The sequence below is a fragment of the Ambystoma mexicanum genome, chromosome 7p (genome assembly GCF_040938575.1).
Source record: "Ambystoma mexicanum isolate Mex_15411 chromosome 7p, UKY_AmexF1_1, whole genome shotgun sequence".
Lineage (NCBI taxonomy): Eukaryota > Metazoa > Chordata > Amphibia > Caudata > Ambystomatidae > Ambystoma > Ambystoma mexicanum.
In genome coordinates, this window is record NC_090939.1 from 525,975,827 (window position 1) to 526,120,005 (window position 144,179).

Consider the following 144,179-nt stretch of genomic DNA (forward strand, 5'->3'; position numbering starts at 1 on the left):
CCATCTTAATATATACGTTTGAATACATTGCAACAAATGAGTTTGGCAAAAGAATGTATGACTTAATTAACAAGGTTCTCCCACTTTCAATTTAACACAATACTTTCCATATTTGAAAGCGGTCCAGCACTGGACTCTCCCTGAATACTCCCTACACCTCCTAATGATATCAGAGCAGATGTGAACCCACTGCTCCATTAAAAGTGCACATTTTTGTCAATGTTCTGTTTGAAGTCAGGTTAGCACACATCGAGCAAGAATGTGGCTGTGTCTGTAAAGTTAGATCAACAAAGCCGTGTATCAAAGCAGAACTCAGTCTTGTCAGCAGCCATATATGTAACTCAAATGGAATCTTTCCAACTATACTAGGCCAGTGCTAGGGTTATAAGGCCTAGCATTCTTAACTCAGTGGATTTCTTATCTTTTTTGTCTGAATCCACTTACGCATACATTACAACTTACATTCTTTTGGCTCATCTTTTCATCCAGTTGTATTTTTCTTGTACACAAAATGAGTGCTTACCAAAGACCAGTTGCTGGATAACCAAACAAAAGCTCCTAAAGAATGAGAAATGCAAGACATGAGGACAGACATCCCCACCCTGAAACTACGTCACAAGGTTTTACTGGTGAGTCCACTATTAACAGTATGAGGTGACAGAAGAGGATGCACGATCAGAGAAATGCTTCCTAGGTTGCAAGTGCCACTGAACCACAAAAGGAAATGGCCTGTGACACAGTTACCGCACTTAGTCATGTACAACTTGCAGTTACACTTGAGGAAACAACTGTGAAGTCCAACAATACAAATCTTTATGAAAGCAGATATGGATCCCATAAAAATCCAAATAAAGCCATTTGTCCAACTATTTACTGATTACGAAAAGTTATACAAAACTTTGCAAATAAGAATAGGTGACCGAATTTGAAGAACTTCGTAGTCTGTCACAAAACATAAGACCCATCAATGAGTTTAACATACAATGGCCCTCATTACGACCTCTGCGGTAGCCATGGCTCTATTGGCGGCATGGCTGCCGCCGAAATCGTGTCTAGGTCCGGGTGCACGGAATGAGGAATTACCGGGCCATTCCGAGTTCAATAGGCCCGGTAATTCCTCCCTCCAAGGACCCGGACACGGTCCTTCCCCATTCCCATTTCAGACCCCAGAGGGCTTAATGGGAATGGGAGAGGGAGCAAACAACATGTCATTACGAGTTGGCCCATTGTTTGCTCCCTCTTCCCCTCGCGGGACCCGGTAAGCACGCCTGGTTTGACCAGGCGTTACTTACCAGGTCCCGCGAGGGGACCTCGTAATGAGGCGGTATGGGGTTAACGGCACCGGCACCTTTAACGGCGCCGTTAACCCCATACCGCCAGGGTCGTAATGAGGCCCAATGTGTATTTGATTCAAGCTGCTTCTCATCAACCAGAGAGCATTATTGGCAGACATAGCAAGATGTTGGCGGATTAGATAAGGTTGGTATGTCCTAACCATTTGAGCCCTCTAAGTAGGGTAGTCCCAACATTCAATGGTCACTGTAAAGCAATCAAATATATACATATTTGTCTTCACAGGGCAGAGTTGTGTGTCAAGAATATACATGCATGGTAATGCAGCATGATATGTAACATCATTAATGTGCCTTCTGACATTTCATGATCAGAAGTATGCATAACTGTGGTTTACTGTGTGGGATATGTGCTGGTGCAGTTTTCTCATCAAGTTCAAAAATTCAGGATATCTGTAATTGATAAGGCACTATAATTTCCTCGATGGAATACTCCATGATAGAGGAAGTTACAGTAAGTGCAGGTCATCAGTAAATTACATTGCAGTACAGTACTGCTTATGTCACTGTGTATATAATACTAACACAGCAGCCATGACCATCATGTACTATGGTCATACATTTCTATACTCCCACATCTGTAAATTGACATAGAATGGCAGAACAAGGATAGAATACCTTCATATCTTACCACGTTTGTGAATATAACATTACGTTCACCAAGTGGAATTCTAAAAATAGCACCACATTATGTTATCAAACAGCGATGGTGATAACATGGCATTGCTTAGACTGGAAGCACTCCTTAAATAGCATCATGTCTCTCAAAAGCACATATGCCACCACTATACAGTTGGATGAACATGACATGTAAGGCCATTCATGCATGACCACTGATTGTTGAGTCTACGTATGAGTCACAGGGTTTACCCGTACGATGACCAGGACTAACACACATGCACCATCAGCGACATTATGCATCAACATCTGGAAGCAAGACAGAGTCAGCTGCATAATAGACAAGAAGAAATGCTGATGCACTGGAAGAAATTGCCCATGTACATCATGTGATAATGGTGGGAGTGCTGTGAGGTAGGTTGCCTTATGCATACATGACCGAGGGCACAGACAATAATAGTGAAACACCCAGTCTACTGGGACAGGATCTGGATCAAACACATGGCACAAAGGAGCTCCAGATTCCATGGGTAGGATGACTGGACCCAAGTCCTTAATAGCCCTCCACGGAATGATGTGGAAAGGGAAGAGAGTGATGCAGACATCAACATAGGAACTGTGCACACTAATTGGTAAATGGACACTGAGTTCATAGACCACAGGAGAGGAAAGATTTCAGCCAGCATTGCCAGGCGTATGAAAATCATGTTGACCAGATAAAGGGCATGATCAGTGTAGTCTGCTGCAATCAATATAAATTGGATAGGTGAGTCAACTAAGCAGAGAGTAGCCAGATTTGGTCAATAATGGGGTACACTGAGAGACAGCTGATGAGGAAGAGTCGTCAAAGTGTGATAAAACACATGAGCTATGTCAAGTAAAATGCTCATTGAAAGGGACTACCTGGCCCTAGACTACTTGCTGACAGATGTGCATGTGGTCAGTGGTGTAATTCAATAGTAGTTACCATACAATGGTAAAGTCATCTGGGCACTCTACGCTCACCCTGAACAGTGAACAGGGCAACACACCATCACAAGTGATTGCTTCAGAGACCTCATGTTCCACATCTGTTGATGTTTTTCTCAATTGGCTAAACGCCATTCCACTCCTGGAGGTGTCCCAACTGCTAGTACCAAAAAATGCCCACCCTCCAACTCGAACATAGTTCTATAACCACAAATCCACCTTACCCTGACCCAAAACCGCACCCAAAATTAACTCACTCTGCACTTCTTTCGCTGTATTCTACCTCTTTTAAGGACAGCATTGCATTGCTTCCAACTAGGTTAGTCCTATAACAACCCCAACCATATACACACACATCCATTGTGAGACCTTTATGTCTTTATCCATTTCTACTTATAGCACACACAGTAGGCTACACCTTCATTCACCATGGGTACTCATTTAGTAAACAGGACTCCAGTGAATTGCCAGATTTTCTACTATTTATGGTCAGCCAATGCAATTTGTGAAGAATAGGAGTGATGTGGGCATATCTCAGAGTGCAAGTTACTATCCTGGTTAAAGAGTTCTGCAGAATTTGAAGTAGATTGATCGATGATAGGGAGGACCCCCACATATAATGAGTTGCAGTAGCCCAATATAGAATCGACCGATGCAGATGCTAGCATGTTGCAATGATTCTGTGAAAGTAAGTTACCTCATCCGAATTCCCTGCCGATCTATATCTCATGTTGATTCACCTGCAGCAAATGAGCTTTAACAGATTTGGTTACTTTGAAACAAAACTTCCCCTCAAAGATAGTTTTAACATATGGGGCCTCATTACGAGAATTGCGGAATGGGTTAACGGGCTCCGCTAATGGTGGCGGGCCCGTTAACACCATTCCACAATATTACGAGGTCCAGGGAGGACCAGGGAGCTAACAACGGGCCGGTCGTAATAGGCCTGTTGTTAGCACCCGCTCCCATCTCCATTGAGCCCTCTGGGGGCTCAAATGGGAATGGGGAAGGTCCGGGCCCGGGTTCCCTGAGGGAGGAATTACCGGGCCCTCCGAACTAGGAATGGCCCGGTAATTCCCCATTCAGGGAAGCCGGACCCGGTTTTGGAGGTAGCCATGCCCTTAATAAGGCCCATGGTGTCTTCTTTGAGAAAAATTCCCATTTACAAAATACTGCTTTTGAAATGCAATGCACACTGGCGTCTTGGATGTCCATATTACAAAACCTGTAGTTGCAGGTCTAATATGTGCCTGCGGCATACATACAACTATGTACACTAAATATATATTTATAGAATAAAAAATAAATAGAATCTTTACTTTGGTTGTATCTATAGAAGTGAATATTGGAATCATTATATTACAGCTTGCCTTGCTTCTATCCACCTGTTGTTACTTTAAACAGCATGTTTTTCTTATTTTTGTCTTTTATGTCTTTTTTATACAAAATACTTTCTATTTCAATTTAAAGTATCATTCTGACCTCTAACTGATTGATTGATTGATTTTTTATTCATTATGCACCTATACACAAGTGTTTCAAGGCACATCAAGGGAAGGGAGGGGGAGCAGAGGGAGGACATGACAAGGATCTTACTAGGCCTTGTTTGATTGAGATTGTGCAAGTACACAAACAAGAAGCGCAGGGGAGAGGAGACAGTGAGAAGTGCACCCAGAGCAACAGGGCCCTGAGATAAGTTTTGGGAGGCTGGGACTTCAAGGGACAATCCCAGCCAGGTAGTGCAAGGTCAGCCAGGAGGCAGTGCAAGTAGGGCAAGGCAGAAAGTGCAGGGGGACTGGTCAGTGGAGAAACTGGTGTCCTGTAAAACTCAGAGGACAACCAGGCAGACAGTCAGCAGACGGAGCAGGGGCAAGGGAAGGTTAGCAGGTTAGAGGGAGAGAGAAGGGGGAGGAGAAAAGGTAGGTCTTGAGGAGTTTCCAGAACTTAAGGAGGTTTGGCATAATGCAGAGAGATGCAGGGAGGGCATTTCGGAGGGAGGAACCTGGGTAGGAGAGAGTTCTACCCCCCAATCTCTGCTTGGAGAATGACTCACCCACATAGAGTTAGAGGTCGATGAGCGAAGGGCTCTAGGAGTAAGGAACTTAGGAAGAAAGAGTTGAAGGCAGTAAGGACCTCTTAAACTTGATCCTTGCAGCAACTGGGTGCCAGTAGAGGGATATCAGGACAGGAGAGTTGCGGTCCCTGGGCTTGAGGCCAAGGATAAGTCTTTTGGTCCTATTCTGGATGAGTTGAAGGGGGCGATGAGTAGAGGTAGGCAGAGTGAGAAAGAGGCTGTTGCAGTAAACTTGCCTAGAGAGAACCAGGGCACTGGAGACAGTGAGCTTCTGGGGGAAGGTGAGAAAAGGGAGAATTCCTTTGAGGAGGTAAAGTTGGAAGTGGGCTTTCTTGGCAAAGTCTGTGATGTTTGGAGAGAAGAAGAGTGTGTAGTTGAAGATTACTCCAAGGTTTTTTGCCTCACAAGAGGGTGAGGGCAGAGGGCCCAAGGAGGGCAGCTGGAGTGAGAGAAGGAAAGTATGAGCAGGTGTCCCAATGAGAAGGAACATTGAATATATAATTGAATAGATCACTTAATAGAATATATTACAATCAAATCATCCATTACACAAAGTAGATGTGTATAAACATTCCAAACCCAATCAGCGTTGCTAGATTGCAAAATATTATGTAACACTCCTAAAATAGTTACATCATTTTCTTTTTTTAAGAAAATACCTGAAAAACACTTCTGTGAAATACCAATCCTCCTTTCCCCTGGCTGTGCTTACCCCACCTACCCCCACCCAGAATTTTAGTAACTCCAACACCACGGTTTAATTCACATGAATTACAAACAAAGGTGTATACCCTCAAATCTTCAATGGGGAGGGAGTTGTAACAGGCAGTACTTGGCAAATACTCCCTGGTTTACCATTCGATTCATGTAGTCCTTCCAACATGCAATGGAAATTACGTACTTGACAAAAAAAATCAAGGCGCATGATGGTCGCACGCTGCAAGGAAGAAAACAAAGGTGGAAGGAGCTATGCGAGCACATCCAGTTGGAAAAGTGGACTGACATTACTTACAGGTAAAGTTTGCACCCATTCTCCATGCTGAATTAAGTGCATTAGAACTCAGTATTGATGCCAGTGCAGTCAGCGATCGCGACAATCTGCTAATCATGCATCTGAATGTCTCTTTACAACAGAGAGGTGACAACATTAAGCACCGAAAGCACTCCTCTTGTAGGAATGGTATATCAACCTAGGTGCTCCAGCGATGCTGAACAATAGCCGTACAATGATGCAGGTAAGGCTAACCCCCTTTTTTATGAAGAGTCAGTCGTGTGCTTTGCTAAACATACTTAGACTTCTCTTAATAAGTACACTACTAAGAATGGTGTGATTCTTGCTATGTCCCCCCTTCAAGATCTATGCATTCTCAGTCAGACACAGACTATGAGAAGACTTCATTCAGACCCACAAATGATCAAAATTGATTTATGGTCCTGACAAATGTGGCATGTAACTTAAGAAGTCACTGAAACAAGTCAGCCTCGTTGCCACAGATATCCATTATATCGAGAGATACCTTAAAAAGGAAATTCAGATTTCTGACGAGTGTGGAATCTCATCCAATGTTAAAACTTTAATTTGAGCTACACCATCCAGTGAGGGTCGAATAAAAAAATAAAACACATCCCTACTCGAATGTAACATTTTAAATGTCCAGTCTTCTATTGTGTACACTTCGGTAGAGTTTCACTCTGTCTTTAAGGTCCAGACTGTAGTAGACAATTGCTTCTTGCAGGAAAAAGATTGATTTTTATATGAAGTATTTGTTTGCCACTAATTGAGTACCCCAAGTCTGAGGGAAGCAGAACATGGAAATTCCTTTAAGTATCCCTGTTAGATAGACGACCCAACACTGACATACTGTTGGTCCCTTTATCATACAGGGAGAGTGTAGTTCTTCCTAAAGGGACAGCCAATATGCTAATAACGAGGCGACACTTTGTGTGGACACTCCACTCTAGTGAATTATAACGTTCTGCGTTGGTGTGCTGGTTCCACGTTCACAGAGTGGTACAAACTATTCCCTGCCTAGTGGTGTTATTCTTTTGGACAAGCTTGAGTTGTTTTGGATCAAAGACGGGTGTTGCTTCCAGACTATAGGGGCACCCCCTTGTTATGCAAGCACCACCAATTACCTGTTGACTTTTTTACAGGTACGTGAGGAATAGCAAATTAGCATTTTACACAAGATTAGACCTACTTTTCTTTCGATTTTGGATTCACCTAGACAACGAGCACCAATAACATGGCAGAACAAAATTATTTAATGTTCAAAGAGGACTTAGTGGGAGAAATTCTAGCCAACCCTTCCATTCTAGGAATTGCTCCTGGAAGTCATTGGTGTCCGCTCATTTGGTCGAAAAAAAAAGATCGAATGACCATTTGGTCGAAACCAAATGGTCGGAAAAAAAATGGTCACATTTTTTTTATTATTTATTTATATATTTTTTTCATTTTGTTTCGTTAAAAAAAATAATATATAAAAACAGGGGTTGGGGGGGAACCGCCCCCAAAAAAATAAAATGTAAAAAAAAAAAAAAAAAAAATTCGACCATTTGGATTTCGATCATTTGGTGTTGACCAAATGGTCATTCAACCATTTGGTTGTCGACCAAATGACTGGTAACCAAGTCATTCTGTAATTGGTAATGATGATTGGAATGAATTGGAAATAGATGTCCAAAAACGAATACGCATTGAGCTTCATGGACCTCTCATGATGGAATATCTGAGAACCCATACTGCACCCAGTGGTTCGATCGTCATCCATATTGAACCACGGATTTTCATAGATGACGTCCAATTCTGAAAAGAGCTTAATAGCAAATGACTGCACATGGGACAGCCTTATGTTAATTATTAACACAGCTAAACGAGTCTCTGAGACAATGATATGTGAGATTCTACAAGAACAGGACAAAATAAAATGGACAATTACACCAAAAGATTGGCAGATTCGGACGCTGCAATGAAAGAGTTTCGTGAGTTTAACTTGATTGATTGATTGATTGATTGTTTATTTGTATAGCGCCTATACACAATGTGTTTCAAAGCGCTTTAAGGAGGGAGGGAAACAAGGGAAAATACAATACATTCTTACAGGTCCTTGAAGCAAATCAGAATGTGAGAAATAACTATCATATCATAACTGATAGTACAAGTGCATGGAACAAATAAAGGAGAGGTGAGGGAGGAAAAAAGGAGACAATACAAGCAGTAGCATTACTATGCCTGACGGCAATTGTTGCAGTGCAAAAATGACAGAAAGGAGGGGGAGGAGGGGAGGAAGTGGGGGAGGGAAGGGAATGGGAGGGGAGAGGAACAAATGGGTGACTATCTTAAGGGTCAATAAACAATCAAGTTAGTGCTAGAGGGAGGGGAGGAGAAAACACGAAGGAGCAGGGGGAAACAGACAAGCTCTGTATCAGAGGTCAAGGACAGTGATAAGAGTAAGTGCTTGTAAAATAGAAGGGAAAAAAAAGGGGAGGAAGGGAGGATGGAAGCAGAAAGCAGGCACTTAAATAAAAAAAAACAATTGTTAAACTTAAAAAAGAGATTGCTATGTTCACGCATGCTAAGATTTATCCATTTCCGTATCCAAAGATAAATATTATCAACAAGATGAACCACGGAGTCCAGGCTCCAGACTTCCCAAGAGAGACTTACAATTTCAGAATTATAACATAAATAGCCCCCAAAATAGATTTCGTCCTGAGGAAAGGAATTTCTGTAACATGCGCTCTGAAAATGAATGGAGAGCAGGCCATCAAACAATCGGCCAGACCATTGATAACCCGAATGCCAAATACACTTTGAAGAGACTCGACAGCCGAAACACAACATCCTCTAGCCCCTTTTTTATGGCAACGTGGGAGAGAGAGAGGTCGTTGGCAGAACGACTCACCCTGCATCACCCAAAGCCAAAAGAGGGGCCAAATAAAGACCTCCATGGTGTATTAGAACACCCTAGAGGGTGTTTGAGGGATGTGATTGGTCAATCTGCGAGCTATATGAACAGGTATAACCCGCAGATTGAATACAGGCCACACTTACTGGTGTAATTGCTTACCTTTTCCTGTTGTCTCGTTGGTCTCTGTGTAATTTCAGAATGGAAAGAGTTAACTTTCCGTTCCGAATTACACGTTGCAAGACTAACGTGTGCAACGCAGCCCAGCCCACTGATTGGAAGCTGGAAGAAACGCTTGCTTTCACTTTGTATGGAAAGCTTTCATGAAATGTCAAACCTCCGAGAAAGGAAAGCTGCATTTTTCTTTGTTATGGAACGTGGCATGTTTCATTTTTCGCTGCAATTAAAACATGTGGAACCTTTCTCTCACCTCTTCACATTGGTTTGATGTTTGGTGCACAGTAGTATGGGAAGGACAATGGGAAACAAGAGCGTACCAAGGTAAGGTGATAGCACGTTAAGTTCATTTATATGCAGAGTGTCCTTGCTAATCTGGTGATACTTTGTGTAAGTGTGCAATAATTGGAAGGGTATGTTTGTGTAGCAGGGAAAAAAACCTACCTGAAATTACGTTAATTGAAACATTGAGCAGGCATACCCACACCTGATTTCTGTTTAATATGATACTCCTCCCACCCAATCACCTTCCACCAACCTATAAAAGAAAATGTCTGCAACATTTATTTACCATTTTACAATTTTCTGTACTTTAATTAAACATGTCTCATTTATTCTACTTTAATTGAACACTGGGGGTATTCTAATAGCTTTATAGACCTGCAGCTCGGGCCGTAACAGGCGTTATGGTCCCTCATGCCTCGTTAAAGGCCCTCGCTTCGCTCAACCACTTATGTTAATGTTGCCAACAATATCTATGCCAGATGCCACCTTAAAAACAACACTTCAAATGCATCAAAACATATCTTTGTCAATTGTTCTAATACTAATTTGAGTATATTATTGTGGATGAGGAGAGGCCCTTCTCTCCTGTCCTAATCATTTAATGCTGTCCGCACTAGAAAATCATTGGCAACATTTTTATTACCTTCAAGTTTGGTATAAAATGCCCTGGTGGCAATGTCTTTTGTTCCCCTGTTCCTCCATTTACCATCTCTTGTTGCCCATTTGAAAGGTACCCTTACCTAAACCTCTAGTACCCCACTTTCCCAGCCCATCTGTTCTGACAACCTATTGACTGTTCCGTACCTCCATTGACATCTGACCTTTGCTGCTGATGTGAGCAATCATTACCCCAACTTTAAGCGCGTCAGGTACACTGCACGAGGTTCCAACAGTGTGTCTAAAATGGGGTCCCTCTTTTGTGCACTTCAGGGCAAAGCTTCTCAAACAGTTCCCACTGATTTTTGGTTAAAAGGAGAACATTTTTACGTTCAAGTGCTTCTAACTTACTGACCTAATTAAATACTTTCTTTGACAAAACTATGGATTCATGTGTATGTGTTGCTGGATAGAAAAACAGAAGGTTTGTCAAACCCCTTTGGCTTTCATTAAATATCCACAGGATAATCCGAAGTGTTGGTAAGTGTTGGCTGTTGGGCTGTATACCCTGGAGGTTTCTGTTGTGGTTCTGCGATTTTGACCCGATTCGGAGCCCCAGTCAGCAAGAGGAAGGCTGATTACTGCCACAAGGCTGTGGACTGTGCCTTGCTGTTAAGGAAAACAAAAAAAAGTAATTGGACTTTTACATCGCTTTTTTTTGTTATTGTTTGGCCCGCGGGTCTTGCCGCGGGTCTTGCCGCGTACGTGCTTTCAACGCAGCTTCCCTAATCTGCTTCTCTCTGTCCCCCCAGCTCCTCCTCGCAGGCTGCTCCCGCCCCCTCAGCCCAGCCAGTCCCTACATAGCACCGGTGCACGCGCATCCAAAGTGCTGGGAAGTGTTGGCTGTTGGGCTGTTCGGCTGGCGAGGGCTGGGGCTGGGGTTTAGGCCACGCTGGACTTGAATTATTTTGTGCCTCCTGATCTATCCTAGGCACTATTGCACCTTAAACAAGCCCAGTGAACTGGTGAGATTTGCTGACACTTTCCTGTAAGCGCCAGGTGCTATTCACTTGGTCTACCGTAAGTCCCTTGTTGTTTTTGTAACAGCATTTTGGTAGTGCTCTTCCTTTATTATATTACAAGCTAAGAGCTTTTTTCTTTTGTTCTTTAACTGTGTTTAATTTTTCATTTTGATTGTGTTGAGCTTTACAGACACCAGTTGCCGAGATGTCTGGTGTTGCATATACTTTAAAATCTGATATGCCCAATACAACGAGCCAAACAGTGAATGGAAATAATATGAGTGAGTCTCTGGTTACCAAATTCTTTGGCTAAATCATGTGATAAACCCAAACGGGCTACTCGCACATCCAAAAAAAGTATTACTCTCACTCCTGTGACTCAAACTCCCCTGCAAAATAGAGACATTCGTAAATTCTATGAAAACAAATCAATTGTCACCTACTGCTCAGTCCAATCTGGCACCAGAGCCTGTTGTTCTTACTCTACCTCCTGTATTACCACCTGAAAGTTTGAATGTAGATGTCCCCGACTCTAGTGTGGGTAATCCTAGCGCCATCATCTCTGATCAAACTATTCTAACGATTGCACAGACCCCCCTGAAAATTATACGCCGCAAGAGAACCTTTTCTACAGTTCAAGAGGAAACTTTGAGTGAAGCGGAAGTTTGTGTTAGCTTTGAGGATGTTGTGGACGTCTCCGATGAAAGCATGAGTGGTTCCCCCTCAGGTGCTATATCCCTGCATGCCAGTATTAGGGATCTTGAAAGTTCCAGATGTTCGAATGTTACTAATTGCAACCTCCCGTGTTCCATGGACTCAACTAGACATGCCATAGACGAGTCTTATATACAGCCAACCCCCAGACGGTGTTTGTCATCTGCTCGATCAGTTGGCCAAAGAGGTGACTCGGCTGACAATCGAGCACTTCTTGAATTCACCCTAGGGGCTGTAAACACCACCATTGCCAGCCTTTATAAGCTTTTCGAAGCAATGGACACTAAGATCTCGCTTCTATCTGCAAAAATAGATCAACTTGGGGAATGGATGAAAGGTATTCCATGTGAAAAAGGTGTTCCATGTGACCCTCTGAATGCAGGAGTGCTTGCGAACATGGCCAAGCGTTTGACAATCTTAGAGTCCAATTACATGGCCACCAAGATTCTGGCTCATGAGCCTTCAACATCGGTTCTGCCCATGTTTTCCAGGATTATTCGTCCTGTGGAATGTGTGGAAGAAGACGATGCCAAAAAAAATGACTCATGGATAAGTGTTGACTCTCTGTTGCAAACTGATGTCAATGATGGTGTCCAATACATTCAAACCATTTCTGGTGAAACGTCTGGTCAACAGCTTCACAAAAAAACCCGGAAAATATTGGTAGGAAAAAAACCAAAGACAATGGGTCTCATTACGAGTCCGGCGGTAACCACGGTGGTAAAACCGCCTGGTTACCGCTGGACTCGTATTACCATTCCGCCTCCGGGACTCCCGGAATTACCAGGGCATTACAGCCCCGGTGTCTCGGGAGACACGGAGGCAGAAATGTGTTAATCCTCATTCCCATTGAGTCCTATAGGACTCAATGGGAATGGGGAAGTGGAAACACCGGCACCATCTCGTGATGGTGCCGGTGCTTCCACGTCCGCCTGCAGGCAGGAGGTGTTCAACCCGCCAGGTCAGACCTAGTGGGAAGATCACCTCCCGCCTGCAGGACTCGGGATCGGGCGGTCCGGAATTAACAGTGGCGGCGGGTTTACCGCCACTGTTAATTCCGGATCGCCCGACCCGTAATGAGGCCCATTGTGTCAAAAAACATTGCCTATAGTAAAGCAAGCTTGAAAAAGAAAACAAGTTCACAGCCTCAAGTGAATACTTTGTTAAAAACAACCCAATCACATGATGTAGTCTATGTCCCAATAGATTCAGAAGGAGGGATTGCTTCATCTGTACTGGCTAGGGCTGTGTCTGTGGCCACGAACTTAACCTTGGTGCCATCATCAATTAATTCTGCACAGACACAGGGTCCCTCTGTTCCTGGTCTTTTAGCAGGGCATGAACCATTGAATGAACTTGTAGCATTACTTGAAACTCAACCATCTAATCCTCATCTATTAAAACAATGTATTCCTACCAATGCCAATCCAATCACTCAGGTGCGTGAAGACTCACTTGGTCGAGATAATCACTCTATCCCTATAGTTGATCGTGAGTAGGGCTTTGAAGAACGCATTGGCCGTATTCAATCCACTTTGGATTCTTACATACAGAGAAGAAGAACCGAGGCGTTACCAAGGGCAAATCCCATGAACACTATTCCACGGTCCTCACAGAAAAATGATGCACAACCAGCAGAGGCATGTTATGTAGGCAATGAAATACAGACTGAATGCTTGCAAAATTACCTCGAACTAGTGTGTAGAAATCCTGTTCATGCGAGAATTCATAATGCCGCCCCTTTATCAAGAGATGAAAAATTTTCAAATTCCAAACATGGTCAAAATGAGCAGAAAAACTCCCAAAAAATAGATTTGATTCCTTCCATACATTGATACTCAAGTGCCGTGATGGACCATTTGAGAAATATGATCTTTGTCATTCGAGTGTCCTAACCATCTTTGGAGACATTCAGGCACTAGAAGATCTCTCCTCAAGTGATTTTGATCAAATTGAGTTTCTATGTGACAGAAATCTGTCCATAGTGCATTTGTGGATCAAATCAGGGCTGGTAAGAAATACACTTTGGAAAGCTAAAATTGATCTTTTTAACATGGGATTCTTGTTGGCCCTCGATCCCACTCGACAAACTCATAATTTGGGCGAACAAAGCCTGCCTAAAACGAAGTCATCAAAGGAGCCAGATTGTTTATGTCCATTTTGCATGAGAGATAACAGTGAGAAAAAAGAGGAATTCTCACTAGCAAGCTGGAACATGAGGGGGTTCCAGCATCTCCAATGGGCTACAAATGATCAATTGAACTGCTTTGATATTGTGGCATTACAAGAAACCTGGATGTCGCAAAGTTCAATTTGGGATGATCATGATCTTGTCTTGTTACCAGCGATGACAACAGGCAAAGGCAGACCCACTTCAGGCTTGCTGGTTGCAGTAAAATCGAGTAGGGGTTTTAAAATCACTGCTTGGTGGTCCCCGAATAATTTTATGCAACTAGTAAAGATCTCTCACACAACATACACCTATGCCTTAATCAACCTATACCGTAATCCAATTGGGATCACAGACAATGCTTTCTATCGTGATCTATCAATCCTTTTTGAAGAAATTGCTAAAAATATTAAGATTTCTGGTATAGTGGTGGTGGGGGATCTAAACCTCATGTGCATTCAGACAGAAAGCAGGAAAGCCATTAAAGAAGATCAGAGATGGGCTAGGTTTATGAATGACTTAATCTCAGAATCGCCAATGGAGCCATTCAGGGAGACATCCCACCAAACCATACATGGGAGAGAGGTGAATCAAGATCCATAATCGATTATGTCTTCTTGAGCAATAGCATTTTTGTGACCACCAACAAATTCACAATCATTCAACAAAATAAAAGTGACCATCACTTATCACTAAGCTGAACTGCTTTAGTCCAAAAATTCCACAAATCACAGAAGTGGCACAAACAAATGCTAGTGGTCAATAATGCCAAAAATCATTTTAGATGGTCAGAAGATAAATTGATATCATTGAATCACTCGATTATAAATAGCCAAAAAATAAATGGGTTTGAATCATACATAGATGTTCTGGATACATTTAGAAACATTCTTCCGAATATCAACAGGCCATCTAATATGCACATACATGGATCTGATATGATCCTCCAACAAAGGAAAATTTATCATAGAAGAAATTTGCGAAATTTGCGTAAATTGCCGCTAGCAGAACGAGAGAACGCAATTAAAGCGGCTAAGTGCACATACCGTAATTGGGTACGCTCTAGAAAGGCTTATCTTTTACAGAACGATGGTGAGCTTTTTCTCACAACCTGTCACAACAAATCACCAGCGCAGATTTGGGCATTGCTAAATAAATGCAACTCCACTTCCCAAGTAGATCATCAAATTAATGGAGTTACTGAAGTACAATGGCTCAAACATTTCTCCGAATTCTATGCTGACGATAACATGGGTGACTATAAATATATAAATAGATCTATCTTACGTTGGCATTTAACCTGTTCTGGGGACATTGTTAAAGACTTCATCAATAAATCATCATCCTCTAGAGCAGCAGGCCCGGATGGTCTTTCAAACCATATGTTCAAACAGAATTCCCAACACTGGGCCACCATCTTCAATAGTAATTTCAATTATATTTTGTCATCTAGAAAAATACAGAAGTCCTGGCGTTCTTCCTTGATTGTTCCATTATATAAAAAAGGAGATCGTAAGGACCCCAAATGTTATCGCCCTATTGCTTTGTTAGATGCACCTGGAAAAATATTTTCACGCTTGGTTCTAAGAGATTTTAATACATGGACCGCATCAGCGTGATCCTAAGCAAACGGGGTTTGTAGCAGGCTTAGGGACCACCGTAAATTTAATTACTTTAAGTGCCATTAAAACACAGGCACAAATAACAAAGCAACCAATTTATTTTGCCTTTGTTGATTTACATTCCGCCTTTGATTCAGTTTCTCGATCCAAACTAATGAACAAACATATCAAGGCGGAATTTCCACCCACGTTAAGTGACATTATTTTTGCCCTCCACTCCGATACTACCGTACATATAAGACTGAATTTTGAGGGCCTGTTATCTGCGGCAATAACAACAAAACTAGGGCTAAAGCAGGGATGCATACTTGCTTCAGCTCTCTTCAATGTTTTCATCAATGATGTAAGATGGATCTTTGACAATGTAATCGCAGACACACCAAAATTGAATGGTGTTGAAGTGAAAGAAATGTGGTATGCTGACAACCTCGTACTAATTTCGAAAACTCCTGTTGGATTACAGAATTTGCTGACTACCCTATGCAACCATTTTAGTATTAACGAATTGGTGGTCAATAGCAAAAAAACTCAAATTGTTATGTATGCACCAACTGGTTCACGAAGAAACAAACTAGAGTCGAAAATTAAGAACACAACAATTGAGGTCGTACCAAATTAAGTATATCTGGGTCTTGTTTTCGATGGTCTTCCCTCTGCTCGCTCTAAAATGGCTAAAATTGAACAAAAATTAACATCAGCGATTTGTCAGTCAAAACTAATTTTGTTTAAGTACGGTAAATTTTCTGTTAAGTCGGCTGTTATATTTTGAACCCAAAATGTGCTAGCTACCATACTGTATGGTTTAGAAACTCAAAAAATAATCCAACCAACAGTTTCTAATCAATTGGAGGCAAAATACTGGCAGGCAGTGCTTCAATTACCTCAGTGCATCCCAGGTTCCTGGATGCGTTATGGGCTAGGGTTATTATCTCTAACAGCCATGTACGACTGCCGATTATGCAGTCTCTTTCGGAAATGTCTGCTTTCTGTTATAAATGTATCCACATTGGCAATTGTATCGAGTTATTTGTTGTCTTCCAACCATGAATTTCCGAAACAGTGGATCAGCAGATCATGATGGTGATGAATAATGCAGACATTACAATTGAAACTCTTGTGTTCAATCCAGACCGAGCAAAGAAAAAAGTCTACATGATGGGCTGGATTGAAAGAAGAGCTACTTGTTTAAAGTATAAAGATTTTAACCCTCACCTTTTTGGCTCAAAAAAATGTAGAGAGATTGAATCATATCTTTGTAAGGCCCCCTCTCCTTCAATAAGAAATGCCATTCTACGTTACCGGTTCAATCTTTGGCCGACTCGTGATGTACAAGCACTTAGAAAACTGATCAGTAATGAGAACAACTGGTGTCGTTTCTGTAACAACCATAGTATCAAGGAAATCCTGGAGCATGTAATTGTTGATGCTCCAGAACTCAAGTACTTGAGACAAATACACTTTTCCAACCACATGACCTATTTTGCACAAATGAAGCTAGAGAACAGATGGATTGCAATAATAGCCACTAACATCATGAGCATTAGAACAGCCACAGTAATTTTTTTAAAAGCTTTAAAACTGAAGTAAAAGTTGTAAACCTGTTAATAAATCCGGATTTAAAAATATTAGAACATGTATAACAATTGTAAGATTTCACACAGAGAGAAATGTCGAGAGAAATGTTATTGCATCTTATGTAAAAAAAAATGTCGATTGTACATCAAGAGAATATCACTATAGGTGTGTTTTAGAGATATATTATTGCTTTCCCTTTTTGACATTAATCTGTGTGTTATTGTTTTAAGATTTCTTTTTTTAAGTTTGCTCTTTTTCTTTAGATGGACTTAAAAATTCTTTCTCATTTCGTATTAAATTAATGTCATATTTCTTGTTGTTTTTGTTGTTGGATATGTTTGTAATTCTTTTCATTCTATTCTGTAATGAATTGAAACATTTGACTAATTTAAGCTAAATTCAATAAAAAAAAGAATACATTTGCTAATAATTATTTACAAAATCCAAGAGGATTTTGAAAATGTGTTAGTTGTAAAACATGCAGCTTTGCACTGAATCAGACAAATTCGGTTTTATTACCTAGTGGAAACAAGAGCAACATTAGCAGGGTAATTCAGAGAATTCAGCGCACAAGTGGCGCACGCGGCTGGTGCACTATGTGCGCGTGTGACTTTCTGCGCCAGCCGCATGCGCTAAAATCCATTTCCGCGCACAGCGTATTCATGGATTTTAACATCCAAAACCAGCCGTGGCCCAGAGTGGCGCAGCGACTCTGCAGGAGCGCCAGTTACTACCCCAACCCCTCCCTGTGCACCATGTACAGCGCACAAATCCCGTACATGGTGCACAGGCCCACAACCACGAAAACGACTGTAAAACTCCCTGCGCACCCCTCCGAATACACGTACCACGCTGCGTGGGTAGTCTCACACGTGATTGGGCCTGTGCGAGCAGGGTACGTGGATTACTGGGGTGCGTGTGAAGTTTAACATGCGATTGGCCCAGTGCAAGCGCGGTACGTGTTTTACTGGGGTGATCGGGAAGTTTTCCACGCGATTGGCCCTGTGCGTGCGGGGTACTTGGATTTGGGTGGTGCACGTGAAGTTTCACATGTGGCAGGCCCTGTGCATGCGGGCTACATGCATTACTGGGGTGAGCGTGAAGTTTCACACGCGATTGGCCCTGTGCATGCGGGGTACATGGATTTGGGGGGTGCGCGTGAAGTTTCACACGCGGCAGGCCCTGTGCGTGCGGGCTATGTGGATTACTGGGGTGCGCAGGAAGTTTCACACACGATTGGGCATGTGCGAGAGGGGTACGTGGATTACTGGGGTGCGCGAGAAGTTTCACACGCGATTGGCCCTGTGCGTGCAGGGTATGTGGATTTGGGGGGTGCGTGTGAAGTTTCACACACGGCAGGCTCTGTGCGTGCGGGCTACGTGGATTACTGTGGTGTGCGGGAAGTTTCACACGCGATTGGGCCTGTGCAAGAAGTGTACGTGGATTACTGGGGTGCGTGGGAAGTTTCACACGCAATTGGCCCTGTGCGTGCGGGGTACGTGGATTTGGGGGGTACACGTGAAGTAACACAAGCGGCAGGCCCTCTGCGTGCGGGCTACGTGGATTACTGGGGTACGCGGGAAGTTTCACACACGATTGGGCCTGTGCGAGTGGGGTACGTGGATTACTGGGGTGCGCGGGAAGTTTCACACGCAATTGGGCCTGTGCGAGCGGGGTACGTGTATAACGCGGTACGGGGGAAGTTCCACACGTGCTTTCACTGTCAGAGCGGGGTACGTGTATCCAGGGGGGTGCGAAGGGAGTCCCACACGTCAATTGGCAGTGTGGGTTCTCACAGGTGTGCCCTCAACCCCCTCCACGGACCATGCAGGCAACCCACACCACAGGGGAATACCCAGCACCCCTGGTCATGTCCCGCAGGCAGTCCATCCACCATGGGCATGCCCTCAGCCAGGCCACATGTCACCTTGCACTAGTGATCACCAACCCATGTCCCCCAGCACCTTCACCCCCCAGCAGTGAGGGGCACCTGCTAGCAGGCCCCCACTCATGTCCCACTCATGTCCCCCAGCACCCCCACCCCCAGCAGTGAGGGGCACCTGCCAGCAGGCCCCCACTCATGTCCCCCAGCACCCCCACCCCCCAGCAGTGAGGGGCACCTGCCAGAATGCCCCCACTCATGTCCCACTCATATCCCCCAGCACCCCCACCCCCCAGCAGTGAGGGGCACCTGCCAGCAGGCCCCCACTCATGTCCCACTCATGTCCCCCAGCACCCCCACCCCCAGCAGTGAGGGGCACCTGCCAGCAGGCCCCCACTCATGTCCCACTCATGTCCCCCCACCCACTCACCCATCCAGCAGTGACATGCCCATCTCATGACACAAACCAAAAGTCAACTATGTACATCAAAACATGTCTGTCGCACACACACACACACACACACACACACACACAGGTTGCCATGGATTGAGTAAACCCACATGTCGACATGCATGAACCCAATGAGCGAATCCCACACATTGAAGTAAAACATCAAAATGTATTAACATGAAAATCAATTTAAAGTAATTAAAGCATAAAATAATGGCAAACATTAAATGAAATGCATGTCCAAATAAAAAAAATAAAAATCCTCAAAAAATCCCAAGTAATCCAAAAGAAAGATGGCCAAAACTCTCTGTCCACCAAAGCAAATCCAAATGAAACGCAAAAAGTTAAATCCATTGATCCATGGTGAAATGAAATTAAAATGTCCAAATAAATCCAACGTCCAACTATGTACAATCCAATTTTCAAGGGTCCATGAGCCCAACCAAATAAATGAAACCTATCTAATAACCTACCTAACAAAAAAACTATATACAAAATTGTGGCGCATAGTCCAAAAGCCCCAAAATAAAAAAAAAGAAAAGGAAACCTAACACTATAAACTATTTACACTGGCGGCAGGCAAGTCCTGCGGCTCACTCAGTGATGTTTTCGGCCAGGGCATCATCGAACTCCATGTCTATTTGCTGGAGGTGGGCCTCTGTCCTGGCCACGAGGTCTCGCAGGGAGGCACTCATGGTCTGTTCCAACTCCCTGCGAGTCGCCTCGAGGCACTCTGCCCGCCTCAACGCCCGACGCATGGAGAACTCCGCCCTGACCAAGGTGAGCCGTGCCTCTTCCGCCCGCCGCCGCTCCGCACCTATACGCTGGCCCAACCGCAGCCACACGGAAGACACACCCATTCCAGGGTCCTCCTGCCCTCTGGCCGATGCCTGGCCCCCTGATGTCGATGGCCCTGAGCCATCATTGCTCCCACCTAGAGCCTGCTCCTGCTGCTACTGCTGCTGTCCATGTGCCCTGTCTGATGATGCCTGCACTTCCTCCATCAGCTGGTCTCCAGTTGTGGTGTCCACTCCTGCTGGACCGCCGACTCCCGACTATGGCAGGGATGGTATCTCCACCAAGCTTGCTGTGTTGGTCAGACCATGTCCACAGGGGCCCCTGGTGGAATCTGGGCCGGAAGACAGCAGGGAGAACGACTGCCGCATAGTCTCCACAGAGGCGGAGAGGTCCGTCAGAGTGGGCGTCACATGTAGGAACCCACCGACCAGGGCCCCTCCCAACAGTGCCACGTCGTGACGCTGCTGTTCGTTAAGGCGTGCGTTCTCCGCCCAGGAAGAATGCACATCATCACGAATGTCACGCGTGCACAATGCGACACCAATCAGGACGGAGCCCATACGTTCATGGGACCCCTCGTCCGCAGGTAGTGGAGAGGCAGATGACAAGGCACTCTCTCCTACCTGCAGACGGGCCTGGGACGGGGCATCCCTGCTGGTGCATGGTGGTGCAGTCATAGGGTCAAGGACAGCGACATGCACAGGCCCCTCCGCGGTGATCTGTGCTGGCTCCTGAACCTGGCCCTGGACTGCACCACTTGCACCAGTGGTACTACCCCCGCCAGGCCCCATGTGCGGCTCAGTAGCGGGCTCCTCCTCCTCTGTGGAGACCACCAATCTGGATGTCTCTGCACCGTCTTCTGCCATTGCAAGCCCCTGTGGGGGCTCACCCGGCCCTTTCGCCACAGCCGTAGTGGCAGATGCAGCACCATCCCCCTCGCTCCCGGATGATGGCAAGTCCTGGGAGCGTGGCTGGGCCTTGCGTCGCCGCCCGGTGGAGGCATCCCCGCCGCTTGGCTCCACAGCGCCGTCTCCGCCCTCTTCTTCACTTGACACTGCGTAGAGGGAGACATTGAACACAAGCATCAGGGTACAGTACAATATTCCCCTAGACAGGAAGCAATAACACATGAGTGGCAGTGTCAAACGTCACTTCCATCCTGTCCCTCCACAACAAATGGGTGAATGCACGCAACACACATGCAGAAACAGGCACGGTGCCTGCAATGTTGCCTTCAAACTCACATGCATCATGGCTCACACTGATCCCATGCACACACATGACCGGAGGGTCATGCATCATGGCTTGTACACCACAGACACAGTGGATAGATACAGTGCATACAACGGTGACCGCACTGCATGAGTGAATGTACACATCATCACGGACATGTGTCATGCATCCATGGCGTTTCAAAGTCACACATACACTTCTCAGACACACACACATGTGCACCATACATGTACATGACAGCAGCACCCATCCCTCACATCCCCTCCATGTCCCAGAACAGAGACTGGCATGCTTTCATGTGTGCATTTGGCATACAGCTCCCCATGTTGCATTGTAACACATGCACCAACCATGTGGTTCACACATTACTGGTCTCACATGCATGACGATTATGTCCCTGCACACACACATCCATACATGGCCTTTGCCACACATACAGGCAAGTATCAGTCTACCAGCACACTGCAACATGCCCTGTCTCACACACCAATGCTTGGCCACTTACCGCTCAACTCCAGAAGGGTCTTTCTCTGATGGATCTGGGCGTGGAGCACTGGGCATACGCGTTCCAGGACCCTCATCTGGATGTCACTCATGCTGACCCGGCCCCCCCTCCGCGAGGTGCCGGGCCTTGTAGAGGGTCCTGGAACAGAAGTCCACCCAGGGCTTCTTGATGTGCTTGATGTCGCGGGTTGCCACCCCCTCCACGTTGATGGCAACCACTACATTGTCCCAGATCCTCTCCCATCCTTCCTTGTTGGCACGTGATGTTCCGAAGAGGACATCAAAATGCCCCAGGACATGCTCCACCAGGACACCAACTTCCTTCACACTGAAGCTGGTGGACCTCTGCCTCTCTGGCAGGGGGTCGCCAGTGGTCTCAGATGGTGTTTGCCCCGACATGGCGACCCCCGAGGCAGGAGTGGGTGGGCAACTGGGTCCTGGGGCTGGGCTGTGGAGCGATGGTATCCCAGTCGGGAGTCTTCTGTTCCAGCAGGGTTGGACACAGCAACTGGAACCCTGGCTGACGTGCAGGCACCAAATAGCAGGGCACGTGGGCAGCAGGCAAGCAGGCAGCAGCAGATGGCAGGTGGGAGCGTGCTCAGGGATCTGGGAGGCAGTAATTCAGCCTTCTGGGCAGGAGCATGGTCTTCCATGTGTTGTTGCGTGGCCAGCTTGATACAGAGTGATTTGGCACGTGAAAATCTTGCACGTCTGCGTGTAATTCGAGGAAAGGCCCTTAACACGTAAGCACCTCTGTGACGTTACACGTGCGGGCGTTTCCCTCGTGACGTGGGCATAGTGGTTCCGCGCGTGTGAAAAATCTGCACATCCCCGTGTGAATGCGTGTAATCTGAGGAAAGGGCCTACGCCCGTCTGTGACGTTACGTGCATGGGCGTTTCCCTCGTGCCGTGTGCATAGTGAATCAGCACTTGAATGCACCGCACGTACACAAATTCATTGGACCAAAGGCACTTTAGTGCGTAAGCGCGTCTGTGGCGTGAGACGCAAGGGCGTTTCCCTCAACACGGGTGCATGTTCATCGTACACGTGCAAAAACTGCATGTCCGAGTGTCAGCTCGTGTAATTGGAGGAAAGGGACTTAGTGCGTACACAGGTAAGTGACGTTGTACGTGTGGGCCGGTTTAAAAGGTACGTGTAGGATGCCATTTACTTGTACGTGCTTTTTGTGGAGAGCGAGCGGGTGGATTTTGTACTTCTTGTCGGTTCACACGCGATTACTTCACAGCGTTTCAAGTTCGTACTCCCTGTTACCTCTGACAGCGTTCAATTTTTTGGTTGGCCCTGTTTCCTCAAACACGTTCACTTCTTCTTTTGTCCTGTTTCCTCAGACAGCGTACAATTCTTCTTTTGGCAGGGGTGTTGCCAACACGCACACGCGCGTCTTTTTCACATTCTTTTTCCAGGCATACAGTGAGTCACGCACGTATTTACCGACTGTGCTTTCCCCGTGTGACGCGTACCCCTTCAGAGGTCATTGTAGGCTGCGTGTATTACGCGTACGCTTATTTTTGTGTTCCTGGGTGCCACAGTGTAGTGCGGGTTCATTTTTCCACGCACGTGGTCTACGAGGGGTTGCGTGCACGGTCATTTTTGTTTTTGGGTGCCTGTGCGTTGCGTGATCCGTCATCTTCCCCCAGGGGTCACAGACAGTCTTCCTAGAGCACTAGGGTACGAATTCCATCTAGTACCCTACCCCTTTCACCCTCAATTGCCCAGGACAATAGTTTACTGCTACTCCCATAAGCACAACAACATCAGTGCCATGGTTGGGAGGCGACCAAGCGGTAAGGGAGGCAAAGGTGGCCGACCTTCAAGAGGTGGGCATGGTGGGCGCGGTAGGGGATGTGGCCAGGATTTGCAGGGTGCCCCTAGACCCCCATGTGTGGAGGACCAATCAGGGACACCCATGCCCCACCCCCCCATGGTTGTGGGAAACGTAGCTGACACCTTCCCGGCTCAGCCCTTGTTGGACCGGCACATTGTGGCACCTGAACCGGCACAGGAAGACTCCCAGGCTGAATTCCAGGTCAGCAAGTCCAAGCCACGTGTGGCGGTGCAAGTTGTTGTCACCAGGCCACGTGGATCTGGGGCAGCAATGTCATCTGCTGCCCCAAGTAGGCAGGGTGGGGAGGCTGCAGGGGCAGCTGCAGCTCTATCCACCCCAGCTCTGAGTCTCCCAGCTGGGACCGTGTCAGTCCAGGTCCATCAGACCAACATTGCCCCTGCCAACATCACCCTGCAGCTAATGCCTGCACCAAGACCTATGGTCATTGTGCCTTCGCACACTCCTAGTACACAGTCCACTGGCGCTTCTGCCCCTACTGACCAGAGCGGCGTAAGCCACTCAGGATCCGCACCACCTTTGAAAAAGAAGAAGGGGGGTGCTCTGGCACTACAGGTGAGACCCCAGACACGGCTACACACTCCGGCACGTCGAGGAAGCCTAGCTTTAATGACGCTGAACTTGATGCACTTGTGGCCTATGTGTCGGAACATAGCCGCAAAATGGTGGTGACTGCAGGGTGCAAGACCACACCTGGTCAACGTAGGGCACACTGGCAGACCATCGCGGACCGCCCTTGCCCTGTCATCTTGCAACAACATTGTTCAGATTTTGTGAGTGTTCATTCTGGCTGATTGTTTCAATTCTCCCATTTTTGCTACGCATTTTTCAGCCCTAATGCCACATATGTGACATGCTTCTGTCATTGATTACACCCCACATTGGCCCACATTTGTTGCCTTGTTATGTGAATGGTTAGACCATTCAGGCTGATTGAGTATTGGCCTGCTCACATTAGGTTTTGGGGCCTGTTTGAATGTGGAACATGATAGTTGTTTGCTGTCATGTTAAAGTGACCAACCATTGATGCGTACATCTGCCTACAATCACTGTATTATTGTACACTGGATGTGTTTCAGTGTGTGGCACATGCATCTTTGCCACACTATTTAGCATTTTTCATCTCATCATGTCCATCTCACATGGATGGGTGACAGTACTCATTCACTGACATATCGCTGTAGTTGTCTAATGTACGATGGCTATGCTACATGCCATCTGTGCGCTAGCATGGTCAATTATGTTTATTGGACATGCCACTCACAGGCTAATGTGTGATGCCAGTTCTACCCACCATGCAGCAAGTGTGTTGCTTTTCCATCTTGGTGTCCTCAGTGTCTGCTTTTTCCTTCCCCTTCCAACTCATTGACAGCGCATGCATGCCAGGGTTATAGTCATGTGGGACATGTGTAAATCATGTACAGGATCTCTGTCTTGTCAGGCCTATGTGTGTGCTATGGTGCTCATGCCTATTTGCATTTGTTGTATTTCATGTTTTGCAGGTGACAACGCGCTTGATGCTGGTGAGGTTGAGGAGATGGTGCAGACCCAGGAGGGATCTCAGCCACGACCGAGCACCAGTGGTGGACGTGGTGTGGTGGTGGGTGAAAACCCTTTGTTAATGCAGACCATACTGTCCAGGGGTGCCTCTGGGTGCACTTCCCCAGACCTCTATTCTGGTGCTGAATCGGATGATGAGACTTATGTGCTGTTGCAGGTGAGTGCCTGTGGCAGGGATTCTGTTCTGTCCAACCCACCTGCACCAGGGGTAGAACCCTCTATGGGGATGTCAGTGTTGGTAGATCCGCCATTGGCAGTTACGGATGCAGGGTCACACTCCACAACATCTGATCCTGTTCCTGGGCCAGCAGATCAGAGGGGGAATGCAGTCCTGCAGCCTAAGGCAGTGCCAGTACAGCAAGTTGCAGATCGCCTTGCCCCAAACAGGTGTGGTGCCTGCCGACGCGGTGGCCGTGCGCCATCAGGCAATACTGTATGGGAAAACTCCATGTACGGTATGGCAACCCAACAGGCAGCATCAGTTGAAATGATGGCTCAGGCAATGGAGAGGGTGGCCACTTCCGTTATCCCCCCTGAAAGGCAGATGGAGCAACAACAGCAGGCAACAGACTCCATTTGCCAATCACACAGGGAAGACATGTTGGCGTCCAACAGGGACCGACGGGCGGCACTAGAGACTCTGCGTGAAGCCATATCAATAGAGTCACAGGGCCACAGGGAAGCCCTGAGGGTAGAACTCCATAACATCAGGGAGACTCTGCTTGAACTTGAGGCTTCCCAAAATTTTAGGGCAGAACAGCAGCTGGAGAAGCTCACACGTTTGCTCTCAGCTGAGATGCAGGCAACCCGTGAGGAGATCGGGCATCACGCGAGGCCATGCGTGCAGAAATGCAGGCAACCTGTGAGGTGCTGCATGCTGATCTCCGCACTCTCATCCTCCAGAATCAGACCTTCCAGACCCGCATGCTTGCTGCCATGGAGGACCATACCAGGGCTTTGCGTGGGCTGCCTCCCATTGCACCACCACCTCCTGATGCAGCAGCAGAGGGTGAAGAGACCGACAGCAGTTCTCCCACAATGGCATAGCCGTGCAGGCCATGAGCCCCTGGAGGTATTTTTTTTCCCAACATCCACGCAGGTGGGTGTTGGTGTGCGCCCTGTCCTCAGACCTCCTGGGTGCCCCCCCCCTGTTCCCCACATGGCCATTTTTTTATTTTATGTTTTATTTTTTACAGTGTGTTACCTTGTGTGGCTCCTGTGGGCATCCACTGTGTATTCAGGCTAGGCACATGCAGGCTTGTCCTGAGTTTGGGTTAGATGTTTGGGTTTGTGACACACACACCCCTCCTGCTTCCCGTTTCCATGGGCTTGCAAAGGGTGTGACCAAGTGACAGTGACTTACATAGTGACATTGGGCTCCCATGAGCTGTGTGGGCAGTCTGTAGTCAATACTGTGTGGACATCCCTATTGGGTATTATTGTTGTATTTAACACTGCATGGTGTATTGATATGTGCTTGTGCATCCATGTCTTCCTCAAAATTTGCTGGTACCTTCTTCAAGTCTTCACAAGGCCGTCTCCTTTGCAGATGGAGTTCATGTTGTATGCAGTACACTGACACATTTGCGTGACAGCAACACTCTGCAGTTGGAAGGGGTCGATGTTCTGGCTTATTTAGGTTGTAAGACTACCACTACTTTGACTTTGTACTGTCATGTTTTTGCAATGTTTCATGCTGTGTTGATGTATTGTGTTGGTGGTAAGTATTTGGTCATGTGTGCTGTTTGTTATTGATTACTGGGAGCATATTGTCTGTGGGCTGTTTCCTTTTGGGACAGTGCACTTTGTGACACTTGTGTCAGGTCTTGTACATTGCTTTGTTTGCTTTCACATTGCATGGCATGCCATGGTGTGTTGGGTGGCGGAGATGAGGAGGGGTTAGGTGACATGGCACTATTTTCATGTTGTATTTTGCTAGGGGTTAGTCATTCATGCAGCACGAATGTATGTCATTTAATGACACAGCATTGGTTGTCTTTGGGTAGGTAGGGATGCACACAATGTAACACTTTCAGGTGACCAATCTCAGGCTGGTATGGTTGTGACAGTTGACTGTCCCTTATGTCATCATCATTGATTGCCGGCCGGTATGTGCCAGGGCTGTGTGCACTCCACAGGGGTGTGATTTTAGGTGAAGTAATTAGCCACCAGCTGCGTATGGGCTGCCTCACCATGTGCTCTTTCCCCTCCCATGCGCAGCGGCGGTGCATGTGGTTGGGGATGTGGGGGCACCACCATGTCCGCCGGCAGGCCCCGGTGTGTTGCAACGTTGTGCAGGACACATGCTGCCACTATGATCCTGCACACTACTGGGGGAGCGTATAGCAGCTGCCCACCAGAACGGCCAAGGGAGCAAAAGCGTGACTTGAGCACTCCGGATGTGCGCTCCACTATGCCACAGGTTGCAATATAGGCTGTGTTGTATCTTACTTCGGGTGGTGTGGTGGGGTTCCGAATTGGCATAATCATGTGATTGCTCAGAGGGTAGGCACTGTCCCCTGGGGAGGTGATGATGGATATCATTAGTGGGGTTGTGAAATTACTCAGTATCTGACATGCATGCATGTGCAGTGGCATTTATACTCACCAAGCAGCCATGTATGGCCATGCCGCCCAGCTTCTAGGTCCCGGTTTAGGGTTGACATTCTGTATATGAAACTGTCATGGGTGGACCATGGATAGTTGGCATATACTGAGGTGATGATTCCCTTGGCATCACATACTACCTGCACGTTGATGGAATGCCAGTGCTTGCAGTTTCTATAGATGTGCTCTGGTGCCCTGGGAGGACGTAGAGCCACATGGGTGCAGTCAATGGCACCTAGAACTTTGGGGAAGTGTGCCACCCTGTAAAAATCCTGGACAACAGCCTGCCTTTCTGCAGGTGTTCTGGGCAGGTATATGTGCCTGCGGACTGAGGGGCGTGCAGTCATGATGGCCAAGACCTGGTGTAGGCAGCGTGACTGCGTGGCTTGTGACACCCCCCCACTATGGCACTTGTCCGCTGAAATGACCCAGTAGCCAAGAAGTGCAGTACATTGAGCAGCTTTTCCAAGGGGCTCAGTGCTTGGGAGCACAGGGTGGGTGATGTGAGGTCATCCTCCCACTGACTCACCATGGTCGAGTAATATGTGAGGTGGAAACCTGTACCTCCCATACACCTCGTCATCAGGCATCCCAAAAAGGCTGGTTCTGGGTGTAAAAATTCTGGCCCTGACTATCACTGCTGCGAGGAACGGTATATTCATCGTGGCGTCTGAGCTTGTTTGTTGTATGTGCGCACTTTTATGCTGCGCGGGTCCACATATGTCTGCTTCCTGCTGGCGTACGTGTTTCCGGATTAGCGCGTCTTTTTTTGGCGCACGCGTTAGCCCCGTTCGATTCCATGAATACGTGTTGTAGGCGCGCGTGTGGGTGTTTCACGCATTTGCCTCCTGTACCTCCCCCGTAACGCCCACATTTTCACGCGTTGTTCCCCATTCCGCGTGTTACGCCCCGTGTTCCGCCTACTTTTGTTGTGTGCACTGCGCTAAGTGCGCTTTCGCTGTGCACGTAGCGCACGCTGTTTGATGACGTGTGCGCCCGCGTACGCCACGCAGGATTTTAGCGCACATCCATGGATTTACACGCGTACGGACTTCCATGAATCGCTGTGCGCGGGTTTCGCTGCGATTTTCGCACTTGCGCTGCGATTCGCACGCTTGCGCGGAAATTTTCAGCGCACATTAATTCCATGAATCGGCCTGTAGATGGTAAATGGAGAATGGCATAACGAAGAGTGTGAGTACATGGCAGCCAAAAGTAGGCTTCGGTGAGCACTTAAAGCTGGGAAACCAAAATATGAGATTGTGCATCTAAGAAAATAGTATAAGCAGACACTAGCTTTGAGTAACAAAAGGGATTTGGAAAACAAATCTAACTAGCTTCCATCAATTGTAAAGGCAAAGGATATGCAAACATTCTGGTAATTTCTGATGGCAGGGAATTAATAGACCCTACACCACCAAACTACTGCAATTCATAAATCTGTTTGATTTGCTAATTTTTGAACATATGTACAAGTGTAATCACCCTTTGACCCAAATGACTACACATATCGTTAAATCTGTGGGTGTACCTGGGCTTACGAGAAAACTATAATTTTTGGAGAGTGAAATTGAGGCAGCTACAAATTCCCAAAAACGTCTGGAAAAGCCCCTGGCTGGACTAGATTCCGGGAGAATTGATTAAAAGCAGACCCAACATATGGATCCCTTTCCTAACCAAAATGTTTAACAATAGTAATGCAGGTCTTGGATCCCGCAAAGCTGGCGAAGTGCAATCATAATGAAAATATTCAAAAAAGGTGAACACTCCAACCAAGCAAGTTATCAACCAATTTCACTAATAGATTGCTCAGCTAAAGTGTTCGGGAAAGTATTATTGGGTCTCTTGGAGCAGTGGACAATTAATTACAATATCTAAGTAGATATAACGGCTGATTTTAGAAGGGGTTTATCATCAGTCAACCACATCTTCAGATTGTTTTTATTAATACGGAAATGTGTGATACTAAACGCCCAACAACTATATTTTGTTTTTATCAATTTGAAGACAGCCATCGATAATGCCGCTCGAATGTTACTGTGGAAAGAAATGTTAGACTTGGCGTTCTACCTCTCTGACAGTGGCTGTATATAGGATCTATTATGGAAATACTGCCAGTGTTAGATTTGACCCGGAGGGAACTCCGAAGCAAAACTTTTCAGTGGAACAGTGGTTTAAGCAGGGGTGTTTGCTGGCACCCTTTTTATTTTTATTATATAAACATTCCCTTGCAGAGGACATAAACAACCTGATTGCAGACACACAATCAAATGAAGGAAAGAAAATAGGTATACTTTTATTTGAAGAGGATGCAATCTTAATCTCCAAAACACCACCTGGGCTTCAAATACAGTTAGACATCTTGAAGCAGCAATGTGTGAGGAACAGGTTATGAATCAACATAAACAAACAAATGTGCTTTTGCACGAGGAAAAAATGATGCAATATCACTACTTCCCTCTACTCCACCAAAATGGAAAAAGTAACATTCTTTGTGTATCGGTGTGTCCAGTTATCCAACAAGGGGAGCTGAAATGTACAGGTGTAATAGCGTACTTTAATCTTGGCCAAACAGGGGGGAGTAACTATGATATTCTCTAAAAGATATGATGATCATTCTATCATAGCCTCACTGGGAGTTTATTGCTGCCAAGCTATGTCAGCCACCACATATGGGGGCTGAGATAGCCAGAGTGACTCGTCTGCATCCACTAGAAACTGCAGAAAACACAATTTTAAAGTCCCTGTTATCCTTCCTGTACTTCGTATTAGATGCATAGAACTTGAGGCAATGATTAAGCCCTTTAATATTGGTCCAAAATGTGTAGCTTGCCCAGGTTAGCCTCCTATAAGGAGGACATGGACTATGTACGTAACTCCCCAGGGTCGGCGTCACTCCCATGGTTTGAGTACCTACACAAGATGAGCATAGTGTTGGATATGGCTTACCTGTGGGATGGCCCTGTCAATATTAGTAAAACAACCCAGGGCGCAATAAAGCACCAGTATAAGGATTATTTCATCACCAACATCATGAAAGAAATCACTGACAACCGTATCCCTACAGCATTATTTATCAATGAAAAAACTGCCTTTTAATAGAAAGAATTTGGAGGAGGAGGAGAAGGTCATGGCTACTAATTTCTTCATGAAAATAAGGTTGGGGGTCTTGTCCTTGGCCTACAATATATTGTTGGAACCAACAGGGAATAGACATCCCTGCTGCAGGTTTTGCCCTGAAGTCAATGAGGACTTAATCCACTTCCTATTATTCTGCACGAGGTATAGTTCACTGAGGAGATCATTTCTTATTCCACTATTCTGAGCTTCAACATTACTACAGTAACAGAGTCAATCATGTGCTGCGGTAGTAACACGTGTGTGATGACAGCAAATGTAATTTCTTGCATTTTTTAAACTTGGCCTATACAATCTAAGTCAGATATGAGTGTTATTTATGTACAAATGTAGTTTTAGGATCTAGAGATAAGATTCAACTTATTTTAAAAGATTTTATTAACTCTATCCTATAATTTTTAGGGGTGTGTTTTAACACAGTGGCTATACTGCAAATTGTTGTGATACTATCTATCGATCGACACCATGTCACAAATTGATTGGATCAAACACATTTTGATTTCATTCTGAATGTGTGTAAATATTCACTTGAAGATATTGCATGAGTTTTGTGATTATTTTTATGTGTCTTACATTTATGGCAGAATCTGATTGTACAGCTGTCCAACAACAACAACATTAGATTATTTATCAACTGTTACCCGGAATTTGTAAAACCTGTCGTCAAATGTTTCTGTGGAAAATATGACGTAGTAAGTACTATGAAAGAAATTGAAAGAACAAATAAATGTATACGTAAAGGTCATACAAATCAAAGACACATGTCAACCACTTAGTGTGCACTGGGAACAAGAGCACATTAGATCAACCTTTGAAAATGCAAAGTACCTAGGATTAGAATGGATAGCACCACTAGTTAGAAGTATTAGTAGACAGTTAAAATTAAGACAAAGTGGAGTGTTCTGGCTTATACGATGAGAGGCCTATAAAATGACCCGAACCAAGATCATGAACATCATGTATTTTTATAATATTATGAGTTTTGGACAGTCATGTTTCCCTTTGCCTTCCTTCTCAAAGATGACAAGTATAATAAATAATGGATTGCTCAATAATACTGTTATAAACAGAAATGATTGGTATCAAAGGTTTTAAGTCAATGATAATATTAATAATACATATCTCTTTAAGACTTTGTGCCTGAAAGCACAGTATAGCGATGAGACATTAAAACATTGTCCATTAGAAGATTAATATTGAAATAGTAAGGATTTGTATACAATATGTAAAAAAACTCATACATAGAAATATTTTACAAGAATGTGTGACTGAGTGGACAGGACAGACATTATTAATAGCATTGTGTATTATTAAATAGAATATTGTTGTAAATTATGAGTCTATATTGTGTATATCCAAATTTTCTACACAAGAATTCAAATTATTGTTTTAACATCACTTGTAAGATTCAAAAGACATCCATTACTTTGGTTATTATCTTGATTGAAAAGTAAAATAATCTTTAAGGAGTGATTTACAAGGTATTAGACAAATTCACAATTCTAGTAATCCTTGATTAATTGTACCTGTGAGCTTTAAATAGCATGGCAAATTAAAAAAGAACCTCTAGGTATAATGTCGTCACATCGCTAATTTACTCGAGGACATCATGGCAATCTTTGCGTGCACGAGGGAACCGGCATCTTAGATCAAGCGGTACAAACACACAGAGAAATCTATAAGTGGGAGCTAGTACCTACTGTTGCATCTCAGGTAACAGATATAGTATAGTATATAGAAGGAAATGCTGAAAGGCTTTGCTAAATACTGTACAAAGGAAAGTAAGAACCATATCTAAGTATATCGCTGGGTAATAATGTTTCTACAATTCAACATGATCACTAATTCAGTTGACTATTCACTTCTGGAATAGCTAGCCATAGAGAACTGGGGGCAGAGTTTTGGGAGGACCAGTGGGCAATGGCACCTCTTTTTTTCTGGGTTCGGCTGTGGGCTAATGAACACGCCACTCTTTGCCACTTTATCATTCGTACAGTGTTGGGCAGACCTGGCTGGAAAAAAATCCCTTGGCTAGCTTATGTTTCGGCAAATTTGGGGGAGGTTAATCTAAGTGTCCTCTTCCCGCCTGCTTCTCTAATAACTAAGCAAGAGGGGGTAGCTTACAAAGCCACACTGGGAGAAACCGTAGTAAGGAAAATAATTCTCCTTGAGTATGGTCAGAAATGTGACCCATTTCACTCTAGTATCAGCAGACTCACCGGAATTCAGCCTTATTTGACATGGAGCCCTCATAAAAAAGATAGATGGCTGATTACGAGGGCACGTTTTGATTCTCTTCGGCTACAAGGAAACACGTTTAACTGGAAAGGTTTTCGTAATCAAGCGGGCTGCCCGGTCTGCGGCTATCAGCACGAGGACCTTCCACATTTGTGGTTTTTCTGTACAGGGTATGTTGGTATACGCAGAATGACTTTGGTCCCTGCCCTCAAAAAAATAGCGATCCGCTCATATAGGGTTGCACTTGTGTTTCTCTTGAGTGCCGAGACAGTCATCATGGGCTCTGTTGACCTTTCTAAAAAGAGCGATGTATTTCAGAAAGAGCTTACTAAAACTGCAAGGTGGTGGAAGCTAGTGCTATGAATCATACAACCCTCTGTATACTGGGTTAATTGGTTGAGTTCTGTCTTCTGCCCGATTTTATTTCTCTATTTTAATCTGGCCACCTAACATGTAACTAAGTGACAGTCTATTTTTTAATTGTACTTTGCCTATTGAAATATCCATTGACTCTCTTTTTCTTGTTTTCTTTTATATAATCGTTATTTTGATATGTGCACAATTGTACTTTGGTCGTTTAATGGAACTTTTAATATTTCCAAATAAACTTGTTTGATTGATTGATAATTCAGTTGAATATGGTAAATATAACATTTTCTTTCGGTTTTCAGTTACTTGCCCATATTATCACGCTCACCAAATGTATTATTTATCTTTGTATACAAGTATTGAATGCAGAAACATTGCCAACATCATAGAAACAGGGTGTGCTATTTATATCCGCTTCTATAAGTTAGTTAGGAATTAACAGTACCCAATAATCATCTTCCAACAATGATTTTCTTAAAACAGACTAAAATAAGACAAGATTGTGTAATCTAGTATAGCTACTATTTTAGAATATGTGTTCAGAACTACCTTACTCAAGTTAAAATTCACAAACAGTGTTTTTAATTATGAAATATAATTATTACTCACTGTAAATTGCATTAATTTATTTGCTGTTTTTCTCAATTTTACTGTGTTGAAAATATTACATTATGAATAAACAACAATAATTTGAAAATGAAAGAAGACTGAGTTGTTTATTGTTTTAATTATAATAGTTAGTATATCAATGTTAGGGCACTCATACTACAATTAAAAATATGCTATATAGGTAGGGTGGGTTCCAAGTGAACAATATCATTAAAAAGGAGTCTTTTTTGCCTCCTAAATAAAAATTGCATGCCAGTGAGCAGGCATTGTTAGTATGTGAGCAATAGTTAAGTGAAGCTTAATTTTTAGTAGTCAAATATTTTCTCTTTTAGAAAAATATTCATTAAGTCTGCTTTTCCTCATAAACTGTTTACATTAAATGAAGGGCTCGTGCTGTTTTGTGAGTACAAAGCGTGAGCCTTTAATTTATAATGTGCTCTTCTTCCTTTATGAGTTCATATTTAGGGAGATCATTAATCACAGATGTCTCCTTCTACAGGTTATCCTTTATTTGTTTCCCTTCTCTCTAAAAACAGTCGCCTCTGACTTTGTTGTCTCTGGCCTCTACCACTATGGTGCACTCCTGACCTTTATTAACCTTTGCTGTAAATCCTGTGTTGCTCTTCGGATTTCTGAAATTCTGTGTAGCTTCTATTGCCACTGGTGCTGTCAGATGTAGTTGAGAAACACACTCGTCTATTTTGTTTAGGGGCATCTGTTTTCATGTGTACAATTTTCAAAGTCAAAGCATTATTTGAAATTATGGGCACAATATATTATTAATTTAAAGTCACATCTATGGGTTTAGCTAAGACAGCTAATCTGGCTAAACCTTATGTGAAAAGGTTGGGAATGGACTCAGGCCCACACCTTCTCCAAACACACTTTCCAACACCATGCTGTACTAGCAGTTGCTAACCTTGAAATCCAGCCCCTCCTGCTATACATTGAGGTGTAAAGGTAGGAACAGCACCACAGCTCACATGCATCCGCAAAGGAGAGGAGACGTCATATAAGGTGATAGGCCACTCCCAGGGCCAGGCCATCACCCTGGTTATTAACAAATGGCCAGATCATAACAGTGTGCCGGCTCACTAGGGAGACTATTGCTGAGATAGTCTCCCGGATCCAGGATAACATCTAGAGTAGGATCAATATCCAAACATCCATATCACTGCTGCTGAAGCTAGGGTTGGTGCTGCAGTTCCTTGCCACAGGGATCTACAAGCAAACAGTGGGCATGCTGCATGGCATCTCACAGCCCACCTTTTAAAACATACTTGGCCAGGTGCTGGATGCACTCCTGCGGCATGCACCAAAGCACATCTTCCATCCCACCACTCGGCATAGACAAATGCCACAAGGCATGGTCTTACTCAGCAGCCCAACTCCCCATTGTTATTGCAGCCCTGCACTGCAAAAAAGCATCCTTGGTATCCGCAGGCAGCAGAAGAGGGCTACCGAAGCAGGAAGTGGTATCATTCCCTGAATGTACAGGTGACTTATGATGCAGACCTCACTATCACACATTACTGCGCTCGCTTTCCTGCTTCCACACGCGATGCCATTGTCCTGCGGAACAGCACACTGCCTGCCTACATAAAGACCCACAGAGGGCAATAGACATTGATACTGAGTAAGTACAGTCAACATCACACATTACATACCTCTGCCACAAGTGAAATGGGTTCAGATGGGTTGGTCATTACATTGACAAATCAATGCATGCCCTGCCACAGCCGTGTGCATTGAGCACCTGCCCTTTCAATCCACACATAAGAGCCACCATCCCACAGGACTAGACCCTGTAAGACAAGACTGCAGCATGACAATAAAGCATAATGCAATAGCAAGTAAATAATCCACAAAAGGTGAACTGCAGGTACAACAATGCAAAGCGAAACCATACATTCACAGGCAACATCCCAGTTAACTATTGCACAATGATAATGCAACACTGTCAGACAGTGATGGCATGTATGCTGCAAACCATTCATGGAATATCCTAAAAGCAGTAACAATAACACACACAAAAATACAATAAGAACCATATACCCCTCAAGGCACATGCAGAGCCAGCACAGACCTACATTGGCAACACATAGACTGATAATCCAGTCAAAGTGTATGACTGTTACTGCTTGTGGTTGAGTGATCTGTGAAAGGTTAAATCCCAAAAGTGACATTGCCTATGTCTCTGTAGTACATGACACATAGATTAATGTAGGGCTATACAACCATTATGTTCACCAATGTGCCCTAACCTCATGTATAGAGTGTTGGTCAACACACCATTAACAAATGCCACACATCCTCATGTTCCTGTTAGTGACACTGATGCCCTTAGCCCTTGCAGGTGCCTCTGGATACCCACAACTGCCATGTTTTATGACCATGTGTGCAATCCCTGCACACCATAGGAGGTGGCCTACAGCGAGGCAAACACCAGGACCAGGCTGTGCATTGAGCATTCCTTTGGACTACTGAAGGGATGTTTCCAAAGTCTCCATCTGACCAGAGGCATCCTTATTTATAGGCCACAGAAGGCGGGGAAAATATTTGTAGTCTGTTTGATACTGCACAACATGTGCATCGGGCTATAATTCCCTCTCGCCCCAGATGTTGGCATGGCTCCTCCCAGAGGACATCAACACACATGCTGTGGATTATGTGCCACCACACAGTCATCGTGAGGAAGCCTGGGATGGACATTTTGTGTGGCAAGGACTCCTTGATAATTTTTTTTAAACACATGTCTTTACACTAACCTACCTCACTCATTTGTACATAGGCACTTATTACATTTTCACAATCACTTAGAAATCATTGTCCTTGCATTCATTCAAGTTTAAATGTGATTTATTTTGTAGTGTGCAAAAACCCCATGCCCTCTCCCTCCTTCAATCCTCAACAGCCATGCCCTCCCACTGTGATCAATCTCCAACACCAATGCCCTTCCACCTCCCTCAGTCCACAACACCCATGCCCTCACAACTCCCTCAATCCCCGCCACCCATGCCCTCCCACCTCCCTTGTGCCCAGTGTGTGTCAACTCAAATGCTGTGTCATTTCTGTGCCCTCTTGTGCATGGCCGCTAGTTCAGGCTGTGCGCAAGCCATGTTCCTGTGTGTGCAGTGACAGGGACTGCCAGTTAGTGAGCCCGCTATGGGGGTAACAGAGGTGGAAGCCACAGACTCCTGGTCTCAGATGTGCTGAAGAGTAAGGAGAATGGTGCTCTGCATGTTTTTCACAAATTCTTAGATAGCCTCTGTCAGCTCCCTGGCCCTCTGCCCAACAAGTGTATTGGCAGAGGCTACCACAGAGAGGTGGCAGCACTGCCGGTCCATAGCCCTAGCAGTCCTGCAGAATGAGCCCTACACCAAATCTCTGATAGCCTGAAGATTTTGGAGCTGCAATTCTACACTGTTTTCGAAATGCATCTGCCGTTGATTGATGGTATTTACCCTCCTCCATATGGCATCCAAAGAATACTGTGGCACACTCTCAGGGCTGTATACATAGCTGAGGCTGAAGCAAGGAGACCCTACCACCTTCATCCACTGTTCCAGTGCCATTACCATCACCCACTGTGTCAGAATCATGACAATGGTGGATTTGGATCAATGAAAGAGTCTCCAAAGGGGTGGCCAGAGAAGCGGCCTCTGAAGTGGGAGGTTGTGCAGCTCCTGCAGTTGTGGCAGGTGTCCTGGCAGCAGGTGATGGCCTAGCAGTGGCATGAGCGATACTTTCAGTGGGATCCATAGCCACAGTTGTTTGGATGGTGGCAGTGTGGCTGTCTTTTGCAGCTGGCATGCTGCTGCTGCTGCTGCTTGTGGCAGATGTTTCTCTCCACTCTCCCTGCATGTGCCACGGCCATGGGGCCAACAGTGGAGGCAGAGGTGCTTGAACCGGTGGATGTGTGTGGAGTAGATTCATCTGCCTGAGTGGACCGTGAACCTGTTGGGTGATGAATGAGATGCAGTCGGTCACCATGCATACTTGTACTTGACATTGCAATACACCCATGCACTATGATGGATGCTTAGCAAGACACATATGGTGTCATAGTGGTTTAATGTACTACAGAATGTGTAGCATATATTTGACATCTTTAGGCTCAGAGGCACACACACCTTGCAGGATGTGATGGCTGTTTCTGGTGTGACATGGTTTTAAGTGATAAGTGTCACCTGTGAATTGCCCAGAGGAGTGTGTGGGGGACCTCGACAGAGAAGGCTGTCGGCTTAAAGACACTGCCTGCCCCTGCAAGGTTGGAGTATGTTCAGGTGCCATGGAGACTGTCTCTGCCTCGTATGCAGCTGGTGGCTTGCACAAATGGCATTTACATGTGTTGGGACAGGGATTGGTGTTGGTGTTTCCTAGTGGGTTTATTGGCTTTTGGGTGTTTCGGTGATGCATGCGGGAGCAGGGAGCTCACATTCGCACATGGCCCTGGGCTACCCTGATCTGTGCATCTAATGATTGCATGGGATCACATGTGCATGTACAATATGGTAGATTTCTCCAGTCTCCAACCTTCCCTTGCACATGCATGTTCTTGCTGTGCAATTGTTCCCATTGGCATTTAGTGGGCCTTTTCCTATAAACTGTGCCCATTTGATTATGCCGGAAGATCCATGCATGGGATTAGGATTTTGGCCATGCATTGTCATAGGAGAGGGGACATTGATACTCACCAGCCTCAGTTTCAGTGGTTGCCCCAACTCTGGCACCTCCTATGCCCTCAATGCCTTCCATGTGTAGGATGTTGCTTGCCTTTCCTCCCCTAGCATGAGGGCAAGCGACTCAATAGTTCAACTTCTTGATGGTAGTTTGACAACAGGCTGCGGACCCTGGCATTGAGGTAATATTAGTTCTTCCGTCAGTCCTTCTTGCCATGTGGTGCGTTGCCCACTGCTACTACCTTGTCCCATTTTGCGCCACAGAGGACATTCTTCATCTGCCTTGAGGTTTGCATCCGCTGAACAGCTCCTCTGCATGGCTGACTCCTAATTAGGGAGAAGATACATCACAGCTTCATTCAATTTTGCCTTTCGTTGCTGCATTTCATGAACTTCGGACTTGCCCTTCTCCTGAGACATATTTGGCACAAGTTCTGGCTTTAGATGGCTACAGGAAATGGGTGATTCTGGATAAATTGTATCTTTAAAGATAGCCACTGCTGGACTTCCAATTTGCAGCATGATGTTCTTTACTCTCGGTGCTAATTCCGCCTACGGAATTACCGTTCAGTAATTCTGCTGGTGAAATTTCTGCTATTTTCACGATTGTAACGGTAATTCTGCCAATATTTAATGGAATTATCATCCAGTGTTGATAGTAATTCCACTGGACGGAATTACTGTTATTGCCAATGGCTTGTGCATGCTTCTGTCCACTTGGACACCACAGCGGTAATGATAACTCCCCAAGAGGAATTACCACCAGACCTACTGCCATACTCGAAATGAGGCCCATATTGTCTGTTTTAACTGGAAGATAAATCATTATATGCCAAGTGCTCTTCCTGTAGATCTGCTCATCACATGCACAATGATGCACCTGACACTGGTGCCCTTCTAGCCAACCTTGGTAGAAGAACCCTAATTATGGGGTTGGATCATTACACTAAGGAGTATTCCCTACTTATGAAAAGGCCCATGTACCACGAGAGCCCTGTTCTGTGTCTTGAAAACCCTTCTGCATTCTGTGAGATCTTGGACAGAGACACATATTATCAGTGGAGCACAGATAAAGCAGCCAAGCAGGCCTACTCCCTCAACCACTTGCTATATTATTCATGCTGGGCGAACCTAAATGCGGGGGGGGGGGACCTGCAACTCTTGAAAAATAGACATTCACTGCTCTCACATCAGGTCATATTAATTCCAGATCCTTCTACCAACTGAGGGTAATACAAACCATAAAGGGCCCCTCTGCGGGCGTGCATGCAATTGCATCGATACTGCTTTTCCCATTGAGCTGGGACAGCAGGTAGGCACATCATCCAAATACACATTATGGGGGATGCCTCTTGTCTGCCAGCTATAGAGCCCCATCATTCAACGTGCAGGCAGGAGTGTTTCTAAAGAGCTCCACTTTACCTACGTGACACTTTCTATCAACACTTTTGGATAAGCTAACCATAACATCACAGATGCCGGCCAACCACACAATGATCCTCTCATACAAGAGGCACCCGATGATGAACTGCTTGGGCCCTGACCCTTGTGCAACTATCCCAAAAACAGTTCTGAATGAGGGAAATGAGGAGCATACATTAGGAGGGGCTGTTTGATCAACTAATGCATCTCGCTGTGGTCCGCTACATCGAAGGTCACCCTCCATGATGGACTGCCTGGGAACGCTAATGTTGGGACAAGCATCAGCACGCTTAGTGCACCAGACTCCCTTGCTTCACTTTTTCTCCAGTACTCTGATCATGTGCTGCTCGTAAATGCTCATGCTGCGTACCACAAAAAGAGGCCTTCGTACTGGCAGCAGGACTCTCTGACTTCATCCTGGACAGGAAGTACCCTGCTCTTGGGCAATGGCCCTCCGAATTGCCTCCCTGCAAAGTTTCCACGTTCCATGAGTGACACCTCGTGCCATTCCTGGTTTGTGCTTGAAATTGCATGCTGGAACTTGAAGTTTTGTTTTTCCCATTGCTAGAGTGAGCCTACAAATCCCAGCATGCAGTACGAGGAAAAAACAGGACTGGCTCAAAAATTCTGCATGGGACAGGGAAGCTTGGCAGCTAAGCCATTGTCACCTCCAAAGCGTTGTGCCCCTTCTCGATTCCGCTGCCCAGGATAGCAGTGGAACCTGGTGAAAGTTCAAAGGGGCAGCTCACTTTGATAGATTTTCTTCAATTACCCCATGTAGGGGAAGAACAACATTTGAACCCCCAGTAAGAATTCTGTACCATTTAAATAATGCAGAATCATAGTACAATTAAAAATGAATGGGAGAACATAGATTTTATTAAGCGCAATGCATTGCCTAACTCGAAGTCCCTGCGTCATGTTCGGGCTTGTTTATGGGTAGCCTGTCAGTTCTCCTGAAAGAAATAATAAAATTAACTTGCACTTATATAACCTTCTGAATTTCTGGCCTGAGGTCTTAACGTTTCACAGTGGGAAACCTAAATCAGGTGAATGGTTCTCTGAGGGAAGCAACAACACCAAACAATGCATGGTTAATAAAGAAAGCTGTATACCACCAGGAAGTGTTCTTTGGAAGAAAACATGGTATATAGGGAACGAATGCTCATGTTTTCATGCAGAGATTCACAGCCACGACGAACACGAGCCTGTGGGGCAGGATTAAGCATGTAATCCCGCTGCTTCTGTTACAACAATTCTTAGAACATGGCAGCCCAAACAGGATGTTTTCATTTAGATTAAAAAGAGATTAGTAGCCTTTAGCCCTATCGCCCATGACTCATCTGCAGCCAGCCAATTGTGTAGAGATGCTGCTTTCACTGTATTGAAAAAACAGAGCCTCTTCCGATGAAAGGGATAGATAGATACAATGGCCGGCTCTATTCACTGTCTAGTAACCTTTTTCATAGAAATGGACAAAAAGTCAAAAGAACAACACAATTCTCTCTATCAGATACCAGGATGGGAAGTGGAAAACAGAGGGTTCTAGATGCCTGGGTGACTGGGTTCGAGTTGTCCTAGTTTGCAACATTTCATACACGAGGCGACCATACATTCACTAAAATAGCAAGTGTAAGAGAAGTAACATCACCTAACCGATGACATCAGATGAAGTGACATCACATTATGTCTGTTCCTGTTGACATCACCGGAACATACTCGCGCCCTGGTGTCAAAGGAAGTGACATTACATTAAGAGTAATATTAATTAAACATAAAACAATAGTACTAAAGTGGACACATGATTGTTTGAGCTTTCAACCAAATATTATCTGCACAGATGCCTATCCATCTAATGCATGGGTCATACCCATCCGATCCAGCGTAGGCCAGCCTCACTCCTTTCTCATGCCAGAACAGTCTTGCATAGCTAGTACCCACCATTTTAAAACTGCTTAAGCTTTGCATGTTAGATATGAATATAGTATGCTTAATATTGCCCCACATACCAGCTGCTGCTATTATATGCTAAGCACAGACTCCTATAACCAGATAGTGCCCAATCATGCTAGGTTAGGCCGCACATGCTATTTAAAGTCATGTTATGCAAGCCAAAGCCTCACAAGGCCAAATGCTGTGGTAAAATGCCAAAGGTAGCCTCAGACACCCAGGTAATATCCTGTCATGCTTTCTTCGAAGCACTGTGAAGTGCTGTGGTGGTAAAGCCTGAAATGATTGATACATGAAACTCAACTGAATGACTATGAAGTCATCTCAGTTGCAGAAGATAAGGAAAATTAGGTGCTCTGAGATTCGCCCAGGAACAGACATGTTGACCAAGTGGAGAAACTGGGATTGTGCCTGGGTGGCCGATAGCACTGTCTCCATTTTGCCCAGTAGAACTCATCTTCTACCATCTCCTACCATGTCATCTTTAGATTTTCATCAACATATTAATATTTTTGCATTGTCCTCTTTTATGAGTGGAGCAAGATTCATATCTTACTAGTAGGTATTTGAAGCACCAAATGCTAAAAATATAAAATACAACTTTATCAAAACATGGTAGTTAAAATAAATATGGTTTGTTATGATGAGATCGAGAATGAGCAGGTACCAGCAGCTGGCACTTAATTCACAGCGCTACCGTCATCCTTTACTAGACTAGTCGAAAAAGATAATTTCGTAAATCACAAATGTAAATAGATATATGTGCTTTGCACATTATCAATGAGGTGTCACACAAAAGACATACAACGTTACACTTAAGCCAATTGTGATTACTTTGGATGGTGGCTACCAAAATACAAGCAGTCATAGCTTTGAAAATGGACCTGCATGCAGGAGACAGGCAGAGAGCCAGCAAGGTGTGTAGAAGCGAACGATAGCGCTGGCTCCCGCAGTTGTCTCTGGGAAGTGAGAGAATTGCAATAACATCGAAAGAATTCACTGAGCAATATAAGGCGGTACAGTTCGTTCATTTAGACAGCAGAGATGCATACATATTTCCACCCCATGGCAGAACGAATAAGTGTAGCAAACAAGCTCAAACCAACCTAAGGAAGTTCCGGGGTTGGGGCGTGTGGGGGGGGGGTGTCCTCACAAGACAAATCTTACAATGGTTGTTTGAAATGGTGTATTTCACAAGACACATTTCTGAAAAACTGGTTAAAATATCAGTTAACCTTCAGCTCTAGATGTGTTTAGCCTCAGTATACGTTCCATTGATGTCTATCCAGTTAGATCCTCTAATTAGAAACTATTACATTTCCAACTCAATAGTGTAATCCGAGCCTAGTAAAGTAATCATCATTATATATGCCTGCACTGGTCAGAAGACCTGTTCATTGATGTGTGTGTTAAAATGATGTTGGGATGTACGTAGGTTGTTAACAAAAGTAACCTAAACTGTTTCATCTTAATTTAATTGTTCATTTATAACAAGCTTAATACCAGTGTTGTGGTTTCTAAGCGCGGGATCAGGATTCGAACCTCGCGTTGCCCTTGGGCTATCCTTTCTTCACCGAAGTGAGGAATGGCTTTAATAATTTGTTAGGATGAGCATTGTCTGCCCTGGGTGCAGATGAACTGATAGCTGACCCCCTAACTCTCAGCAGAGCTTCACTCACACCCATGATTGTGTCACATTCACACTTGGACATCAAGGAGATATCTTTCAAGCCCTGAAGTAGTCCAGCAAGCAAATAGTTATTAAATAAGAATGAATAGACACAACAAAAATGCTTCCCACACCACAGACACCAAACCCCATTCACAACAACATATACAAGATCCCTATCTAATCCACCACCATGAAACTCACACCTTATAGTCTCTTGGCCTTGACCATCCCTCACATTCAGCACGCCTGGGGCAGTGCATCGCTAAAAATCCATTTGGAATCTGATATAGCAAGTGAAATGTCTACCCACAAAAAATCCTTCTACTCTCATTCATACAAGTATCATGTGGGATAGCAGAACACCACTATATTGCCATTCCTGGTGTGAAGTCAAAAGTACAAGTGGAAATAATGCGAGAAAAACTGTTTTAACACTTCACCAGCAGTCATCCAAAACTAAAATCCAACTCATCGAATCACAGGGTGGTGACACCAGAAAGAGGAGGTATTCCTTTCCCGGTAATCTACGTGCCATACCATAACCACAGGCTCTAGCATGCCTGTCCATTGCAGAACAAAGACCATCTCTAATATGTGCCATACCATAACCACAGGCTCTAGCGTGCCTGTCCACTGCAGAACAAAGACCATCCCTAATATCGAGGGGCCTCGTTTTGAAGCATCAGTTGGCAACAATGCCTATCATGTGAGAGCTATTGACTCATCATGTAGTGCCACGCCATACTCATGAAGCTACTACTCCAGGACTTCGATAAGCAGCAGTTTAGGGAAATCCAATATCCAGGTTTTATGAAATCTCATTGAAATCCCTGTCTTCATTTAATACATCGTCAGAAAACAGATGTCTCCTTTTTATTCCTCTGCTACCCTCCAGAAGGGCTTCTGGACTCTATTTAGTGTATGGCCTATTTCCTGAATATTCTGGGTGCATTCTTTGAATGCATTTACTACAATGTCCTCCTGGTACAGTATGAGATGCTAAGCTTCGATATGTTTATTCACTCCATGCTTTAACGTAAGCCAACTTGTTGATATGTTAATTTGTTCGATGAGCTCGGCCACATCAGTGGAATTTAAAAGTAATTTCACTTGTATTTACAGCATTCCATTCAGCATTGCTAGCTTGTCTTGAGGTATTTCCCTGTAACTTTCCTCATTTTAAAATCTCCATTTCCATCTGCCATAATGATAATAACATTTTACACTGTTCAGATATAGTGATCTAAGATACATTGATGGCGAATAGACCATGGGCCTCATCACAAGTCTGGCGCTAGCCCTTAAATCAGGCAGTAACGGTATTAGCGCCGCCAATACCACTCCTCCAGATTACGAGTTGGCGCTAATACCACTCGATCAAAAAATGGTACCGGCACAATTACAGCTGGAACTATTACCGCTGGCGCTATTACAGCCAGCGCTAGTGCAGGGCAGATTTCTCTACTTCTTTACCTTGCTGCTGATATTTCCTGTGTGAAACTGTTTTATATTTACTTGCCATTTTAAAATCTATTGATTATCAGAATTTTTGCGAATTTCAGAATTAAGAAAAACATCTTTTAGTTTCACTGAGTTGTTTCCACTATCTATAGTTGAAGCTCTGTGGGGCAGATTGACGTGCTTCAGTGCCATTTATTAGACAAGAGGGCAAATTCTACAAAATTAACAGGATATTACCCTTAGTAGATTATGTTCACACAATAGATGGGCAATATACATCTGTGTTGTTCGCAGCCAAGTAAGAACCAAGGGAGGTCCAGTCGGCACAACCCAAACGACTGTGGTAAGGACTACAATTTCAGCTAATATGTAGCTCGAAATCGAGAAAGATGTAAAGACAAGGCTGTGGCAGAAGACAGAAGGATAGAACAAGAAATATACTATCCCTGCCTAACGTGCGTTCTCAACTAGGTTGCAGTGTTTCAACGCCTGCCTAAAAAGTGACAGAATAAGAGTCAAATTACCAACTTCTATGGTATGTAATACATCCAGCCTTGTAGGTTCTTGTAGGTCCTATACCACTTTCTTCCAAATCTGGTACAGATTGGGAGGCACAGTAATTTAAAAGAAAAGGCGCACCAGGGGTATTGAAGAGGATATATATCCCTCCAAAAACTTGTGTGGCAGCTAATGGGGTAAACAGTCCTTTAATAGCCCACAGATTTGTCACACTGACCCGGGATTGCTAGGGTTAAAAAGACACAAAAACAATTGAAGAAGGAGAAAATCCTTATTCTTTAAACACAAAGACAATACAGTCACAACTTCCCTTCCAAGGCTCGTTTTAATTAGAGGGGAGTCGGACAATGTAAAAAAGTTTGCTAAAACAATCACAAATAGGCTAAATGTTGCCTTTTTTAGATGTAGCAAACACCATCGACCGGTTTCAGTGGCATGACTTCATTACAACCACATTCATCAGGACAGTCTTAGCCTCCTCAGAACTGGTGTATTTTGAGATTTAACAGCCAGTTAATGAGGAACAAAAATACGGAAGATGGAATTGTACTTTACCACCTTGCCGTAGGTGTCAATGGACTGGAACAGTCTAGGAGGGAGCCTGTAGGATCAAAACAAAATAATCCACAGTCACAACGCCGCTGCTAGGTTCCATGCATTGGATTATGAATAGACCACAAACTAAGTGTCATTCATCTACGCAAACAAAGTCTGTTAAAACCACACTACATCATTCAATCTTAGTATATATCTCTCAATCTCCTTTGTATGTGGCCATCATGGCATCTAGGGCCAGAGTGTGGGCTACAGTATTCAAGGTATTAAATCAATAATCATGGGTACATGTGAATCATTCATAGACAGGTCTTGAACAAGTGTGTTTTTAGGTCAATGGAGATCAAACGTTGTAAATATGCATATATAGGGTTGAAAATATACATATAAAGGAAGGACTCACCCTCTATTTGCTTCCCACGAGAGTCGAAGAAAAAAGGTGATTATGCCTTAGTTGTAGGCACAGTTTGACTACCCAGTCCCATGCTGTTAATCTGTGGGGTAATATAAAGATGTAACAGTATTACTCATATTGAAGGTACCAGATTTGTGGTGCCTCTGCCTGCAGTGCCAATGATTAGGTTGCCGGGGAATTTGGCACTTCTAATGCATTTTAGAAAACTTATAAAGGGGAGGGCCAGGAGTTACTGCTCCTGAACGGGGCGAGTACGCCCTATCCAGCGTGACATAATCCCATGGCTCTAGAAAACTTAAATCAAGATTATATGAAACCTCAGAGGAGTTCCCAAAAGCTTACCGGCGTAAACCTTCCTCGGTGTGTGGTACGGCTGTAATGTCCGATGCGAGTGCGCCGCAAATCTATCGCATTCGCTGTTTTAAAAAAAAGGGAGAGCGATGAGCCTTCCGTTCACTTCCGTGTCACGTGATAGTTGCAAACGAGTCACATGCACGCGTTTCAATTGATCTCATGAGCAGCCCGAACGTAAGGTGAGTCACGCTAAACCTATTCAGGCTATGGAAAGAGAGGTACAACTTTCGCATGACATGCCATTGTATGTCACATGTTCTCACTCGTGTTGGTGTAATCGGCCCGGAAGTCAGGCTGATCGACTGAGACTAGGTCAGGCACTATGTATCAGGGTGGATCAACGTGAATATCCACCAATCCCAAACGGATCGAGGTCCCATTTTCTAATGTAGGGCCACTGCGGGGGAGCCTAGCTCTTGCCCTCTCCCTCTGCCTCCTCTTGGGCCTTGGTATAAAAAAGGCCTTCTGTTTGAATTCTGGCCTCTTTGGTTTTGATTATCCTGGAACTGTACCCTCCTGTCATTTGATTGGTCATGATTATTCTTCCGGTATTATTGCGCCCACATCAGTCTCCCATTTGGTCTGTAGTGCTCGCAATTCTGTCGTGCCAAAGGAAGTTATGGAACTATATAGGACCGACGTCACTTTTTGAGTGATTTGCTCCGGGAAAAGGTTCCTTTCTATTGGGGTGAATTCTGGCAATGCGGTCATATCCGGAAGATTGCCCTGTAGTGTGTTGCAACTGAGTGTAGTGATATTGTTTGGTATGGGGAAGTGTGAGGCTGAGCGCTAGCTCCTTGAATGGAATTACGATGCCCTCTCTCACGACCTCACCCAGTGTTAGTGTTCCATGTTGGGACCAGAGCGGCCATTTGGGGAGATTATATACACCCTGGAGATTTCTGTTATTCCACAGTGGTTGGGCTAGCGACAGCTCGTTGCCCCATCCCACAAATGTGTATGTGTCCGTCCAGATTTGGGTTAAGTGTGTCCGCATATTGGGGATGTATGGTCGGGCCCTTTTCCTATAAAGATATTGCATGATGGGGTTTTCAGGAGTGTCAGCTTCTAATAAACGGTTATGTGGCGCAGATTTGTCCCCGTGCAATTGGTCATTTACAATTGTCAATTGGCTGGCCCAATAGTATGCCTGTATTCAGGGAAGCCCTATTCCGCCCTCCCAAATTGATCTTTGGAGCGTGGCAAGTGCTATGCGGGGGGGCCATCATTCCACAGCAACTTTCGGATTGATTGATCTATTTTCCTGAATGCGTTTGGGGGGACGTGAAGTGGGGCATTTTGTAATATATATAGGAGTCGGGGCAGGGACATAATTTTAAAGAGCGCTGCTCTGCCTAGTACCGTCAGAGGGAGGGATGCCCAGTGTTGGGAATCTTCCGCAAGTCTCGTCATCACTGGGTGTAAGTTTCTGGGAACATAATCATTAAGATTATTTGTGACGAGTATACCCAGGTACTTGAACTGCTCCCTTTCAACCTGATAGGGGCATTGTGGGGGTATCGCTTGTTCTACCTGCCCCAGCAGGAACAGGATGGATTTAGCCCAGTTAACCTGCAGGCCCTGAAGGCGCCGTATTTTTGTAGCAATCCAGTCACTATGGGACAGGATCTTACTGGATCGTGCAGGTATACAAGCAAGTCATCCGCATATAAGGACACTTTGTCTTCCCAGCTTTCTGACCAGCGGAAGCCCTTCCATGTTTCATTGCCTCTCAATAGTATCGCAAGTGGCTCAATTGCTATTGCGAATATCATGGCTGACAGAGGACATCTTTGCCTGGTTCCTTTTCCTATTTCAAAGGGGTTTGATATATAACCGTTTACCTTTGTGACTGCTATTGGTGCTTTATATAGTAGTTTGACCCAGCTCATGTATTGTGGCCCAAATCCCATTCTTTGCATTATCTCCCAGAGCGCCTCCCAGTTCACTGAGTCGAACGCCTTTTCAAAGTCTACCGCCAACACGGCTAGTTTGCCCTGAATGGTGGGCGCGTTTTCTATCGCCGTATGTAAACGATGTATGTTCATGCGCGTGGATCTTCGTGACATGAATCCACATTGATCCGGGTGAATCAAGGAGGATATAATTGGCTGGAGTCGGTTAGCTAGTGTTTTCGCTAGGATTTTGGTTTCGGTGTTGATGAGAGAAATCGGTCTGTAAGAACTGCATCTATCCGGGGGTTTGTCTGCTTTGGGTATTACCACTATAGTGGCTTGTCTCAGGTCTTGTGGGAGGAGTCCCTCACTGTGGGAAGTTTCATACATTTTCAATAGATGTGGTGTAATTATGTTTGTGCCTATTTTTTTCCACACCTCTACCGGGAAGACGTTGGGCCCCGGGGTTTTCCCGGGTTGGAGGTCCGCCATGGCTGCGGACAATTCGTCCTCCATGATGTTCGTGTCTAGGAGGGCAGTTTGCTTGGGTGTTAGAGAGGGAAGGGTAACTCCCACTACGATTGTGGTATCAATGGGGGAGGTTGGTGCTTTGTAGAGCTCCTTATAATAGGAGGCAAACCCCTCTGTGATGTCCCAGTCTGCTGTTAACAGTGTGTCCCACTGTGTCCTAATCGCCCTGACATGCCTGAGCCCTTCATCTCGCTTCTCCAGCCATGCCAGCATTTTGCCTGCTTTATCCCCAGTTTCGTACACTCTGGCCCGCATTGCTATGTGTGCCTGTTTGGTGTTGTCGAGGGCGATGTTCTGTAGTTGTTTTTGTGCTAGTTGCAATGCCCGGAGAGATCCTGGTTGGCCTTGGGATATATGAGCTGCCTCTGCCCTCTGCACTCGCAATTCCGCTTCCTGGATTGATTTAGCTTGTCTTTTCTTATGGGCCACAATCCAGGAGATAAGTTCCCCCCTTAATACCGGCTTATATGCTTCCCATACGGTTGTTGGGCTGCCTACAGAGTGTTCATTCACTTCAAAATACGATTCTGTAGTTTTTTGTACAACAATTCCAGGAAACCCAGGTAGTAACTGTTCAGCCGCCAGGTGGGTGGGGGGGGTCGGTCTATCGGTGTTGATTTCTATCATGAGTGGGGAGTGGTCTGATATGCCCCTGGGTAGGAACTGCGCTGGACTTACTGGATGTATTTCAGATGTTGGCAGAAATAAGTAGTCAAGCCTTGATAATGAGGCGTGTGCCCCAGATAGGAATGAGTATTCCTTCGTGTCAAGGTGTAGGTGCCTTCACACATCTTTCAGTCCCATGGCATCCGTAAATGTGGCTAATTTAGTGCACGTGGAGGGGTTTCTCACGCGGATGTGCGTGCGATCAAGCTCCAGGTTCATTACCTCATTGAAGTCTCGCCCCACTATCACCAAGTTCAAGGGATCTGCAGTAATTACGGGTGTTAAGTCTTCGATTAGGGAGGTAAATAAGGTTGTGGTACATAAATGGCTAACATGGATATGGTGCGTTCCCAGAGAGTCCCAGTCATATGTACATATCGGCCCCCGTGTCCTGTGCAACGGATAACAGTTTAAAAGGCAATTGCTTATGTATTAGGATCAGAACTCCCCGGGCCCCCATGGGGAAGCCTGAGTGCAATGCTAAGTGGTAATTCATTCGCTTGAAGAGGTTGCAGTTCGTGCCCGCTAAGTGGGTTTCCGTTAGGAAAGCTGCGTCTGGCGCATGTCGATTTAGTTGTTGTAAAACAAGGCGCCTCTTGATGCTACTGCCCAGCCCGTTCACATTCCAAGTCATAATCTTAATGGACTTGGTGTTATTCCTGTTGTTGGATTCCACCATATCAGATAGGCATTGGGTGTGGCGGGTTGTGCTGTGTGTGTCTGTGGTAGTGAACTTTATCTCTCTGGTGGGAGCCAAATCCCGACCTAAAGTGTGCTGTAACTTCTGTGCCCGAGTGGAGCCACGGGTCATTTTAAAACAAAGAACTAAACAAACAACTTCTGGTGCAATTTCAAACTCCCCTACCCCCTCCCCATACTCCGCCCCAACATGAAGTATCTGTCGCCCGAACATCAGTCCGAGCTCGCCAATGGTTTGCTCAGACCACAATTAACAACCCCTACAACTGTTCCTACGTAACTAGGGGGGTGCGTGCGTCCGAAACGGACGCTATATGTTTCCTCATCCGTGTCAAATACCTTTCTGCATTGTTTCCATCGGATGCCAATCCCCCATCGTGGGGCCTGCCACTTGGTTGATCGCTGCTGCCTTGTCTCCCGTCTCAGCCCTCCCCCACAAGTGGTGGCATAATGTCATCATGGTTCTGTGGTTGGTCCGGGGGGGGCGTCTCTGGCCGGAGGATTTCCAGGGTGCGCAGGTCTGTTTCTTCGATTCGGTCTCCAGTACCATCTATGTGTAGTTCTGCCCACCTCCATGCCTCTTTAGGGTCAGTGAAGTGGGCCGTCATCCCTTTATGGAAAATTTTCAGTTGGGCCGGAAAGATTAGGCCATACTTGACATTCAGAGAGCGCAGTTGTTTTTTGATTTGCTCAAATGATTGCCTCGCCTTTTGCACTTCTCTTGTATAGTCCGGAAATAAGGCAATTCTGGAGCTGTTATGGGTTATCAAGCCCCTCGTGCGTGCCATTTGCAGCAATGCGTCCCGGTCTCTGTAATTCTGGAACCTTGCCACCACCGTGCAGGATGGGAATCCATGGCAGGGGACGCCCAGTGGGCACTCGGTGAGCTTGTTCTATCGAGAAGAATTTGGAGAAACTCTTTTTATCGAACAGATCGATGAGCCATTGTTCCAGGAACAGTTCCATGCAGTCACCTTCGGCCTTCTCAGGCAAGCCTAGGATGCGTACATTGTTCCATCTCAATCTGCCCTCTCCTTCGTCTACTCTCGCTTCCAGTACCTTCAGGCGGCCCGTGGTTCTGTGGAGTTGCTGCTCCAGGTTCCTCAGTCCATCCTCCGTCCCAGATATACGCTGCTCAGCCTCACTGGTGCGGGACATCAACTTTTGGAGATCGTTGCATAGTAGCAAGACATCCACGCTTATTCCATCAATTTTCTGCTCCATGGAGGCACGGGAATCGGTGATCGCCGCCATAATGTCTTTCAGAGAGATTGCTCCTGTTTCCTCCTCCATTGTTTCCCTACAGTCTTGCTCTACTGGCGCATTCGCTGCAGCGGTGGTGAATTGATCAATTTTGCTTTGAGTACCGGTTTTCCTGGCTATTTTTTTTCCCATGTCAGAGGTCTTTGCACGGGAGTTTCTGCGTAGCATGTGCTGCCAATGTGTCCGGTGTCCGATAAACACCTTTCGTTTTGGGCGGCTGTGTGCTGGGGGCCAGTTAGGGCTTGGCACGGGGCTAAGTCTTGGTTTGAGGCGCCTCAAACTCTTCCTTTTGCAATCTCCTCACTTACTCTCATGCGGTGGTGCAGCCAAGTGCCACGCGAGGGGTGCTCGAGGGAATTTCGTCTGTGATCGTTGCCCCTTTGACCGGGCCTGTCCTCGTGTGCGTCCTCTTCAGGCGTGACACTTTCTCTCCCCCGGATCGTCTGGCAGATGAGAGGGAAGTTCGCCACTCCTCTCAGCGGGACGGGTGTCGGGAGATCTCTATCCTCCGGACGCCTCGCCGTCGCACTTTTTGCTACGGTTTCCTCCCGAAAATTTGCAGCAGCGGTTCCCCTCGCGAAGGGTTTGATTAATGGTTGTCGTTCGACACGGATGGCAGGCGATTTAAGCAGGATGTATGTAGCGGGGCCAGGATCTCGAAGGCTCACGTCCGCATTGTTCCGTAGCTGGCCACGCTCCCCCGTTTTGGCTGTATTGATTATTAGAATCAGCCAATCCCTTGTGCATTTATTTGCTATAAAAACTCAAATCCCTACCAAATTGGTTTTGGTCTAGGAAAATTCTCGGTTCAATTCGGATGATAAGGCCGTCTGGAGCTGTTTGTGCGCGCAGATATTCGGTCATGATGAGACCATGGAGCTCTGTTCTAATCAGCTTCTTTTGGAGGCCTTCAAGTTCGTTCCAGGAATCATTGTTCCCTGTGACTTGGAGTACCGAAGCCTCCACTATTAAAGAGGGGGCTGCTAAAATAGATTCCACCAGATCTTCTGCGAATGCGAGAAAATTAGACTCTGTCATCATATTGATACTGACGTCCGCCATTTGTGTATCAACTGAGGACGTCAGATATAATAGGGCGTGGTGATAGAGCAAGGATGTTTCGGAAAGAAGGGGGGAGGGAGAGAGAATGTTGGAACAAAGGGGTGTGGATAACAATACAGTGTTGCAATAGCAATGTGTTAAGAATACACAGAGCAAGTGTCAAAACTTAATCGACATGTCCAATAGATTATAGGACAATTGAAGCCCACAGCTGTCGCCGTTAGAAGGATTATTATTAGACAAGAGGGCAAATTCTACAAAATTAACAGTATATTACCCTTAGTAGATTATGTTCACACAATGGATGGGCAATATACATCTGTGTTGTTCGCAGCCAAGTAAGAACCAAGGGAGGTCCAGTCGGCACAACCCAAACGACTGTGGTAAGGACTACAATTTCAGCTAATATCTAGCTCGAGATCGAGAAAGATGTAAAGACAAGGCTGTGGCAGAAGACAGAAGGATAGAACAAGAAATATACTATCCCTGCCTAACGTGAGGTTTCATATAATCTTGACTTAAGTTTTCTAGAGCCATGGGATTATGTCACGCTGGATAGGGCGTACTCCCCCCCGTTCAGGAGCAGTAACTCCTGGCCCTCCCCTTTATAAGTTTTCTAAAATGCATTAGAAGTGCCAAATTCCCCGGCAACCTAATCATTGGCACTGCAGGCAGAGGCACCACAAATCTGGTACCTTCAATATGAGTAATACTGTTACATCTTTATATTACCCCACAGATTAACAGCATGGGACTGGGTAGTCGAACTGTGCCTACAACTAAGGCATAATCACCTTTTTCAACCCTATATATGCATATTTACAACATTGGATCTCCATTGACCTAAAAACACACTGGTTCAAGACGTATCTATGAATGATTCACACGTACCCATGATTATTGATTTAATACCTTGAATACTGTAGCCCACACTCTGGCCCTAGATGCCATGATGGCCACATACGAAGGAGATTGAGAGATATATACTAAGATTGAATGATGTAGTGTGGTTTTAATAGACTTTGTTTGCATAGATGAATGACACTTAGTTTGTGGTCTATTCATAATCCAATGCATGGAACCTAGCAGCCGCGTTGTGACTTTGGATTATTTTGTTTTGATCCTACAGGCTCCCTCCTAGACTGTTCCAGTCCATTGACACCTATGGCAAGGTGGTGAAGTACAATTCCATCTTCCGTATTTTTGTTCCTCATTAACTGGCTGTTAAATCTCAAAATACACCAGTTCTGAGGAGGCTAAGACTGTCCTGATGAATGTGGTTGTAATGAAGTTATGCCACTGAAACCGGTCGACGGTGTTTGCTACATCTAAAAAAGGCAACAGTTAGTCTATTTGTGATTGTTTGAGCAAACCTTTTTACATTGTACGACTCCCCTATAATTAAAACGAGCCTTGGAAGGGAAGTTGTGACTGTATTGTCTTTGTGTTTAAAAAATAAGGATTTTCTCCTTCTTCAATTGTTTTTGTGTCTTTTTAACCATAGCAATCCAGGGTCAGTGTGACAAACCTGTGGGCTATTAAAGGACTGTTTACCCCATTAGCTGCCACACGAGTTTTTGGAGGGATATATATCCTCTTCAATACCCCTGGTGCGCCTTTTCTTTTAAATTACAGTTTCTCCCAATCTGTACCAGATTTGGAAGAAAGTGGTATAGGACCTACATGGACCTACAAGGCTGGATGTGTTACATACCATAGAAGCTGGTAATTTGACACTTATTCTGTCACTTTTTAGACAGGCGTTGAAACACCGCAACCTAGTTGAGAACGCACGTTAGGCAGGGATCGTATATTTCTTGTTCTATCCTTCTGTCTTCTGCCACAGCCTTGTCTTTACATCATTCTCGATCTTGAGCTAGATATTAGCTGAAATTGTAGTCCTCACCTCAGTCGTTTGGGTTGTGCCGACCTCCCTTGGTTCTTACTTGGCTCCGAACAACACAGATGTATATTGCCTATCTATTGTGTGAACACGTGTTTCAGTGCCACACTGATATTCTTAGTGTGTTTTACTGCATATACAAATCGAATTAGCTATGAATTACAATTCCCTAGTGAATTGTAGTCCCTAGCACTTTTTAAGACCATGTCAGCGCATCAGCGCCGGTGCGTCTTAGCCGGTTGTGTCGGGTCGTGCCTGATGCGTGTCTGTGTGGCCTCTCTTGATAGTAATCTTTCCGGCATAGGACATTATGTCTCGCTGTGATCCAGTTGCTCGTATTCAGAGCAGACAGAGAGCTAGACTTGCAGTGTAACCTTGTGATACTCTCTACATGAGCCCCCCACTTGAGCTGTCCGGTGTTGCACTTTCTCACCCTTACATCGCTCATCAATGTCCTCACGACCAAACTTTTGACTCCAATGTAACAATGCTGTCTGTCACTCACTCTCCTGGTGCACATCTCATGAACACGTCATTGACCAAAGTCTCAGACCACGCTCCGGTTGTAACCCATACAACTAGTGTTGTCTCTAATTCGGTGCATGTTGCTCTTACTGAGACTCCTGCTACTTGTGCCCTGACCCCTACTCCTTTGCTAAAATGTTCCCTTCTCAACACTTGCTCCCCTCGAGCACATGGAGTGGAGGTTGAGGATTTTCTTATGGTATCCTGCCCTGATTTTCCGGCCATTACCGAGTCTTGGCTAAATGAAGCCATTTCTTCTAATGTTATTCTTGCTATTCATGACAGTTATCACATCCTTCGTGCTGATCGAAAAGACGGCCAGTGGGGGGACGTGGCTTTATTTGTTAAAAATACATTACAATGTCACCTGGATCTCCATGAGGCCCCGGATGACTGTGAAAGCCTTGTTAAAAATTCTCTATCTCAGACATAAGAAACAGTCTGCTGAACGCGACTGGTGTAATAATCCCCCCAGATCCACCTTGGCTACCTATAAATTCCTAATTAAACAATATAAAACATCCATTATAGATGCTAAATCTTCTGATTATAGAGGCTAAATCCTCTGCATATAATGATAGGATTTTTCAAGCCTAGTCTGGTTCCAAAGAATTATTTGCTATTCTTAATGAATTTAAGAGTAAACCTTGCACTGTCCCCATTCCAGTAAAGAATGACAATTGGTGTCAATCGATTCATAATGTGTTCATTAATAAGGTTACATCTCATCAAAATGCCATTCAGCTTTCTAGGATTTTTCTTAACTCTATTAAAGAGCTGAATGCAGTTTCTCCCGAAGTAGGTCCTCTCATCATTTCAGAGCCACTCATTTTTGCATTTTCCCACTGTATTGAGACCCTTATCCTTCAGATGGTTTCTCATATGAAACCTACTTCTTGTAGGGGGGACGTCTGTCCAACCAATCTTTTCATTAAGTGCATTGATGTACTTTGTCCTTGGGTCACCAAATTTGTCAACCTCACATTTGCAGAGGGATCTATTCCTTCACTTCTCAAAGAGACCTGGGTCACTCCTCTTTCGAAGAAGTACAATCTTGACCCCTTAATGACAGATAATGTTCTCCCCATTACGAATGTTCCATTTCTTCTTAAGATCTTGGATAAAGTAGCCTATACACAATTCCAGTGTTTTCCGGAACAAAATGACATTCTGGGGACTCATCAGTCCGGTTTTAGAGCTCGTCATGGCACAGAGCCAGCCTTGCTTGATCTCAAGGCAAACCTACTTAACATAGTGGATCTTGACCAACCTGTAATTTTGATACTTTTAGACCTTTCCTCCGCTTTTGATCTTGTCAATCATGCCACACTGGTGGAACAATTACAATCCCTAGTGGGCTGGTTCAGTTTGGCATCTTCATGGATCTCTTCTTTTTTGGGGCCACAACTTGCCAGAATGTTTAGTGGGGATGCCCACTCTGGGCCCACTCCATTACTTGTGGGGTGCCCCAGGGGTCGTGCATCTCACTGTCGCTTTTTAATGTTTACATTATTCCCTCTTTGAGATTGTTGGATAACCTGGGTGTCCATTATACTAATAATGCTGATGACACCCAGGTCTTCATGAAACTTTCTGGACAGTATGCTACAGATCTAGTCAATCTCAATAAAATGTACATTGCCATTCATGAATTGGCATTGAATACAACAAAAACTGAACTTCTCATTGTGGCCACTGCCTCAAAATTCAAAACTTTACCCCCGAGTATGACAGCTTTACCATTCTCAACGCTGTCATTCCTGTGGCGAAAAAGGTGAAAACTCTTGGTGTCACTTTTGACTCCGAGCTAACAAAGAAGCAGCATGCGGTTCAGGTCCAGAGTTCATGCAGCCTTGTTAATAAATTGCTTGGTAATGTTCTACCCTTTGTGCTTTATGAGAATGTTGTCATTCTTGCTACGGCCCTCATAAACTCATGCCTGGATTATTGTAGCATGCTTTTGAGTGGCTCTTCTCAGACTATTTTGTCTTCTCTCCAGGTAACCCAGATTAGCAGTCTGTGTGATTACTGGCATGTCCAAACGTGCACATTTCACAGCGGCAAGACAGGACTTACACTGGCCCCCCATCAAGCACAGAGTGACTCATAAGCTTCTCACTCTGACTCACTAGTGTATTCTTGATACAGCCCCTAAATATCTCTCTGCCTACCTCCAGCACTACATTTCATCACGGACCCTAAGATCCAAGAATCAAATTTGATTTGTACAGCCCCGCTTCAGACTGGCTTAACCAGGCAGCCTCAGTTTTGATGTGCTAGGTCCGACTGCTTGGAATTCACTAACACTAACCCTCAGAATTAATAATATGACTGGGGATTTAAAAAACAGGCTGAAGACACTACTTTTTAATAACCCCCCTGATTAAACCCTAGGCAGAATTTGCCTGTCTGTTGCCATGGACTCACTTAATCAAGACCATAACTTCTGCTTTTATCCACCTAAGTTTGTGTTTTGTTTTCTGTGCACCCTGAGGCCTGCAGGCGTGTGGCGCAATATATAAAAGTTTTAATACATAAATAAATAAATACAGCCATATCACAAGTGCATTCTCTGCGGTATTAGTGCCAAAACCTGGTGCTAATACAACTGAGAATTACTCCAGCCTCCAGCTGGAGGTAAATTAACCCAGGTGCCAGGAATCAAGCCACAGGTGAACACAATACACACCAGAGGGCTAAATAAAACCTACCAGACAAACACTATTTCCCACATCATACTTCAGTTTTTGCTGCGAGCAAGGACAGACAGCTGCTCAGGCTGTGCCAGGACCTTCAGAGGCAAAACACAACCAGGCCAGGGCACAGGCAATACAGAGGGAGGGGGGGGTCAGGACGACAAGGAGGAGAGCAGCCCCAAGCAGGTGAGCACCCATCTGCAGGGTTAGGTCATCACAATGGGCCCTCAGTGACACCCAGTTGGTAACTGAGTACTGCCTGGACAGGGAGACCATCACTGAGCTGCTGGCCAAAATACATGAAAAAACTGGGAGCAGAATTAACATCCATACAGCCATGCCCATACTGGTGGAGCTAGAGGCAGTCCTGCAGATCATGAGGATGGGCACTTTCCAGCACTCAGTGGCCATGATGCATGACATGGCACAGTCAACATTCAGCGCAGTCCTGGGCCAGGTGTTGGATGCCCTTCTGCACCATGTCAACCAACACAACACACTGCCCACCTCCCAGTCCCAGGTGAATGACATGAAGGTACGCTTTTATGCCACTGCACAAATGCCCATTGTGATAGCAGCCATTCACTGCACCCATGTTGCGTTGGTGGTGCCCCAGGCCCATGAGGTACCATAAAGCAACCACCAGCACTACTACTCCATGAACGTGCAGGTGACCTGTGTCCCTGACCTCATCATAACCCACTGCTCTGCCCGCTACCCAGAATCCACCCACGACTCCATGGTCCTACGCAACAGCACACTGCTAGGATACATGGAGAGGTATAGAGGACAGCAGACCTGGATAGTGGGTGAGTAGAAACCCTGCCACATATGCATGTTGAAGCACAAAAAAAAAGGGAGGGATAGCCATAGTAAGCCTTACATGTCGATAGGAGGCACTCGCAGCCCCTGTGCAGTCCCTGCACCATAGATTGGGGCATCCAAGGGTTCATGCATATGACTGAAACACCTGGGCACACACATGGTGATGGACACACAGCTGCCATCACAATGACACATTAGATCCCATGTACCACAATGCATCTTGAATGTAGTTTTATTTGAGGTTGGTGAATTATATTAGTCCGTGCGATCTATCCCCTTCTTTGTTTTTAGTGGTTAATTTGGTTTCTGACTATTCCAAGCTAAGTGGAAGTCAGTGGCTGCATAGCTACATAGAGACCGGTATTCACTAACCAGTCTATGTATTTATTTAGTAGGAGGTATTGATTCTATGTTAGCCTGTGCGCTTTAATGTATATAGTTTTCACACATTTCTTTCTCTAATAATTTCCAATGGACACTAGTTAGTGAATAAACTTATTGGTTTAATTAATTTGTTTCAGTGTATTTATTCACAGATGTTTACAACAATTGTGTGCCTAGGTCATAGGTGGTGCCTAGAGCACTGCCAACATAACTCTGCTAGGAGGCACGTGTGTGTGTTTCGACCTTCCTTTGGCTTTTTCAAGGCACTAATACAGTGGTTTAGTACATAGTTTGTTTCTCATAAAGACAGTGCAATTTTGCATAGTATAAAAATGTGCAATCATATAGTCTTAGTCAAAGTGTTCTTCCTTCTTTTGTTATGAAGTTCCTGATTGAATGAATTTCTGTGGTTATTTTATTTAGGTAAGTGATTTTCACTCATGGGGGATCCTGTTGGTTTAAGCATCCTGCAATTCCTGCAGTCCAATTATGATCTCTGCAAGTTTGGTCAGTTGGTCTGGATTCTGATTGCTGGTGACATATATATTCTTAACTATTGTAACTAGTCGTTGTGCTTGGTGATCCCTGCGTCCACCTGTTCCTCATGGCTGTAAAACGATATACATAAAAGTGCAAAGGCAAACATAGAATCAATACCTCCGTCTTGAATGTGGCAGAGTGCAGATCCACACCGCAACACCCAACAGCATGTCCACCCGTGTCACAGCCGTCTGTCCATGGGCAGTCAACCCAGGCACGTCACCCAACACCTGTCACAAAGTCAACGTGTGCATGTAGAGGACTAGCAATTCATGGCCTAATATACAAAGGACGCACAACCATCACACATACAAATTGCATGTGCCGGATTCACACAAGAATGCTCACAGCAAACAATTGTCAGATACATTGAGACTCACACCCATGCATGTGTAAAATGACTGATGTCTGTATTCCACCCCATGCCGGTGACTCAGGATATCCACAGCTGACAAGGCTGATAACCCCTGTGCATGACCCATGTACACCACATGAGAATGCCTACAACCATGCCCACAGCCAGAAGTGAATTCGTATAGAGCACATTTTTGAACTCCTGAAGGCACGATTCAGGGGCCTAGACTGCACTGGAGGGACCCTGATGTATACCCCTGGCAAAGTGGGGAAAATAATCTTGGTGTTTGCTATGCTCCACTACATTTGCCTATGCAGGAATGTGCCCCTAACCCCCGAAGCTGACAGGCCACACCAAGAGGAAGATGGAGATGATGACCATGTGGCAGGAGACAGGGCAGACACCCACAGGAATGAAATGAGAGAAGGGAGAGTGGCCTAACAGGCACCAATAGACAATAACTTTTAGAGCATTGACATGACCCAGTAGTCAATCTGCACCATGTGAATAAAGAGCACAAGAACACAATTGTGAATGTCCTCGCATGTCATTTGTTCAACCAATGTTTACTGCTTTCAAACTCCATCCCCACTCCCCCACCCACCACCAACACCTCAGCACACTATTCACCTCCCCCTACCCAGCACCCCAGCACCCTATCCCCTCTCCCCCACCAACCACTGTGCTATATCAAGGCCAGTCAGGCCAACAATAGTCATACGATTCATGATGGCTGGGCCCTTTTCTCCCAACCCGCAGCATCCGGGCAGCATGAGCGCAGCTGGTGCAGGGACATCCGCGTAGGGGTGCTTTGTTGTGACTCTGTGGGGGTGGTGGAGGTTGATGGAATAGAAGCTGCCACCTGCAGCTGCTGGCGTTAGAGGGCATTGCTCTCCCTCAACTGCTCTCCAAGGGCAGAGACTCGCTCGCACAGCTCGCACACCCTCTGACCAAACTCAGTCAGCGAGGCTGTGCACGCTTCCACGGCTCTCCTCATCCATGTGTTGTCATGGGCCATCCTCCTTGTGGCCACTTGAATGGCCAAGACGTCGACTACGGTGGTGTGTGGCCTGGTGGGGATGGCAAGTGGGGATGCATAGGAGCTGGTGTCAGTGTCCTGTTCTGGCTTCCCTTGCGCGCCGCCTGCATGTTAGGCCCAGTGCCTTGGGGTGCGACCAATTTCCCGAACTGGGCTCTCAGGTGTGTCAGGTGGTGGAGGGTGGCGACTGTGGCCAGGTGTCAGGGCCACTGCCTCATGCTGGTCGTCACTGCTGCTGCTGCTTGCCCCTTGCCCATCCTGGGTGGTTGCTGTCAGGGCTGTGTCCTCCCTGGCAGCCTGGACTGCCATGCTGTTGGTTTCACTTCAACAGGTGTACTCCTGGCGGGCTGGGCTTCTTGTGTGGGTGAGACCCTGGTGCAGCAGGATGTGTAAGGGGGGATCTTGCGCCTAGGGGTAGATTTACATCCCCTTTCCGGGGGGTGGTGCTGGTTGAGGCGCAGGTGGTCAGACATGTCGATGGCCCCGCTGCATTCTCATCCCCTGATGCCTCTAGTGATGCTTGGGTGCCTGTAAGGGACACAGAGGATGGTGTTAGGCCACATTCTGTTACATGGTTTGTTAGACTTGACATTTATTGGATGCTGAGAGTTGTGGCACAGGGCTGTTGGACTGATGCACAGGTTTGGCATGCTTGCGTCTGGTTGTGGTTTGCTAACAATGGGGTCATGTGCTGGAGGGCACTTGGGGGATTGCAATTTGATGTGCTTCCATGGCAGGGGTACATTGGTGGCCTAGCTGTTGCTTGACTTGTATGCATCTGATCCCCAGACCTACTTGGCTGGTACACATAATGATTGGGGGGAGGGTACTTGGCACTGCAAGGTCCCAATGGGGCACTGTTGTGCCCCTACCATGGATGTGTGGCACATGACACTTGAACGTGACCCTTGGATACCTACCCTACTGCTCTGGCTCACAGGGGTGGCCTTGTTGCACTGGCACATGGATGCTGACATAGGGGCCTGTAGTTGCTCCCACACACTGCCTCCAATAGCAGTGCCAAGCTCATGGGTAGTTCCACTGGGGGATGCTGTGCTAATCTGTTGTAGTTATATGCTAAGGGGAAGGGTTGACTCACCTCACCCTCCTGTCAATCACAGTGCTACATTTTGTCTCTCAGGGTGTCAGGTCCAGTACAAGTGGAGAGTCTCCACCTGTGGCCATGTAGTCCAGTCGATGGTGGGACAGGATTCCCCAGACCCGGACCCGGACCCGCAGGTCATTCCATCGCTTGCAGCAGTCTTCCCCATCCCAGGGTATGCGGCTGACTGCTGACACCTTCTGGCTCACTGCCTGCCAGATATGGGTGCGGCGCTGGGAGGATGTCTTCCTATGCTTTGCTCCATATAGCTCGGCATGTTGGACCACAACCTCATCCACCAGGACAATGAGTTCTGTCTCAGTGAACTTCAGTTTTTCGCAAACGATCTTGGGCTGCCTTGCCCTGTCATGAGACATGTTGGATGGTCTGGAAGTGTGGATGGCTGCGAGGGGCTCTGATTTCGGATGGATTGTGATTTCCAAAATGGACTAGTAGCACATGCTTGGCGTTAGAGCTATTATCGCTGTATTTACGGCCGGTAGCCCCCTTTTGGACATTGATTCCAGCAGACGTTATTAGCGCTACCACTGGTGCAGTGTGCACATGCACGCATATTAGTGATGTGGTGCTATTTGCACCTTGGCTCCCAGCAGTAACGCTCTTTCGGCTTGGCGGTAATAGCACCTGCATAAGGCCCAACTTGTGATGAGGACCCATTTATAGTTACAACATCAAGCACCATCATATTATCACTTGCAAGTGTGATAAACTATCCAGTCACTAGCTATTGAGCTGATAAGCATAATTTGTCATTTCCCACGCATAACATAATTGGTCTGTGTCATTGGTATGTCTGGGATGGCCACCAAAAAGGATAATTCAGAAATAATGTTATGGTTCTCCATTTTAGGTTCTCGACCAGTCTCCACCAGTATCTCTATGTCTCTGGACCTACTCAATATATTCTATCTCTTTATCATGATTAAATAGACACTTGTATAAGCTGCCCCATTATGTCTCTCCCAGCTGTCTTCTCCTGCCATGGCATCTATCTGCTCTTGTAGCCTTTCCCATGGCCAGCTGTCTCTTGGCAGGACCCATTAATGCAGAATCTATAACAATTTAGGATGTAGTACTAGTCGATATTCCATCCGGTTGCACATGTCCTGGTGCGGCTGCACCAGCCTCACTTCCATAGTGTTAAACCTAGACCAAATAAATAACATTAGAAACCAGGTTGTGTAAGAATATAAAATACTTCCTATTTCCTCTTGCTCCCAATATGGCCCTTGTTCCTCTTAGTTAACATGTTTTCTTTGGTGCTCTCCTGCGATCTGCATCCATCTTGCTGCTTGACTCTGAGAACTTGGGCTGAAGCCATCCTTCCCTCTTCCTCTTCTCCTTGGTACTTAGGTATCCCCATTCTTGTCTTTCCAATGTTTTACTTGCCCCTCTTATTGCGTGGGGACATTGTGGCTTTCTACTGAATGCTGTTTGCATGATCCGGCCTGGAACGTGAAACAAGAGTGACTACATGGTTGCTTTCATCTATTTCACTCACAGCTATTCTATTATCAGCTATTTGATTTCTATATTAATTTCACAACCCTGATTTCAACTGCCATTGGCCCTGCATCATTTCTAAATAAACATCAACAACTGTCAGCACCCGTTCCATCCCAGTGTTCTAAATAAGCCACCATTACCCCTTTGCTCAGGCTCATGTCTGCCTTTAATCAAAAGCAAGCTATGCAATTATCTATGCTAAGAATAGTACATAACGTAGAGAAAGGAGAAGGGACAATATTTTAAAATACAATGCAACACAACTATGGTTATTTTCTTTCCCATGTAATCTGGATGTGTATCATTCAAAATATGAAAACAAGACGTTTGATGGCTGAGAGGTTTTGAATTGACCATAACCTCTTGGATTGTTCTCAAAAGCATTCCTGGCCATAGTTTTTGATCCTATGCCATGCCATCTGTGGCATGTTCAATGGTGTTTATTGAATTAATAATGAAAACGCCTATCTTGTCCTATTGTTAAGAGGGGTGTGCAGGGTGGGGGGGTCTGTGCCTAACCAACTAAAAGTAAGGGTGCTCGACAAAGTCCCAAAAAAAAATCCCTAGTCCAAATCCTATTAGCTAACTAGCACTACCACTTAAGAAGAATAACAAAAAGAAGGATAACGGAGTAATAGTCTCTGTCCTCGGATGTTGCGCAGCCCAACCACCTGGATCACTTTTCCAGGCAGGTTTGTGGATAAAAGTTCATCAATGTCTCACAGTACAGTCCTCAACCTCTCTGCAGCTTCTGTATGTCAAATTCAACACAACAGTTCTCTCATTCCAAGCCGAAAAGGTTTTCTTGATATTATTCCACTGTTTTTAATTTGGTGCTCGCCAATGTTCTTGTTTTATGCTTACGGACTGAAACCCTCCAGGTTCTCTCTCACTCCACTTCTGCTCTTTCGGTTTCATGTTTTCTAAGCTCCCTAAAGTGCTCTGACCCTCTGACAGGCTTGTGTTAGAAGTTGCTCTGTGGGGCATCTGGCTGTTCAGGGTTTCTAGGCTCTGTAACTCTTTTGGTTTTCACCAGCCTTTAATATTATTTTGTCTCAGTTTCTCAGGGTTCTCCAAAACCATCTTACCCTCAGACAGGCTTGCTTTATTGGGTCCTTGGTGGGGTGTCTGCCCACTCGGGTTTATCTGGCTTTTGTAACCCTTGAGGTTTTCCCAGCCTTCAATATCACAGATCGCCCCTCTCAACAGTGTTACCTCTTTGGAAGCGCTTGCTTCCCTTCTGCTTGTGTAGAGGTCGATGATTTGATCCCTCCACTGCAGTCTGGTCTCTGCTTCCATTAACAGGCCCACCACAGCTTCCATGCGGTCACGCTATCAAATGAGATGGTCACTTTACCATCTCTATCTCGACCTTGAGTTTGGCTTCTTTGCCAGTTAGAGTGCCTGTCATCCAGTGGCTTGATAGCTATTCTCTTGCTCTCAATGCTACTACCACTCTCTTCATGGTCTAGAGAGGCTCTGCCCCTCCTGAACGTCCACCATCAGAGGCTCAGCTCTGTGTATGATTCTCACTCCATGATTCCACGTTCCATGTGGTTTCATGGACGTCATCACAAACGAAAAGGGGGGTGTAATTTCTCTTTGATCGTGGAGTTCAGGCACGATCCAGCTTTACCTGAATCCAAACAGATTGACGAAATCTTGCTACCTGGGGAATCCAAATTAGAAGTAACACTCTTTCTGATTCCTGTGTAGGCAGACATGTACTCTGGACTGGGAGTTCCTTACTGGAATGGAAGTCCTTGTCCCCATGAGGGTAGTCACTCCCAGTGAAGTTCTGGTTGCCCAGACCCCTAGGGAGGGTCTGTCTGAACAGGTTCACCTCCCTAACCTCAAATGGGGTGGATCCCCTCAGGGGAGAAAGGATGACTAGTCCATATTTGTTACACATTACACAAGGAAAATGTCTGTATGCAAATCAGACCTGGTGTGACCCCAAAAATGGCAGTGCCCACAAACTGCTAGGTCATATATCCATTATGAAAAAGATGATAATCACCCCCAGAAATGTTTCAGCCTCATTGGTCTTCATCAGTGAGGTGTAGCTTGGGTCTGTAGGCACATTCCAGTCACAGGATGAGTAGTTTGGCTAAACAGAAGGTGTATGACTAGAAGGTTTTGAATTATTCATTACCTCTGGCATGGTTCTGGGCAACCCTCCAGATCATCTTTTTCAGACCAGCATGCCTTTACAGAAGGGGAAGGACCATATGCAAATCAGGCTTGGGCTCACCTGATTAATTTGAAACCTTCCAGGCATCAGCCTTCCATGAAGATCAGAGCAGCTGTGGGATTGCTCCTGGGCAGCCCAAGTTGCAAGGGAAACCTGGTTTGTGCTTAGTGCCAAAGTAAGAGTGTGTTCTTTCAGTTAGAGTGCTGGCATTATGGTTCAAAACCAATACAATTGTGTTCTTAATGTGTCTGGCAATATTGGACTTAGTATTATTGGCAATAGCCATTAAGTGTGTTCTTACAGTTACTCTGGTGGCCTTATCAGGAAAAACCAAGACAAGTGTGTTCTTGCAGTGGCTTGCAGTATTGGACTTAAACATATTGGGAAAATCAATCATGGATGTGTTTCTATGGTATTGGCTAAAGCCAAGACAGTGTGTTCCTAAAGTTAGAGTACTTGCATTATTGGGCAAAGCTAAAACAATTTTGTTCTAATAGTGGCTGGTAGAACTGGCCATAGCCTCATTTGTCAAAACCATTGTGTGTGTTCTTACTGTGAAAATGCTGGCATATTTTGTGGACATCTACATCATGAAACGGCTTTGGAAAATACTCTTGTGTACCGCTATTGTTTTTTTTCATGTGTTACCCTAGCAAACCAATTGTAAGTGATGTGGCCTTTCACCAAATTTATAACAGAAAGTGATTTGAAAATGTACTATTCGAACCCATTATTTGACCAAAGTCCCATAGTAAATTCCTTCCACTGCCAAAACCCACCCATCGTTGTTTTGGTCTCCCCTGCTGCACAAGGTGAGTGAAGCTCATTAATGGGAAATATTTACAGCCCTCTTTTTCGTTGAAAGGATTGAACAGTTGCCACTGACAAGGTCACTTGTACTTTTGGCTCATAGTGTAACCAAACACTAAAATGTGTGTACGGAGAGTGGCGTGTGGTAGTCATTGATGGATACACATCTGCCGGTGTTTTGGCCATGTGTCCGTCCACACTCATAAGGCACATGTCTTTGTGACCCACGTCATTACAGTACATGGGTGGCACCTGTCACTGGTACTTACTGGTGTGATTACATAGTCGCAAGAAACAATATGCTGATACTGTAGTGGATCTTCCCACTTCGTGCCTGCCTTAGAGCTGCTATAGTGGTATCAGTTTAGCCTATCCTTTCTCTTAGATTTTGACCACACAATTTAATCTTTATGCTATTCACATCCCCATCCGTTATGTTTTTTGTATTTCCCAAGGAATTCCATGAGAGTTCATTTTTGCTGCCCTTTCTCCCACAAGACTGTGGCGGATATCCCTCACTGTGCCTTCCCACCTCTTGCCCTGTCACGCCTGCACTGGCATTGCTCAGATGCTCACTTGCACTCCTGTTTGTCTGTCCAGAATTAGACCTCTACTTTGCATCACCCTTTGAATGCATCTTGTACTGGCTACATATGTGCTGTACTAATGGGGTTGGGCTGCTCCAGGAAAGGTTGGAAGGGTTGTGATGAAGAGGGCACTGCCCCTATGTAGCCTTCATTGGTGGGAGTTGTGATGTATGTGTTACCTCTTGAATTGCCTCACCATTAACTCTGTCATTGTCACTGGATAGTTCAGGGCTGCTCAGCCATGACCTACTCTTGCTCCTTCTGCCTATGGTAAGCCTCTACTGCTGATACATACCCACTTTCAGGCTATGGTGAGATGCATTGTTCTCCTTCAGTTGGTTGTCAGAGATCTTCCTTGTGCATCCAACTTAACTGCAGTTGTCTGTGTTAGCTCATTCCTCATGGTTTGCTGCACTTCAAAGTACCCTCCCAGAATCACCTCGTTTCCCATCTTGGAGCCTCTGGTTGCTGGTCTTTTGCAATGCCAGAACCTCCAGGAGGCCTATTGTCCTCTTCGGAGGCATCGCTCTTTATTTTCTTGCTCACTCTCTCCCAACCACCAGCCCACCAAAGCGTTCTCACTAGATACAGTCTGGCCCTCCTCTACACTAGCGCCTTTTATCTTATAAGGCCTCATTGCTTAACCTGTCCTCTTTTCACAATCTCCTTATTTCTGGCTCTCCTTATCCACACAAATGGTGGCCTTCGTATAAGGACTCTCCCTAAGTCACTAATTTAGGTAATGAGCCTGAAGAAATATTCAACGCTGTGTTAGTTCAGTTTTAAAATTACACAAGATGTAGGTTCTGATGCGTTTTATTGGACTAACTGCAAATACTATGCAAAGATTGAAACAAAGCATTAGCTTTCGAAGGCCCACAGACTTCTCCATCAGATTTTGCTTAGTGAAATGATTAGTAAAAGAAAGACACAGCACAGATCATTCTCAAAACAAAGTAAAAAGTAACACTGGATAGTTCAGGGCTGCTCAGCCATGACCTACTCTTGCTCCTTCTGCCTATGGTAAGCCTCTACTGCTGATACATACCCACTTTCAGGCTATGGTGAGATGCATTGTTCTCCTGCAGGTGGTTGTCAGAGATCTTCCTTGTGCATCCAACTTAACTGCAGTTGTCTGTGTTAGCTCATTCCTCATGGTTTGCTGCACTTCAAAGAACCCTCCCAGCATCTCCTCGTTTCCCATCTCGGAGCCTCTGGTTGCTGGTCTTTTGCAATGCCAGAACCTCCAGGAGGCCTATTGTCCTCTTCGGAGGCACCGCTCTTTATTTTCTTGCTCACTCTCTCCCAACCACCAGCCCACCAAAGCGTTCTCACTAGATACAATCTGGCCCTCCTCTTCACTAGCGCCTTTTATCCTATAAGGCCTCATTGCTTAACCTGCCCTCTTTTCACAATCTCCTTATTTCTGTCTCTCCTTATCCACACACATGGTGGCCTTCGTATAAGGACTCTCCCTAAGTCACTAATTTAGGTAATGAGCCTGAAGAAATATTCAACGCTGTGTTAGTTCAGTTTTAAAATTACACAAGATGTAGGTTCTGATGCCTTTTATTGGACTAACTGCCAATACTATGCAAAGATTGAAACAAAGCATTAGCTTTCGAAGTCCCACAGACTTCTCCATCAGATTTTGCTTAGTGAAATGATTAGTAAAAGAAAGACACAGCACAGATCATTCTCAAAACAAAGTAAAAAGTAACATTTTAAACTTAATTGGCTGAAGGAACAGTATGCATGAATGTGGGTCTGGAATGGATTCAAAAGACCATACACACTCCAGGGAGCAGTAAACACATACTTATTTGGAAACAGTACACATTCAGAGAGTTACATTTAACAAAAAAGAGAAAAAACAAATCCTTTTAACATGTAACAGTTAAGTTAGGCCCAGGCATTCTTAAGGTGGGCCCCACTGGATTCTTAAATGTACTGAAGCTATTTTTAATGTTGATTGGAAGTGTGAGGTTTGAAAACACATGGTTAGGAAACAGGGTCAGTATAGCATTTTTCTCATGTAGAGTTTAAAAATGTGTTTTGCAGCCTCCATGTTTTACTAGGACATTGTAGTCAAAATATGCTCTCACGGTTTAACCGGTGCAGTCTCCATTTTTACCTCACTATGACTCAAGGTTCACAATGGTATCCTTGCTTGCGCATGCAAAACCATTACTAATTTTTTAATAGTGCAGTGTCTGCTATCATCCCAGCATATTTCATCATTGGTAGTGGGTGCCAAGCATTAGTGCTTAGCCACCCAAGATTGCCACTCATGCATTAGGGGTCCTGAACAAATCGTGTCTGAAAGCTGTTGATGAGAAATTGTACTCGAGGGGTGTCTTCTTACTTTGTTGATGTATTGTTCGGTTCTGTGGAGTTGTTATGGCAGGCCCAATGCAGATGTGTTAGCATGTTTTGAATGCCCTGATTGTCTCTCTGCTGTCTCTGTATTGGAGCAGGTTGCCTGTAGGTATTTTCAATGGACGATCAAATTCTCTGTTAATTTTTCCAGCTGAGTGAACTTTTTTTCCGGAAAGATGTGCAAAGTATGGCAAGTTGGTTGTCCCATGTCTTAATGTTGCAGCATATGCATTGGTATAAAATGGCCTGGCTGTAGATAACACTTTTTTGTCTGGCTTAGGTGGAAACTTGTTCTGTGCAGGAATTTGCTCCTGTCGGTAGGATTCTTGTGTACAGCTGTTTCTAGATGGCCATTCCTTCCACATGAAATGATTGTATCCAGGAAATGTATTCTCTTCTTGGAGTATTCGATGGATAGCTTGATCCATCGGTGGATGCCATTTAGTGATTCATTGAATTGTTCAAGAGAGTCTTCACCTTGTGTCCAAATCAAGAGGTTAATGTAACGCAGGTATGTTAGTGGTTTCATGGATTGTTGTTGAAAGAACTCCTGTTTGAGGCACGCCATTACATGGTTTGCACACTGAGGTGCATTCATGTAACTATACCCATGCCAATGTTTTGTTGTAAGTGTCTTCCATTGAAGCAGAAATTGTTTTGGGTGAGTATGACTCTCATGAGATCTGTGATAGCTGGGTTTGGGGAGTCTATCATGGTGTTCACTTTTTGCACTTCATGGGGAGTGTTGGAGTAACGTGTGGAAGCATACAATGTTGCAGGAGTGCATCCGGTGGTACACTGTCTATCTATTGAATCCTTCAGAGGAAGTGTGTTGTCACGTGTACAAATATTTCGGTATCCATCAACAGAGGTTTTAGGATGTATTGACTACATCCTGATATGGCTTTGGTTAATCCATTTACTCAAGAGATGATTTGGCGGCCCAGATTTCTTGGCTTGCGTATCTTTGGGAAAACATAAAAGGTCCCATGAGTTGGATTGTTTGGTATCAAATGTTGCTCCTTGACATGGATTTGATGATTTGCTCCAGAGTTTTTTTTTGACTGGTGGGTTTGTAACTACGTTCCTGATAATATTGTGTCTCAAGATGTTGTCTGCATGGTTCCTTTTTGTTTTTCTGTGTACACATGACCAAAACTGCACCACCTTTGTCATCTGGATTTATTATAATCTTGTGTACGTGTAGTGTTCTTATAGCCATTCTCTCTTGGGGGTGATGTTCTGGTAATGGTGAGGTAATGACCCCAAAATTGCTTCTTGTAAGATCTCCTCATTCTCCACATACACAAGCACCCTTGAACTGAACACAGACCCTCACACTGAAAACGCAAGTTTGCACGGCCCATGCATCCACACTCTACACATGCATAAGCACGCACACATGAAGGCACACACACACACACACACGCAACTTTACACTGCACATACAATGACAAATAGACACACCCACACAACGTGGTTACATTGCACATGCACCAACACACTACACAGCATATACATATGTTCTCACACTACACTTGTACCTTCATACTGTACATGCACCCTCACAATGCACATGCACCCACACATGGAACATATACACCCAGCAATATATTTTACAATGCTTGTACAAAAGTAAAAACTATTGGCTTTGTAAATACTTGTTATTTTATGAACAGTGATTGTTGACTCGAATTCTTTACATGTGCCTACAGCAAAGGAGGCCTTTCTAGCATTTGATTGCATATGTCACTGGCTAAATGACTAGAAGGTGGAATGAGAGGAGAGGATGTTGTAGCCAGGTGTGTTTTAGTGGAATTTGTTTTGAGGTCTCCATAGCAGGCTTTCTGTAAAATGGTCATAACTTTAAAGGATGCTCTTTTAGTGACAGGAAGCAAACGACGTTTCCAGATTGCTACGATTTATTTCTTTGTACCAGCATATAACTGCACATTTCACTTTGCTTTCAGTTTAAAACCGCTTTGTTAAAATCCTATGCATACAATGATTGCGTATTTACATTTAAATTCAATTAAGTTGTTTATTTGAGGATTTGTCTGCAGTGTTAAATAAGCACTTTATGTTTGACATAAGAGGTGATGGTGACATGTCTTTACAATGGTGCATTTGCATATTTATGCATTTGCTTCAGTAGATTTGCATCTGTCCCTTTATATCTGCTTTGCTTATTTTTCAGGGAACACTCACAACAGATGTAAAAAATGGTAAGAGGAAATAGAAATAATAAAAAGAAAAGGTTGCACCACGGGACTGCCCCGGTTTAAGAAGCGGGAAAAAACGATGTAAATGCACAGGTGCCAAAATATATGAATGTGTAAATACACAACTGTAATGTGTTTGTATTTGCATTACCTTACATTTTTCAATCAAATGCCACCTCATTGTAGGGGCCGATATGTGTGCCTTTACTTGTGAGATCATGACCTGCAGGCTGAAATATCTCAGTTGTCTTGGCTATTCTTTGGAACTCCATTTCTGGTCATCCTTTGGAACTCTCCATTTCTGTCCACCCAAGCAACAGAAGACCAGCATCACTACAGCCAACAGTTAACGAAAGACCAGAGTAATTCCGCAAAAATGATGTGAGTAATTCCCCCAAGAGGCCATATTGCCAGAAGTATTGTGCTGGCAGACTAAACATAAAAATGACAATACCATATTCCATGAAGGCCTGTCTTGCAATCATGCCCACATTGAGGAGGTTATTGTTCTATCAAGATGTGATGGTCATACCCATCCAGTTCAAGAGTAGAGGAGTGCATCAAATGCCCTAGGAAAAGGCTGCAATCTGTACAATCGTGCCAACCACACCTGAATAGCACCTGCATTAAGCATCACACTTGCATGCTCTGTGGTGAGTTTAAAAAAATGTATTAGTGATATGGTTGATCAAAGTCAACCTTACACAATTAGCAAAGCACAATAAAATCCATTAATATGTCTACAATTCCTTAATATTAGAAATTCATTGTTTTGTAAAGTTAAAACCTTAAAACTACAGAGGAAAAATAAGGAGAGGAAAAAGAGGTACTCCAAACAAAATGAACAACAATAAACTATTAATAATTCACATCAGGCAGCTTCAGAACACAAATCTCACCATTACAATTTCCAATATTATCATTTGAAAAGAAGACCTATTCAATCAGTTTTGAATAAATGATATCCTTGTTAGAACAATAAAATTACTCCTATGTAAGGATATTTCCTCTATTTCATCTAATGTACTAAATGCAACATTTCATATTTATGAAATCACCATCTAATCACAATTAATCCTATATAAATAAAATGTTACAAAATTGTTAATAATAGTGGATTTTCACATATACGTATATATACGTATTCACCATCAAATTGCAATTAGTCCAATATATTTAAGACATTTCAGTAATGATAAGGAGTTTTGTGTCCACTCATGATACTTTCCCAAAATTCTTGTGTAGATAAAAGTACATTGTAATTTCCCAAACAGCAAAAATCTTATTTTTGACAATGGCGGACATTGAATGAATAAATGTAGGCTTTTGCTTCTTCATTATTTCTTTGCCGAATTGAGTGAATCTCACTAGTCAATAGGAGATTCAGTCTAAAATGTAAAAATTGGTTTTGTCAGTAATAATTGGACATTTTTTCAAGTATAGTGGTAGCGTTCCTAGTGTTTTATCACCCATGGATTTACTTTTATATAATGAATATGCACACATGTTTCCAATGGTCAAGATCCAATGCTCCCAGAACATCAATTTAAGATGAGGACTGGGTTTGTAATCAGCTTCTCATAGGATTGGTTAATTTCCTTCAAAATAGATTCAGAAACATTCTTAATTCTTATTAATAGATCCCATAATCTGTTTTAAATCCATATAAAGAGACCCTGCAACGGATAAAATACATTTCTATAAAATGATAGAACCTTCCAAAGGTACCACACAAACTGTGGAAGTGGGAGGCACGTCAAGATGGGTAAGGATGTGTAGGAGACCTCAGGCATGGCCACATTATTGGACCAGGCAGTTAACAGACCATGCTGCAGGTACGTTGTGCATGCAGACAGGGTCCCCCCTCTGGCAATAGCAGGCAGGCCACACAGAAAAGTGGGAAGAGAAATCAGGACCATATTTATTGCATGAACAGAAGTAGACTCATTGCCAGCAGAGAACATGAGATACAATGGGCATAGGTGATTGTCCGCTTTGGGCTGCGGGCACAAAGTGGGGCATTGAAGGCAGGCATACAAGCTAGTCACATCCGCTGCCTTGGAACCTGGTGGCCTGGGTAGTACCCTTGGATGTATGGATGAAAAGGGGCTGGTAGAGATTGTGAGGGGTGAGAGAGCGGTGGAAGAAAGAGAAAGGAAGAGTGAGAGAAAGGGAGAGGGAAAGGGGTAGAGTGTGAGAGAAGTACACAGTGAGGGTGCACCAAGTGAAGGAGGCAGTGGGAGGAGGCACAGAGACAGAGAGAGAGAGATGCAAGAGGGAGCAGGCACAGAGACAGAGAGAGAGAGAGTGGAAAGGGGGAGCAGGCACAGAGAGAGATAGAGAGAGAGAGAGAGTGAGAGAGAGAGAGAGAGAGAGAGATGGAGAGAGAGAGAGAGAGAGACAGGGTAAGCAGGCACAGAGACAGAGAGAGAGAGACAGGAGGAGCAGGCACAGAGACACAGAGAGGCAGGGGAAGCAGGGCAGAGAGACACAGAGAGAGAGGCAAGGGGCGCACAAGGGCACAGGGGAGAGAGCACACAGGGGCACAACAGAGAGAGCGTGCAGGGGCACAAGAGAGAGAGTGTGCAGGGACATGAAAGAGAGAGAGCACACAGGGGCACAAGAGAGAGGGAGTGCAGCGGCACAAGAGAGCAAGAGAGAGAGAATTCAGGGGTACAAGAGAGAGAGAGAGAGAGAGAGAGAGAGAGAGAGAGAGAGAGAGAGAGAGAGAGAGAGAAAGTGCACAGCGGCACAAGAGAGAGGGAGACAAGGGGGCAGGGCAGAGAGGCCAGGGAAAAAGCAGGGGGAAGCAGGGCAGAGAGGAGAACTAGAGCAGTCTGTGGAGAAGACGGAGAAAGAAAAGGGTAGACAGGAAACAAGGGTACCTGCTATAAGGGGCCCTCTGCCCTCAACCCCCACGGTCAGCACAGAGCACCACCAGCAGCCAAAAAAGAAGCCCCCAGCACAGATCCTCAGTCCACTTATAAGGCTGTTGCTCCACTCCTGCAGACCCAGCCCCACTTCCAACCCCCATGAAAGGGGAAGGTAATTATATGGTGCAGAGAACTAGTTTGAGTGTGGTTCGCAGGGAAGGGGAGATGGGATTGCAGGGCAGGTGGGCACAAATTCTCAGTTAATTACATGATGTTGGACAAGTGGCCTTCCAGAGCCTGCCTCCCTACCCAACTTCTTTTGCAGGGTGCAGGAGGACAGGACAAGGGGGAGGAGGAATTTAGAGGGACAGGTGGTGGACAGACATTCTTGGGTAATTACAAGGTGTAGGCAAACACAGCCAGAGACCAATAGATAAATAGGGCAGGCCAGTTTGTTAGCTCATGAAAAGAGATGTAATGTGCCAACCCTATGCTGTAGGTTACACTGGAGCTGGTTTCAGACTGATGGAGGTTGAATAGGTTATCCGACAAGGGGAGCTAGCAAGGCCTTTGGGAGAAATGTGATCCCTTTGTCACTGGCTGTAAACTGTTTTCCTAGCCTGAAGACAGGGAACACTGCTTTTGTTGGCTGGAGTAGTGTCCCCAAGGTGGGCAATGTGCAGTGTGCCAGAAACAAGCAACAATAAGGAATTATGAAGGTACAAAATATAGTGATCAGGCAATGTAGGAACCGAGTGAAGTAACACGTTAATGCAATAGTTAAATACAGGACAAAATACACACTGGGGAACATGCAAAAACTTGACAGAAATAAACAGCAAGCATAAACAGCACAGAAACTGTAGTCAGGGACAAATATACAGTCATATGCAGTGCAAGATCGAAAATACATTTGGCAATCTTGAAAGTCACGCAGAGCCATTTCCACACTTGCAAGGAAAATCGCCCAAGTTCATACCTCAAGACTGCTATCAAAAGACAATCGGGTAATAGTAAAGGATGTTTCCAGATCCTATCCTCAATCCTGTCCCAATCGATCTGCCACGACAGGTGATTCATCTCCTGTCCGTATGATAAAGTTGGGACAACTTTCATCTCATAGAAATGTAAAAGAGGGACCAGCGAAAATCTACAATATTTGGAGATTATTTTCCCCATGTGGGCAGCGAACTGAGACTCTTTGCTCATTAATCTAGCAATAATCCCACTTTTATTAGGAGCAGATTCCAAAAAAAGCACAAGTAGGTTATACATTCTACTGGTCTTAGTTCGAAGTTATCAATTCTCAAAGTATACCTATAGGGTTTCTTCATGTCTCTTGAGAATCGAATAATGCCAGTTTTACTTTGACTGATGACTAACTTATTTCAGCCCAGTGTATATTTTTATAGTATTTAAGAGACATTGCAGCCCAACTTGAGTTTGGTCCAAAAGGATGGGAAGAATCCTGCAGATCCCTCACTGAAACCCTGCATAACGTCTCCTCCCAGGTGGCCAGGAGAAGGCAGACACTTCCTCATCCCAACCCTGGGGGTGGTGTCTTGAGGGAGCATCACCTGGGAGGAGACAGGGCCCAGGGTGATGAGGGAATTCTGTGGGATGAGACCTCTGACAGGAATACTATTCCCAATGTACCTAAAGAGGTCATGGCATATTGTCATTTCAATGTCTCTAAACCTCAAATTAGATCTAGGGGTGTGAACCATAAGGTTATAAAATCAGCGAAAACTATATCGAAAGAAAGATCCTTTTTTGTATATCAAACCAAATACCTTCCTCAATCCCAAGTGTGCAATGTGAAGGATTATGGAAATGTTGCCTTCACTAAACCAACTTCTTCTAAAATAGTTAATGCTCACGACCCTCTGTTCAAAACCTTAAGAAAATTAAATCTACCCTTAAAAATAATTCAGAAGTGGAAAAACCTAACTTTGTTGGAAGAAACTACAAGTCCCAGAATACTAGAGGTACTGAGAGGAGGAATAAAGCAAGCAAAACATGGAGATGTAATAGTCAGGCAATTGAGCCTAGTAGCCATGACTGTAGTCAAGCAATTGAGCCTAGTAGCCATTGCAGTGGTCAGGAAATAAAGGATAATAGCCTACACCTGAAGACAATCATTGATTCTGTGAGGCATAAAAGGCATAAAAGGCCCCATCATGAAAGAAGAAGTAGAAGGAGCTGGAACGTGAGTCCTGTCCTCCCAAAATCAGAAGTTCAGAGGCAGCACAGCAGAAAACGTGCAGGAGTCTTCATTTTCCCCATGTGAGCCCTGTTGCCAAGATTGCAGAGCTGTGAACGTGCAGGAGACTGAGACCAGAAGCCAAAGACAAGCCGAAGGTCTCGGGAGAAAAAGGAACTCCCAAATGAAGTGGCCTGATTGAAGACACCGTGCTGGAGAAGGGTGTGGGTCCCCAGCGAGCCAGAAGCAGTAGAAATGGTAGAGGAATTTGGGGAAGCAGTGCAACCGCAAACCAGTGTCAATTTGGCCAGTGAATCATAGCATTCAAATACACTGTGCAAGCCTTACCGGTAACTGTAGCCAGGTCCTAAGTTATTCACATATTGCTTTATGCAAGTGAAAGCTCTTAGTTATAGTCAAAGTCTTACTAAAAATGGAAATGTAGCAATCGCTTATACAGTGAAAGATTTAACACTTGCGTGAGAAGTTAAAGCACATTGAAAAACATTGTCGAACTATTTAAAGACGGTTGCTGTATAACGGAGTGGTCGGGTGTCCCTAATTAAGAAGAGGGAAGGCTTTCTGAACCAAATAACTAACCTTGACAATAATGAAGTTACTAGTTACAAAGAATGAAACACTAGATTATTCAAATGAGGTTGTGTGTGCCTAATTGTAATTGCCAAAGCAAGTCAGAACATCATACTTTGCCTTTACATGGGAATACAATTATTTATTCAGCCTTTATTCAGCCTTAAACCTTGAAAGAGAGGTTGCATGTACTCAATTGTGTTTACACCTGAAAGACTGAATCCTATAATGTATCAGAAGTAACATTATTTCCATTTCTAAGAAGTACAGAGTCTAAACTATTGAGATGAACAAGCATTACCCAAGCCAAGAGGTGCCCTCTTTCCGTAGTGAAACCAGTTAAAGAGCCACTGTGAAGTTGTTAACAGTCAAGTGGCCTAAAATACCAGTGTTTCATTTTTACATTTTTTCATTTTTACATGAAGCTGAGAGAGTGGGACCAAGGCTTCTGGGTAAATCTTTGGGCTGATAACTGGCAGAAGGGTGTGAGTAAAGATGGTGAAGGGGAGCTGGTTGCTTGTGAAGAATATTCTGAAGTAAAATACAACCTGTGGTGCTAAAGACTGGCGAAGCTAGAAAGAAGTGAGTTTTATAGGCATAAGCAGGTTGTTCTTTCAGGACAAGGTTGTGTGGAGGATATGCAGCACCTGTGCTGGCAGGTGCAGCAGGCAGCACACCTGAGGCGTGTGCTTGTTAGCCAGCTTTAAAAGCCTCAGTTCGCTTCAGACCATCGCTGGTCATTGATGCAAAGTTCCTGTTTGTGACTGGTTCCTTCTTCCTGGTTCTTAGCATAGTGTCTAGTTCCAGGTTTCTATTTTATTGTTCCCTTATCCCTGGATTTCAAATTTAGTGTGCATATTAGTAATTTCTGCTTCCTGGATTTCCTTTCTGTCTTCCTCTGTTTAGCAGTCATCACTTTCCAGTCTTTCCTTTTTCTGTGCAGCCCGGTTTGTCTGTGTTCTTTATTCCTTTGACTTTGCACTATTCAGCAGCAAAATCTTGATCCTTTAGTCTCTCCTCTTGTATAGATTTAGTATTTTGTCCCAGTTTGCCTTTCCTTCCCTGGTTGGGGAGGAGGGAGATTTTGCCCTTGTAATTTCGTTTTCCCTGCGACTGTTCCTTTAATTTCTCTTGGAGTCTGTTCCAGGTTTCCCCTTGCACTTCTTCCTTTGTTCCCTATTGATTGTTAAGTGTGGTGTTCTGTTGTAGCCAGCACCTGTGTGAATGCCTGTGTTTTTCTCACTATTCTGTAATCGCTATTCCTATGTTTCGCTTGTCAGGAGTCTGATGTATTAAGTTATCCTCCCTTTGCTCTTATAGCCTTTCTGGGTCCCTGTTTGATCAACAGGGTTTGTGGGCTTCACTGACATTTCAGGTGGTATTTCTCGTCCTTGCGAGTATTGTCTTTAAGTTACCTAATACAATACCATCAAGGGTGTTAGCTCACCAATCCTGTTTTTGCTTGCCCTGTTTGTGGGCTTAGCGCTGACAGTACCTGTAACAGCAATTGTGGGTTAGTAGTTTGCCAAATTTCTTTGTAATCATAAGGAGCTTGTTAGCTTACCCAACATCCTTTTTCATATATTTCTATTCTTATCACACTCTACTTGCACATCCTGGGTTTTAGTGTACATGTGTCTTAGTTCCTGAGTGCATGTTGTTTAACTCAAAGCTATTTGCTGTGTGATCTTGTGCACATTTCCCTTGCCATATTCACTGCCTTTGTCCTATCATGACAGCTAGAGAATGTCCCCATAGCTTATAGACTAGGCAGGGAATTCCTCAATAGGGTAGGGCAAGCGAGGCTTTGGTTTCAAATATTTACTTTAAGATAATGGCATATTTTGAGAAATCTACAAGCGGTTATCTGCCTCGCATTACTGACCACTAACAACAACCACATCATCAGCATAAATTAGTCAAAAAACAGGAGGGTAAAGAGTCTAAGAGGAGCAAGGGATGATTGAGCTAAGAATGCACCCAAATTTGATAAGTAGACATTGAACAAGCAGAGAGCGAGGACGCAACCCTGTATAAGTCCTCTATACGTTTTAAATCTTCCTGTAAGAACCCTGCCTGTTCATCCTCACCTGCAGGGACATCTCTTCATGCAGATAAATTAATAGAGTAAGCACATGATCTGGCATTTCCCACTCTTTTGGCTTTGACCACAATAAAGCTCTATTTACTGAGTCAAAGGTCAGTGAATAGTCCACCACAGCCACATATGCAGGCAAATAATCCTTTCCCCAAGCTTTACCTTGTAAACAATTCATAATAAATCCCGTGTGTAGTAATCATTTTCTTTCTTTAACCCATCTGAAATTTCTGTAAATGTCCAGCAGAATATGCACACTTTTCAAAATATTTTAAAAGTATAGATGCAAAGATGTTGCTATTGGTATCTAAAACAGTCAATTGGTCGATAATTGTATGGGTTTGCCAAATCACCTTTCTTATATATCGGCATAATTATAGACAATTTCCAGGATTGTGGATAAGTTTTGAAGTTCCCGTTTATGGAGAAATATATTGTACTTATTATGAAGCACTTTTCAAAATATAGTTACTTAAACCATTGGGGCCAGGTGCACGCAACTCAGAAGCCTTCTTTATAAGCTGTTCTATATCTGAGATATCGAAGGTCAGAGCCCAGTCACACTCCGGACACTGTAAAAATGCCTTCTGTTCTGAAAGTTCTGGAATTGTGACTACCACAAACTTTCCCGAACAGGATTGCACTGTAATTCATCTTGGCTATAAAAAAGTTAATTAACAAGAAACCAAAAATTCAAGGAATTTTTATGACAATACTGCACAAAGCATTTGTTCACCCTCATTCTGCAGTTCAAAATGTCAATAAGCCTTTTGCCAGTTTCTATAACATTTCTTTCATTTCTTAAACCTATGGTCACTGTTCTGAATCTGATCTCTGCATTTCATTTTGCCAAGATTCTCAGGTCCCTTCTAAGAGACTTTTTTTATTCTGTATAACCGGATTAAATGAGTGTCTAATCAACTTCAAACCTGTGTTTACCAAACTATGGCTATTGTCATTTATCAGTACAAAAGAGGTGAAATTAGGAGGTAAATAATACATTTTTGTCCCTAAGGTTGAGTTTAAGAAATAACTCTATACCTGAGTGTTGAATCATTTCAAACTCTTAATCCTCATTGCTAACCGATAACCTTTGTGATGAACAGTCGGGATCACTACAGCCAGGCGCAAATTCCTCCTTAGATTTTAGATTAAATGCTGCCGTCAGGATATTGTGATCGCTTAGGGCCATGTCAACAATATTAAACTGGATAGATCTATCAAACAATAAAGATGACAGAACCAGGTAATCAATACATCATGATTTATCACCTCATTTCCAAGTATTCTTAGCTGGAATTTCTCCTTTAGCACTTCCATTCACAATTATAAAATTCCAGGTTTCGAAAAAGTTGACCCAATTTCAGCCTTGTTTATAACTATTTCTATTGGCCCATAGATTCCTCAAGGCCTGGTAAATGGGTCCAGCCTTAGTTGCAATGCACTCAGAACACGGATCTCCAACTCATATAATATTGTGCCCATCTGCCTCACTCATAAAAGCTCTACATACATCAGATAAATCCTCCAAAAAATAATCCTATTTAGAACAAGAAGGGCTACAATAGAGACTTATAATCAAAATTGGATCAAATTAAAGATTATTTTTGAGGAAAGATTTTACAGCCAATAATCCATACATTGTGTCTGATATACCTTCATATTTTTCAAGACAGTATTTTTTATCGCCATTAACAAGCCATGAGATGGCCGATCCCTTTGGTCCCCCACCTCTGGGCTTGCTAATTGATGAATGATTGTATCCATAATGATATGTGAAGTTAACCAGACCTCTTACAGCAAAGTGATACTATCTGCCTCATTACGAGGTTGTCAATAACCCGTTGGTGCTACCAGCACATTGCCGTCAACCTCGCCTTAACATTTTTGCCACCTGACATCCCGTTGTTACTGGGATATCACAGGCGGTGGTACCATAAGGTCCCATTCCCATGGAGTCCCATAGGATTTATGTCCATGGTATCCAGCTGTTCGAGTAGAATATCTATGCTTTTCTTGTTCAGTTGGCTTCCAAAAAGGATTAGGTCTCAGAGGAAGATGATAGTTGTAATCTTGACTGATGGTGTTATGTTGAGGTCTGTGATTTCATCAAGGATAGCCTTATTTACTTGGCATGGTTGATACATCAGGTGGAAGGTAGCTTTCTGAGCAAGGTAAGTGGGAAGTGGACAGTGAGGAGTTCTCTGGATGTGTGTTGAGATTTATCACGGTGGGTGGATTTCCATGAGGTTGTGTGTATGATTGAGAGCCCTCCTCCAATCTTCACTTTTTGGTTAATGTATTAGATGCAGTAATATTTGAGGAAGAGGGCATCCGGGATATATGTGGAGGTGGAAGTGAGTCATTTGTCTGCGAAGTGTCCAAAGAGTTTGTGAGTGATGATGAAGTCAGCAGTGTCTCTCTAACCCCTCCCACCATACCCACCATCTCTGCTGCCACTTCTTCTCCCAAAATGTGTGCCCTATTTGTCAAAGCTTTTAATTGGGGCATTCCGAAAAATATAAAATACAAGAGATGTGGTAGAAGGTTAGTAGACTGAATTTGTTATTAAGTTAGAAGAAACAGTGATGGACTACTTTGAATAAAATATCAATATCAAACTTGTAAAATTACTAATAACAGTAATGTACAAAAATGAGAAACATAAATATCCTTTTTCCATGACAAAATATTAAGATGTGAGCACTTTTAATATTTACATGAAAACATGGTAGGTGTTTACATGTGCACTCTACTTCTTCTTTCGTATTTGAAATGATATCTCCTCCCAGATTGCTATATGTGTTTTCCAGCACATTCTCTTCTTTGTTCGTAAATCCTGTTTGTTTGATCATAAATCAGATCTTTCAACACTTTAATGAAAAGGCAAAGATCCCAGGCTGAGCTTGCATGCACTTGTGGTGGCCACAAAGCAAGATTGATTAAGATTTTTAAAAAGTGTAAGAGTGAACAGCAAATTGTACAGTTAATGTACAGTTTAGGAAACCTATGTACCACACATTGTCAGACTGGAGGCACAATGGGTTGTTGCTTATACAATATGTGTGCTCATCATCCCATTACCTCTGGGAAATGTTGATGCATTTTACATGCCTGATTGCGGGAACCCACGCAGGCATTAGGGAAACTTCTACATTTGACTAGGGTGTGTCTGTGGGAGCTCTTGTATTTAGTTTCTGGTTCTGCAACGCCTGCTGCCTGAGATTTCTTTAGGGCACTGCATCTCAACTGTTATTTCTACAGGACCCAGGTGTGTTCAGCAGAAACAGGCCTGCATACATCAACACACATCAACTGGAGTATTTTATATCAATTGAACACTTCAGTGTACACCAGGGCATCCACCTGCTATTAGGGATTTTGGAGTGGTCCCTGCAGTAATTCCAGTCCGTGGTATCAATGACCTCTTCATCAACCTCAGTGACCACCAATGATGACTCTGTTATTGGCAGCTCCCCACATCGCTCTACACGGCCTACACACCCACATACACACCCCCTTACACGTCCCCTACTCCCCAGGCCACATGGAAAGAGAAATAAACCATCCCATAACTATGGCTACACTTGACATTGTTCACCCAGGCTGCTGGAGGAGTGTCCTGGTGTGTTTTTGAGGTAGGAAAATGGGGGTCTTGGGGTGATTAATAGGGGAAGGGCTGTGTTGGAGTGTTTTCTGTGCAGGGTATATGTGTTGGGGTGACTTCTGTGGAGGTGGTGAGCTACTGGGCTGATTTCTGGGGTAGTAGTGGAGGCGTGATTTGGGGATTTCTTAGGAGGCGAGCAGGGAGTGGTAGGGAGGTGTGTTTTCAGAGAAGGGGGAGGGGCAACACAGTGTGTTGGGTTGATGTCTAAGGAGTTTGAGGGGTGCCAAAGAAAATACATGGGGGGACAGTGTGAGAGGTTGTCAAAAGCAGGAGTCGGACACAGAGGTGGCATTATAAGAACTTGTATAAATGATATTCAAAGACTCGGGTGGACTGGCCTACACGGAACTCTGGAGATTTCCTGGTAGACCTCGGAACCATGGGCCTCTTTTGGGCTGTATTTCCACATTTCTCCATATTAAAAGAGGAGGGCTTGTTGAAAACGTGTAACATGGGGCCACCTTGAAAATTGCTTCTAGGACATCTTTTGGTTCCCACTCCAACCCTGTTCAAAGAACACCTAAATGACCCTACTCTATTGGGATTACCCCATAACTGAAACGTGGGTGTACGTTGTCAGGATAGCTCAAAGGTCTGTCTTCTATCCCAAACTCCTACTCTATCCCTATCACTATAAACATAATTCTAAGGCTAAACAAGAGATGGCCAGGAGGAAGACAAAAAAAAGAAAACAAACAATAGTCTCTTCAAATCAAGCTTTCTGAACCAAAAAGCCCAAGAGGATGACTCCCAAGTTGAGAAAAGCAGAGGAAATGGGAGAAAGAACTGAGTGGACACAACAACACATTCCCTGCTACATCAAAGGCAAACGAGAGGCTGGAAATACAGAGTGTTAGGGATCATAAGCTATCAATGAGACAGCGTTCCAGTTGCTCATTCCACACAATCCTAATGAGTTTACGATGCACATCCTCAGAGGAAACCGAGGTAGAGGGTGGGGATAAGGTGCTCCTTTAGGAAGATAGTATATAGTTGCTGTCAGAGAATGAGAATGACATGTGATGTATGAGTGTGCATCATCTCTATGGAACTAATGCTAATAAGGAATTAGCTCCAAGAAAATACAGTTTGAATAAAAAAGGAAAAATAGATGGTTGGAAGAATGTTTTGCAAGTGGCATGATCACATTCTGAACATTTTCAAAAAATATCCCAAAGAAATCTAGTCACATTGGGAAGAATGGGTGAATGAACAACTGGAATGTGTGAATGGAGAGATATTTGAAAGTTCAGTGACTAGTAGGTCATTATGATTGTATTGATTGAATTTGGCATCCAGGGAATAGATATTTCAATGTTCACAATTTCGACTTGCACCAGTCTATATTTGGCAGGAAGGTAAACTCTCCGTTGGAAACAGCACTCAGTGCATCTCTGTGATTCCCACCTCTAAGAAGGGACGCATGGCTAGAACAGTGCCAGTATGTCACCTCAGGATCTTCTACTCAGACCATCGGAGATCACCACAATGAGAACATCTCAAGTAGCTGTGAGTAGTCCTGTCGTCATATGTAAAAGACCACTCCAATATTTTAGCCTGAAAGCTGCTTTGACTGCCAGAGCCAAATTCACTATGAAGGTGAACACTGCAACCCTGGTAAAAGTCTAGCAACACATAGTTTTCATGGACCCTGCAGTGGAGATCTCATGTGAAATGTTCCCTGTACTTCTAGAGTCCTGTAACATTCTGTGTTCACTGAACATAGAGTATAGAATCTACAGCTTAGATTGTGGAACGTGATTCATAGAGAAGCAACAGGCAATTGAGAAAAAGCTGCAGGCGGAGCCGGTGGGGTCATAGGTATTGTACTTAATAAAGAAGATTGTTCAACCTACCTGCCAAGTATCTTCGATTATTTCATTGTATGGTATTGTAATGACAGCCGAGTCAAGACTGCACTATGACATTTGGTGAATGGCAGGGCGCATGGCCGGGATGAGGAAAAACCACGTAGCTATGAAAACGATGTAATGTCATTAGTGCACCAAACTGGCATGGCAACAATCCCGCAATGACGTGTTTGATAAGCACAGTGGTCTGCCGTGCCAATGCCCCATCACCCAAAGACAAAGCAAGTCATTCCGTAAGACAAGATGAGGCAAGAGTATCAAAACATCAATAAGTATGGAGCAACTAGCAAAGCTGGACATTGACAGTAGGCCCAGGTTGAACTTTGCGGGGAACGTCCAGTTTACACAATTCTAGAGTACTGCAATGATATATCTGACATCATCCCGAGAAGCAATGGAGAGCAAGCTGCTGTTAGGGATCCACTGCATGCACAAGTGAAAAGACAACAGACCTCTATGCCATTTTTCACATAATAGCACACAGATTCTCCGACATTGAGAAAAAGGTTTCTACGGATTGCAGAAGAAATAGTAGTATCTACAAAATGTTAGCAAGCAGGCATGGCAAAGAGGAGCACTTTGAGTGGTAGGGAGTCAAGAGGTTAGTGGGTGCTGCAGCACTTTAACAATCCAATAACCAGTGATCTAGCAGTGCTTGAGCTCGGGGAATTTCATGGATATTGGGGTGGAAGCCCCTTACCTGTTCACAAAACAAATTAATGCATGTTTCATACAATTAGCTGCATGAAAGTAAAATGCTGAAATTGAGAACAAGTTAGTTTGTGGATTCCATCAGTGAAAGGTCCCAGGCCTCACCAGTGCCGACTGCATAGTCTTGGTTCAAGTATTTCAAGTATAGTATGGATGGCCGCAGTGCTGCACATCCCGGCAAAAAGCTAGTCTCTTCTTTCAACACTTCAATGAACCACTGTTAAGCAGAAGGATGCCTGCCTCCTCCTGATGCAACAGAAATACAATCTTCTCTTGTAACAGTTCCAGCCAAATCCGGATCTGTCAGGATGATGGCTCCCTCCTCCTGAAGCAAAAAGGAAAACACACTGTTCTCTTCCTTATAACGTTCACCTGAGTTTACGTAGCTCCTTCCAAGCTTCTTTGCAGTGGACAGGGAGTATCCTTTCCACCCCCTTGGTATTTGTAAATTCCCAACTCGTAGCTTTGTTGAAACCACTGCGAAGAGGGAGATCACTCCCGATGGTCTTTGTCCAGTTTTGGATGCCAGTAGTAATGGGGTTACTACTCAGATGAGGGAGATTACTCCTGATGCTCTTCTTCCAATCTTGGGTATCAGTAGTGGTGTGCTTACTACTGGAATGAGGGAGATTACTCCTGATGCTGAGCATCCGAACTGGGGTGCCGGTAGTGTTACAGTTACTACTGGGACAATGGAGATTACTCCCAATGCACACTTCAAAGTCTTTCCTTCCATTAGCTTTGATGGGACTACTAGGATGAGGGACATTACTCCTGATGCACTCCTTGATTATGTACTCCTTATTAGTACTGTGCTGAGGGAGATTGCTTCGGATGCACTAATCAATGATGCACTCCTTCTTATAAGTACTGTGTTGAGGGAGGTTACTCCAGATGCACTCCTCAATGATGCCCTCCTTCTTATTGGTATAGAGGAATAGAGAGATTACTGCCGATACACACCTCACAGTATTTTCCTCCAGTAGTTTTGGTGGGACTACTGGGTAGAGGGAGATTACTCCCGCTCCGACCTTCTACACCCAACCCCCATACCGGCTCTCCCCGAGACTCTGTTACCTTCTCGTGCAGGCAGCCCCGGCTCTGGTTCTTCCTGGGGTGTTGACAGTGGTTGTTGCCTTTCTTTGCTCTTTGCTACTCTGCCTGCTTCCACAGGGCCTGAGAACTGTCAGTCGTTGTGTTGTTGTGGGACCACAAGGTCCAGCTCGCCGAGGACATGCCACTGCCACTCTCCCGCCAGCTGCTTCTCTGGTCAGGTTTTCAAAGTTCTTGGCTTTTCTCCACCGACTACTTCTCATGGGCCTACAGCTGTGACTTCTCCTCTTGGCAGGTTTAAACTTCCCAGGGTTTCCAGCTTCCTTGCTTTACTCTCTCTGATTCAAATCCTGTGTCGGTTTCTATACCTAATAGGTGGCTCCTCCCCTTCAGACTGTCAAGGTATGTCTTTTGTTTCTATGGAGTGATCTTTATGCTTCCTTTGTGCTTTGTCTTCTCAGCACTTTGGTCAGAGGCTGGAGTGATATTCCTGCCTCCTCCTGCTTCCTCCTTTCAGTATTTTGATGAGGGTTTGAAAGGTGATCCTGTCTGCTCACAGCCTGGAATTGATAACACCATACTGGTGTACAGATACAGACATCACAATAAATGATATAGGTACTTTCTGGCAAATTAGAGGGGTTGACCATGGGCCATGGTGGTTTGAGGAAAATAGGGGTGGGGAGTTCCTGTATGGAATGGGAGTCCCTAGCCCTAGAAGGGGAGACTCTCTCTGTGAGGTGCTCCTGCATTTTACCACCCTTAGGGTGAATATCGGTTAGTGGCCTCACCTACCTAGCCTCACAAAGAAGGGCTCCATTATGGGGAGAAGTGACATCATCCCATGGTACGTCAGAACAGTGAGTTAGAATAAAGCATGTATATTACACATATGCATAAGAGAGTGTGTGTAATAGTGTCCATTGTTTCTATGGTATCAGGCAAGGATTGAATGCAGTTAGTAAAGTCGTGTACAGTTCTACACTACTGTGCACATGCATGCATGTTCTCCTTTAATGAACATATGAACCATGTAATATTGAAATGACATGTGCAACAGTATACATGTTGCGATTTCACAAGTGCCAAGGTAGTTCTGGCCGTGCCATGTTCTTGTATGTGATTACCATGTCCTCAATGTGACTTACATTCCACAGATGAGTGCTACTGACAAACTGCAGCTGTCAGCTCACAAAAGGGAGAAGCTATGTGGTAGTCCAAATGGAATTAGGTGAGGATGCCATGCATCCACAAGCCTCTATTTCCTGATTGTTATGAACCTTTCTGGAGCACTCATATTACAGGGTCAATATGTGATGGGGCTGGGTGCCCATTTGTACACACTGAAAGACCTTATATGTGCTATCCCTATCTTTGTAACTTCATAGGCACACTCAGAAAAATGAGTCCACCAAATGCTGCCTTGTCATCAGATCATCATGCGCATCCCATTGGAGACATACTGATGGTGCTTCGTCCACATCACCCTCATTGTCACTGTCAGGTAGAATGTTGACATTGTGGGGCATTGGCACATTGGACTTTATAAACTGATTATAGAGCATGCAACATGCAACAGTGATCTGCCCAAACTTTGATGTGCATACATCAGGGCTCCAATGGTTCTGGTCTTGGTTTGAGCACTCTTGATGATACCTTGTGTCTGAATATAACCTGCATTGTACTGCCTCTTTCCTGTCCTCTTTGGTTTTCTGTGTGGTGTAAAGAACAATGACAATAGTGGATAGACAGCATCACCTGTATGGATGTGGTTAAATTGTTAATGCGTTCATTAATACTATGGGCCTCATTACGAGGTATGCCGGTAAGGGAAAAATGATGCTGGTATGTAAATACCGGCATCATTTAACGTTCCGTAGCATTCTGACCCACAAACCCGGTATTAACGGCACCGTTATTTACTGTGCCGTAAATAGCGGCATAGGCGCGTACACGCGCCTCTTCGTGCAGGAAATACTGGCATGCCGGTAATAGGTGTCAATTACAACCCACGCAAACATGCAAATACCGGCATCGCGAACCCGGTAATAACGGGCTGCATGATGCTGGCAAAACAGGCATTGCGGACCACCCGCAAACAGCAGCCAAGATACAAGGCAGCTGCCACAGGTGCACACAATCCCCACAGGTGGAGTCAAAGGAGGCTGTGCCAGTATGAACTGAGCACACCCACACACCACAACCCCCCCCCCACAGGTGTAGGCAATGTAGAGGGGCCCAGTACAAAAGGAGCACACCTACACACCACACCCCTTCCTACACCAAAATGCTACCACTAGCATTTGCAATCATGGCGCAGGAGGACATGCCTATACTGCTACAACTACAGCAACAACAGCAACAACAACAACAACTACAGCAGCAAGAACAGGCAGCACAGAGGAGACGCAGGAGGAGAAGGAGGGTGAGACAGGGCCAGCAATTACCACCAGTGCATCCATCAGCGCCTCGTAGGCAGCCACCAATCCCTCGCACCAGACCCAGCCCATTCAACCTAACCCCTGAGCAGATCCATACCCTGTAGCGGTTGGACCGTGACACCATCACCAACATATTGGACATGATACAGAATGACATTGCCAGCCACATACAAATACGCACTGCCATCCCCCCACTACTAAAAGTGGTGTCTGTGCTACACTTCCTGGCCAGAGGCACCTACCAACACACAGTGGGCCAGCTGCATGCCATTTCACAACCACTATTCTCACGCATGCTGAACCAAGTGCTGGATGCCCTCCTGAAGCACGCAAGCACCCACATATCCCTACCACGGACTGCCCAGGAGATAGCCAAAACCAAAGTAGGCTTCCATGCACTGGCAGGCATGCCCAATTGTGTTGGTGCCAACGACTGCACCCATGTGGAATTGGTAGTCCCCCAAGCCATAGAGGCGGTGTACCGCAATCGCAAGCAATACCACTCCATCAATGTGCAAATGGTATGTGACTCCAGCAAGATCATCACCCATTGCTGCGCCCGATTTCCTGGATCCACACATGATGCCATGGTACTGCGCAACTCCACGCTACCCCGTCACATGGAGCGACATGCCGGACCACGTGCCTGGCTGCTCGGTGAGTTGCACAACAGGCCCATGGCCATGCTGTAGGGTACTCATGTGTGCGGATGCAGAAGGGGGGGCTACTGCACCCGGGTGGGAAAGGGGGGGGATACTTCACCAGGGTGGGAAAGGGGGGGTTAATAGTACACCTGGGTGGCAATAGCCGGTGAGTGGAGAATGAATGCAGAGCTAAACACTCCTCACCTGACCCAGCCAAACGGTACATGACACTTCACTGGGCCACATCTCACAAATAATGCATATCGATGAGAACAAATAAGAGGCACAACCAGGCCACCCTGGTGATGGCAAGCAATGCATGAATGAACAGGATGGCAAGTGTGACAATGTGGGCAGTGTGACCATGCATAGTAAATAATGAACAGCATGAATTGGAGTCAAAACATTGTTGCACTACCACAGCATATCTGCCTCAGCATGCATGATTACACCCTGCATCATCTATTGAACGCCATCCAGACTACCACACCTCATGACAGTATAGATTGCACCTAGATAACATGTTTTCATGCTTACAGGGACATGTGCATGGCCACACCAAATAGCTGCCACCATGACTGTGCTCCCTGAATGTGGCAGTTCAGAGTGACACACACCTATTTGAATCTGCTTGCAGGTGATGGAGGATATCCCTTGAGGCCGTGGCTACTCACCCCTGTGCGTAACCCACAGAATATCCATGAGGAGGAGTACAATCGTGTGCACACCTGTACCCGTGTTGTGATTGAGCAGACCTTTGGCCTGTTGAAGGGGCGGAATGAAATGAGAGAAGGGAGAGTGGCCTAACAGGCAGCAATAGACAATAAATTTTAGAGCATTGACATGACCCAGTAGTCAATCTGCACTATGTGAATAAAGAGCACAAGAACACAATTGTGAATGTCCTCGAATGTCATTTGTTCAACCAATGTTTACTGCTTTCAAACTCCATCCCCACTCCCCCACCCACCACCAACACCTCAGCACACTATTCACCTCCCCCTACCCAGCACCAGCACCCCAGCACACTATCCCCTCTCCCCCACCAACCACTGTGTCTATAACAAGGCCAGTCAGGCCAACAATAGTCATACCATTCATGATGGCTGGGCCCTTTTCTCCCAACCCGCAGCATCCGGGCAGCATGAGCGCAGCTGGTGCAGGGACATCCGCGTAGGGGTGCTTTGTTGTGACTCTGTGGGGGTATTGGAGGTTGATGGAATAGAAGCTGCCACCTGCAGCTGCTGGCGTTAGAGGGCATTGCTCTCCCTCAATTGCTCTGCAAGGGCAGAGACTCGCTCGCACAGCTCGCACACCCTCTGACCAAACTCAGTCAGCGAGGCTGTGCACGCTTCCACGGCTCTCCTCATCCATGTGTTGGCATGGGCCATCCTCCTTGTGGCCACTTGAATGGCCAAGAAGTCGTCTACGGTGGGGTGTGGCCTGGTGGGGATGGCAAGTGGGGATGCATAGGAGCTGGTGTCAGTGTCTTGTTCTGGCTTCCCTTGCGTGCCGCCTGCATGTTAGGCCCAGTGCCTTGGGGTGCGACCAATTTCCCGAACTGGGCTCTCAGGTGTGTCAGGTGGTGGAGGGTGGCGACTGTGGCCAGGTGTCAGGGCCACTGCCTCATGCTGGTCGTCACTGCTGCTGCTGCTTGCCCCTTGCCCATCCTGGGTGGTTGCTGTCAGGGCTGTGTCCTCCCTGGCAGCCTGGACTGCCATGCTGTTGGTTTCACTGTCAACAGGTGTGCTCCTGGCGGGCTGGGCTTCTTGTGTGGGTGAGACCCTGGTGCAGCAGGATGTGGAAGGGGGCATCTTGCGCCTAGGGGTAGATTTACATCCCCTTTCCAGGGGGTGGTGCTGGTTGAGGCGCAGGTGGTCAGACATGTCGATGGCCCCGCTGCATTCTCATCCCCTGATGCCTCTAGTGATGCTTGGGTGCCTGTAGGGGACACAGAGGATGGTGTTAGGCCACATTCTGTTACATGGTTTGTTAGACTTGACATTTATTGGATGCTGAGAGTTGTGGCACAGGGCTGTTGGACTGATGCACAGGTTTGGCATGCTTGCGTCTGGTTGTGGTCTGCCAACAATGGGGTCATGTGCTGGAGGGCACTTGGGGGATTGCAATTTGATGTGCTTCCATGGCAGGGGTACATTGGTGGCCTAGCTGTTGCTTGACTTGTATGCATCTGATCCCCAGACCTACTTGGCTGGTACACATAATGATTGGGGGGAGGGTACTTGACACTGCAAGGTCCCAATGGGGCACTGTTGTGCCCCTACCATGGATGTGTGGCACATGACACTTGAACTTGACCCTTGGATACCTACCCTACTGCTCTGGCTCACAGGGGTGGCCTTGTTGCACTGGCACATGGATGCTGACATAGGGGCCTGTAGTTGCTCCCACAAACTGCCTCCAATAGCAGTGCCAAGCTCATGGGTAGTTCCACTGGGGGATGCTGTGCTAATCTGTTGTAGTTATATGCTAAGGGGGGGGGGGTTGACTCACCTCACCCTCCTGTCAATCACAGTGCTACATTTTGTCTCTCAGGGTGTCAGGTCCAGTACAAGTGGAGAGTCTCCACCTGTGGCCATGTAGTCCAGTCGATGGTGGGACAGGATTCCCCCGACCCGGACCCGGACCCGCAGGTCATTCCATCGCTTGCAGCAGTGTTCCCCATCCAAGGGGATGCGGCCTACTGCTGACACCTTCTGGCTCACTGCCTGCCAGATATGGGTGCGGCGCTGGGAGGATGTCTTCCTATGCTTTGCTCCATATAGCTCGGCATGTTGGACCACAACCTCATCCACCAGGACAATGACTTCTGCCTCAGTGAACTTCAGTTTTTCGCAAACGATCTTGGGCTGCCTTGCCCTGTCATGAGACATGTTGGATGGTCTGGAAGTGTGGATGGCTGCGAGGGGCTCTGATTTCGGATGGATTGTGATTTCCAAAATGGACTAGTAGCATATGCTTGGCGTTAGAGCTATTATCGCTGTATTTCCGGCCAGTAGCCCCCTTTTGGACATTGATTCCAGCAGACGTTATTAGTGCTACCACTGGTGCAGTGTCCACATGCACGCATACTAGTGATGTGGTGCTATTTGCACCTTGGCTCCCAGCAGTAACGCTCTTTCGGCTTGGCGGTAATAGCACCTGCATAAGGCCCAACTTGTGATGAGGACCCATTTATAGTTACAACATCAAGCACCATCATATTATCACTTGCAAGTGTGATAAACTATCCAGTCTCTAGCTATTGAGCTGATAAGCATAATTTGTCATTTCCCACGCATAACATAATTGGTCTGTGTCATTGGTATGTCTGGGATGGCCACCAAAAAGGATAATTCAGAAATAATGTTATGGTTCTCCACTTTAGGTTCTCGACCAGTCTCCACCAGTATCTCTATGTCTCTGGACCTACTCAATATATTCTATCTATTTATCATGATTAAATAGACACTTGTATAAGATGCCCCATTATGTCTCTCCCAGCTGTCTTCTCCTGCCATGGCATCTATCTGCTCTTGTAGCCTTTCCCATGGCCAGCTGTCTCTTGGCAGGACCCATTAATGCAGAATCTATAACAATTTAGGATGTAGTACTAGTCGATATTCCATCCAGTTGCACATGTCCTGGTGCGGCTGCACCAGCCTCACTTCCATAGTGTTAAACCTAGACCAAATAAATAACATTAGAAACCAGGTTGTGTAAGAATATAAAATACTTCCTATTTCCTCTTGCTCCCAATATGGCCCTTGTTCCTCTTAGTTAACATGTTTTCTTTGGTGCTCTCCTGCGATCTGCATGCATCTTGCTGCTTGACTCTGAGAACTTGGGCTGAAGCCATCCTTCCCTCTTCCTCTTCTCCTTGGTACTTAGGTATCCCCATTCTTGTCTTTCCAATGTTTTACTTGCCCCTCTTATTGCGTGGGGACATTGTGGCTTTCTACTGAATGCTGTTTGCATGATCCGGCCTGGAATGTGAAACAAGAGTGACTACATGGTTGCTTTCATCTATTTCACGCACAGCTATTCTATTATCAGCTATTTGATTTCTATATTAATTTCACAACCCTGATTTCAACTGCCATTGGCCCTGCATCATTTCTAAATAAACATCAACAACTGTCAGCACCCGTTCCATCCCAGTGTTCTAAATAAGCCACCATTACCCCTTTGCTCAGGCTCATGTCTGCCTTTAATCCAAAGCAAGCTATGCAATTATCTATGCTAAGAATAGTACATAAAGTAGAGAAAGGAAAAGGGACAATATTTTAAAATACAATGCAACACAACTATGGTTATTTTCTTTCCCATGTAATCTGGATGTGTGTCATTCAAAATATGAAAACAAGACGTTTGATGGCTGAGAGGTTTTGAATTGACCATAATCTCTTGGATTGTTCTCAAAAGCATTCCTGGCCATAGTTTTTGATCCTATGCCATGCCATGTGTGGCATGTTCAATGGTGTTTATTGAATTAATAATGAAAACGCCTATCTTGTCCTATTGTTAAGAGGGGTGTGCGGGGGGGAGGGGTCTGTGCCTAACCAACTAAAAGTAAGGGTGCTCGACAAAGTCCCAAAAAAAAATCCCTAGTCCAAATCCTATTAGCTAACTAGCACTACCACTTAAGAAGAATAACAAAAAGAAGGATAACGGAGTAATAGTCTCTGTCCTCGGATGTTGCGCAGCCCAACCACCTGGATCACTTTTCCAGGCAGGTTTGTGGATAAAAGTTCATCAATGTCTCACAGTACAGTCCTCAACCTCTCTGCAGCTTCTGTATGTCAAATGCAACACAACAGTTCTCTCATTCCAAGCCGAAAAGGTTTTCTTGATATTATTCCACTGTTTTTAATTTGGTGCTTGCCAATGTTCTTGTTTTATGCTTACGGACTGAAACCCTCCAGGTTCTCTCTCACACCACTTCTGCTCTTTCGGTTTCATGTTTTCTAGGCTCCCTAAAGTGCTCTGACCCCCTGACAGGCTTGTGTTAGAAGTTGCTCTGTGGGGCATCTGGCTGTTCAGGGTTTCTAGGCTATGTAACTCTTTTGGTTTTCACCAGCCTTTAATATTATTTTGTCTCAGTTTCTCAGGGTTCTCCAAAACCATCTGACCCTCAGACAGGCTTGCTTTATTGGGTCCTTGGTGGGGTGTCTGCCCACTCGGGTTTATCTGGCTCTTGTAACCCTTGAGGTTTTCCCAGCCTTCAATATCACGGATCGCCCCTCTCAACAGTGTTACCTCTTTGGAAGCGCTTGCTTCCCTTCTGCTTGTGCAGAGGTCGAGGATTTGATCCCTCCACTGCAGTCTGGTCTCTGCTTCCATTAACAGGCCCACAACAGCTTCCATGTGGTCACGCTACCAAATGAGATGGTCACTTTACCATCTCTATCTCGACCTTGAGTTTGGCTTCTTTGCCAGTCAGAGTGCCTGTCATCCAGTGGCTTGCTAGCTATTCTCTTGCTCTCAATGCTACTACCACTCTCTTCATGGTCTAGAGAGGCTCTGCCCCTCCTGAACGTCCACCATCAGAGGCTCAGCTCTGTGTATGATTCTCACTCCATGATTCCACGTTCCATGTGGTTTCATGGACGTCATCACAAACGAAAAGGGGGGTGTAATTTCTCTTTGATCGTGGAGTTCAGGCACGATCCAGCTTTACCTGAATCCAAACAGATTGACAAAATCTTGCTACCTGGGGAATACAAATTAGAAGTAACAGTCTTTCTGATTCCCGTGTAGGCAGACATGTACTCTGGACTGGGAGTTCCTTACTGGAATGGAAGTCCTTGTCCCCATGAGGGTAGTCACTCCCAGTGAAGTTCTGGTTGCCCATACCCCTAGGGAGGGTCTGTCTGAACATGTTCACCTCCCTAACCTCAAATGGGGTGGATCCCCTCAGGGGAGAAAGGATGACTAGTCCATATTTGTCACACATTACACAAGGAAAAAGTCTGTATGCAAATCAGCCCTGGTGTGACCCCAAAAATGGCAGTGCCCACAAACTGCTAGGTCATATATCCATTATGAAAAAGATGATAATCACCCCCAGAAATGTTTCAGCCTCATTGGTCTTCATCAGTGAGGTGTAGCTTGGGTCTGTAGGCACATTCCAGTCACAGGATGAGTAGATTGGCTAAACAGAAGGTGTATGACTAGAAGGTTTTGAATTATTCATTAAATCTGACATGGTTCTGGGCAACCCTCCAGACCATCTTTTTCAGACCAGCATGCCTTTACAGAAGGGGAAGGACCATATGCAAATCAGGCTTGGGCTAACCTGATTAATTTGAAACCTTCCAGGCATCAGCCTTCCATTAAGATCAGAGCAGCTGTGGGATTGCTCCTGGGAAGCCCAAGTTGCAAGGGAAACCTGGTTTGTGCTTAGTGCCAAAGTAAGAGTGTGTTCATTCAGTTAGAGTGCTGGCATTATGGTTCAAAACCAATACAATTGTGTTCTTAATGTGTCGGGCAATATTGGACTTAGTATTATTGGCAATAGCCATTAAGTGTGTTCTTACAGTTACTCTGGTGGCCTTATCAGGAAAAACCAAGACGAGTGTGTTCTTGCAGTGGCTTGCAGTATTGGACTTAAACATATTGGGAAAATCAATCATGGATGTTTTTCTATGGTATTGGCTAAAGCCAAGACAGTGTGTCTTTAAAGTTAGAGTACTTGCATTATTGGGCAAAGCTAAAACAATTTTGTTCTAATAGTGGCTGGTAGAACTGGCCATAGCCTCATTTGTCAAAACCATTGTGTGTGTTCTTACTGTGAAAATGCTGCCATATTTTGTGGACATCTACATCATGAAACGGCTTTGGAAAACACTCTTGTGTACCGCTATTGTTTTTTTTCATGTGTTACCCTAGCAAACCAATTGTAAGGGATGTGGCCTTTCACCAAATTTATAACAGAAAGTGATTTGAAAATGTACTATTTGAACCCATTATTTGACCAAAGTCCCATAGTAAATTCCTTCCACTGCCAAAACCCACCCATCGTTGTTTTGGTCTCCCCTGCTGCACAAGGTGAGTGAAGCTCATTAATGGGAAATATTTACAGCCCTCTTTTTAATTGAAAGGATTGAACAGTTGTCACTGACAAGGTCACTTGTACTTTTGGCTCATAGTGTAACCAAACACTAAAATGTGTGTACGGAGAGTGGCGTATGGTAGTCATTGATGGATACACATCTGCCAGTGTTTTGGCCATGTGTCCGTCCACACTCATAAGGCACATGTCTTTGTGACCCACGTCATTACAGTACATGGGTGGCACCTGTCACTGGTACTTACTGGTGTGCTTACATAGTCGCAAGAAACAATATGCTGATACTGTAGTGGATCTTCCCACTTCGTGCCTGCCTTAGAGCTGCTATAGTGGTATCAGTTTAGCCTATCCTTTCTCTTAGATTTTGACCACACAATTTAATCTTTATGCTATTCACATGCCCATCCGTTATGTTTTTTGTATTTCCCAAGGAATTCCATGAGAGTTCATTTTTGCTGCCCTTTCTCCCACAAGACTGTGGCGGATATCCCTCACTGTGCCTTCCCACCTCTTGCCCTGTCACGCCTGCACTGGCATTGCTCAGATGCTCACTTGCACTCCTGTTTGTCTGTCCAGAAGTAGACCTCTACTTTGCATCACCCTTTGAATGCATCTTGTACTGGCTACATATGTGCTGTACTAATGGGGTTGGGCTGCTCCAGGAATGGTTGGAAGGGTTGTGATGAAGGGGGCACTGCCCCTATGTAGCCCTCATTGGTGGGAGTTGTGATGCATGTGTTACCTCTTGAATTGCCTCACCATTAACTCTGTCATTGTCACTGGATAGTTCAGGGCTGCTCAGCCATGACCTACTCTTGCTCCTTCTGCCTATGGTAAGCCTCTACTGCTGATACATACCCACTTTCAGGCTATGGTGAGATGCATTGTTCTCCTGCAGTTGGTTGTCAGAGATCTTCCTTGTGCATCCAACTTAACTGTGGTTGTCTGTGTTAGCTCATTCCTCATGGTTTGCTGCACTTCAAAGTACCCTCCCAGAATCACCTCGTTTCCCATCTTGGAGCCTCTGGTTGCTGGTCTTTTGCAATGCCAGAACCTCCAGGAGGCCTATTGTCCTCTTCGGAGGCACCGCTCTTTATTTTCTTGCTCACTCTCTCCCAACCACCAGCCCACCAAAGCGTTCTCACTAGATACAGTCTGGCCCTCCTCTACACTAGCGCCTTTTATCTTATAAGGCCTCATTGCTTAACCTGCCCTCTTTTCACAATCTCCTTATTTCTGTCTCTCCTTATCCACACACATGGTGGCCTTCGTATAAGGACTCTCCCTAAGTCACTAATTTAGGTAATGAGCCTGAAGAACTATTCAACGCTGTGTTAGTTCAGTTTTAAAATTACACAAGATGTAGGTTCTGATGCGTTTTATTGGACTAACTGCAAATACTATGCAAAGATTGAAACAAAGCATTAGCTTTCGAAGTCCCACAGAATTCTCCATCAGATTTTGCTTAGTGAAATGATTAGTAAAAGAAAGACACAGCACAGATCATTCTCAAAACAAAGTAAAAAGTAACATTTTAAACTTAATTGGCTGAAGGAACAGTATGCATGAATGTGGGTCTGGAATGGATTCAAAAGACCATACACACTCCAGGGAACAGTAAACACATACTTATTTGGAAACAGTACACATTCAGAGAGTTACATTTAACAAAAAAGAGAAAAAACAAATCCTTTTAACATGTAATAGTTAAGTTAGGCCCAGGCATTCTTAAGGTGGGCCCCACAGGATTCTTAAATGTACTGAAGCTATTTTTAATGTTGATTAGAAGTGTGAGGTTTGAAAACACATGGTTAGGAAACAGGGTCAGTATAGCATTTTTCTCATGTAGAGTTTAAAAATGTGTTTTGCAGCCTCCATGTTTTACTAGGACATTGTAGTCAAAATATGCTCTCACGGTTTAACCGGTGCAGTCTCCATTTTTACCTCACTATGACTCAAGGTTCACAATGGTATCCTTGCTTGCGCATGCAAAACCATTACTAATTTTTTAATAGTGCAGTGTCTGCTATCATCCCAGCATATTTCATCATTGGTAGTGGGTGCCAAGCATTAGTGCTTAGCCACCCAAGATTGCCGCTCATGCGTTAGGGGTCCTGAACAAATCGTGTCTGAAAGCTGTTGATGAGAAATTGTACTCGAGGGGTGTCTTCTTACTTTGTTGATGTATTGTTCGGTTCTGTGGAGTTGTTATGGCAGGCCCAATGCAGATGTGTTAGCATGTTTTGAATGCCCTGATTGTCTCTCTGCTGTCTCTGTATTGGAGCAGGTTGCCTGTAGGTATTTTCAATGGACGATCAAATTCTCTGTCAATTTTTCCAGCTGAGTGAACTTTTTTTCCGCAAAGATGTGCAAAGTATGGCAAGTTGGTTGTCCCATGTTGCAGCATATGCATTGGTTTAAAATGGCCTGGCTGTAGATAACACTTTTTTGTCTGGCTTAGGTGGAAACTTGTTCTGTGCAGGAATTTGCTCCTGTCGGTAGGATTCTTGTGTACAGCTGTTTCTAGATGGCCATTCCTTCCAAATGAAATGATTGTATCCAGGAAATGTATTCTCTTCTTGGAGTATTCCATGGATAGCTTGATCCATCGGTGGATGCCATTTAGTGATTCATTGAATTGTTCAAGAGAGTCTTCACCTTGTGTCCAAATCAAGAGGTCAATGTAACGCAGGTATGTTAGTGGTTTCATGGATTGTTGTTAAAAGAACTCCTGTTTGAGGCATGCCTTTACATGGTTTGCACACTGAGGTGCATTCATGTAACTATACCCATGCCAATGTTTTGTTGTAAGTGTCTTCCATTGAAGCAGAAATTGTTTTGGGTGAGTATGACTCTCATGAGATCTGTGATAGCTGGGTTTGGGGAGTCTATCATGGTGTTCACTTTTTGCACTTCATGGGGAGTGTTGGAGTAACGTGTGGAAGCATACAATGTTGCAGGAGTGCATCCGGTGGTACACTGTCTATCTATTGAATCCTTCAGAGGAAGTGTGTTGTCACGTGTACAAATATTTCGGTATCCATCAACAGAGGTTTTAGGATGTATTGACTACATCCTGATATGGCTTTGGTTAATCCATTTACTCAAGAGATGATTTGGCGGCCCAGATTTCTTGGCTTGCGTATCTTTGGGAAAACATAAAAGGTCCCATGAGTTGGATTGTTTGGTATCAAATGTTGCTCCTTGACATGGATTTGATGATTTGCTCCAGAGTTTTTTTTTGACTGGTGGGTTTGTAACTACGTTCCTGATAATATTGTGTCTCAAGATGTTGTCTGCATGGTTCCTTTTTGTTTTTCTGTGTACACATGACCAAAACTGCACCACCTTTGTCATCTGGTTTTATTATAATCTTGTGTACGAGTAGTGTTCTTATAGCCATTCTCTCTTGGGGGTGATGTTCTGGTAATGGTGAGGTAATGACCCCAAAATTGCTTCTTGTGAGATCTCCTCATTCTCCACATACACAAGCACCCTTGAACTGAACACAGACCCTCACACTGAAAACGCAAGTTTGCACGGCCCATGCATCCACACTCTACACATGCATAAGCACGCACACATGAAGGCACACACACACACACACACAACTTTACACTGCACATAAAATGACAAATAGACACACCCACACAACGTGGTTACATTGCACATGCACCAACACACTACACAGCATATACATATGTTCTCACACTACACTTGTACCGTCATACTGTACATGCACCCTCACAATGCACATGCACCCACACATGGAACATATACACCCAGCAATATATTTTACAATGCTTGTACAAAAGTAAAAACTATTGGCTTTGTAAATACTTGTTATTTTATGAACAGTGATTGTTGACTCGAATTCTTTACATGTGCCTACAGCAAAGGAGGCCTTTCTAGCATTTGATTGCATATGTCACTGGCTAAATGACTAGAAGGTGGCATGAGAGGAGAGGATGTTGTAGCCAGGTGTGTTTTAGTGGAATTTGTTTTGAGGTCTCCATAGCAGGCTTTCTGTAAAATGGTCATAACTTTAAAGGAAGGTCTTTTAGTGACAGGAAGCAAACGACGTTTCCAGATTGCTACGATTTATTTCTTTGTACCAGCATATAACTGCACATTTCACTTTGCTTTCAGTTTAAAACCGCTTTGTTAAATTCCTATGCATACAATGATTGCGTATTTACATTTAAATTCAATTAAGTTGTTTATTTGAGGATTTGTCTGCAGTGTTAAATAAGCAGTTTATGTTTGACATAAGAGGTGATGGTGACATGTCTTTACAATGGTGCATTTGCATATTTATGCATTTGCTTCAGTAGATTTGCATCTGTCCCTTTATATCTGCTTTGCTTATTTTTCAGGGAACACTCACAACAGATGTAAAAAATGGTAAGAGGAAATAGAAATAATAAAAAGAAAAGGTTGCACCACGGGACTGCCCCGGTTTAAGAAGCGGGAAAAAACGATGTAAATGCACAGGTGCCAAAATATATGAATGTGTAAATACACAACTGTAATGTGTTTGTATTTGCATTATTTTACATTTTTCAATCAAATGCCACCTCATTGTAGGGGCCGATATGTGTGCCTTTACTTGTGAGATCATGACCTGCAGGCTGAAATATCTCAGTTGTCTTGGCTATTCTTTGGAACTCCATTTCTGGTCATCCTTTGGAACTCTCCATTTCTGTCCACCCAAGCAACAGAAGACCAGCATCACTACAGCCAACAGTTAACGAAAGACCAGACTAATTCCACAAAAATGATGTGAGTAATTCCCCCAAGAGGCCATATTGCCAGAAGTATTGTGCTGGCAGACGAAACATAAAAATGACAATACCATATTCCATGAAGGCCTGTTTTGCAATCATGCCCACATTGAGGAGGTTATTGTTCTATCAAGATGTGATGGTCATACCCATCCAGTTCAAGAGTAGAGGAGTGCATCAAATGCCCTAGGAAAAGGCTGCAATCTGTACAATCGTGCCAACCACACCTGAATAGCACCTGCGTTAAGCATCACACGTGCATGCTCTGTGGTGAGTTTAAAAAAATATATTAGTGATATGGTTGATCAAAGTCAACCTTACACAATTAGCAAAGCACAATAAAATCCATTAATATGTCTACAATTCCTTAATATTAGAAATTCATTGTTTTGTAAAGTTAAAACATTAAAACTACAGAGGAAAAATAAGGAGAGGAAAAAGAGGTACTCCAAACAAAATGAACAACAATAAACTATTAATAATTCACATCAGGCAGCTTCAGAACACAAATCTCACCATTACAATTTCCAATATTAACATTTGAAAAGAAGACCTATTCAATCAGTTTTGAATAAATGATATCCTTGTTAGAACAATAAAATTACTCCTATGTAAGGATATTTCCTCTATTTCATCTAATGTACTAAATGCAACATTTCATATTTATGAAATCACCTTCTAATCACAATTAATCCTATATAAATAAAATGTTACAAAATTGTTAATAATAGTGGATTTTCACATATACATATATTTACGTATTCACCATCAAATCGCAATTAGTCCAATATATTTAAGACATTTCAGTAATGATAAGGAGTTTTGTGTCCACTCATGATACTTTCCCAAAATTCTTGTGTAGATAAAAGTACATTGTAATTTCCCAAACAGCAAAAATCTTATTTTTGACAATGGCGGACATTGAATGAATAAATGTAGGCTTTTGCTTCTTCATTATTTCTTTGCCGAATTGAGTGAATCTCACTAGTCAATAGGAGATTCAGTCTAAAATTTAAAAATTGGTTTTGTCAGTAATAATTGGACATTTTTTCAAGTATAGTGGTAGCGTTCCTAGTGTTTTATCACCCATGGATTTACTTTTATATAATGAATATGCACACATGTTTCCAATGGTCAAGATCCAATGCTCCCAGAACATCAATTTAAGATGAGGACTGGGTTTGTAATCAGCTTCTCATAGGATTGGTTAATTTCCTTCAAAATAGATTCAGAAACATTCTTAATTCTTATTAATAGATCCCATAATCTGTTTTAAATCCATATAAAGAGACCCTGCAACGGATAAAATACATTTCTATAAAATGATAGAACCTTCCAAAGGTACCACACAAACTGTGGAAGTGGGAGGCACGTCAAGATGGGTAAGGATGTGTAGGAGACCTCAGGCATGGCCACATTATTGGACCAGGCAGTTAACAGACCATGCTGCAGGTACGTTGTGCATGCAGACAGGGTCCCCCCTCTGGCAATAGCAGGCAGGCCACACAGAAAAGTGGGAAGAGAAATCAGGACCATATTTATTGCATGAACAGAAGTAGACTCATTGCCAGCAGAGAACATGAGATACAATGGGCATAGGTGATTGTCCGCTTTGGGCTGCGGGCACAAAGTGGGGCATTGAAGGCAGGCATACAAGCTAGTCACATCCGCTGCCTTGGAACCTGGTGGCCTGGGTAGTACCCTTGGATGTATGGATGAAAAGGGGCTGGTAGAGATTGTGAGGGGTGAGAGAGCGGTGGAAGAAAGAGAAAGGAAGAGTGAGAGAAAGGGAGAGGGAAAGGGGTAGAGTGTGAGAGAAGTACACAGTGAGGGTGCACCAAGTGAAGGAGGCAGTGGGAGGAGGCACAGAGACAGAGAGAGAGAGATGCAAGAGGGAGCAGGCACAGAGACAGAGAGAGAGAGAGTGGAAAGGGGGAGCAGGCACAGAGAGAGATAGAGAGAGAGAGAGAGTGAGAGAGAGAGAGAGAGAGAGAGATGGAGAGAGAGAGAGAGACAGGGTAAGCAGGCACAGAGACAGAGAGAGAGAGACAGGAGGAGCAGGCACAGAGACACAGAGAGGCAGGGGAAGCAGGGCAGAGAGACACAGAGAGAGAGGCAAGGGGCGCACAAGGGCACAGGGGAGAGAGCACACAGGGGCACAACAGAGAGAGCGTGCAGGGGCACAAGAGAGAGAGTGTGCAGGGACATGAAAGAGAGAGAGCACACAGGGGCACAAGAGAGAGGGAGTGCAGCGGCACAAGAGAGCAAGAGAGAGAGAATTCAGGGGTACAAGAGAGAGAGAGAGAGAGAGAGAGAGAGAGAGAGAGAGAGAGAGAGAGAGAGAAAGTGCACAGCGGCACAAGAGAGAGGGAGACAAGGGGGCAGGGCAGAGAGGCCAGGGAAAAAGCAGGGGGAAGCAGGGCAGAGAGGAGAACTAGAGCAGTCTGTGGAGAAGACGGAGAAAGAAAAGGGTAGACAGGAAACAAGGGTACCTGCTATAAGGGGCCCTCTGCCCTCAACCCCCACGGTCAGCACAGAGCACCACCAGCAGCCAAAAAAGAAGCCCCCAGCACAGATCCTCAGTCCACTTATAAGGCTGTTGCTCCACTCCTGCAGACCCAGCCCCACTTCCAACCCCCATGAAAGGGGAAGGTAATTATATGGTGCAGAGAACTAGTTTGAGTGTGGTTCGCAGGGAAGGGGAGATGGGATTGCAGGGCAGGTGGGCACAAATTCTCAGTTAATTACATGATGTTGGACAAGTGGCCTTCCAGAGCCTGCCTCCCTACCCAACTTCTTTTGCAGGGTGCAGGAGGACAGGACAAGGGGGAGGAGGAATTTAGAGGGACAGGTGGTGGACAGACATTCTTGGGTAATTACAAGGTGTAGGCAAACACAGCCAGAGACCAATAGATAAATAGGGCAGGCCAGTTTGTTAGCTCATGAAAAGAGATGTAATGTGCCAACCCTATGCTGTAGGTTACACTGGAGCTGGTTTCAGACTGATGGAGGTTGAATAGGTTATCCGACAAGGGGAGCTAGCAAGGCCTTTGGGAGAAATGTGATCCCTTTGTCACTGGCTGTAAACTGTTTTCCTAGCCTGAAGACAGGGAACACTGCTTTTGTTGGCTGGAGTAGTGTCCCCAAGGTGGGCAATGTGCAGTGTGCCAGAAACAAGCAACAATAAGGAATTATGAAGGTACAAAATATAGTGATCAGGCAATGTAGGAACCGAGTGAAGTAACACGTTAATGCAATAGTTAAATACAGGACAAAATACACACTGGGGAACATGCAAAAACTTGACAGAAATAAACAGCAAGCATAAACAGCACAGAAACTGTAGTCAGGGACAAATATACAGTCATATGCAGTGCAAGATCGAAAATACATTTGGCAATCTTGAAAGTCACGCAGAGCCATTTCCACACTTGCAAGGAAAATCGCCCAAGTTCATACCTCAAGACTGCTATCAAAAGACAATCGGGTAATAGTAAAGGATGTTTCCAGATCCTATCCTCAATCCTGTCCCAATCGATCTGCCACGACAGGTGATTCATCTCCTGTCCGTATGATAAAGTTGGGACAACTTTCATCTCATAGAAATGTAAAAGAGGGACCAGCGAAAATCTACAATATTTGGAGATTATTTTCCCCATGTGGGCAGCGAACTGAGACTCTTTGCTCATTAATCTAGCAATAATCCCACTTTTATTAGGAGCAGATTCCAAAAAAAGCACAAGTAGGTTATACATTCTACTGGTCTTAGTTCGAAGTTATCAATTCTCAAAGTATACCTATAGGGTTTCTTCATGTCTCTTGAGAATCGAATAATGCCAGTTTTACTTTGACTGATGACTAACTTATTTCAGCCCAGTGTATATTTTTATAGTATTTAAGAGACATTGCAGCCCAACTTGAGTTTGGTCCAAAAGGATGGGAAGAATCCTGCAGATCCCTCACTGAAACCCTGCATAACGTCTCCTCCCAGGTGGCCAGGAGAAGGCAGACACTTCCTCATCCCAACCCTGGGGGTGGTGTCTTGAGGGAGCATCACCTGGGAGGAGACAGGGCCCAGGGTGATGAGGGAATTCTGTGGGATGAGACCTCTGACAGGAATACTATTCCCAATGTACCTAAAGAGGTCATGGCATATTGTCATTTCAATGTCTCTAAACCTCAAATTAGATCTAGGGGTGTGAACCATAAGGTTATAAAATCAGCGAAAACTATATCGAAAGAAAGATCCTTTTTTGTATATCAAACCAAATACCTTCCTCAATCCCAAGTGTGCAATGTGAAGGATTATGGAAATGTTGCCTTCACTAAACCAACTTCTTCTAAAATAGTTAATGCTCACGACCCTCTGTTCAAAACCTTAAGAAAATTAAATCTACCCTTAAAAATAATTCAGAAGTGGAAAAACCTAACTTTGTTGGAAGAAACTACAAGTCCCAGAATACTAGAGGTACTGAGAGGAGGAATAAAGCAAACAAAACATGGAGATGTAATAGTCAGGCAATTGAGCCTAGTAGCCATGACTGTAGTCAAGCAATTGAGCCTAGTAGCCATTGCAGTGGTCAGGAAATAAAGGATAATAGCCTACACCTGAAGACAATCATTGATTCTGTGAGGCATAAAAGGCATAAAAGGCCCCATCATGAAAGAAGAAGTAGAAGGAGCTGGAACGTGAGTCCTGTCCTCCCAAAATCAGAAGTTCAGAGGCAGCACAGCAGAAAACGTGCAGGAGTCTTCATTTTCCCCATGTGAGCCCTGTTGCCAAGATTGCAGAGCTGTGAACGTGCAGGAGACTGAGACCAGAAGCCAAAGACAAGCCGAAGGTCTCGGGAGAAAAAGGAACTCCCAAATGAAGTGGCCTGATTGAAGACACCGTGCTGGAGAAGGGTGTGGGTCCCCAGCGAGCCAGAAGCAGTAGAAATGGTAGAGGAATTTGGGGAAGCAGTGCAACCGCAAACCAGTGTCAATTTGGCCAGTGAATCATAGCATTCAAATACACTGTGCAAGCCTTACCGGTAACTGTAGCCAGGTCCTAAGTTATTCACATATTGCTTTATGCAAGTGAAAGCTCTTAGTTATAGTCAAAGTCTTACTAAAAATGGAAATGTAGCAATCGCTTATACAGTGAAAGATTTAACACTTGCGTGAGAAGTTAAAGCACATTGAAAAACATTGTCGAACTATTTAAAGACGGTTGCTGTATAACGGAGTGGTCGGGTGTCCCTAATTAAGAAGAGGGAAGGCTTTCTGAACCAAATAACTAACCTTGACAATAATGAAGTTACTAGTTACAAAGAATGAAACACTAGATTATTCAAATGAGGTTGTGTGTGCCTAATTGTAATTGCCAAAGCAAGTCAGAACATCATACTTTGCCTTTACATGGGAATACAATTATTTATTCAGCCTTTATTCAGCCTTAAACCTTGAAAGAGAGGTTGCATGTACTCAATTGTGTTTACACCTGAAAGACTGAATCCTATAATGTATCAGAAGTAACATTATTTCCATTTCTAAGAAGTACAGAGTCTAAACTATTGAGATGAACAAGCATTACCCAAGCCAAGAGGTGCCCTCTTTCCGTAGTGAAACCAGTTAAAGAGCCACTGTGAAGTTGTTAACAGTCAAGTGGCCTAAAATACCAGTGTTTCATTTTTACATTTTTTCATTTTTACATGAAGCTGAGAGAGTGGGACCAAGGCTTCTGGGTAAATCTTTGGGCTGATAACTGGCAGAAGGGTGTGAGTAAAGATGGTGAAGGGGAGCTGGTTGCTTGTGAAGAATATTCTGAAGTAAAATACAACCTGTGGTGCTAAAGACTGGCGAAGCTAGAAAGAAGTGAGTTTTATAGGCATAAGCAGGTTGTTCTTTCAGGACAAGGTTGTGTGGAGGATATGCAGCACCTGTGCTGGCAGGTGCAGCAGGCAGCACACCTGAGGCGTGTGCTTGTTAGCCAGCTTTAAAAGCCTCAGTTCGCTTCAGACCATCGCTGGTCATTGATGCAAAGTTCCTGTTTGTGACTGGTTCCTTCTTCCTGGTTCTTAGCATAGTGTCTAGTTCCAGGTTTCTATTTTATTGTTCCCTTATCCCTGGATTTCAAATTTAGTGTGCATATTAGTAATTTCTGCTTCCTGGATTTCCTTTCTGTCTTCCTCTGTTTAGCAGTCATCACTTTCCAGTCTTTCCTTTTTCTGTGCAGCCCGGTTTGTCTGTGTTCTTTATTCCTTTGACTTTGCACTATTCAGCAGCAAAATCTTGATCCTTTAGTCTCTCCTCTTGTATAGATTTAGTATTTTGTCCCAGTTTGCCTTTCCTTCCCTGGTTGGGGAGGAGGGAGATTTTGCCCTTGTAATTTCGTTTTCCCTGCGACTGTTCCTTTAATTTCTCTTGGAGTCTGTTCCAGGTTTCCCCTTGCACTTCTTCCTTTGTTCCCTATTGATTGTTAAGTGTGGTGTTCTGTTGTAGCCAGCACCTGTGTGAATGCCTGTGTTTTTCTCACTATTCTGTAATCGCTATTCCTATGTTTCGCTTGTCAGGAGTCTGATGTATTAAGTTATCCTCCCTTTGCTCTTATAGCCTTTCTGGGTCCCTGTTTGATCAACAGGGTTTGTGGGCTTCACTGACATTTCAGGTGGTATTTCTCGTCCTCGCGAGTATTGTCTTTAAGTTACCTAATACAATACCATCAAGGGTGTTAGCTCACCAATCCTGTTTTTGCTTGCCCTGTTTGTGGGCTTAGCGCTGACAGTACCTGTAACAGCAATTGTGGGTTAGTAGTTTGCCAAATTTCTTTGTAATCATAAGGAGCTTGTTAGCTTACCCAACATCCTTTTTCATATATTTCTATTCTTATCACACTCTACTTGCACATCCTGGGTTTTAGTGTACATGTGTCTTAGTTCCTGAGTGCATGTTGTTTAACTCAAAGCTATTTGCTGTGTGATCTTGTGCACATTTCCCTTGCCATATTCACTGCCTTTGTCCTATCATGACAGCTAGAGAATGTCCCCATAGCTTATAGACTAGGCAGGGAATTCCTCAATAGGGTAGGGCAAGCGAGGCTTTGGTTTCAAATATTTACTTTAAGATAATGGCATATTTTGAGAAATCTACAAGCGGTTATCTGCCTCGCATTACTGACCACTAACAACAACCACATCATCAGCATAAATTAGTCAAAAAACAGGAGGGTAAAGAGTCTAAGAGGAGCAAGGGATGATTGAGCTAAGAATGCACCCAAATTTGATAAGTAGACATTGAACAAGCAGAGAGCGAGGACGCAACCCTGTATAAGTCCTCTATACGTTTTAAATCTTCCTGTAAGAACCCTGCCTGTTCATCCTCACCTGCAGGGACATCTCTTCATGCAGATAAATTAATAGAGTAAGCACATGATCTGGCATTTCCCACTCTTTTGGCTTTGACCACAATAAAGCTCTATTTACTGAGTCAAAGGTCAGTGAATAGTCCACCACAGCCACATATGCAGGCAAATAATCCTTTCCCCAAGCTTTACCTTGTAAACAATTCATAATAAATCCCGTGTGTAGTAATCATTTTCTTTCTTTAACCCATCTGAAATTTCTGTAAATGTCCAGCAGAATATGCACACTTTTCAAAATATTTTAAAAGTATAGATGCAAAGATGTTGCTATTGGTATCTAAAACAGTCAATTGGTCGATAATTGTATGGGTTTGCCAAATCACCTTTCTTATATATCGGCATAATTATAGACAATTTCCAGGATTGTGGATAAGTTTTGAAGTTCCCGTTTATGGAGAAATATATTGTACTTATTATGAAGCACTTTTCAAAATATAGTTACTTAAACCATTGGGGCCAGGTGCACGCAACTCAGAAGCCTTCTTTATAAGCTGTTCTATATCTGAGATATCGAAGGTCAGAGCCCAGTCACACTCCGGACACTGTAAAAATGCCTTCTGTTCTGAAAGTTCTGGAATTGTGACTACCACAAACTTTCCCGAACAGGATTGCACTGTAATTCATCTTGGCTATAAAAAAGTTAATTAACAAGAAACCAAAAATTCAAGGAATTTTTATGACAATACTGCACAAAGCATTTGTTCACCCTCATTCTGCAGTTCAAAATGTCAATAAGCCTTTTGCCAGTTTCTATAACATTTCTTTCATTTCTTAAACCTATGGTCACTGTTCTGAATCTGATCTCTGCATTTCATTTTGCCAAGATTCTCAGGTCCCTTCTAAGAGACTTTTTTTATTCTGTATAACCGGATTAAATGAGTGTCTAATCAACTTCAAACCTGTGTTTACCAAACTATGGCTATTGTCATTTATCAGTACAAAAGAGGTGAAATTAGGAGGTAAATAATACATTTTTGTCCCTAAGGTTGAGTTTAAGAAATAACTCTATACCTGAGTGTTGAATCATTTCAAACTCTTAATCCTCATTGCTAACCGATAACCTTTGTGATGAACAGTCGGGATCACTACAGCCAGGCGCAAATTCCTCCTTAGATTTTAGATTAAATGCTGCCGTCAGGATATTGTGATCGCTTAGGGCCATGTCAACAATATTAAACTGGATAGATCTATCAAACAATAAAGATGACAGAACCAGGTAATCAATACATCATGATTTATCACCTCATTTCCAAGTATTCTTAGCTGGAATTTCTCCTTTAGCACTTCCATTCACAATTATAAAATTCCAGGTTTCGAAAAAGTTGACCCAATTTCAGCCTTGTTTATAACTATTTCTATTGGCCCATAGATTCCTCAAGGCCTGGTAAATGGGTCCAGCCTTAGTTGCAATGCACTCAGAACACGGATCTCCAACTCATATAATATTGTGCCCATCTGCCTCACTCATAAAAGCTCTACATACATCAGATAAATCCTCCAAAAAATAATCCTATTTAGAACAAGAAGGGCTACAATAGAGACTTATAATCAAAATTGGATCAAATTAAAGATTATTTTTGAGGAAAGATTTTACAGCCAATAATCCATACATTGTGTCTGATATACCTTCATATTTTTCAAGACAGTATTTTTTATCGCCATTAACAAGCCATTAGATGGCCGATCCCTTTGGTCCCCCACCTCTGGGCTTGCTAATTGATGAATGATTGTATCCATAATGATATGTGAAGTTAACCAGACCTCTTACAGCAAAGTGATACTATCTGCCTCATTACGAGGTTGTCAATAACCCGTTGGTGCTACCAGCACATTGCCGTCAACCTCGCCTTAACATTTTTGCCACCTGACATCCCGTTGTTACTGGGATATCACAGGCGGTGGTACCATAAGGTCCCATTCCCATGGAGTCCCATAGGATTTATGTCCATGGTATCCAGCTGTTCGAGTAGAATATCTATGCTTTTCTTGTTCAGTTGGCTTCCAAAAAGGGTTAGGTCTCAGAGGAAGATGATAGTTGTAATCTTGACTGATGGTGTTATGTTGAGGTCTGTGATTTCATCAAGGATAGCCTTATTTACTTGGCATGGTTGATACATCAGGTGGAAGGTAGCTTTCTGAGCAAGGTAAGTGGGAAGTGGACAGTGAGGAGTTCTCTGGATGTGTGTTGAGATTTATCACGGTGGGTGGATTTCCATGAGGTTGTGTGTATGATTGAGAGCCCTCCTCCAATCTTCACTTTTTGGTTAATGTATTAGATGCAGTAATATTTGAGGAAGAGGGCATCCGGGATATATGTGGAGGTGGAAGTGAGTCATTTGTCTGCGAAGTGTCCAAAGAGTTTGTGAGTGATGATGAAGTCAGCAGTGTCTCTCTAACCCCTCCCACCATACCCACCATCTCTGCTGCCACTTCTTCTCCCAAAATGTGTGCCCTATTTGTCAAAGCTTTTAATTGGGGCATTCCGAAAAATATAAAATACAAGAGATGTGGTAGAAGGTTAGTAGACTGAATTTGTTATTAAGTTAGAAGAAACAGTGATGGACTACTTTGAATAAAATATCAATATCAAACTTGTAAAATTACTAATAACAGTAATGTACAAAAATGAGAAACATAAATATCCTTTTTCCATGACAAAATATTAAGATGTGAGCACTTTTAATATTTACATGAAAACATGGTAGGTGTTTACATGTGCACTCTACTTCTTCTTTCGTATTTGAAATGATATCTCCTCCCAGATTGCTATATGTGTTTTCCAGCACATTCTCTTCTTTGTTCGTAAATCCTGTTTGTTTGATCATAAATCAGATCTTTCAACACTTTAATGAAAAGGCAAAGATCCCAGGCTGAGCTTGCATGCACTTGTGGTGGCCACAAAGCAAGATTGATTAAGATTTTTAAAAAGTGTAAGAGTGAACAGCAAATTGTACAGTTAATGTACAGTTTAGGAAACCTATGTACCACACATTGTCAGACTGGAGGCACAATGGGTTGTTGCTTATACAATATGTGTGCTCATCATCCCATTACCTCTGGGAAATGTTGATGCATTTTACATGCCTGATTGCGGGAACCCACGCAGGCATTAGGGAAACTTCTACATTTGACTAGGGTGTGTCTGTGGGAGCTCTTGTATTTAGTTTCTGGTTCTGCAACGCCTGCTGCCTGAGATTTCTTTAGGGCACTGCATCTCAACTGTTATTTCTACAGGACCCAGGTGTGTTCAGCAGAAACAGGCCTGCATACATCAACACACATCAACTGGAGTATTTTATATCAATTGAACACTTCAGTGTACACCAGGGCATCCACCTGCTATTAGGGATTTTGGAGTGGTCCCTGCAGTAATTCCAGTCCGTGGTATCAATGACCTCTTCATCAACCTCAGTGACCACCAATGATGACTCTGTTATTGGCAGCTCCCCACATCGCTCTACACGGCCTACACACCCACATACACACCCCCTTACACGTCCCCTACTCCCCAGGCCACATGGAAAGAGAAATAAACCATCCCATAACTATGGCTACACTTGACATTGTTCACCCAGGCTGCTGGAGGAGTGTCCTGGTGTGTTTTTGAGGTAGGAAAATGGGGGTCTTGGGGTGATTAATAGGGGAAGGGCTGTGTTGGAGTGTTTTCTGTGCAGGGTATATGTGTTGGGGTGACTTCTGTGGAGGTGGTGAGCTACTGGGCTGATTTCTGGGGTAGTAGTGGAGGCGTGATTTGGGGATTTCTTAGGAGGCGAGCAGGGAGTGGTAGGGAGGTGTGTTTTCAGAGAAGGGGGAGGGGCAACACAGTGTGTTGGGTTGATGTCTAAGGAGTTTGAGGGGTGCCAAAGAAAATACATGGGGGGACAGTGTGAGAGGTTGTCAAAAGCAGGAGTCGGACACAGAGGTGGCATTATAAGAACTTGTATAAATGATATTCAAAGACTCGGGTGGACTGGCCTACACGGAACTCTGGAGATTTCCTGGTAGACCTCGGAACCATGGGCCTCTTTTGGGCTGTATTTCCACATTTCTCCATATTAAAAGAGGAGGGCTTGTTGAAAACGTGTAACATGGGGCCACCTTGAAAATTGCTTCTAGGACATCTTTTGGTTCCCACTCCAACCCTGTTCAAAGAACACCTAAATGACCCTACTCTATTGGGATTACCCCATAACTGAAACGTGGGTGTACGTTGTCAGGATAGCTCAAAGGTCTGTCTTCTATCCCAAACTCCTACTCTATCCCTATCACTATAAACATAATTCTAAGGCTAAACAAGAGATGGCCAGGAGGAAGACAAAAAAAAGAAAACAAACAATAGTCTCTTCAAATCAAGCTTTCTGAACCAAAAAGCCCAAGAGGATGACTCCCAAGTTGAGAAAAGCAGAGGAAATGGGAGAAAGAACTGAGTGGACACAACAACACATTCCCTGCTACATCAAAGGCAAACGAGAGGCTGGAAATACAGAGTGTTAGGGATCATAAGCTATCAATGAGACAGCGTTCCAGTTGCTCATTCCACACAATCCTAATGAGTTTACGATGCACATCCTCAGAGGAAACCGAGGTAGAGGGTGGGGATAAGGTGCTCCTTTAGGAAGATAGTATATAGTTGCTGTCAGAGAATGAGAATGACATGTGATGTATGAGTGTGCATCATCTCTATGGAACTAATGCTAATAAGGAATTAGCTCCAAGAAAATACAGTTTGAATAAAAAAGGAAAAATAGATGGTTGGAAGAATGTTTTGCAAGTGGCATGATCACATTCTGAACATTTTCAAAAAATATCCCAAAGAAATCTAGTCACATTGGGAAGAATGGGTGAATGAACAACTGGAATGTGTGAATGGAGAGATATTTGAAAGTTCAGTGACTAGTAGGTCATTATGATTGTATTGATTGAATTTGGCATCCAGGGAATAGATATTTCAATGTTCACAATTTCGACTTGCACCAGTCTATATTTGGCAGGAAGGTAAACTCTCCGTTGGAAACAGCACTCAGTGCATCTCTGTGATTCCCACCTCTAAGAAGGGACGCATGGCTAGAACAGTGCCAGTATGTCACCTCAGGATCTTCTACTCAGACCATCGGAGATCACCACAATGAGAACATCTCAAGTAGCTGTGAGTAGTCCTGTCGTCATATGTAAAAGACCACTCCAATATTTTAGCCTGAAAGCTGCTTTGACTGCCAGAGCCAAATTCACTATGAAGGTGAACACTGCAACCCTGGTAAAAGTCTAGCAACACATAGTTTTCATGGACCCTGCAGTGGAGATCTCATGTGAAATGTTCCCTGTACTTCTAGAGTCCTGTAACATTCTGTGTTCACTGAACATAGAGTATAGAATCTACAGCTTAGATTGTGGAACGTGATTCATAGAGAAGCAACAGGCAATTGAGAAAAAGCTGCAGGCGGAGCCGGTGGGGTCATAGGTATTGTACTTAATAAAGAAGATTGTTCAACCTACCTGCCAAGTATCTTCGATTATTTCATTGTATGGTATTGTAATGACAGCCGAGTCAAGACTGCACTATGACATTTGGTGAATGGCAGGGCGCATGGCCGGGATGAGGAAAAACCACGTAGCTATGAAAACGATGTAATGTCATTAGTGCACCAAACTGGCATGGCAACAATCCCGCAATGACGTGTTTGATAAGCACAGTGGTCTGCCGTGCCAATGCCCCATCACCCAAAGACAAAGCAAGTCATTCCGTAAGACAAGATGAGGCAAGAGTATCAAAACATCAATAAGTATGGAGCAACTAGCAAAGCTGGACATTGACAGTAGGCCCAGGTTGAACTTTGCGGGGAACGTCCAGTTTACACAATTCTAGAGTACTGCAATGATATATCTGACATCATCCCGAGAAGCAATGGAGAGCAAGCTGCTGTTAGGGATCCACTGCATGCACAAGTGAAAAGACAACAGACCTCTATGCCATTTTTCACATAATAGCACACAGATTCTCCGACATTGAGAAAAAGGTTTCTACGGATTGCAGAAGAAATAGTAGTATCTACAAAATGTTAGCAAGCAGGCATGGCAAAGAGGAGCACTTTGAGTGGTAGGGAGTCAAGAGGTTAGTGGGTGCTGCAGCACTTTAACAATCCAATAACCAGTGATCTAGCAGTGCTTGAGCTCGGGGAATTTCATGGATATTGGGGTGGAAGCCCCTTACCTGTTCACAAAACAAATTAATGCATGTTTCATACAATTAGCTGCATGAAAGTAAAATGCTGAAATTGAGAACAAGTTAGTTTGTGGATTCCATCAGTGAAAGGTCCCAGGCCTCACCAGTGCCGACTGCATAGTCTTGGTTCAAGTATTTCAAGTATAGTATGGATGGCCGCAGTGCTGCACATCCCGGCAAAAAGCTAGTCTCTTCTTTCAACACTTCAATGAACCACTGTTAAGCAGAAGGATGCCTGCCTCCTCCTGATGCAACAGAAATACAATCTTCTCTTGTAACAGTTTCAGCCAAATCCGGATCTGTCAGGATGATGGCTCCCTCCTCCTGAAGCAAAAAGGAAAACACACTGTTCTCTTCCTTATAACGTTCACCTGAGTTTACGTAGCTCCTTCCAAGCTTCTTTGCAGTGGACAGGGAGTATCCTTTCCACCCCCTTGGTATTTGTAAATTCCCAACTCGTAGCTTTGTTGAAACCACTGCGAAGAGGGAGATCACTCCCGATGGTCTTTGTCCAGTTTTGGATGCCAGTAGTAATGGGGTTACTACTCAGATGAGGGAGATTACTCCTGATGCTCTTCTTCCAATCTTGGGTATCAGTAGTGGTGTGCTTACTACTGGAATGAGGGAGATTACTCCTGATGCTGAGCATCCGAACTGGGGTGCCGGTAGTGTTACAGTTACTACTGGGACAATGGAGATTACTCCCAATGCACACTTCAAAGTCTTTCCTTCCATTAGCTTTGATGGGACTACTAGGATGAGGGACATTACTCCTGATGCACTCCTTGATTATGTACTCCTTATTAGTACTGTGCTGAGGGAGATTGCTTCGGATGCACTAATCAATGATGCACTCCTTCTTATAAGTACTGTGTTGAGGGAGGTTACTCCAGATGCACTCCTCAATGATGCCCTCCTTCTTATTGGTATAGAGGAATAGAGAGATTACTGCCGATACACACCTCACAGTATTTTCCTCCAGTAGTTTTGGTGGGACTACTGGGTAGAGGGAGATTACTCCCGCTCCGACCTTCTACACCCAACCCCCATACCGGCTCTCCCCGAGACTCTGTTACCTTCTCGTGCAGGCAGCCCCGGCTCTGGTTCTTCCTGGGGTGTTGACAGTGGTTGTTGCCTTTCTTTGCTCTTTGCTACTCTGCCTGCTTCCACAGGGCCTGAGAACTGTCAGTCGTTGTGTTGTTGTGGGACCACAAGGTCCAGCTCGCCGAGGACATGCCACTGCCACTCTCCCGCCAGCTGCTTCTCTGGTCAGGTTTTCAAAGTTCTTGGCTTTTCTCCACCGACTACTTCTCATGGGCCTACAGCTGTGACTTCTCCTCTTGGCAGGTTTAAACTTCCCAGGGTTTCCAGCTTCCTTGCTTTACTCTCTCTGATTCAAATCCTGTGTCGGTTTCTATACCTAATAGGTGGCTCCTCCCCTTCAGACTGTCAAGGTATGTCTTTTGTTTCTATGGAGTGATCTTTATGCTTCCTTTGTGCTTTGTCTTCTCAGCACTTTGGTCAGAGGCTGGAGTGATATTCCTGCCTCCTCCTGCTTCCTCCTTTCAGTATTTTGATGAGGGTTTGAAAGGTGATCCTGTCTGCTCACAGCCTGGAATTGATAACACCATACTGGTGTACAGATACAGACATCACAATAAATGATATAGGTACTTTCTGGCAAATTAGAGGGGTTGACCATGGGCCATGGTGGTTTGAGGAAAATAGGGGTGGGGAGTTCCTGTATGGAATGGGAGTCCCTAGCCCTAGAAGGGGAGACTCTCTCTGTGAGGTGCTCCTGCATTTTACCACCCTTAGGGTGAATATCGGTTAGTGGCCTCACCTACCTAGCCTCACAAAGAAGGGCTCCATTATGGGGAGAAGTGACATCATCCCATGGTACGTCAGAACAGTGAGTTAGAATAAAGCATGTATATTACACATATGCATAAGAGAGTGTGTGTAATAGTGTCCATTGTTTCTATGGTATCAGGCAAGGATTGAATGCAGTTAGTAAAGTCGTGTACAGTTCTACACTACTGTGCACATGCATGCATGTTCTCCTTTAATGAACATATGAACCATGTAATATTGAAATGACATGTGCAACAGTATACATGTTGCGATTTCACAAGTGCCAAGGTAGTTCTGGCCGTGCCATGTTCTTGTATGTGATTACCATGTCCTCAATGTGACTTACATTCCACAGATGAGTGCTACTGACAAACTGCAGCTGTCAGCTCACAAAAGGGAGAAGCTATGTGGTAGTCCAAATGGAATTAGGTGAGGATGCCATGCATCCACAAGCCTCTATTTCCTGATTGTTATGAACCTTTCTGGAGCACTCATATTACAGGGTCAATATGTGATGGGGCTGGGTGCCCATTTGTACACACTGAAAGACCTTATATGTGCTATCCCTATCTTTGTAACTTCATAGGCACACTCAGAAAAATGAGTCCACCAAATGCTGCCTTGTCATCAGATCATCATGCGCATCCCATTGGAGACATACTGATGGTGCTTCGTCCACATCACCCTCATTGTCACTGTCAGGTAGAATGTTGACATTGTGGGGCATTGGCACATTGGACTTTATAAACTGATTATAGAGCATGCAACATGCAACAGTGATCTGCCCAAACTTTGATGTGCATACATCAGGGCTCCAATGGTTCTGGTCTTGGTTTGAGCACTCTTGATGATACCTTGTGTCTGAATATAACCTGCATTGTACTGCCTCTTTCCTGTCCTCTTTGGTTTTCTGTGTGGTGTAAAGAACAATGACAATAGTGGATAGACAGCATCACCTGTATGGATGTGGTTAAATTGTTAATGCGTTCATTAATACTATGGGCCTCATTACGAGGTATGCCGGTAAGGGAAAAATGATGCTGGTATGTAAATACCGGCATCATTTAACGTTCCGTAGCATTCTGACCCACAAACCCGGTATTAACGGCACCGTTATTTACTGTGCCGTAAATAGCGGCATAGGCGCGTACACGCGCCTCTTCGGGCAGGAAATACTGGCATGCCGGTAATAGGTGTCAATTACAACCCACGCAAACATGCAAATACCGGCATCGCGAACCCGGTAATAACGGGCTGCATGATGCTGGCAAAACAGGCATTGCGGACCACCCGCAAACAGCAGCCAAGATACAAGGCAGCTGCCACAGGTGCACACAATCCCCACAGGTGGAGTCAAAGGAGGCTGTGCCAGTATGAACTGAGCACACCCACACACCACAACCCCCCCCCCCACAGGTGTAGGCAATGTAGAGGGGCCCAGTACAAAAGGAGCACACCTACACACCACACCCCTTCCTACACCAAAATGCTACCACTAGCATTTGCAATCATGGCGCAGGAGGACATGCCTATACTGCTACAACTACAGCAACAACAGCAACAACAACAACAACTACAGCAGCAAGAACAGGCAGCACAGAGGAGACGCAGGAGGAGAAGGAGGGTGAGACAGGGCCAGCAATTACCACCAGTGCATCCATCAGCGCCTCGTAGGCAGCCACCAATCCCTCGCACCAGACCCAGCCCATTCAACCTAACCCCTGAGCAGATCCATACCCTGTAGCGGTTGGACCGTGACACCATCACCAACATATTGGACATGATACAGAATGACATTGCCAGCCACATACAAATACGCACTGCCATCCCCCCACTACTAAAAGTGGTGTCTGTGCTACACTTCCTGGCCAGAGGCACCTACCAACACACAGTGGGCCAGCTGCATGCCATTTCACAACCACTATTCTCACGCATGCTGAACCAAGTGCTGGATGCCCTCCTGAAGCACGCAAGCACCCACATATCCCTACCACGGACTGCCCAGGAGATAGCCAAAACCAAAGTAGGCTTCCATGCACTGGCAGGCATGCCCAATTGTGTTGGTGCCAACGACTGCACCCATGTGGAATTGGTAGTCCCCCAAGCCATAGAGGCGGTGTACCGCAATCGCAAGCAATACCACTCCATCAATGTGCAAATGGTATGTGACTCCAGCAAGATCATCACCCATTGCTGCGCCCGATTTCCTGGATCCACACATGATGCCATGGTACTGCGCAACTCCACGCTACCCCGTCACATGGAGCGACATGCCGGACCACGTGCCTGGCTGCTCGGTGAGTTGCACAACAGGCCCATGGCCATGCTGTAGGGTACTCATGTGTGTGGATGCAGAAGGGGGGGCTACTGCACCCGGGTGGGAAAGGGGGGGGATACTTCACCAGGGTGGGAAAGGGGGGGTTAATAGTACACCTGGGTGGCAATAGCCGGTGAGTGGAGAATGAATGCAGAGCTAAACACTCCTCACCTGACCCAGCCAAACGGTACATGACACTTCACTGGGCCACATCTCACAAATAATGCATATCGATGAGAACAAATAAGAGGCACAACCAGGCCACCCTGGTGATGGCAAGCAATGCATGAATGAACAGGATGGCAAGTGTGACAATGTGGGCAGTGTGACCATGCATAGTAAATAATGAACAGCATGAATTGGAGTCAAAACATTGTTGCACTACCACAGCATATCTGCCTCAGCATGCATGATTACACCCTGCATCATCTATTGAACGCCATCCAGACTACCACACCTCATGACAGTATAGATTGCACCTAGATAACATGTTTTCATGCTTACAGGGACATGTGCATGGCCACACCAAATAGCTGCCACCATGACTGTGCTCCCTGAATGTGGCAGTTCAGAGTGACACACACCTATTTGAATCTGCTTGCAGGTGATGGAGGATATCCCTTGAGGCCGTGGCTACTCACCCCTGTGCGTAACCCACAGAATATCCATGAGGAGGAGTACAATCGTGTGCACACCTGTACCCGTGTTGTGATTGAGCAGACCTTTGGCCTGTTGAAGGGGCGGAATGAAATGAGAGAAGGGAGAGTGGCCTAACAGGCAGCAATAGACAATAAATTTTAGAGCATTGACATGACCCAGTAGTCAATCTGCACTATGTGAATAAAGAGCACAAGAACACAATTGTGAATGTCCTCGAATGTCATTTGTTCAACCAATGTTTACTGCTTTCAAACTCCATCCCCACTCCCCCACCCACCACCAACACCTCAGCACACTATTCACCTCCCCCTACCCAGCACCAGCACCCCAGCACACTATCCCCTCTCCCCCACCAACCACTGTGTCTATAACAAGGCCAGTCAGGCCAACAATAGTCATACCATTCATGATGGCTGGGCCCTTTTCTCCCAACCCGCAGCATCCGGGCAGCATGAGCGCAGCTGGTGCAGGGACATCCGCGTAGGGGTGCTTTGTTGTGACTCTGTGGGGGTATTGGAGGTTGATGGAATAGAAGCTGCCACCTGCAGCTGCTGGCGTTAGAGGGCATTGCTCTCCCTCAATTGCTCTGCAAGGGCAGAGACTCGCTCGCACAGCTCGCACACCCTCTGACCAAACTCAGTCAGCGAGGCTGTGCACGCTTCCACGGCTCTCCTCATCCATGTGTTGGCATGGGCCATCCTCCTTGTGGCCACTTGAATGGCCAAGAAGTCGTCTACGGTGGGGTGTGGCCTGGTGGGGATGGCAAGTGGGGATGCATAGGAGCTGGTGTCAGTGTCTTGTTCTGGCTTCCCTTGCGTGCCGCCTGCATGTTAGGCCCAGTGCCTTGGGGTGCGACCAATTTCCCGAACTGGGCTCTCAGGTGTGTCAGGTGGTGGAGGGTGGCGACTGTGGCCAGGTGTCAGGGCCACTGCCTCATGCTGGTCGTCACTGCTGCTGCTGCTTGCCCCTTGCCCATCCTGGGTGGTTGCTGTCAGGGCTGTGTCCTCCCTGGCAGCCTGGACTGCCATGCTGTTGGTTTCACTGTCAACAGGTGTGCTCCTGGCGGGCTGGGCTTCTTGTGTGGGTGAGACCCTGGTGCAGCAGGATGTGGAAGGGGGCATCTTGCGCCTAGGGGTAGATTTACATCCCCTTTCCAGGGGGTGGTGCTGGTTGAGGCGCAGGTGGTCAGACATGTCGATGGCCCCGCTGCATTCTCATCCCCTGATGCCTCTAGTGATGCTTGGGTGCCTGTAGGGGACACAGAGGATGGTGTTAGGCCACATTCTGTTACATGGTTTGTTAGACTTGACATTTATTGGATGCTGAGAGTTGTGGCACAGGGCTGTTGGACTGATGCACAGGTTTGGCATGCTTGCGTCTGGTTGTGGTCTGCCAACAATGGGGTCATGTGCTGGAGGGCACTTGGGGGATTGCAATTTGATGTGCTTCCATGGCAGGGGTACATTGGTGGCCTAGCTGTTGCTTGACTTGTATGCATCTGATCCCCAGACCTACTTGGCTGGTACACATAATGATTGGGGGGAGGGTACTTGACACTGCAAGGTCCCAATGGGGCACTGTTGTGCCCCTACCATGGATGTGTGGCACATGACACTTGAACTTGACCCTTGGATACCTACCCTACTGCTCTGGCTCACAGGGGTGGCCTTGTTGCACTGGCACATGGATGCTGACATAGGGGCCTGTAGTTGCTCCCACAAACTGCCTCCAATAGCAGTGCCAAGCTCATGGGTAGTTCCACTGGGGGATGCTGTGCTAATCTGTTGTAGTTATATGCTAAGGGGGGGGGGGGTTGACTCACCTCACCCTCCTGTCAATCACAGTGCTACATTTTGTCTCTCAGGGTGTCAGGTCCAGTACAAGTGGAGAGTCTCCACCTGTGGCCATGTAGTCCAGTCGATGGTGGGACAGGATTCCCCCGACCCGGACCCGGACCCGCAGGTCATTCCATCGCTTGCAGCAGTGTTCCCCATCCAAGGGGATGCGGCCTACTGCTGACACCTTCTGGCTCACTGCCTGCCAGATATGGGTGCGGCGCTGGGAGGATGTCTTCCTATGCTTTGCTCCATATAGCTCGGCATGTTGGACCACAACCTCATCCACCAGGACAATGACTTCTGCCTCAGTGAACTTCAGTTTTTCGCAAACGATCTTGGGCTGCCTTGCCCTGTCATGAGACATGTTGGATGGTCTGGAAGTGTGGATGGCTGCGAGGGGCTCTGATTTCGGATGGATTGTGATTTCCAAAATGGACTAGTAGCATATGCTTGGCGTTAGAGCTATTATCGCTGTATTTCCGGCCAGTAGCCCCCTTTTGGACATTGATTCCAGCAGACGTTATTAGTGCTACCACTGGTGCAGTGTCCACATGCACGCATACTAGTGATGTGGTGCTATTTGCACCTTGGCTCCCAGCAGTAACGCTCTTTCGGCTTGGCGGTAATAGCACCTGCATAAGGCCCAACTTGTGATGAGGACCCATTTATAGTTACAACATCAAGCACCATCATATTATCACTTGCAAGTGTGATAAACTATCCAGTCTCTAGCTATTGAGCTGATAAGCATAATTTGTCATTTCCCACGCATAACATAATTGGTCTGTGTCATTGGTATGTCTGGGATGGCCACCAAAAAGGATAATTCAGAAATAATGTTATGGTTCTCCACTTTAGGTTCTCGACCAGTCTCCACCAGTATCTCTATGTCTCTGGACCTACTCAATATATTCTATCTATTTATCATGATTAAATAGACACTTGTATAAGATGCCCCATTATGTCTCTCCCAGCTGTCTTCTCCTGCCATGGCATCTATCTGCTCTTGTAGCCTTTCCCATGGCCAGCTGTCTCTTGGCAGGACCCATTAATGCAGAATCTATAACAATTTAGGATGTAGTACTAGTCGATATTCCATCCAGTTGCACATGTCCTGGTGCGGCTGCACCAGCCTCACTTCCATAGTGTTAAACCTAGACCAAATAAATAACATTAGAAACCAGGTTGTGTAAGAATATAAAATACTTCCTATTTCCTCTTGCTCCCAATATGGCCCTTGTTCCTCTTAGTTAACATGTTTTCTTTGGTGCTCTCCTGCGATCTGCATGCATCTTGCTGCTTGACTCTGAGAACTTGGGCTGAAGCCATCCTTCCCTCTTCCTCTTCTCCTTGGTACTTAGGTATCCCCATTCTTGTCTTTCCAATGTTTTACTTGCCCCTCTTATTGCGTGGGGACATTGTGGCTTTCTACTGAATGCTGTTTGCATGATCCGGCCTGGAATGTGAAACAAGAGTGACTACATGGTTGCTTTCATCTATTTCACGCACAGCTATTCTATTATCAGCTATTTGATTTCTATATTAATTTCACAACCCTGATTTCAACTGCCATTGGCCCTGCATCATTTCTAAATAAACATCAACAACTGTCAGCACCCGTTCCATCCCAGTGTTCTAAATAAGCCACCATTACCCCTTTGCTCAGGCTCATGTCTGCCTTTAATCCAAAGCAAGCTATGCAATTATCTATGCTAAGAATAGTACATAAAGTAGAGAAAGGAAAAGGGACAATATTTTAAAATACAATGCAACACAACTATGGTTATTTTCTTTCCCATGTAATCTGGATGTGTGTCATTCAAAATATGAAAACAAGACGTTTGATGGCTGAGAGGTTTTGAATTGACCATAATCTCTTGGATTGTTCTCAAAAGCATTCCTGGCCATAGTTTTTGATCCTATGCCATGCCATGTGTGGCATGTTCAATGGTGTTTATTGAATTAATAATGAAAACGCCTATCTTGTCCTATTGTTAAGAGGGGTGTTCGGGGGGGAGGGGTCTGTGCCTAACCAACTAAAAGTAAGGGTGCTCGACAAAGTCCCAAAAAAAAATCCCTAGTCCAAATCCTATTAGCTAACTAGCACTACCACTTAAGAAGAATAACAAAAAGAAGGATAACGGAGTAATAGTCTCTGTCCTCGGATGTTGCGCAGCCCAACCACCTGGATCACTTTTCCAGGCAGGTTTGTGGATAAAAGTTCATCAATGTCTCACAGTACAGTCCTCAACCTCTCTGCAGCTTCTGTATGTCAAATGCAACACAACAGTTCTCTCATTCCAAGCCGAAAAGGTTTTCTTGATATTATTCCACTGTTTTTAATTTGGTGCTTGCCAATGTTCTTGTTTTATGCTTACGGACTGAAACCCTCCAGGTTCTCTCTCACACCACTTCTGCTCTTTCGGTTTCATGTTTTCTAGGCTCCCTAAAGTGCTCTGACCCCCTGACAGGCTTGTGTTAGAAGTTGCTCTGTGGGGCATCTGGCTGTTCAGGGTTTCTAGGCTATGTAACTCTTTTGGTTTTCACCAGCCTTTAATATTATTTTGTCTCAGTTTCTCAGGGTTCTCCAAAACCATCTGACCCTCAGACAGGCTTGCTTTATTGGGTCCTTGGTGGGGTGTCTGCCCACTCGGGTTTATCTGGCTCTTGTAACCCTTGAGGTTTTCCCAGCCTTCAATATCACGGATCGCCCCTCTCAACAGTGTTACCTCTTTGGAAGCGCTTGCTTCCCTTCTGCTTGTGCAGAGGTCGAGGATTTGATCCCTCCACTGCAGTCTGGTCTCTGCTTCCATTAACAGGCCCACAACAGCTTCCATGTGGTCACGCTACCAAATGAGATGGTCACTTTACCATCTCTATCTCGACCTTGAGTTTGGCTTCTTTGCCAGTCAGAGTGCCTGTCATCCAGTGGCTTGCTAGCTATTCTCTTGCTCTCAATGCTACTACCACTCTCTTCATGGTCTAGAGAGGCTCTGCCCCTCCTGAACGTCCACCATCAGAGGCTCAGCTCTGTGTATGATTCTCACTCCATGATTCCACGTTCCATGTGGTTTCATGGACGTCATCACAAACGAAAAGGGGGGTGTAATTTCTCTTTGATCGTGGAGTTCAGGCACGATCCAGCTTTACCTGAATCCAAACAGATTGACAAAATCTTGCTACCTGGGGAATACAAATTAGAAGTAACAGTCTTTCTGATTCCCGTGTAGGCAGACATGTACTCTGGACTGGGAGTTCCTTACTGGAATGGAAGTCCTTGTCCCCATGAGGGTAGTCACTCCCAGTGAAGTTCTGGTTGCCCATACCCCTAGGGAGGGTCTGTCTGAACATGTTCACCTCCCTAACCTCAAATGGGGTGGATCCCCTCAGGGGAGAAAGGATGACTAGTCCATATTTGTCACACATTACACAAGGAAAAAGTCTGTATGCAAATCAGCCCTGGTGTGACCCCAAAAATGGCAGTGCCCACAAACTGCTAGGTCATATATCCATTATGAAAAAGATGATAATCACCCCCAGAAATGTTTCAGCCTCATTGGTCTTCATCAGTGAGGTGTAGCTTGGGTCTGTAGGCACATTCCAGTCACAGGATGAGTAGATTGGCTAAACAGAAGGTGTATGACTAGAAGGTTTTGAATTATTCATTAAATCTGACATGGTTCTGGGCAACCCTCCAGACCATCTTTTTCAGACCAGCATGCCTTTACAGAAGGGGAAGGACCATATGCAAATCAGGCTTGGGCTAACCTGATTAATTTGAAACCTTCCAGGCATCAGCCTTCCATTAAGATCAGAGCAGCTGTGGGATTGCTCCTGGGAAGCCCAAGTTGCAAGGGAAACCTGGTTTGTGCTTAGTGCCAAAGTAAGAGTGTGTTCATTCAGTTAGAGTGCTGGCATTATGGTTCAAAACCAATACAATTGTGTTCTTAATGTGTCGGGCAATATTGGACTTAGTATTATTGGCAATAGCCATTAAGTGTGTTCTTACAGTTACTCTGGTGGCCTTATCAGGAAAAACCAAGACGAGTGTGTTCTTGCAGTGGCTTGCAGTATTGGACTTAAACATATTGGGAAAATCAATCATGGATGTTTTTCTATGGTATTGGCTAAAGCCAAGACAGTGTGTCTTTAAAGTTAGAGTACTTGCATTATTGGGCAAAGCTAAAACAATTTTGTTCTAATAGTGGCTGGTAGAACTGGCCATAGCCTCATTTGTCAAAACCATTGTGTGTGTTCTTACTGTGAAAATGCTGCCATATTTTGTGGACATCTACATCATGAAACGGCTTTGGAAAACACTCTTGTGTACCGCTATTGTTTTTTTTCATGTGTTACCCTAGCAAACCAATTGTAAGGGATGTGGCCTTTCACCAAATTTATAACAGAAAGTGATTTGAAAATGTACTATTTGAACCCATTATTTGACCAAAGTCCCATAGTAAATTCCTTCCACTGCCAAAACCCACCCATCGTTGTTTTGGTCTCCCCTGCTGCACAAGGTGAGTGAAGCTCATTAATGGGAAATATTTACAGCCCTCTTTTTAATTGAAAGGATTGAACAGTTGTCACTGACAAGGTCACTTGTACTTTTGGCTCATAGTGTAACCAAACACTAAAATGTGTGTACGGAGAGTGGCGTATGGTAGTCATTGATGGATACACATCTGCCAGTGTTTTGGCCATGTGTCCGTCCACACTCATAAGGCACATGTCTTTGTGACCCACGTCATTACAGTACATGGGTGGCACCTGTCACTGGTACTTACTGGTGTGCTTACATAGTCGCAAGAAACAATATGCTGATACTGTAGTGGATCTTCCCACTTCGTGCCTGCCTTAGAGCTGCTATAGTGGTATCAGTTTAGCCTATCCTTTCTCTTAGATTTTGACCACACAATTTAATCTTTATGCTATTCACATGCCCATCCGTTATGTTTTTTGTATTTCCCAAGGAATTCCATGAGAGTTCATTTTTGCTGCCCTTTCTCCCACAAGACTGTGGCGGATATCCCTCACTGTGCCTTCCCACCTCTTGCCCTGTCACGCCTGCACTGGCATTGCTCAGATGCTCACTTGCACTCCTGTTTGTCTGTCCAGAAGTAGACCTCTACTTTGCATCACCCTTTGAATGCATCTTGTACTGGCTACATATGTGCTGTACTAATGGGGTTGGGCTGCTCCAGGAATGGTTGGAAGGGTTGTGATGAAGGGGGCACTGCCCCTATGTAGCCCTCATTGGTGGGAGTTGTGATGCATGTGTTACCTCTTGAATTGCCTCACCATTAACTCTGTCATTGTCACTGGATAGTTCAGGGCTGCTCAGCCATGACCTACTCTTGCTCCTTCTGCCTATGGTAAGCCTCTACTGCTGATACATACCCACTTTCAGGCTATGGTGAGATGCATTGTTCTCCTGCAGTTGGTTGTCAGAGATCTTCCTTGTGCATCCAACTTAACTGTGGTTGTCTGTGTTAGCTCATTCCTCATGGTTTGCTGCACTTCAAAGTACCCTCCCAGAATCACCTCGTTTCCCATCTTGGAGCCTCTGGTTGCTGGTCTTTTGCAATGCCAGAACCTCCAGGAGGCCTATTGTCCTCTTCGGAGGCACCGCTCTTTATTTTCTTGCTCACTCTCTCCCAACCACCAGCCCACCAAAGCGTTCTCACTAGATACAGTCTGGCCCTCCTCTACACTAGCGCCTTTTATCTTATAAGGCCTCATTGCTTAACCTGCCCTCTTTTCACAATCTCCTTATTTCTGTCTCTCCTTATCCACACACATGGTGGCCTTCGTATAAGGACTCTCCCTAAGTCACTAATTTAGGTAATGAGCCTGAAGAACTATTCAACGCTGTGTTAGTTCAGTTTTAAAATTACACAAGATGTAGGTTCTGATGCGTTTTATTGGACTAACTGCAAATACTATGCAAAGATTGAAACAAAGCATTAGCTTTCGAAGTCCCACAGAATTCTCCATCAGATTTTGCTTAGTGAAATGATTAGTAAAAGAAAGACACAGCACAGATCATTCTCAAAACAAAGTAAAAAGTAACATTTTAAACTTAATTGGCTGAAGGAACAGTATGCATGAATGTGGGTCTGGAATGGATTCAAAAGACCATACACACTCCAGGGAACAGTAAACACATACTTATTTGGAAACAGTACACATTCAGAGAGTTACATTTAACAAAAAAGAGAAAAAACAAATCCTTTTAACATGTAATAGTTAAGTTAGGCCCAGGCATTCTTAAGGTGGGCCCCACAGGATTCTTAAATGTACTGAAGCTATTTTTAATGTTGATTAGAAGTGTGAGGTTTGAAAACACATGGTTAGGAAACAGGGTCAGTATAGCATTTTTCTCATGTAGAGTTTAAAAATGTGTTTTGCAGCCTCCATGTTTTACTAGGACATTGTAGTCAAAATATGCTCTCACGGTTTAACCGGTGCAGTCTCCATTTTTACCTCACTATGACTCAAGGTTCACAATGGTATCCTTGCTTGCGCATGCAAAACCATTACTAATTTTTTAATAGTGCAGTGTCTGCTATCATCCCAGCATATTTCATCATTGGTAGTGGGTGCCAAGCATTAGTGCTTAGCCACCCAAGATTGCCGCTCATGCGTTAGGGGTCCTGAACAAATCGTGTCTGAAAGCTGTTGATGAGAAATTGTACTCGAGGGGTGTCTTCTTACTTTGTTGATGTATTGTTCGGTTCTGTGGAGTTGTTATGGCAGGCCCAATGCAGATGTGTTAGCATGTTTTGAATGCCCTGATTGTCTCTCTGCTGTCTCTGTATTGGAGCAGGTTGCCTGTAGGTATTTTCAATGGACGATCAAATTCTCTGTCAATTTTTCCAGCTGAGTGAACTTTTTTTCCGCAAAGATGTGCAAAGTATGGCAAGTTGGTTGTCCCATGTTGCAGCATATGCATTGGTTTAAAATGGCCTGGCTGTAGATAACACTTTTTTGTCTGGCTTAGGTGGAAACTTGTTCTGTGCAGGAATTTGCTCCTGTCGGTAGGATTCTTGTGTACAGCTGTTTCTAGATGGCCATTCCTTCCAAATGAAATGATTGTATCCAGGAAATGTATTCTCTTCTTGGAGTATTCCATGGATAGCTTGATCCATCGGTGGATGCCATTTAGTGATTCATTGAATTGTTCAAGAGAGTCTTCACCTTGTGTCCAAATCAAGAGGTCAATGTAACGCAGGTATGTTAGTGGTTTCATGGATTGTTGTTAAAAGAACTCCTGTTTGAGGCATGCCATTACATGGTTTGCACACTGAGGTGCATTCATGTAACTATACCCATGCCAATGTTTTGTTGTAAGTGTCTTCCATTGAAGCAGAAATTGTTTTGGGTGAGTATGACTCTCATGAGATCTGTGATAGCTGGGTTTGGGGAGTCTATCATGGTGTTCACTTTTTGCACTTCATGGGGAGTGTTGGAGTAACGTGTGGAAGCATACAATGTTGCAGGAGTGCATCCGGTGGTACACTGTCTATCTATTGAATCCTTCAGAGGAAGTGTGTTGTCACGTGTACAAATATTTCGGTATCCATCAACAGAGGTTTTAGGATGTATTGACTACATCCTGATATGGCTTTGGTTAATCCATTTACTCAAGAGATGATTTGGCGGCCCAGATTTCTTGGCTTGCGTATCTTTGGGAAAACATAAAAGGTCCCATGAGTTGGATTGTTTGGTATCAAATGTTGCTCCTTGACATGGATTTGATGATTTGCTCCAGAGTTTTTTTTTGACTGGTGGGTTTGTAACTACGTTCCTGATAATATTGTGTCTCAAGATGTTGTCTGCATGGTTCCTTTTTGTTTTTCTGTGTACACATGACCAAAACTGCACCACCTTTGTCATCTGGTTTTATTATAATCTTGTGTACGAGTAGTGTTCTTATAGCCATTCTCTCTTGGGGGTGATGTTCTGGTAATGGTGAGGTAATGACCCCAAAATTGCTTCTTGTGAGATCTCCTCATTCTCCACATACACAAGCACCCTTGAACTGAACACAGACCCTCACACTGAAAACGCAAGTTTGCACGGCCCATGCATCCACACTCTACACATGCATAAGCACGCACACATGAAGGCACACACACACACACACACAACTTTACACTGCACATAAAATGACAAATAGACACACCCACACAACGTGGTTACATTGCACATGCACCAACACACTACACAGCATATACATATGTTCTCACACTACACTTGTACCGTCATACTGTACATGCACCCTCACAATGCACATGCACCCACACATGGAACATATACACCCAGCAATATATTTTACAATGCTTGTACAAAAGTAAAAACTATTGGCTTTGTAAATACTTGTTATTTTATGAACAGTGATTGTTGACTCGAATTCTTTACATGTGCCTACAGCAAAGGAGGCCTTTCTAGCATTTGATTGCATATGTCACTGGCTAAATGACTAGAAGGTGGCATGAGAGGAGAGGATGTTGTAGCCAGGTGTGTTTTAGTGGAATTTGTTTTGAGGTCTCCATAGCAGGCTTTCTGTAAAATGGTCATAACTTTAAAGGAAGGTCTTTTAGTGACAGGAAGCAAACGACGTTTCCAGATTGCTACGATTTATTTCTTTGTACCAGCATATAACTGCACATTTCACTTTGCTTTCAGTTTAAAACCGCTTTGTTAAATTCCTATGCATACAATGATTGCGTATTTACATTTAAATTCAATTAAGTTGTTTATTTGAGGATTTGTCTGCAGTGTTAAATAAGCAGTTTATGTTTGACATAAGAGGTGATGGTGACATGTCTTTACAATGGTGCATTTGCATATTTATGCATTTGCTTCAGTAGATTTGCATCTGTCCCTTTATATCTGCTTTGCTTATTTTTCAGGGAACACTCACAACAGATGTAAAAAATGGTAAGAGGAAATAGAAATAATAAAAAGAAAAGGTTGCACCACGGGACTGCCCCGGTTTAAGAAGCGGGAAAAAACGATGTAAATGCACAGGTGCCAAAATATATGAATGTGTAAATACACAACTGTAATGTGTTTGTATTTGCATTATTTTACATTTTTCAATCAAATGCCACCTCATTGTAGGGGCCGATATGTGTGCCTTTACTTGTGAGATCATGACCTGCAGGCTGAAATATCTCAGTTGTCTTGGCTATTCTTTGGAACTCCATTTCTGGTCATCCTTTGGAACTCTCCATTTCTGTCCACCCAAGCAACAGAAGACCAGCATCACTACAGCCAACAGTTAACGAAAGACCAGACTAATTCCACAAAAATGATGTGAGTAATTCCCCCAAGAGGCCATATTGCCAGAAGTATTGTGCTGGCAGACGAAACATAAAAATGACAATACCATATTCCATGAAGGCCTGTTTTGCAATCATGCCCACATTGAGGAGGTTATTGTTCTATCAAGATGTGATGGTCATACCCATCCAGTTCAAGAGTAGAGGAGTGCATCAAATGCCCTAGGAAAAGGCTGCAATCTGTACAATCGTGCCAACCACACCTGAATAGCACCTGCGTTAAGCATCACACGTGCATGCTCTGTGGTGAGTTTAAAAAAATATATTAGTGATATGGTTGATCAAAGTCAACCTTACACAATTAGCAAAGCACAATAAAATCCATTAATATGTCTACAATTCCTTAATATTAGAAATTCATTGTTTTGTAAAGTTAAAACATTAAAACTACAGAGGAAAAATAAGGAGAGGAAAAAGAGGTACTCCAAACAAAATGAACAACAATAAACTATTAATAATTCACATCAGGCAGCTTCAGAACACAAATCTCACCATTACAATTTCCAATATTAACATTTGAAAAGAAGACCTATTCAATCAGTTTTGAATAAATGATATCCTTGTTAGAACAATAAAATTACTCCTATGTAAGGATATTTCCTCTATTTCATCTAATGTACTAAATGCAACATTTCATATTTATGAAATCACCTTCTAATCACAATTAATCCTATATAAATAAAATGTTACAAAATTGTTAATAATAGTGGATTTTCACATATACATATATTTACGTATTCACCATCAAATCGCAATTAGTCCAATATATTTAAGACATTTCAGTAATGATAAGGAGTTTTGTGTCCACTCATGATACTTTCCCAAAATTCTTGTGTAGATAAAAGTACATTGTAATTTCCCAAACAGCAAAAATCTTATTTTTGACAATGGCGGACATTGAATGAATAAATGTAGGCTTTTGCTTCTTCATTATTTCTTTGCCGAATTGAGTGAATCTCACTAGTCAATAGGAGATTCAGTCTAAAATGTAAAAATTGGTTTTGTCAGTAATAATTGGACATTTTTTCAAGTATAGTGGTAGCGTTCCTAGTGTTTTATCACCCATGGATTTACTTTTATATAATGAATATGCACACATGTTTCCAATGGTCAAGATCCAATGCTCCCAGAACATCAATTTAAGATGAGGACTGGGTTTGTAATCAGCTTCTCATAGGATTGGTTAATTTCCTTCAAAATAGATTCAGAAACATTCTTAATTCTTATTAATAGATCCCATAATCTGTTTTAAATCCATATAAAGAGACCCTGCAACGGATAAAATACATTTCTATAAAATGATAGAACCTTCCAAAGGTACCACACAAACTGTGGAAGTGGGAGGCACGTCAAGATGGGTAAGGATGTGTAGGAGACCTCAGGCATGGCCACATTATTGGACCAGGCAGTTAACAGACCATGCTGCAGGTACGTTGTGCATGCAGACAGGGTCCCCCCTCTGGCAATAGCAGGCAGGCCACACAGAAAAGTGGGAAGAGAAATCAGGACCATATTTATTGCATGAACAGAAGTAGACTCATTGCCAGCAGAGAACATGAGATACAATGGGCATAGGTGATTGTCCGCTTTGGGCTGCGGGCACAAAGTGGGGCATTGAAGGCAGGCATACGAGCTAGTCACATCCGCTGCCTTGGAACCTGGTGGCCTGGGTAGTACCCTTGGATGTATGGATGAAAAGGGGCTGGTAGAGATTGTGAGGGGTGAGAGAGCGGTGGAAGAAAGAGAAAGGAAGAGTGAGAGAAAGGGAGAGGGAAAGGGGTAGAGTGTGAGAGAAGTACACAGTGAGGGTGCACCAAGTGAAGGAGGCAGTGGGAGGAGGCACAGAGACAGAGAGAGAGAGATGCAAGAGGGAGCAGGCACAGAGACAGAGAGAGAGAGAGTGGAAAGGGGGAGCAGGCACAGAGAGAGATAGAGAGAGAGAGAGAGAGAGAGAGAGAGAGAGAGTGAGAGAGAGAGAGAGAGAGAGAGAGAGAGATGGAGAGAGAGAGAGAGACAGGGTAAGCAGGCACAGAGACAGAGAGAGAGAGACAGGAGGAGCAGGCACAGAGACACAGAGAGGCAGGGGAAGCAGGGCAGAGAGACACAGAGAGAGAGGCAAGGGGCGCACAAGGGCACAGGGGAGAGAGCACACAGGGGCACAACAGAGAGAGCGTGCAGGGGCACAAGAGAGAGAGTGTGCAGGGACATGAAAGAGAGAGAGCACACAGGGGCACAAGAGAGAGGGAGTGCAGCTGCACAAGAGAGCAAGAGAGAGAGAATTCAGGGGTACAAGAGAGAGAGAGAGAGAGAGAGAGAGAGAGAGAGAGAGAGAGAGATAGAGAGAGAAAGTGCACAGCGGCACAAGAGAGAGGGAGACAAGGGGGCAGGGCAGAGAGGCCAGGGAAAAAGCAGGGGGAAGCAGGGCAGAGAGGAGAACTAGAGCAGTCTGTGGAGAAGACGGAGAAAGAAAAGGGTAGACAGGAAACAAGGGTACCTGCTATAAGGGGCCCTCTGCCCTCAACCCCCACGGTCAGCACAGAGCACCACCAGCAGCCAAAAAAGAAGCCCCCAGCACAGATCCTCAGTCCACTTATAAGGCTGTTGCTCCACTCCTGCAGACCCAGCCCCACTTCCAACCCCCATGAAAGGGGAAGGTAATTATAGGGTGCAGAGAACTAGTTTGAGTGTGGTTCGCAGGGAAGGGGAGATGGGATTGCAGGGCAGGTGGGCACAAATTCTCAGTTAATTACATGATGTTGGACAAGTGGCCTTCCAGAGCCTGCCTCCCTACCCAACTTCTTTTGCAGGGTGCAGGAGGACAGGACAAGGGGGAGGAGGAATTTAGAGGGACAGGTGGTGGACAGACATTCTTGGGTAATTACAAGGTGTAGGCAAACACAGCCAGAGACCAATAGATAAATAGGGCAGGCCAGTTTGTTAGCTCATGAAAAGAGATGTAATGTGCCAACCCTATGCTGTAGGTTACACTGGAGCTGGTTTCAGACTGATGGAGGTTGAATAGGTTATCCGACAAGGGGAGCTAGCAAGGCCTTTGGGAGAAATGTGATCCCTTTGTCACTGGCTGTAAACTGTTTTCCTAGCCTGAAGACAGGGAACACTGCTTTTGTTGGCTGGAGTAGTGTCCCCAAGGTGGGCAATGTGCAGTGTGCCAGAAACAAGCAACAATAAGGAATTATGAAGGTACAAAATATAGTGATCAGGCAATGTAGGAACCGAGTGAAGTAACACGTTAATGCAATAGTTAAATACAGGACAAAATACACACTGGGGAACATGCAAAAACTTGACAGAAATAAACAGCAAGCATAAACAGCACAGAAACTGTAGTCAGGGACAAATATACAGTCATATGCAGTGCAAGATCGAAAATACATTTGGCAATCTTGAAAGTCACGCAGAGCCATTTCCACACTTGCAAGGAAAATCGCCCAAGTTCATACCTCAAGACTGCTATCAAAAGACAATCGGGTAATAGTAAAGGATGTTTCCAGATCCTATCCTCAATCCTGTCCCAATCGATCTGCCACGACAGGTGATTCATCTCCTGTCCGTATGATAAAGTTGGGACAACTTTCATCTCATAGAAATGTAAAAGAGGGACCAGCGAAAATCTACAATATTTGGAGATTATTTTCCCCATGTGGGCAGCGAACTGAGACTCTTTGCTCATTAATCTAGTAATAATCCCACTTTTATTAGGAGCAGATTCCAAAAAAAGCACAAGTAGGTTATACATTCTACTGGTCTTAGTTCGAAGTTATCAATTCTCAAAGTATACCTATAGGGTTTCTTCATGTCTCTTGAGAATCGAATAATGCCAGTTTTACTTTGACTGATGACTAACTTATTTCAGCCCAGTGTATATTTTTATAGTATTTAAGAGACATTGCAGCCCAACTTGAGTTTGGTCCAAAAGGATGGGAAGAATCCTGCAGATCCCTCACTGAAACCCTGCATAACGTCTCCTCCCAGGTGGCCAGGAGAAGGCAGACACTTCCTCATCCCAACCCTGGGGGTGGTGTCTTGAGGGAGCATCACCTGGGAGGAGACAGGGCCCAGGGTGATGAGGGAATTCTGTGGGATGAGACCTCTGACAGGAATACTATTCCCAATGTACCTAAAGAGGTCATGGCATATTGTCATTTCAATGTCTCTAAACCTCAAATTAGATCTAGGGGTGTGAACCATAAGGTTATAAAATCAGCGAAAACTATATCGAAAGAAAGATCCTTTTTTGTATATCAAACCAAATACCTTCCTCAATCCCAAGTGTGCAATGTGAAGGATTATGGAAATGTTGCCTTCACTAAACCAACTTCTTCTAAAATAGTTAATGCTCACGACCCTCTGTTCAAAACCTTAAGAAAATTAAATCTACCCTTAAAAATAATTCAGAAGTGGAAAAACCTAACTTTGTTGGAAGAAACTACAAGTCCCAGAATACTAGAGGTACTGAGAGGAGGAATAAAGCAAACAAAACATGGAGATGTAATAGTCAGGCAATTGAGCCTAGTAGCCATGACTGTAGTCAAGCAATTGAGCCTAGTAGCCATTGCAGTGGTCAGGAAATAAAGGATAATAGCCTACACCTGAAGACAATCATTGATTCTGTGAGGCATAAAAGGCATAAAAGGCCCCATCATGAAAGAAGAAGTAGAAGGAGCTGGAACGTGAGTCCTGTCCTCCCAAAATCAGAAGTTCAGAGGCAGCACAGCAGAAAACGTGCAGGAGTCTTCATTTTCCCCATGTGAGCCCTGTTGCCAAGATTGCAGAGCTGTGAACGTGCAGGAGACTGAGACCAGAAGCCAAAGACAAGCCGAAGGTCTCGGGAGAAAAAGGAACTCCCAAATGAAGTGGCCTGATTGAAGACACCGTGTTGGAGAAGGGTGTGGGTCCCCAGCGAGCCAGAAGCAGTAGAAATGGTAGAGGAATTTGGGGAAGCAGTGCAACCGCAAACCAGTGTCAATTTGGCCAGTGAATCATAGCATTCAAATACACTGTGCAAGCCTTACCGGTAACTGTAGCCAGGTCCTAAGTTATTCACATATTGCTTTATGCAAGTGAAAGCTCTTAGTTATAGTCAAAGTCTTACTAAAAATGGAAATGTAGCAATCGCTTATACAGTGAAAGATTTAACACTTGCGTGAGAAGTTAAAGCACATTGAAAAACATTGTCGAACTATTTAAAGACGGTTGCTGTATAACGGAGTGGTCGGGTGTCCCTAATTAAGAAGAGGGAAGGCTTTCTGAACCAAATAACTAACCTTGACAATAATGAAGTTACTAGTTACAAAGAATGAAACACTAGATTATTCAAATGAGGTTGTGTGTGCCTAATTGTAATTGCCAAAGCAAGTCAGAACATCATACTTTGCCTTTACATGGGAATACAATTATTTATTCAGCCTTTATTCAGCCTTAAACCTTGAAAGAGAGGTTGCATGTACTCAATTGTGTTTACACCTGAAAGACTGAATCCTATAATGTATCAGAAGTAACATTATTTCCATTTCTAAGAAGTACAGAGTCTAAACTATTGAGATGAACAAGCATTACCCAAGCCAAGAGGTGCCCTCTTTCCGTAGTGAAACCAGTTAAAGAGCCACTGTGAAGTTGTTAACAGTCAAGTGGCCTAAAATACCAGTGTTTCATTTTTACATTTTTTCATTTTTACATGAAGCTGAGAGAGTGGGACCAAGGCTTCTGGGTAAATCTTTGGGCTGATAACTGGCAGAAGGGTGTGAGTAAAGATGGTGAAGGGGAGCTGGTTGCTTGTGAAGAATATTCTGAAGTAAAATACAACCTGTGGTGCTAAAGACTGGCGAAGCTAGAAAGAAGTGAGTTTTATAGGCATAAGCAGGTTGTTCTTTCAGGACAAGGTTGTGTGGAGGATATGCAGCACCTGTGCTGGCAGGTGCAGCAGGCAGCACACCTGAGGCGTGTGCTTGTTAGCCAGCTTTAAAAGCCTCAGTTCGCTTCAGACCATCGCTGGTCATTGATGCAAAGTTCCTGTTTGTGACTGGTTCCTTCTTCCTGGTTCTTAGCATAGTGTCTAGTTCCAGGTTTCTATTTTATTGTTCCCTTATCCCTGGATTTCAAATTTAGTGTGCATATTAGTAATTTCTGCTTCCTGGATTTCCTTTCTGTCTTCCTCTGTTTAGCAGTCATCACTTTCCAGTCTTTCCTTTTTCTGTGCAGCCCGGTTTGTCTGTGTTCTTTATTCCTTTGACTTTGCACTATTCAGCAGCAAAATCTTGATCCTTTAGTCTCTCCTCTTGTATAGATTTAGTATTTTGTCCCAGTTTGCCTTTCCTTCCCTGGTTGGGGAGGAGGGAGATTTTGCCCTTGTAATTTCGTTTTCCCTGCGACTGTTCCTTTAATTTCTCTTGGAGTCTGTTCCAGGTTTCCCCTTGCACTTCTTCCTTTGTTCCCTATTGATTGTTAAGTGTGGTGTTCTGTTGTAGCCAGCACCTGTGTGAATGCCTGTGTTTTTCTCACTATTCTGTAATCGCTATTCCTATGTTTCGCTTGTCAGGAGTCTGATGTATTAAGTTATCCTCCCTTTGCTCTTATAGCCTTTCTGGGTCCCTGTTTGATCAACAGGGTTTGTGGGCTTCACTGACATTTCAGGTGGTATTTCTCGTCCTCGCGAGTATTGTCTTTAAGTTACCTAATACAATACCATCAAGGGTGTTAGCTCACCAATCCTGTTTTTGCTTGCCCTGTTTGTGGGCTTAGCGCTGACAGTACCTGTAACAGCAATTGTGGGTTAGTAGTTTGCCAAATTTCTTTGTAATCATAAGGAGCTTGTTAGCTTACCCAACATCCTTTTTCATATATTTCTATTCTTATCACACTCTACTTGCACATCCTGGGTTTTAGTGTACATGTGTCTTAGTTCCTGAGTGCATGTTGTTTAACTCAAAGCTATTTGCTGTGTGATCTTGTGCACATTTCCCTTGCCATATTCACTGCCTTTGTCCTATCATGACAGCTAGAGAATGTCCCCATAGCTTATAGACTAGGCAGGGAATTCCTCAATAGGGTAGGGCAAGCGAGGCTTTGGTTTCAAATATTTACTTTAAGATAATGGCATATTTTGAGAAATCTACAAGCGGTTATCTGCCTCGCATTACTGACCACTAACAACAACCACATCATCAGCATAAATTAGTAAAAAAACAGGAGGGTAAAGAGTCTAAGAGGAGCAAGGGATGATTGATCTAAGAATGCACCCAAATTTGATAAGTAGACATTGAACAAGCAGAGAGCGAGGACGCAACCCTGTATAAGTCCTCTATACGTTTTAAATCTTCCTGTAAGAACCCTGCCTGTTCATCCTCACCTGCAGGGACATCTCTTCATGCAGATAAATTAATAGAGTAAGCACATGATCTGGCATTTCCCACTCTTTTGGCTTTGACCACAATAAAGCTCTATTTACTGAGTCAAAGGTCAGTGAATAGTCCACCACAGCCACATATGCAGGCAAATAATCCTTTCCCCAAGCGTTACCTTGTAAACAATTCATAATAAATCCCGTGTGTAGTAATCATTTTCTTTCTTTAACCCATCTGAAATTTCTGTAAATGTCCAGCAGAATATGCACACTTTTCAAAATATTTTAAAAGTATAGATGCAAAGATGTTGCTATTGGTATCTAAAACAGTCAATTGGTCGATAATTGTATGGGTTTGCCAAATCACCTTTCTTATATATCGGCATAATTATAGACAATTTCCAGGATTGTGGATAAGTTTTGAAGTTCCCGTTTATGGAGAAATATATTGTACTTATTATGAAGCACTTTTCAAAATATAGTTACTTAAACCATTGGGGCCAGGTGCACGCAACTCAGAAGCCTTCTTTATAAGCTGTTCTATATCTGAGATATCGAAGGTCAGAGCCCAGTCACACTCCGGACACTGTAAAAATGCCTTCTGTTCTGAAAGTTCTGGAATTGTGACTACCACAAACTTTCCCGAACAGGATTGCACTGTAATTCATCTTGGCTATAAAAAAGTTAATTAACAAGAAACCAAAAATTCAAGGAATTTTTATGACAATACTGCACAAAGCATTTGTTCACCCTCATTCTGCAGTTCAAAATGTCAATAAGCCTTTTGCCAGTTTCTATAACATTTCTTTCATTTCTTAAACCTATGGTCACTGTTCTGAATCTGATCTCTGCATTTCATTTTGCCAAGATTCTCAGGTCCCTTCTAAGAGACTTTTTTTATTCTGTATAACCGGATTAAATGAGTGTCTAATCAACTTCAAACCTGTGTTTACCAAACTATGGCTATTGTCATTTATCAGTACAAAAGAGGTGAAATTAGGAGGTAAATAATACATTTTTGTCCCTAAGGTTGAGTTTAAGAAATAACTCTATACCTGAGTGTTGAATCATTTCAAACTCTTAATCCTCATTGCTAACCGATAACCTTTGTGATGAACAGTCGGGATCACTACAGCCAGGCGCAAATTCCTCCTTAGATTTTAGATTAAATGCTGCCGTCAGGATATTGTGATCGCTTAGGGCCATGTCAACAATATTAAACTGGATAGATCTATCAAACAATAAAGATGACAGAACCAGGTAATCAATACATCATGATTTATCACCTCATTTCCAAGTATTCTTAGCTGGAATTTCTCCTTTAGCACTTCCATTCACAATTATAAAATTCCAGGTTTCGAAAAAGTTGACCCAATTTCAGCCTTGTTTATAACTATTTCTATTGGCCCATAGATTCCTCAAGGCCTGGTAAATGGGTCCAGCCTTAGTTGCAATGCACTCAGAACACGGATCTCCAACTCATATAATATTGTGCCCATCTGCCTCACTCATAAAAGCTCTACATACATCAGATAAATCCTCCAAAAAATAATCCTATTTAGAACAAGAAGGGCTACAATAGAGACTTATAATCAAAATTGGATCAAATTAAAGATTATTTTTGAGGAAAGATTTTACAGCCAATAATCCATACATTGTGTCTGATATACCTTCATATTTTTCAAGACAGTATTTTTTATCGCCATTAACAAGCCATGAGATGGCCGATCCCTTTGGTCCCCCACCTCTGGGCTTGCTAATTGATGAATGATTGTATCCATAATGATATGTGAAGTTAACCAGACCTCTTACAGCAAAGTGATACTATCTGCCTCATTACGAGGTTGTCAATAACCCGTTGGTGCTACCAGCACATTGCCGTCAACCTCGCCTTAACATTTTTGCCACCTGACATCCCGTTGTTACTGGGATATCACAGGCGGTGGTACCATAAGGTCCCATTCCCATGGAGTCCCATAGGATTTATGTCCATGGTATCCAGCTGTTCGAGTAGAATATCTATGCTTTTCTTGTTCAGTTGGCTTCCAAAAAGGGTTAGGTCTCAGAGGAAGATGATAGTTGTAATCTTGACTGATGGTGTTATGTTGAGGTCTGTGATTTCATCAAGGATAGCCTTATTTACTTGGCATGGTTGATACATCAGGTGGAAGGTAGCTTTCTGAGCAAGGTAAGTGGGAAGTGGACAGTGAGGAGTTCTCTGGATGTGTGTTGAGATTTATCACGGTGGGTGGATTTCCATGAGGTTGTGTGTATGATTGAGAGCCCTCCTCCAATCTTCACTTTTTGGTTAATGTATTAGATGCAGTAATATTTGAGGAAGAGGGCATCCGGGATATATGTGGAGGTGGAAGTGAGTCATTTGTCTGCGAAGTGTCCAAAGAGTTTGTGAGTGATGATGAAGTCAGCAGTGTCTCTCTAACCCCTCCCACCATACCCACCATCTCTGCTGCCACTTCTTCTCCCAAAATGTGTGCCCTATTTGTCAAAGCTTTTAATTGGGGCATTCCGAAAAATATAAAATACAAGAGATGTGGTAGAAGGTTAGTAGACTGAATTTGTTATTAAGTTAGAAGAAACAGTGATGGACTACTTTGAATAAAATATCAATATCAAACTTGTAAAATTACTAATAACAGTAATGTACAAAAATGAGAAACATAAATATCCTTTTTCCATGACAAAATATTAAGATGTGAGCACTTTTAATATTTACATGAAAACATGGTAGGTGTTTACATGTGCACTCTACTTCTTCTTTCGTATTTGAAATGATATCTCCTCCCAGATTGCTATATGTGTTTTCCAGCACATTCTCTTCTTTGTTCGTAAATCCTGTTTGTTTGATCATAAATCAGATCTTTCAACACTTTAATGAAAAGGCAAAGATCCCAGGCTGAGCTTGCATGCACTTGTGGTGGCCACAAAGCAAGATTGATTAAGATTTTTAAAAAGTGTAAGAGTGAACAGCAAATTGTACAGTTAATGTACAGTTTAGGAAACCTATGTACCACACATTGTCAGACTGGAGGCTCAATGGGTTGTTGCTTATACAATATGTGTGCTCATCATCCCATTACCTCTGGGAAATGTTGATGCATTTTACATGCCTGATTGCGGGAACCCACGCAGGCATTAGGGAAACTTCTACATTTGACTAGGGTGTGTCTGTGGGAGCTCTTGTATTTAGTTTCTGGTTCTGCAACGCCTGCTGCCTGAGATTTCTTTAGGGCACTGCATCTCAACTGTTATTTCTACAGGACCCAGGTGTGTTCAGCAGAAACAGGCCTGCATACATCAACACACATCAACTGGAGTATTTTATATCAATTGAACACTTCAGTGTACACCAGGGCATCCACCTGCTATTAGGGATTTTGGAGTGGTCCCTGCAGTAATTCCAGTCCGTGGTATCAATGACCTCTTCATCAACCTCAGTGACCACCAATGATGACTCTGTTATTGGCAGCTCCCCACATCGCTCTACACGGCCTACACACCCACATACACATCCCCTTACACGTCCCCTACTCCCCAGGCCACATGGAAAGAGAAATAAACCATCCCATAACTATGGCTACACTTGACATTGTTCACCCAGGCTGCTGGAGGAGTGTCCTGGTGTGTTTTTGAGGTAGGAAAATGGGGGTCTTGGGGTGATTAATAGGGGAAGGGCTGTGTTGGAGTGTTTTCTGTGCAGGGTATATGTGTTGGGGTGACTTCTGTGGAGGTGGTGAGCTACTGGGCTGATTTCTGGGGTAGTAGTGGAGGCGTGATTTGGGGATTTCTTAGGAGGCGAGCAGGGAGTGGTAGGGAGGTGTGTTTTCAGAGAAGGGGGAGGGGCAACACAGTGTGTTGGGTTGATGTCTAAGGAGTTTGAGGGGTGCCAAAGAAAATACATGGGGGGACAGTGTGAGAGGTTGTCAAAAGCAGGAGTCGGACACAGAGGTGGCATTATAAGAACTTGTATAAATGATATTCAAAGACTCGGGTGGACTGGCCTACACGGAACTCTGGAGATTTCCCGGTAGACCTCGGAACCATGGGCCTCTTTTGGGCTGTATTTCCACATTTCTCCATATTAAAAGAGGAGGGCTTGTTGAAAACGTGTAACATGGGGCCACCTTGAAAATTGCTTCTAGGACATCTTTTGGTTCCCACTCCAACCCTGTTCAAAGAACACCTAAATGACCCTACTCTATTGGGATTACCCCATAACTGAAACGTGGGTGTACGTTGTCAGGATAGCTCAAAGGTCTGTCTTCTATCCCAAACTCCTACTCTATCCCTATCACTATAAACATAATTCTAAGGCTAAACAAGAGATGGCCAGGAGGAAGACAAAAAAAAGAAAACAAACAATAGTCTCTTCAAATCAAGCTTTCTGAACCAAAAAGCCCAAGAGGATGACTCCCAAGTTGAGAAAAGCAGAGGAAATGGGAGAAAGAACTGAGTGGACACAACAACACATTCCCTGCTACATCAAAGGCAAACGAGAGGCTGGAAATACAGAGTGTTAGGGATCATAAGCTATCAATGAGACAGCGTTCCAGTTGCTCATTCCACACAATCCTAATGAGT